The sequence below is a fragment of the Caloenas nicobarica genome, chromosome 3 (genome assembly GCF_036013445.1).
Source record: "Caloenas nicobarica isolate bCalNic1 chromosome 3, bCalNic1.hap1, whole genome shotgun sequence".
Taxonomy (NCBI): Eukaryota; Metazoa; Chordata; class Aves; order Columbiformes; family Columbidae; genus Caloenas; species Caloenas nicobarica.
This window is the reverse complement of record NC_088247.1, coordinates 38176417-38298312: the sequence shown is the minus strand read 5'-3', so window position 1 is coordinate 38298312 and position 121896 is coordinate 38176417. Positions and strand designations below refer to the sequence as shown.

General features: G+C 40.7%; 4 protein-coding genes across 4 annotated transcripts; 2 read left to right on the top strand and 2 right to left on the bottom strand.

Annotated features, from left to right (window-relative positions):
* Positions 1 to 970: 970 nt before the first annotated feature.
* On the top strand, positions 971 to 1718 carry GJB7 (gap junction protein beta 7). Its single transcript, XM_065630731.1, is given in 2 exon segments — positions 971 to 1606; positions 1608 to 1718. Coding segments are annotated over 2 exon segments (747 nt in total).
* A 2227-nt stretch (positions 1719 to 3945) lies between these two features.
* Positions 3946 to 54724, bottom strand: ZNF292 (zinc finger protein 292). The gene is made up of 8 exons (XM_065630730.1): positions 54462 to 54724; positions 33555 to 33709; positions 32944 to 33022; positions 31518 to 31653; positions 21575 to 21777; positions 18700 to 18836; positions 17298 to 17439; positions 3946 to 15638 (listed from the first exon to the last, which is right to left on the bottom strand). The coding sequence occupies exons 1-8, from the start codon at positions 54621 to 54623 to the stop codon at positions 8460 to 8462; spliced, it is 8193 nt and encodes a 2730-aa protein (XP_065486802.1). The 5' UTR covers positions 54624 to 54724; the 3' UTR covers positions 3946 to 8459.
* Positions 54725 to 80218: 25494 nt separating this feature from the next.
* Positions 80219 to 82999, top strand: CGA (glycoprotein hormones, alpha polypeptide). Its single transcript, XM_065632586.1, has 3 exons — positions 80219 to 80318; positions 81249 to 81433; positions 82922 to 82999. Exons 1-3 carry the CDS (start codon positions 80219 to 80221, stop codon positions 82997 to 82999), a joined length of 363 nt encoding a protein of 120 aa, XP_065488658.1.
* Positions 83000 to 113629: 30630 nt separating this feature from the next.
* HTR1E (5-hydroxytryptamine receptor 1E) lies at positions 113630 to 114790 on the bottom strand. Its single transcript, XM_065632060.1, has one exon. The coding sequence runs from the start codon at positions 114722 to 114724 to the stop codon at positions 113630 to 113632; it is 1095 nt and encodes a 364-aa protein (XP_065488132.1). The 5' UTR covers positions 114725 to 114790.
* Between the last annotated feature and the right edge of the window lie 7106 nt (positions 114791 to 121896).

The window sequence follows — 121896 nt, the reverse complement described above, 5'->3', positions numbered from 1 at the left end:
TCTCTCTCCCGCTAGGCAGAGCTTGCAGGAGCAGTAGATGAGGTGAGGACATTAAAAGATAGAGCACACAGATCTAGAAACCTCTCAGATTTCCCTCCTCACGTCTCCCAGCCATTCCGTGTCCTGGGAATACATCTACTTTTTGCTTGTACAAAACAATGGAGCTTGGTATCCTCAAAGATCCACGCAGATCCTGGAGGTGGGGCCAGGTGGGAAGGTGACTGTGTGCTCTTGGTGGTTACCTCAGGTCTGCTTTTGGCTTTGAGTCTGCCTGCCAAAGGCTCCTTAGGCAGCTTTTCCAAAAGCGTTCCACTGTTAGGACAGGAGAAGACTTCTGTGGAAAAGAAAGTATAGAACAAAAATCAGTTTTGGAATAAAGTTTATTGCATTTCTTAAATGATAAGAAATACAACAAATAAAATCCAATGAAGCAGGACAGGATTTAAAATATTGCACTAGTTTACTGAGAAGTTAGGCCACAGAAAAAAACCAATTTGCATTTTGGTATCCAACTTATTATGGGACTCATAGCTCCTATACATAAATTTGGACGTGAAATCTAATTTGAGTGTCCTATGTGTTTGCATAACCAACAGGGCCGAGTGGAGTGTGCCTCAGAGGTAGAGCGCTAGCCTGAACTTGGGAAGAACAGGCACATTTACTTGCAAAGTACAGTTTAACAGAACTATTAGCCTTCAGCCTAATCGACGAAGTCTATTTTAACAGCAAATAAATTTTGTGTAATAGCCTCAGAAGTCACAAATTATCAGAACACAGAGCAGTTTGTTATTGTTTCTTAAATGCTTAACAATTTTAATAAGCTTAATACGCTTAATCATTTTAAATTGCTTCAGCTACTGGTTATATTTCACCTTGAACGAGCATCTCATTTTTCTTCACCCAAGAGGAAGCATCTCTCAGATCTTCTGCTTCTTTGATACAGCATTTCCTTCTTTCCTTGAGAAGAAAAATGAGCTGGGAATTCCTGTGTGATCTGCTGAGTGGAGTGAATAAATATTCAACGGGAATTGGAAGAATTTGGGTAGCAGTTGTGTTTACATTCCGCCTACTGGTTTATGTTGTGGCAGCAGAAAACATCTGGAAATATGAACACGATGAATTTGAATGCAATATCAAGCAACCTGGTTGTGAAAATGTCTGCTTTGACCATTTTTTCCCTGTCTCCCACATCAGACTTTGGGCTTTGCAATTAATCATGGTCTCCACACCTTCACTCTTGGTGGTTTTTCATGTTGCTTACCGACAGAACAAACACCACAACCAGAGACTCTACAAAAGTCCAGGAGAGATAGACGGTGGATTGCTGTGCACTTACCTTATCAGCCTTATTTTAAAAACAGGATTTGAAATAGTTTTTCTTGTCCTGTTTTATAAATTGTACAATGGATTCAAAGTACCACGTCTTGTGAAATGTAACATAAGACCATGTCCCAATACTGTAGACTGCTATATTTCCAAACCCACAGAGAAGATGATTTTCCTCTGTTTTCTGGTGGCAACTTCATGCTTGTGCATTGTATTAAATCTAAGTGAATTGAGTTATCTCATTTTTAAATACTCCGTAAAATGTTATCTGAAGAGGTATATCAAGAGATGTCAAGGCTCAAAAAGTGATTGCCCCAAATCAGAAATCATCGGCCACAACAGACCAGCAGCTGCAGGACGGTTCCACAACAGCTTCTTGCCTGTGCCTCTGAATATACAAACTGAATGTGAAAAAAGGTTCCTCATTGACTTGAAAGAAGGCTAGAGACCATCCTCCCATTACGCAAGCTGTATTTAATGAATTGCCCTTCCAATCAGTGCTTTACAGAACTGAAAGGATAATTATGTTGAAAATACTTTTTCTCTATTAGTTCCTCCTTACTTGAGCAGATAAATTCAGTCCTGTTATGTATGTCATACATAAAATAATCTAGATCTTTTTATGGTGAAACAAGAGGTGTAGAAGACTGAAAATTCCATGAAGGTTTCATATAAACACAGATGCTTTTGATAAATCACGCTGAAACAATTGCTCAAACAGTTGTGTTTTGAATATTACACAAATTGATTTGGTACAATCAAAAAGTATTTTTTTATATGTAGAGTTGGAAGAACCTGAGACTGGTTGAGACGCTGAACAGGAAGGGGCTGTACAGCTTTTGTCTGGCGGGTGGATGCGATAGCTGTTGAAATAGCGATCGGCAAGTGCTGGCAGACTGGCTGCTGGTCTACTGAAGAGAGCTTGATGGTCACCAGCGCGTTCCAATGGCTCATCATAAAACATCTCAAAAAAAGAAAAAATAAGAGATAGACACATCTAGTTAAGCCCATAGTGATAAAGACAGACCTAGTTATTTATCTATTTGTAGAGCATCTCCTTCTGGAGGTATTTGAGCCCTTTACAGTTTTGAGAGTATTTATCATCAGAACACAACCTGTAAGAGAAGGTGCTTGCTCAAACATGTATACCAGAGTTAACTCAGGTCACCTGCACTGAGAAGCGCCTGAGTCATTAGAATTTCCTCATGTTCCATGGTTGTGGTATTTAAGGGAAAAAGATAATTCCCAATTCCCTCGGATCCCAGTAAGGTAGACTGCACAATACAGCAAAACATCAGCCAGTAGTGCTAGTATTCAGTAGCCCAGAGTCTGGTCCCTTTAGTAAGGCTGAAAATACCGCGACTCCTTCAGCAGATTTCCCTGCCACAGGAGACCACATGAAATACAAAAATAGAAAAAGCCTCCAGGAGAAACAAAGTAAAAAAGAATCACCCATTCCCTCTCCTCAAATTTCAGCATATCTCTTAAACACGTTGCATCCTTGCTCTTTGTTACGTGTGGGGCTTGGGCTAGCAGGAAAGGGACAGAAATTAGCTAAAATGTATTTTCTTTTGAATCTAGATTCTTATCATCTCAGAGAAGTCAAGTGTCTAAAAAGACTTATTTCAGGGTAGTGTTCTCTTTACATTGCTGGGATGAAAGACCTTCAGACATACATCAATACTGATTCTGATCAATACGCACTCTTCAGAGAAACACGCCACCTGCAATAAGTGGAGCTGCCTGAATGTTGAAAGGATTTTATTGTTCATGCCAGGATAAAGAGGAAGAAACAGTAGAAAAAGCATGTTAACTATTATTGCTCCTTGAATGTTGAACCTATTTTATTGCTTGTACCAGGACAAGGAGAAGGAAACATTAGCAAAGGCACATTAACTATTTTTTCACTCCAAAACGCCCAGCTTTGGTTACAAAGTATTGCTTTTGTAAGTACTGGCATAGCAGGTACAGAATTAACTTTAAGAACTAATGAATAAACTATGTGCTTTTGATTGTGGTTTTCCGTTGTTTTTTTTTTTTTTTCCTAAAACAAACCTGCTTCTATAAAAGGTGAAGATACATTTGCTGTTGAACTTAACAGTGATAGCAGTCCCTCAGATATTTGCTTGCCAGCTCATGGCCAGGTAAAGTTTTACATGGCGAGTTATGCAGAATCAGTGTGCCTATCAAGCCAGTGTGCTTCACACAGTTCAGAATACTTTGTGTTAAATCTCTTAACACAAAATCTGTTATACACAAATCTTAACACAAAATCTGTTATACACAGAATGTGGCTCGAGACAGAAATGCAGCTAGAAACTCTTTCGCAGCTACAGGACAAAACCCACCCAGGAGTGCATGAAGCAAAACTGTTGCCCATCAGCCCTGTGGAACTGTGACTGCCACCGTTTGAGTAACTGAGAACAAAACCCAGAGTTATCTTGGCCCTTCTGTATACTAATGCATCATTTTTTACGACAACACTATCAAAATGAAAAAACTGCTTCCAAAATAAAATCCGTCCTCGATGATTAAAAACCAATTAAGACAGCACACTAACAAAAAAGTATTTTTTTTTTTAAAAGCAAGGTTTATTTGAGAGAAAACAGAGAAGCAAACACAGTTTGGCCAACACAGGTTTCTGATTAAATTTTTGCATTAGCTGCTCTCTAATAAAAAAGTACATTAAGTTAGGGCTTGAAGGGTTTTAGAGCACCCCCTACAGCTCTGTGACTGGTCAGAGCTTCCCACTTAGACCAAAAACTTTCCTGTGAACCAAGAACTTTAATTCTTTGGAATGTATAGTCAAGGCTTTATTTCTAATTCTAACAGCCATGAAATAACTAAGAAATTCCAAAAGGAACAGGTTTCATGTCTTCAGTTTTGACAAAGCCAGTACCTTGTATGAGAAATAGTCTGAAAAATTATTATGGACCCACTCTATGTAACCCCTGACTCACTCATAGCAAACCACCAAGAGGCTTTTATGTCACGTCCTGCAAAATTAGTGTGATAGAGCCACCAATGGAAACCAGCATCACACAGGACAGCTCTGTCAGATTTTAACCTGAGAGAACATAAACTCATCTACTTTCTGAACCCTTGCTCTTGGCCAGCATTTGGGCTTTTACTGGCTCCTTCCCTTCCACAGCCCTTGCCCTGCCTTTATGCTGCTTTGTGTTCAGTTTAAGTTTCACTCATCTACAATGTTTGCTCTTATGCTTTTTGTTCAGATGAGTTTGTAGGCTCAGTCCCTTAACTAAAGGTTTGAGGGCTTTTTTGTGTATTCAACTTTTAAGTCGAACAGACAAAATTACAAAAATAATTCAAGTGCTATGTTTTTTTGTTTGTTGGTTGGTTTTTGTTTTTTTTTTTTTTTCTTTTTAAAGTTAAAAAGTACAGTCTCCTCAAGCACATAGCAATTGGTAGGAAGCTGATATGAGCCCGTACTGCAAAGGACAAACATGACCACTCCGTGTACATACAAAAATATTTGCCTCAGATTTCCAAACATCTCTGCAAACATTAAAAGATCCATGTCTTACATAGATCATCCTGTTCTTTAAGACCCAAGTAATCTCCCTGCCTTGTGACAGATGAGACCTGAAAAAAAAGTCACAGAAAAAAAATTTCCCTATTTGCTGATGGTTTCTTCCCTCTACTCCCATCTTGGGTACCTCTGGCCCTGTTTCCCAGCCCTGCAACAGCATCATCTTCTCCACACCAGGGCTCCAGCCAGGGGCAAGCAAGGCAGGGCAGCAGCCCCTCTGACCCTGTGGGCAGCATGTCCCTGCCTGCGCAGGTGGGAGCCACAACCAGCCAGTTCTTTGGCACAGAAACTACTTGCAAGAATACAACCACCTACTTTTCTTCACTCAAACCGCCTGTTTTCAGTGTTACTTTGACAAGCATGGCTCCCTCGCTATCCAAGAACTGTAGACAGGACATCCCAGCAGAATGCTCTAGGACCAACAAGTCCCCGCATCCTGCTGCGAACAAGCACCTCAAAACACGTGAGGATAAACCCACTACTCTTATTTACATGGAATTAGAGTTCAGACAACATAAGCGTTCTTTATAAACATAGTTAACCACGAGAGACTGATGGCTGCTTTAAAGACATTTCTCAATCACAAAACAGTCTGTACTCTGCATCTGGACTCCTTGATTTAGTTGTTTCCCCATGAACAGCAATTGCTGTTTTAGTCAGCACATTCCTGATGGTGACAAGGGGCTTAAAAGAATGTGTCTTTGCTCAAGTGCACCACAGTTAATGGGTGACATGTCTGGAAGACACGCAGGAGGAAGGAAAAGGAGAGGGGACAAGACAGGGACTGGGTGGTGGGACAGGAGCCAGCAGCACTTGAGGGTACATCAAAGTATCTAAATGCAAATACCCAATTTATTTCCTCAAGAACTTTTGTTGGTGGCTTTACCAAACCACAGTGCCCTCTGCAGTCCATGACATTTTAAATCAGACCCTGCGTTCAGTCCTCTACTTTAAAACACTTTTTTTTTTTAAAAAAAGGAAAACAAATACCATACCAGCTTATCTGTTGGACAGGCTGTCAGTACCCACCTAAAAGGGAGTGTGCACTGACTATATGGGTACAGCACCCACTTAAATTGAATTAATTTGGATAAGAATTAGACAATATTAAAAAATCCATTCTCAGAAATTCAGATCCTACATTCAAATCCAAACCAGGAATTATTTCCAGGGTATTTATGACATTGACTTTTTTTTTTTTAAATGGCATTCTACATTCTAGTATAGTACTGTATAGCTAAATGTATACCATTCTCAGTCTAAAAACTGCAAATGACACAGTATCTATCATTGGGAATGTCAATGATGAAAATATTCGACTTACACAAAATTATTCTAAAAATTAACAGTTGTGAGGTCTGTCAACAGTGACTGCAGTGGTTAGGTACATCTGAAAACAAGGGATCTGGGGTGAGCTTTGTGGATCCTCTCCAGAGGAGGTTCTCTGCCCTCTTCTCCCCTGCAGCAGATGCCTTTACAATCACCACAGCTGGCATCCAACAGCAACTCCATCCAAAGAGATCACGTAGCCTCTGGTAGGTAGAACGTGGCATCACATGCTTATAACCATGATAATGACCTCTCCTAGAGTTAAACCACAAGGATTTGTTTTGGTTTTAACAATCTCAGGACACACCTTTGATTTACTAAATTGGCAGAGTTATCGGTTTAGTCACTCGGGAGAGATGGAAAGCAAGAGGAGCGATTGGACTCCGTTTAAATGGAAGCACAGGCTTTCTGAGAAGGTACACAATTTAGCACCAGATAGCAAACTGAGGCCTATGCCCAAGCTGAAATGCTGTTGCCTTTCCACTTTTCCATACATAACCCTCACTCTCACAACAAGTAATTTCATTTGGTTGTAGAAATGTGCCTTATGCGTTGATATTCAAGTAAACTGTCACAGATTCCAGGTGAATAGCTTAAGAGCAATCAAGTGTAGCATTTAATGCAAAGCTTTACATGGCAAGACAAGTTTATAGGAGAAAAAATTTTAAAAAATCAAGCCAATCTCTCCCAAGATAAAGACTATTTTATATTACTGAAGGTAGGTCACATCCAGTAGCGAGAATAATCCAAGAACAATTTTTTGGTACCACACAATCCATCTGGCTTGTCCCGTCTGACTTAAGCGTAATCACACACGAAAACCAACACGGAAGATTCCTGGGTACTGACAGCTCCCACCGGCGCATTCGCGCTTTTGGTTACTCGGCAAGCAGGATACCTGTCGTTTCGGTTAGCAGCATACAGAGAAACGGCTCCAGTCCCAGGCGCGACTCGTTCAGGGGTGAGAATGAGAGAGGTGGCGAGTGCTGCCAGGTGGAGTCAGCGAGAGGCAGAGTAGCGCGGAGGGAGCCTGTGCCCTTGGCAGAGCACAACCACCGAGTTTGGCTCTAAGATCACAATCTCACTTCCCTTTCAGAAAGTGCCTTGTTTATTCAGTTTTTAACGGTATGGCATAAGGACTCACGTATTTTATAGATAGATACCAAACTGGTATTATCAAAATAAACCATCTGTTTTATAAACCCACTATTTACAAAACGGTTTCTGAAGATTTTTTGTTTTGGTTTGGTATTTTTTTTTAACAAAAATTAAAACTATACACCAATCTAAGTTACAGAAACAAAAATAACCTTTATAAGATCACATGTATAAAACAAGAAATGAAATGTGATTTTATTTAAGGCAATACTGGGCTACTTCACAAATCACCACCTCAAATATATACACTGCTCCACACTACTAATTTTCTATCACATTCACAACGGATTCTTTAATACCAAATATTGTTTTAAATCTCCAATGTAGCAAACTATTTTTATTCACATTTCCATTTTTATTATGGAATCATAAATGCTTTGTATCCAATTAAAAGCAATGAAAAATGTAGCTATAAGAAAACTATTATATTTATGAGTTAACTACATATGAATATCATCCATAGATACTGGATGTCAAAATTTACAAAAATGAGAGTGTGTCAGTATGTTTAACTTATGAAATGTGATCTTATCCAGCTCCTCTCCTGTAAATAAATGCTTTATGCAAAATAAACTGGATATGGCAGACTTAGCTAGTTTTAGTTCAAAAGTTCTTAAGTTAAAATGATTAAAGGACAGCTTTAAAAACTTGCTCACTTAGTTACAAATTAAAATTCCGAATATAAATGTGTCATTTAATAGTTTAGACTTACAGACTGCTGGTGGCAGCAAATGATTTACAATAATAAATATATACAAAAAAAGATGTATCTACAAATAAAAGAGTACTGTTATACATGAGCAGTGACCTGGTGAAAGATACCAATCACAGACAACTCACAAAGATTTAGTTCATGGAAAGGACAATCTGATAGAAAGTTGAGGTTTTGATCAAGTATTTACAAAACTGAAGCAATTATTCTTTTCTTCAAGTCCCATAGGGATAAAAACAAATAACAAATTTCCATGACTCATGTCATGCCTTTTGCTAGATTAAATCACTTCAAAATAAGAGAGCTCCACAGTTACTAGCATGCTTGATGGCTTCCTAGTCACAATAAATTTTATTACGGGTCATGGTTAAACACATTAGGTTTTCAGTATTTTGACTCGCCTTGCTCAGTACCAATAACAATTACTTTTGCAGCTGTAACCTCTGGATTATCCTCCCAGCGTCCTTCAAACTTTGTCAAACTGACGACAGGTTTCATTTCCTGAAGTTGCTTCAACACACGCTCAGCGCAGTCTTTAAAAGTCTTGTCTAAAACTATCTTTACATTATCACCACATGGAAGCTGTGATGGGTTGGCAAACGGCACAAGGGTTTCAGTTTCGGAACACGACCAAGTGACATTATTACTTGCTACGGAGGTCTTCTCATTGGATTTTCGGGAGTTTGAATGGAATCCTTTTTTGGTTCCGCTGCTATGGTACTCTCGTTCAGTGTTTTTCTTCTGCTTTACAGCAGACTCTTCAAGGAACTTGAGGAATGACACTTCAAAACCCATCGGCTTAAACGAGCTCCAGTCAAAAGCTGCAGGTTGCTCTTCGGCTGTCTGGATGGCGACGGCAGTCTCTTCCTCCCTGTGCACACTACTCATGTCAACAGGTAGCACTTCCTCAGGTTTTTCAGTTCTCCTTCTCTTATTCTGAGATACATTTTTTTCTTTGTTTGCTCTTTTTAAGTTGTTTGATTTTTGCTTTTCTGAAGGGCAGGAGCTAGTCTCCTGCAAGTCAGTATTTACAGTGGAAGAGATTTTTGCTTGATTTTCAGCACTTGAACAATCCTCGTTAATCAGTTTGGTAATGAATAGTTCTGTCAGTTCATCCACTTCATCCTTCTCACCTTTTTCAGTTTCCTTTTGTGGTAACGTAGATGTGCTTGAATCATTATTGCTCACTATCAAGCTCGGTTCAGGCTCTTTCACATCACTTTTTTTATCAGTCTCCTCTTGCTCACAAGAGGCTTCATTTACTTGTGGGACAGAGTGCTTTTTAGATACAATAAGAAGATTTCTGTGTTGGGAAGTAAATGCTTTGGACAACTTGTGACATTTATAATGCCTTATTATGTTACTTTCACTTGTAACTACGGACGAACATCCCTTTATCATACATGGATACTGAGTTATGAACCTGCTTGTACATTCCGATAAAGCATCATTTCTGGCCTTTATTGAATAAACGTGCTTGCCACGTTTCAGTGAATAATCCTTATTTTCTTGAACTTGAATTGCTTTTGAATTTTTGTTTTCCAAGTTCACATTTTTCTTTTGTTTTGTTTTCACTGATAGTCTGTTACCTTCTTTTCCCGATCTGCTTTTTAGTCCTCTCTGTTTGGACTTCAGCGGTTTCTCTTGATTTGCTTTGCTTGAAATGTTTTCCTGACCTGGCGTCAGTCTCCTGGGTCTTATTAGATGATCTTTATGCTTGTCATTATGTTTGTTAAAAATATGCCTCAAGAGGTTAGACCTCGTAGCATAAATACGGTCACAGCCTTCACAGTCACACTTGAATAAGCCGTCGTCTTCTACTTTGTTTGGCCTTATCTTAATACCGTGATCTGCCTCAAGATGTACAATGTAGTTAAGATACGCTGTAAACGAAGACTTGCATTGAGACTGATCACAAGAAAACCTTCCTGCCTCTGGAGCCGGTTTCATGTTTCCAATTTGCTCTGGAGTCATGTCATGAAGCTTCATATAATGTTGTATCAAGCTGGTAACTTCCTGGAAGATGCGAGAGCAGTCACTCATCTCACACCTGAACTCTCTGGCAGCAGGTTTGGTTTCCACCTCATCGCGCTCCTCTTTGCCTGGGTCATTCTCCTCCTCCACTTCGGCAGAGAAGGCAGGGAGGTCTGATTTGTGCACAGCTTGGTAATGAAGGATTAGGTTTTGTTGTATCGTAAAAGCCGCGAAGCAGCCCTGATGGACACACCGGTATGGTCTATAAGGGCTGTAACTCGTGGGGAACTGCTCCAGAGATTTTGTGACAGGCTTCTTACGTTTTCTCTCCTCTTTTTCCTTCTTGTACCTCCTAACCTTGCGTACTTTGGGTTGTGCCTGTGTAGTACCAAAAGAGGCTGCACTATGCTGCTCCAGTGGAACACAAACCACTTGGGGAGGTTTTTCTAGTCTTTCAGGAATATTATTTTCTGGTAGAAGGTTTTCCAAGACTTTTACAGGCTCCACAACTTCTTTTATTGAAGCTTCTTTGATCAATGGAGCTGCAGTTTTGTTTTCAATTATTAGTGTCTGCAAAGTTTTTATTTCAACAGGTCGTGGAGCTGTGTTCACAGTTTCATTTTGAGATCTTCTGCCATAAGGCCTTTTAATTTTTAATTTCACCATCTCCTCTGTCGTAAAATGATGTACAAGCTGACAGTGTGCTCGGAGATTAGAGTTTCTTGTGAATGTTTTTGGACAGGTAGCTACAACACATTTGAATGGGGCGTACTTCAGTTGATGTTTCTTGATTTCTAGTATCATTTCTGCACTGTACTGATGAACCTTGCCATAGTGTTTAAATAATGCGTCTTTTGTCATAGCACTATAATTGCAGCCTGGATCCTGACATACAAAAGGCTTATTAACTTTATCACTGAACTGAATGTTACTTGCCTCTGAAGATAACTGGATGAGGGGTTTATTCTCAGTTGATACAACAGGAACTGCTGGTGCTACCAAATCTGCTGGAGGACACTGGGAAACAGTCTCAGAGATTGGAATGGGTGAATCATTTTCTAGTTTCAGCTTTTGCAAGCGTTCCAGGATTTCCAGCATTTGAGTATCATCCTTTTGAGATGTCTCAGACTGAGCAGAGCTATTCTTTGCAGCAGTGACACTCCCCGTGTGCACGGCAAATTGTGTGGGAGTGGGTAGTTTTACACAATGTGCAGAATTTCCCGAAGAAGCCTGTGCATTATTTACTTGGGAGTCCTGCCCAGAAGCAGCAATTGTATCCTGAACTTCAGTTTTCACCTCAAGTATCTGAGTATTCATAGCAGTTTTAATTATTTCCAGGGTTTTTTCAAAATTCTGCATAACATTGTCTTCTGAAATCTGCTCCTCCGAATTTGCCTGTACACAAGAATTTACAGCCATCACTTGGGAATCCCCATTTTCAGTTTTTACCATTAAAGGGGGTAACGTTGTACAAGCCTCAAGGTTTGTTTTGAAGTTCTGTTTGACACTGGCCACAAATAACTGATTGTCAACATTACTGAGCTTCTGCGTGAGATTTTCCACCACCACTTGAGAGCCACAATTTGCCAGCAAGTTGGATTGAAAACTTTCTCCCTGTATTTGCACATTTCCATCAGTGCTTTTGGTTAGAAGTTCCATTGTTGTTGCATTACTTACTACTACTTTCTGTGATGTACTGGGTGCAAGCAAGGGCGTAGTTGCTTTTCGCTTCCTCTTTGAAGCACTGGTTCCCTTCTTATTCAAGTCACTCGATCCTGAATTCTTGGGACTACTTATAACTGAAATGCGTGAACTGTTGCCTGCAAAGTTTTGTGCTGCTGCAACAGTATTAGAAAATGAGCTAGAACATAAGCCATTTTCAATAGTCTTTAGCATTAAGTTCTCTGTTGCAAAACCAGGCAAACTCTTGCATTCATTTATTGGAGGAATTTTGGCATTGAGGGTCCTGTTTTGGTCTGTTAGCAGGGTACTGGGGTTACAGACCGCCTGCAGCAGAGGGGACGCAGTGGAGTTGGAGAGAACAGCTGCATTTATCTGAGTGGTACCAGTGACACAACTTGTTGTAACTACATGTGGAAGTACTTCTGTGTTATCAAAGGTACTCGGGATGCCTGCAGTTTCCAAGGCTTGTTTTATAATTTGATTTCCTTCCTCATTCCCACTAGTATTAAAGTTAGTCACACTGGCCCGTGGAAACATCGTCTGCAGCAAGGCTGTGGAACGATTTTCAGCTGCAAGTAGCTGGAGGAATGATGGATCTTTAAAACACGTCTCTGGATTGAAGGCAGACTCCTGGGGTTGCTGCAAGTTTAGTGAATTTGAGGAAAGAATCATGCTAGCAAGCAAAGACTGTCCATTAGCCTGCAGAGCTTCCGGAGAAATTTCTGATCCTTCAAGAGGTTTGCAGTAAGACCTCTTAGATAAGTGACCACCAAGTGATCTAGGATTGGTGAAAACTCTGAAACACCTACTACAGATGAATTTGCCATCCCTAATTATTGCTGGCCACTTTGCTCGCTTGTTATGTTTTGGCTTCCTTTCTTTCCCATTTAGGCCATGGCCACGATCCTTTTTCACCTTTTCTGAAGCTAGATGTTGAGAACTAGTTCCATTGAAGTTATTTTCATTACTCAGTTGTGAGGGAAATATTTGATCAACGGTTTCCTCCTTTGGGAAGGCAGAACTAGTGTTTCCTTCTAGTTGTGATGAAAAATTATTTGTATTATTTTCCACTTGTGAGAAGACTGAATTTGGAGGATTCTCTGCTGACGAAGGAAAGAGAGACATTGGACCGTTTTCTGCAGGCAAAGGAAGAAAAGGATCCGAACCACCATCAATATTCAGAGGCATAACTGTTTTTGCCAGATCATCCAACTGGGAAGGTAAGGTTGTACCAGATAGATTTTCCATTTGTGAACATAAAACACTCTCAGGCTCACTTTTAATACGAGTAGACAAACTTGGATTTATGACACTTTCCACTACAGGCAACATAGGATTGCCCAAATTTTCTAGATGAGTTGGGAAAAGTGTACTTGAGACACGTTGCACTTGACTGGAACAGGTGGGATTCAAATTAGGTTTGTTCTGTGCAGTAAAAGCAGCACCACTGGGATTGCCCACTTGTGATGGCAAGAGATACACAATTTTCCCATCGGTTGGCACATTCTGCAGATTGCTGGATTTTCGTGGTTTCTTATTTTTACGTTGCATTTTAAAAGCAGCGTATTGGTCAGGGTGTGCTGCCTTCATATGTTTGCCAATGCTCTGGGATGAGTTGTACGTTCGAGTACAGCCCTCAACCTGGCAATTAAATTTCTGAATTGGGGCTGCTGGTGACACAGCTGGAACTAAAGAGCTATTTATGTTAGGCTGTGAAGGAATAAACGTAATACTTTCTAAAGTTTTCAAAGGCAGGTTATATAGATTAGCCGCAGCCTTAATACTGTCTTCAATTTCAAGTTTGGAAATGGGTACACTGTTTCGATACCCTGCCTGGTTCTGCATACTGAATGGACTTACAATGGTCACTTGTCTTTCTAAGCTTTTTGATTCAAGGGCTTCTGGTTTTAGTGTGTCTGAGGTCACAGAAATATTTTGAATATTCTGAGCTTGACTGAGACAGTCCTCTTCCTTTTTCTCTTCAAAAACTGGAAGACAGGAGACAACCGATGAGCACAACTGCTGGGCTCCAGGTTTAGTGGTATCTACTTTACTGGCAGTAGCAGCCAATTTACCTCTTTTTACAAAGTTCTCTCGGATCTTCTGGTTAACAGCAGACATCTTAACATTGCTTGCTGGAATTGCCACTTCTGTCTTCACTGAACCCACAGGACACTGCTCTGAACCAGCATTAGGCAAGGAATCGCTTTGCTGCAGTACACTTACACTTTCATTGCCTACTGGTTCTGCTTTGATTTGACTCCAGACAACATTTTCTCCTTCAGTAAAACTACTTTCGTTGTCAGCTGGTGGAGGTGTCAATTCCTCTTTAACAGCAACTCCATCAGTATTTTCATTACCTTTAGAAGGCTGACTGAGATCGAGCTGATCAGTCTGGTTTTCAGGCTGTTGCACATTTTCAGGCTGCTTGCTGTGATCCTCAACATGCTTTTCCAGTTCGTTCTGAGAACGGTATACCTTTCCGCAGCCTGTGAATTTGCAGGTATAGGTATTATAGTGTTGTGCTTCGTGATCATAGAGTAAATATGCTTCAGAAAACACTCTGCCACATTTAGGAAACATGCACTTTGCTCTGAAGACTTGATGCTCTTTCCTGTGTGTCAGCAGCTCAGCATAACTGTTAAAACCAGCCTTACATTTCATCTGTATGCAGATATAAGGCTTGCTGCCACAGTGCATTTGTAAGTGATCATTCAGGTGAGTAACACTTACGAAATGTCTTCTACAGTACTGGCAAATAACTTTTTTGCTTTGCATTTCAAGAAAACGTTTAGCTTCTTCATTATCTTTATGCCCCTTTGCATGTGCTATTAGATTTTTAAAATATTTAAAGCCTTTTTTACAAAATGTTACAGGGCAAGTGAATTCATTAACAGGTAGTGGCTTTTGAACTGGCACTATCTCTGGTATATAAGGTTTATCTTTGTCATCATTTTCATCATCTGAACCATCGTTATCATTAAACACAATGAAGTCTGTTGAATAGAGACTGTTCTTCTTAATGGGTCGCTGCTCCTGTTTGGACACAGAAATAGTTTTTTGATTCTCGTTGGTAGTTGCTATTTTAGGAGGTCTTCCCAGTCTTCTGAGTGGTTTCATAGCAGCCAATCTCTCTTTGCTCGATTTTTTAACATGCAAAGTTACATGGGGAACAAAGTTTTCTTTAGAATTAAAATTTTGTGCACAAATAGGGCAACTGTAAATTCCATCTTTATAATGTTTCTGTGCATGCCTAACTATTCTATGACCAAGGAATTCTTTGTCACATAACACACAATACTGCATATAAGCTTGCCAGTTCCTAAATCTAGCTGATATGAACCCCCTCTCTCTGAGTTTTTTAATTTCTCTTTTCTTCTGCTTTTCATCTCTAATACCCTTAAGAAGGCTCGTAGCTTCATCAAAAGTGCCAGCGAGCCCATTCATAGAAGTTTCTTTAGTCTCTTCTTGGCAATCCTCAACCTTTTCATAAACTTCACTATCATTTAGTTCGTCTATTGATGACACGATGGATGCCTCCTCTCCCATCAACGCCAGACACTGACGCTTGAGAGTTTTCCAGTCCCAGAATTCTGGATCAAAAGGCCACTGAGTTTTCAGTACAAGTAAGAGTTCACAGCGCAAAGAATTTGGTATTGGAAGATTCTCTTCATCATATTTCTGGTCAGGCTGATTATACAGCATTTCAACAGCATAATATGCATCCACAGTGGGTTCAAGAAGAAATTCACTCAGCTGACAAGCACGTTTAACCTCCAAATCATCTGGAAGCAAGCAGGAGATGGTCTTGCAAATAGATATCTTGACATCTGCATTTTGACTGGATTCCAAGCGCAACGCTTTCACACACAGTTCAATGCAGGTTGCAAGTCCAGCACCATCAATCTGTAAAGCAAGACTGATTTTAGTAAGTCAGCTTATCATAACTCTTTCTATATTTGTAAATAAAAGATATCACTATTCAACTCTAAGCGTCAGAAAAAATGCACCTGGAGTTTATAACACTACTTTCTACTTTAAGAAACACAGGCGTTTGTCTTTAGATGCCATTCCTTAAGTTGCATAATTTGTCTTTATGCTACTAAAAACCCATGGAAGTTTACATAAAACTAAACCACTAATTGTATGCTCTGCCTAGTTTGAGGTCTTTAGGAGTCTATGTTAGAGGTGTTACATTTACATTAGGGCAGTACTGAGCCTTTTCCATAAAGCCTGCTAGTTGTGTCACAGTTATTTGAGGTGAGCTGCTATGGAGCACTAAGTTAGCACTGGGTAGAATTCAAATGGTATGAAGTGCTACAGTAAGAGAAGCGCATGATCTTCAAAAAGATCTATAATTTGGAAATCACTAAACATATAAAGGTTTCTTTTTATTTTTAATGATTATGCCACTTCAAAGTCAACTGACCTCAACTGAAAGCAGCAATTATAGTTAAATGTTCCATCACTGAAGTGTTCCAAAGGTCATGTGGTCTATTCTCATTTATACCCTCAGGCAACACAAATTACATTTATGTCCGCTTTACAGCCCCTTTATGCTGCCAAGAATGCACAGAGGCTGTGGTACACATGAGGACAAAGTCCAGCAAATTTCTGAACGCACAAGTCTACTACCCACATGGTCTCCAATTTCTGCCATCGATGAAATGATCCACAGCTCAGTACAGAAAATCAGTATGGGACAGAGCAGATAGAGCTCTTAACATCACAAGCCTCTGTGAAAGTTATTTTCCTCCCCCTCTCCAACTCCAATTTAGTTCAGACCTTTGGAAAACATAATCTTTAAGATTAGAAGTCCGTGATTAGCCATACCAGAATACTGCCAAAGGAGAAAAGGAATTTCTTTTTAGAATTATTATATCGATTTACAGAAAGCCCCTAACTAAAAGCCTTTGGAACAGCTCAATTTAGCTATAAACATTAAATACTGCAACTACTAATGAGAGGAAACTAGGAAAATTAGATGGCAAGGTTAGCTGAGACAGATGAACAGAGTTTTTAATACAACATTGGTCCACAAAAGGCAAGTATTTAATTTATTGAAACAAACTGCATTCTTAGTGGCAATTCAAAAGTTTTTTTTTTAACTTTCTGTAATTTTCTTATGTATTAATATACAGTCTCCATTTCCTTTCCTCATAAGTTTTTCCTCTCCATTTTCTGTAATATTTGAAATACGGACAACAATGAAGAGGAATGTTAGGACCTGCTAACAGAAAATACCGTACTTAGAGGGCATAGACAATAGCAGAGGCTATAACTTCACCTTTAGTTTTTCCTTCATTTCAGTTGTGGTATCCAGCTCTTCTGTTTATCCTCCAATTTTTCTTCCAAACGAATACCGAAGTTTTAATGATTCAAATTTAATCAACTTATAGTTTACGTGCAGAAGGAAGTTGCTACGGCCGTTTTTCCTAAAACCAATTAGGATTGCCCCAAAGCTGATGTTCTACAAGAAGCAGGGTGTCTAAGCAGCTTTCATAAATTTTCCTGATTACAGTTCCATTAAAAGTTCCAGAAATATTCTTTTAAGAGTACCCTTACCTCTGAATTAATTACTTTAATCAGGAAGAAAATGTGGTAAACAGTCTTAGTTAACACGGAAAGTTGACGACATCTCTCTAGATACACTTGAACAGACGGCTCTACCCTTTGCTGCAGTTTACTCCAGAAAAGAGTCAGTTCCCTGGAACAAGAAAACAATATTTCAGGGCCAGCAACGCAACCACTAATCTGATCACAAGAAATGTAAGGTTGAGAACAATTTCTATGTAGTCTCTGGGAAAGGAAAAAAAAAGATCAGAATTTATTCACATCTTATCTTACAAAGAAAAGCTTTTACTAATATACTTACATTATTAGTATCTAATTTTCAAAATTATTACAGTGACTCAATTCTAGAAGGACAGATCAGAATAAAATGAGTATTACCACAAATTATGCTACATAATTTACAGACTCGTTATGTGGCCCTGAAAAACGTCTTGCGAAGTAGTTTACTCTTCACTCCACTGACTGGAATTTTACTCTTCTGAATTCTTAGTAATTACTAACAGCTATACAAGGAGGGCTTTCCTCTGTGGTAGATACATTCTTCTTGAGCTGCTCTGCTTTAAGAACCTCATTTAACTGTGATTTAGTAAGAAATTGGCCTCCAAAGCAAAGCGGTATTACTGTATCCCCATTAACTCCCTAGTTCACTTCTTAGGTGCAGACAGCAAGGAGTGTTTAGTACCTGGTGGAATAGGTATAACCCCAACAACTTTAGCAGAATCTGTTAAAGCAAAATCCTGCATTAGCAGATGTTCTTCTGCTGCTGCACATACAAAGGAGGTGCACAAACAAAGCAAATCCTTCAGGAATCATACAGGTTTGGAAGTAAAGCCAAACTGCGAGCAGTTGGAAATTCAGACCCTAACAGCTCAAATATTTGCCAACAAAGACCAGTTATTTGTTCCCACATTAATGAAAGCAAGCCCTAAACAATAAGTATCTTCATCTAGCTTCTTATTTTGGTTATAGTAGTAAAGAGCTCCTTCTTTTCTAGAAGTTTGTTAAAGAAATACTGCGTTATGAAATAAGGACAGATGGTAACAGTACTTATGCATTAAACAGTGACATAATGCTGACTAGCTGCCTGCAGATATTAAATTCCTTATTTCTACAGCATAAGACTATTGTCAGGAAAAATGATTAAACAGCTGCTGGTATTAGTAAATGCCTCATCATACATGCAGCCTTCAAATTCCCATAATGGAAGCTAATCTTGTAAAATATTTTTTCCCCCTTTCCTTTTCTTTTTTAGTTTTCCAAGAGCCTTATCTCCTTTCTGTTTGACTCATCGATTTTATCAGCTAAAGAAAGCTAACTTATGCCTTATGTATCAGCTCTGTCTTCCCCAAAATAATTTTTGTTCCACTAGACAGAAAAGAACATTCAAACTTACCAGGCACAGTACATCTCTCCTTGCTGGAGCTGGCGAGATAAAAATGCTGCACATAAAATCAGAGCACTTTTTTCATCTCCATCAGATTCTAGGTTACAGATCATTTCTAGAGCATCTTTGCAATCTACTTCAGCAATCTAGAAGGGAGAAAAGAAAACAAGACCAAGACTAAAAAAGTGGTTTCATTTTCAGACAGTCATTTAATCCTTTGCAAGGAGACAGTTAATTAGAAGTCAGTGAATATTTAACTCTATCAGATAGAGATAAGCTTGATAGCAAATCAGTGCATTTCTAGACAGTGTCAAAAGAGATGATGCCACCTGAAAAACTGTTTTATTAGAGTGAATATAAACTTGTTTCTCAGACGTAAGACTTATTTGTATCTATTGTCTCAGTCGCCAAAAAATTTTAAAGTACAACATTAATTACATATATAGATTACATACATATGATCATCATAATAACCAGATTTATAACTTTAAACTGAAGCCTAACACAAAAAATATTATTACCTGAAATTCTAACCCAGTTAATAGTCACTGATGTTACTAATGCTTTAATACAACAGCTGGGTGATTAATGAATTCAAAGTTTAACATGAATGTTCCAGTATCTTTAAAAAAACCAAACATAAAAAGAAAAGGGACACTGTACAGTAAGAAGCAGGTCAGCTGAATGCTCTCCTAGAAGAACATTACAGTGTCTGCAATGTAAGTTATTCATTCAAGCAACTATGGAAGCACTTAGTTTTGTAGTGAAACAAAGGAAAAACCACAGTCACGCCATAGTACTAGATGGTTGTATCGGCACTGAATCAGCACACTTGCTGCAACAACTCCTGTCTGATTTGATTCTCAGCAGAGTGGTTTGATTACATCAATTAGCGCATCTGGCAGGACATGCCGGTACTTATTCTGTGAGACTGGCAGTTGAAGAATAACTTGACCATTGCAATAGCACTGTTGGAAGTCTCTCTTGAGAAATCACAAGACCACCCAAAGCAAGAAACAGAAGTGCCCACCCAAACACCCAGCTACTTTGGTACTTTGGATAAGGTGGCAGCACAGCTTGGTTGGGCACCATGGTGTCTGGCTATTGCTCCAGCAATCAAGCCACAATTTTGAAGAGTACAGCAACCCATTTTTTCCTCTAAATCGACATTTTGTAAATATACTAATAACCCTCCATTGAACATCATTTGAGGTTTAATAACCTCAAAGTCATCTTCTGAAGAAAACTGCCTTTCTCAAGACCTTAGAGAGGATGGATTAATATAACTGTAATACCAACTTAGACCGAAGGTCTGCTTTGTGCAGCGCCTCATCTCAAACAGGAACTACCAGTTAAAATCTTAGGGAAGAATATGGGAAACTGAACTTAAAATAATTTTTTTTCTGAAATGTTTTTCCAGCCTCTCAGAGTTCCTACGGGACCCAACTTCCAGCAAAGGTCTGTACAGTCCAGCCATCAAGTCTGTCAGTCTAGCATTTCATGTACTGCAGATCTGAATTCTTCATATTATTGAAGCAAACCATTAGACTAATCCAAGCTGAAAATTATCTCAAATACTACTCCTCTGACCATTCTGAATGGATATAAAAATTTACATACCACTAAAGAGTGAGTTGTACTTCTTTACAGTTTACCTTTTTTTTTTTTTCATTTTCTTACTGTTCTCACACTATGAAATGGCTATCCTTCTCAGTTCAGAAGTCCATCCTAACATGTTAATAGCGTATCTGACTTTTCTTGGTAATACATGTACTTTCTGGGATGGTTAGTAATACTGTAAACAGCACTGCAGCTGAAGCTGCAAAGCTAAGCAATCCAAGCAATCCAAGGTTTAGAAATATCTGAATTAGGTTCTCTGCGATAACCCAGTTTGAACTTATCTGTATGTTATGACATCCTAAGAAACAAGGCTACGTCATTCCTTTTGTCCACAGGATTCAGAATTCATTCACTGTCCGAGCCCCTTCTGCTTTGGGAGCGCGGTGGGGCTGACTAACGAAGGAAGCATGTTTGCATGGCTGCAAATTCCAAATTACATCAATAGTCTTCAGCAAACAACCACGAGATTGCACTGTCCTGTCACAGCTCCTCCCGAGCCTGGTCAGGCAGGGCTTACAGCAGCCAGAGCTGGGAGGATAAGACCGATCTGACCCTACTGAACATTGGAAGAACGTGCCTGGTGAGAAGCTGTAATCTTAGAATTTAGTCTATATCTGGAGTAGGAAACTTCTTCAACTGTAATCACTACATTGTTTTCATCCCTTCAAGATCAAATTCAACATGCTTAATAATTAACACAAAAAGACGACAGAGACAAAAGACAGCAGAGACAGAGACAGTCACGAAAACTGACAATTTCAGTTAGTTTTCCTTTAAGAAGGAAAAAAAGCTCAGATAAAACCGTGGGGTGAGAAATGAAGATGACACCTGAAAGAATGCAGACAAGCAAAACTGTCATCTCTTCTTTGGCTTTTGTATTTAAATAAGAAGGATTTTATATTTTAAACCAGATCAAATATCTGATTTCATCTTCAATTTCACCTGTGCATTTGGGTCAAAAAAGTTTACATTTATCCTCTGAAATGAAAGTAGCATCTAAAGGGCCTCACTCTGTGTCCTAGGTACTACATAAAAAGCTACAGTTAAAATATTAAGAGTGGGAAAACCATTATCTTCACCTTACTAACAGGATCTGAGGCAGAGTTTTAAAATACTTCAGGCAAAATCAAACACAAAGTTGTGGCAGAGCCAGAAAATGATTACTAGTGACCTAATATTACACTTCCACAAGTCTGCCTATGATTAGTGATTTTACTATTATTAAAGAAATAAGACTAAAAAAAGTTCTTCATTTTTTACTTACTTCTTCCATTAGTTTCTCATTTGGTGATCCTGAACAAAGACAGACCAGGTAGGTTTGCTTGAAATTGCCTTTTGCACTGATTTCTGGATGGTCAGAGCACAGTTTTGCCAGGGCAGTAGCTTGCGTTAATTGCTTTGTTTTCATTAGGTGCTTAATACGCATATCCAGCAGGACGGGGCCTTCAAACACTAAAAATTCATTCACTTCAAAGAAAAACAAGCCAAGTATTACATACATGTTTCACAGCAGGTTACAGAGTTAACAGATGGCATTTACTCATTCATGGTTAACCCCAAAAATTTATACAAATCAAAGGTACAAAAGGTATGAAGCATAGATGAGAAAAAGAGCCTTTGAGAACTGTACTTGTTTATTATAAGGATTCCCTGCTACAGGAGATCTTTTATCTAACTTGTAGGTTTTAACTCATTCTAATTTCTTGGCAAAATAGTTGCATACAAAACAGATTTTGGAAGCATATAAATATTAAGATATTTAAATACCATTTGACTATAGTTCTACAGAAAAACAAATAACACAAAGCCACTACTCTCACATCCCTCTTTATGCATTTGTGCTACACCTTCGCTCATAGTTGCCTTTTAAAGACCTTGCTAAGAAAGGATAAATGTGACAAGTGTAGAAGCATCTGAAGTTCTTTCTATTGGTGTTAAATATTCCGTACTATACATCCATACAATGCACAGAATCATAGAATGTCAGGGATTGGAAGGGACCTCGAAAGATCATCCAGTCCAATCCCCCTGCTGGAGCAGGAACACCCAGATGAGATTACACACGAAGGCGTCCAGGCGGGTTTTGAATGTCTCCAGAGAAGGAGACTCCACAACCTCCCTGGGCAGCCTGTTCCAGAACGCAGTCAAATCCCTTTAAAAGCTTTTCAGCCAAATAAGTTTCCTATAAAGCAAGGCTTGTCTTGTATACATTTGGCTGTGTATAGTTTAAAACTCAAAGACACAGGAATGGCTGTATTTGATTCAAGTATATTTTGTAGATATGCCACTACCAGAGTTAAAACACTACTGTCTACACCAACAACCCGACTCTAGGTGCTTCAGTGGAAAGCATAAGAATCCTACAAAAAGAGAAGCACGGGTTGATGTTCCTACTCTTACATATCCATCTGAGGTGTCATCCAGATTTTCAAGATCTAAATCGTTTCAGCTTTGAAGCATGAGCTTTAGCACTGCTTCCAAAATATTTAAAGTTGGTTATTAAAACTAAATAGACACAGAGACAATTGATTTTGTTTAATCCTTTTGACATCAAGCCCTCCCTGTGACAACTCTTTCCACAAGCCAGATACACACTGCAAGAAAAATCTTTTTGGCTTTCAATTATCCACATCTTAATTTCACGACACATTCTCTCATCTTTTAAAAACAACAGAATTTTCTACTGTTTTTTGTTCCCATTCTTTTGTGAAAAACAGCAGATTAATTATATTTTTTCAGTGTTAGGGTAAGATCTTGATCTTTTCTAAATAAGATTTTTTTCTAGTCTTCAAGTATTTTCATCACCCCTTCCTGAAACCTTCTAGGCATTTTCAGCACTCACTTTATGGCACATGTTGTTAAAAATATTCATAATATTCCTCTTAATTTACTCGCCTTGAATTTCACTTGAGGCATGTTGCCCATTCACCTAATTTATATTTTATTGACTTTCAAAGTCCTGTTTGGGCTTGATTAAATAATGAAGTAATTTCAGCATCTGCAAAATTCGTTATTTCTCTAGTATTTGAAGAACTACTATACTGAAAATGAGGTTTACTGAAAGAAAAAACATCACCTCATTTTATTCTTGGCTTCCTCCCATCCTATCTCATTTTTGATTCATGACTGTCTTTCATTTTCTCTCATGATTTCTTATAGCTACTTATATAGGATATTACTAAAAGCCCATTTTTGCAATTGAAATTAGGTCAACCATTTTCTGTTTTATCATGTTAGTGCACAGAATTTTAGGGCAGAAAATACTGCCTTTTGCAGAAATCAGGGCTGTTAGACCCCATCGTCATCTTTCATGCATTTTCAGATTCATGGTTGAAGTATCATTTCAACCAGCTTGTTAGTTATTTGTTCAGAATCCTTGTGCACTGTTACAAATGATCAGCCATGGCTCACTGTGTAAGAATATTCAGTCAAATACAAATTCTTTTTCCCTCTTTCCCTGTTGATGAAGATATGACCAGATTTTTATTCATGTGGAAAACAAAGGAAAACTTCAGAGTGCACTAACAGATAATTAGCAGATGGTAACCATTTTTGTGTTTGTTAGAGGACATCTGCCTTTTAAGCAGTGAATAAATGTTCTTTTAATGTCATTACCAATACCTTATAAAAAATGTTCATACTCTTGTCAACCCACAAATGACCCAGTGATTAATCACACTCAATAGTTTTAGCCTTGCTCTTCCTCCTACCAGGTACCAGTAATCCTTTCACCCACAGTGCTTACCCCCAGCTAGTCTGCCTGGAATAACATTGGAACATTTTACCTGATTTTCTGTAACAAGACACTGGAAGGCCTTAGACTTTAAGTTATATTGGTAACCCAAGACATTTCACTCTGATTTATTATTATAATTAATGCATTTAATATTTTAGAGACTGTGTTCTATCTGCTAGTCCTCAGTAATCCCCTTCCTTTAGTGTTTACTGCTTCAGCCTGCTGACCTTGCATAAGCATCAGAACGTTTTCTGTTATCTTCTCAACAAGATATAGGAAGACCTTGGGGTTAAAGCTACATATTAGCTCTTTGGCTTTTATTCTAATCTAAGTTATTATAATAATTACAGCTAACATTTGAAAGCTCATTCAAAACGTTGAGTTTCAATTATATTTGTTTTGTAACTGAACTACATATGACATTTTAAGACAAAAAACAGTGCCAAGCTCTCAGGAGCAAATCTATGGTAGGGAAGAGTCTTAAGGATAAGATTTTTTGTTTGTTTGTTTTAAATTTTTTGAATGTATCTTATAGTGTGATGTCTATTTCAACTTATTGTAGAAAGATTGTTAGTTTACTGTAACAAATATAACTTCATGAAAATGCTTAGAGGCACAAGTGCTTTTTCAGCACAAGTTAGTTAATCTCTAGGAGCACAAAACCTGAACTATTTAACGAGAATGATACAGTTTATCAACAGCATGATTCTTGGAAAAATTATTAAACGTTGTTTTTGTGCAGCGCTCCACCATTTCTTAAAATCCACAAACTTATGGTTGTGCAAGTTATGTGCAGAATTCATTTAAGATTACAAAACTGACATAAGAGAAGAAAAGACGAGCAGATGACACCTGACAGATGGTACTACAGTCTACTAACTCTGGCAAATACACTTGGAGATACTAGAATCCAACCTTTCAGTCACAGTTTCCCTGTTATTCCCTTGAATCTCATAGTTGGAGTCTCAGGTCATACTACTAAGTGATTCCATGTCAAGTCTGCAGGAACTACTACGAACTTTTATCACAGGTAATGCTTATTCCATACATGAATTAAAAAGAGAGAAGATAATCTGCAGATTAGTAGCACACAAGAGCATGAATAAGCCGCGAGCACAGTTCTGTAGTAATGAGTTCTCTATGGTGGACAGTCCACATGTATGTCACGTTTTGGCTGACTGGAAGACTTGTAGAGCACAAAGCACAGAAATTTTGCCTTACTGGAAGCACTCACGATCCTACTAACTCTACCCTTTGCCAGTTCTTGGGTAGGTATAGATTAATCTACCACAGACTTTTATTTCTTCTCAGCCTCGCTCTGGCCAAGGAAGATAAAGGCAGGAGGTGAATGTACATGTGGACTATCCATCTCAAAGAACTTCAGTTACTTGTCAGTAACCTCTTTAGTCATCTTCAAATGTTAGTCCACATGTGCGTTCACACTGTGGGTGACTCTGAACTTTCATATTTACCTGGAGCTGGGTCTCAGAATCCTTCATGCAAACAACATCTCAGCACAATTCTGCTGAATGCAGCACCAATCCTGGATGCTTCTACGATGGCATATTGTCTGGTGAAAGGGTAAAAGAAGTTCCAGGTGGCTGCTTTGAATTCATCCAGGATGCAAACGCGTTTTGTTTTGGTTTTTTTTAAAGTGATGTGGCTGGGGCTTCAGGTGGCAGATGCCCTCATTACTGAAAAACAGTTCCATGCTGGCTGTTTAAATTCTAACCTGCCTATTATCTACCTTGATAACCTCTGAACAGTGATGGTGGTTGGATCCTCGAACCTCTTTTCAGTGGGACATACTTCAGAAGTCTGCCTACCACATCTAAACTTATGAAAAATTGAATAACTTAATTCTTGACATCCAGGTTTAAATCTCTAAGGATAATCAGAATCAAGTAAAAAAAGCAGCAGCAGTCTGGCTTCTTGTAGGGTTATCTTAGATCCTTTTCCTCTAGACAGTTCCTCCACTCACACTCAGTGCCAGCTGAGGAGATATCGATGACAGCTTTGAAGGATTTCACCATCACTACAAGAAAATTACAACCCTGAGGATGGAAAAACAGGTCCACGCTAAAGGGTACAAGCCACACTGCCCAACTGAAGGTGGAAGTGCAGTAGTAGAGTATTTTACTATTGCATAGGCTATCACATAACCCAAACCACTTAGGCATACTTCAGCTTTCAGTCCTTGGTACACTAAGCAATAAGGCGACCAGATTAGCCACACTTCAAGAAACAAATTCTGGTTGTCATGAATTCAGATCAGCTTCAATTCAAGATTAAAATCAGTCCTGATCTCAAATTACGCTATCTGCTAGTTCAGGAGGAGGCCAATAAGACGGAAGATCCACTATCATGTGATAATTAATACAGTCTTACTAAGGTTTCCTTCCCTAACCAATCAATAAAGCAGAGAAACATGGAAAATTCCTCTCTCCAAATACAAGCACTTCCTGTTCATCATATGCAATCTCAAGAAAAAAAGTAGCCATGCAGATAAAACCTGAAGTAGGAGCAGGTCCAGTTAACAAGCAAATGCAATGTGATGTCTGATAGCAACATGAAAACAGTTGCCAAGTGCTAAAGCAGGTGAACCAACTACTTTCAGGCTAGTCCGTGACCACAGCTAATAGTGCCACCTTGAATTTAATGATATGGATAAAATATTTTCTTTTCATGTCTAGGATATCTTTCTGCCTTGGTAGAGAGACTAGTTGTTCCCACAGTTTGAGGTTAACAGAAAGCGGTTGAGCAGTGCTCCATGGCAAAGTGGAAGATGGCCTGGGCATTCTTCAAATGAATGCAGATTGATTCATGACACAGATTCAGGAAACTTAAAAGGAGATGGCAGCTATGAGTAGTGCTATCAACTCCAGATGTCCACTTAGGGGGCCCACAAATGACACCCACAGACCCTGCTGACAATTTGGTTTCTGCAAATAAATTCTCTTTGGAGTCACTAGTCAAGAATAAGAAAAAAAATATATTCCTCAGCTCATTAGGAATCCAAATGCCCATTTCCAGGCTAGTCTCCCATACAAAACAGACTAGCATTGTGTGAAAAAGTACAGCCCCTAATGACAATGCTGATGTTCTAATGACAATGCTGATGTTCTAATTGCAGGGGGAGAGAGAGAAACAATCTCCAGAAACAACTTAATTGGGGTATCAGCATTACAACAGGTCCCAAGAGGAGATTCTCTTTTATTTGGTGACATCTGTTGCACAAAATCTGGTAACTCAAGCCAGGTTTCCCAAAATTTGTGGTCAGAGATGGGCTAAAAATCCAGGGCAATGCTAATGTTTGTCGCTCAAGCAGGTAACAAATCACGCAGACACAAAATACTTCTAGTGTGAAAAGATTTTATATGTGCACATGCACACACACACAAATCTGTATGTAACTGTATGTATGTAGTTCCCACAGTACAGTTCAAGACAGATTTTAATATTTTATATCACAGTACTGTATGAACATATCTTGTAGTAATGCAGTAATACTCATCAGTATCAAAGAAATCAGTGACAGGCATGCTGTTCTCATCAGTGCTTCAAACAACTGGGCATCCATCCTCTACTTATTTTGAACTCCTTAGCGCATTAATTCTTACAGACATGTATTTATCAGAAAAAGGAGCTGTGCCCAAGGCAGTCGGGAGTTAGGCAATTACTTAAAGACATGGCACTCAGAGAACAGACTCCGTAACATCTTAGGAAGCAACTACTTCCTGATCACATTTAGGTGGAACTCATGCAACGATCCATTCCAACATTACAGGAGCAAGAGAATAGTCCAGTTCAGACGAGCCTGCATTTGCATGACTGTAATCAGAATAAACCGTCTGTGCTGCGTGGTCAGAGAAAACTAACTTGCCTCTTACACTATGTCCTGAGTTTGTACAATTTAAAACCAGAGGAACTGAAAAGGATCTGTCTCTGAGATAAAACAGACACCTAATTGTGCTTCCTACAGGAAATGTAAGCAAACTGACCTTCAGAAGTCAACAACAGAGGCCTTCAAGAAGAGATAATCATTGACTGAAAATTCAGCAGATACCTGGTTATGCCAAAGATTCTGATTACGTTATAATTATTCTGAATAGGTCATAATTCAGACTACCAAGACTGAAATAAAATAAAACAAACAAAGAACTGAAAAAAATACAGGAAACGAAAGCTTCAGCGGATGATATTATGAAAACCACCTCCAGTCAACTAGTTATTTCATCTCCAACAGATAAATGTTTACACTAACCAGGACTCAAAGACCCAGTTGATCAAATCTGCCAAACACCACCATCCCAGTGTAACAAGCTGACTACTTAAATACTTGGAAACTTCTGAAACAGCAAATGGTAAAGGCAACATTAAGAACAAAACCAGAATCCTGTAATCAAAGTTTACAAATATGCCAAAAGACAGTTATACTGGAGTTACGTTTGAAGACTGCTGAGAGGCAGCTGTCTGCTGAAAGAGGGTAAGTGGTAGCAGTGGGAGTGCTGGATTACAGACAAGAAAGCCAGCTCTCTGAGCAATTGAGTTTTGGTATTACTAAAATATCCTTCAAATTAGCCAGATGACACAAAACAATGTAGTATTACAGAGGATGACAATAGCAAGAGCACAGCTTGTCAACTGAGTAAGAAAAAAATGGGTATATAGTATGACAACCTTGTCACTGATACAAGGAGGGGGAGTGGAAACTCCAAGCTTATCCACAGGATGGCACTGCTCCCCCCAGCCAAATTGTTCATGTTGGCTGAATGGATGAGAACATGGTATAAAATCGAAAATGATGAAAAGCTGACTGACAATCTCCAGGCTGGAAACATCACCCACATACCAACCCGGACCTCAAAGTTGAACAGAATGAGGTTACAAGAAAACACTTTGAAACCACTGACAACTCTTCTTTTGTTCAAAAGGTTGCTCATCTTCACTCAAAAAGATGAGGGTTCCTTCATGTGGCCTTCTCTTAGAAAAGTAAACCAGCAAGATCTAATAATTTTTGAGAAAAAGCAAATTTTTCAGTGTCCCACCGTCTTCTGGTCTTCTACACAAATGCCCTTGGTAACTGCAGCTTGGAGTCAGCACTGGTCCCAGTGACATTAACAAGGAAGCCAATTCCTTGAAAGTGACTTAAACGTATACCCAAGATCACTGAGTCTCAAACCCACGAAAATTATTGATACAGATCTCTAAAATGGTTTGCACATTGCCATTGTTACCTGGATGGGGAGGGAAATTAAGCTTCCAAATACAAAAAAGTCAGACATTCCTAAGCACTAAACACCCTGATATTAATAGCCTTGCTACCCACTTCCCAGTGAACAGAACTCAGTCAAGAAGCTGATGGGTGGCTTGAGAATTATTCTCCTCCTGAATATCACCCGCACTGCTGTTTGCCTTCCCTGCTTCGCAAAAAGGGTAGCTCTTACTTTTGATTTTGAGTGACATTTTATCATGACATGTAATTTTGTGCTACTTAGTTAAGTAGCATTTTCTGCCATCAAGACAAGTAATAACTAACAGGAATCAGTTAGCCAGCCCAAGGCAGAAGTGTCCTTGAGTAAACAACATTCAGGACTAAAAGGAAACCTGAAATGTCCATAAAAAAAACTTTGCAGCAAAACACTGATAAAATCAGTAGTCATCAAAATCAGACTAATGAGGGAGTTCTTAAAAAGTCTCAAACAAAAGGCAAGTAAAATATCAATCAAACCTCTCTCTTAGAAGTACCTTACCGTTAAGAGGACTAGAAGGTAGCTGATACGAAGCTAGCAAAAGAGGACTCTCAGAACTGCATACCAATCCAACATCTGTATTAGAAGCCCACTAAACTATTAAAAGCAGCGGCAAAATACAGATCTTGTGGAAGAGTAAGTGCAACTTTTGTAAAAAACAAACAAATAAATATATATTATACATTTACTGGACTTACCTGAGGGAGTTGCAATAATATGAATAAGAGAGATACAATCAATTTTCTAAAGGTGTTAAAATAAGTCCCTCAGAACCCCTAAAGATACCAACCTATGTTGACAGTAAAAAGAAGATCCTCATATGGATAAATTTTCAGTTGAAAGAAAAAAGAAAAACTCTCAGTGGATTCACTGAGGAGCTGTACCAGGACTTCTGCTGTCTAGCATTTTTATAAATATTTGGAAAAGGGGGAAAGAGATCAAGGTGACAAAACATGCTAGTAAAAGCAGGGTAGTAAAAACATGCCAACTCTAAAACACTGAAGAGGACGGCACTCCACAACGTGGCATAACAGACAAAATTAAAATGCTGATAAAAACCCAAAGTGATTTTCATGGGGCAAAACTGCAATCTTAACTGTACATATAGACCAACAGGCTGCGTGTTAGGGGAAAACCCTAACACTGAAGTAGGTACTACTCCTCAAGAAACAAACTGGGACTAAACCAGACAGTCTTAAGAAAACATCAGTTCAATGCTCAGTCAAGAGGCAAATCTACTGTTAGGAAATATTGCGAAAGGAATGCAGAATGAAGTGGAAAATCAGTGCATCTACATGTTGATGGATGAACAGATCTTTGGTCCCCCATTTGAGGAATGAGACAGTAAAACTAGAAGATGGTATGGAATAAAAGTACGACAAAAGAGAGAAGATGGGATTTGACAGCAGTCTAACAAATCATGTCTTCCTGAAAACATGCATTCCTTAAAAGATGCAAGACTAGTTTACTTTTTAATAAATAGAGAACATCACAGGAAGTAAGCAGGCATCAGGCTGAAAGGAGGCAGAGAGCAATGGGCACTACTTTACTTGACGTGAGAACTGTGTAACCGCCACAGACACTTAGTTGTGATGGTTCATACAGATTCTAAAACCAATTAGGCAAAGAATTTTAAAAAAATCAGCTAAAACTTATTAACACAAGAATACCACTTTTGAATTGCAAATCATTAACAATTCAAATGATACATCAGGAAATTGCCATTGTATGCCTTTGCTTGATCATACACTCCTTCACTATGCAACTGCTGTTAGCCATTCTCAGAGCTCTGATCTAAATGAATCCTCAATAATGGCCCTCTTTGCATTTAATAACTGAGTAAATGCCATATTCACTAAAAAAAAAAAGTATTTTTTTAGTTTTTGTTCTATGTAAAATATTTTTGTCTACCAGTACCGAACTTACTCCATCATAAAATAGTCTGTATGTAATCTCCCTTCACATGGCTTATAATGAAACAGCACAAGACCTTCGGCTATGATTACATTTTATGCAAAATACCAGTATTAAATTATTTGTATATTCCTAGGAACATAGTGTCTTAATAATTCAGACAAGTATACACATATATTTGTCTATAAAGCTCATAAATTATCACATAAACTATATTCAAAAAATACTTCTATATATCCTAATATTATTTCAATATATTATAAAAATGAGGCATATTTTATCCCAATCATAATTTTAAATTTTACCTTTGTCTGGATCCAACTGTTCCTGGGACAAAATACCACACAACACTGGGTTCTTCCACACTCCCTTCTCTTGTGTAAGTGTAGTTAAAATATGCAGTTCCCGGCTGCCATTTTCCATCAAGTTTTTGTGAGCCACCTAAAGGGTATATGTTACAAAACAAAGAATTGTTAAGAAAAAATTAAGAATACGTGTCTTTTATATTCCTTCATACCTTATGTGAAAAAACCCACAAATCCTTACCAGTTAAAGAGTTAAATGTATAACAAAACAATCTTAATATTTGGCCTGTATACGTTTGACTTCTGCCCATCACCTCAGATTTAGTCAGAGTAACCAAAAAGATTGAGTTCCCCAAACTTGCTCTGAGTTTTATTAACAAAGCTACTTCTTAAATTTCTGAAACTAGATTTTGAAATAGGCCTTCCTTTTAAAAACAGATGAGCAAATTCTTTGGTTCACATAGTGGTCCGGAAACAGCTGCCTAAACTCTTACTTTTTTTCAGACTCTTCAGCAGCTCAATTTTTATGAACTGAAGACACTGCAAAATTTTTTTTTTTGTAAAGGCAGGAGATTTAAGCTGTAAGATCTCATTGCATGGTTCTACACAAATATGATGAAGGCAGACTGGAGTTTTAAAATCAATTAAAATAGTTTCTACTGCATTTAGACACTAGGATAGACTCTAGAAACACAGGGATGCTTGGAATCAGATTAAATACCTTGAAAAAGGTATGGCTTAAATAGCAGTGGCCCTAAAAAAAAAAAGGGTTCATCTTATCTCCTCCCTTTTATTCTTCCACCTGCTCTGAAAGCTGTGGAACCTCCCAGCAGAAAAGATGCCTCTTCAGAACCAATTTACATTAGGCAGTTGCTAGTCAAAATTCACTCTAAAAATCAGCCTTGTAGCTTCCGACGTTACTTAAGCTGAGAATCCTGAGGTAACTGTATTCTTTCCTTCTTCCTAACGCCCACCTTTTTTTCCCCTCCACCCCAAACTGTAGGGAGGACCTCCCACTACATACTTCTGATAAATAATGAGGAGCAGAACTTGTTTCAACACCCTCCTTTAAAGCAGAGCTCTAATCTTTAACCTGCTAGTGCCCTGCGGGAGATCTACAACGTACAACCATGAATAGTAAAGAATGACATTTCATTTCTAACAGTGTTATTAGACAGCTTTTAAAACATTAGCTTTATTTCAAGTATCTAAACATTTTTTCTCCAAAGTTTCTACATGAACTATGATGGAAAAGTGATATGGCTGACAGCAATTACTGCAGAATACATAGAATCTCCAGTTGAAGGGCTGGATCGTTATCAGCCACCAGAGAACAAGTCTACATACATGATACATACTTAATATTCCTTAGTTTCCAAACCATTCTGGAAAGCTATTAATTCTTAATTTCATGAATCAAACTCACCTGTACAAAAGCCTGAAATTCTTTCCATTTATTTTCAGGTAAGTCAAGAGGCAGACACAGTAGAAGTTCAATACAGCTTCTGGAAGGCAAACAGGAATATTATTAGATGCAATTTCTGGCTTTTAAAATGTATGATCAACAATTCCCAATTCTCATATCCCAATAGTTATTTGTTTGAAAAGCCAAAGCCATAAAAGTCTGTTTTGTTTGAACATATAGAAAAATGGTGGTCATGGACACACTTGTAGAAGCTGTAAAAGCAAACTCTCTAAAACCTACTACTAATTAAAAAAAAAAGTAGTCATTGAAGTTCAACCCTGTAACACTGTGTGTAAATTGATGCACTTTTAGATCGCATGCAGATTGATAGCAGCAAAGTGTTTGATGCCAGGGATGTTGGCTTGACCTGTATTAGAACAGTCCTTCTCAAGACTGCTCCATTTCCAACAGCCAAAGATATTCTCTCACATATAGCATTCACTATGAGGAAGGCAGGTGCTTCCCAACCTATTTAGAATTTCCACAGATTGTGAAATGGACTGGGACAACATTTAGGCAGTGCAAAGTTAATACCATACAGGTTGGTTTTAGTAACTGAAAAACATACTCACAGTGCCAAACGTTCAAGCACGAAGGCTACATTTTCACACTCAGAGGTAAGATAAGGTCGTGCTTTAACGTAACTTCGGATAGCAACTGTATACACCTCTAATAGGGGCAGAGGGTCTTCCGATGTTTTCCACTTTTCTGCATATTCCAGCAAAGTCTGTTTAGGAAGAGGAACAAACAATCCCCAAATTCATGAACATTTGTAAGGTTTTAGTTTTATACTCCTCACTAGCAGACTATCCTTCTTAATGATTGACTCTGTTCTCCCTAAAATGAATTACATGTTCTCAAAACACCCATTTTTCTTCCTTAAAATTTATTGTTTCATTAACAACGGCCACTTAAAACTCCACATAAAAATCATTCTCTTATCATGTAAAAATGTTATGACTGACACTTCCCTCTATGGTATCACCATAATATTCAGTTTACGTTCTTATTTTCGAAATACGAAAGCCTGAAGAGTATATCTGGGAACATAACATACTTAAGGGACTGAAAACTTGGGTTTTAGACATTCACTTCGACTGTTCAGGTTCTAAAGTAAGTCAGCTTCAAAACATTAGCCTTTATTTTAACTTATCTACTTTCAGGAACAATTTCATATTTCCTCTCCCTTGCCACCTTGCCAATACAGGTATCTTTAGAATATCGCTTTTTACATGGTCCTGAAAGGAATGTGAACTACACATTTTAAAGACTATATATATATATATACATATATATATATACATACATATATATATATATATATATATATATATATATATATATACACACACACACCCCCAAAATTCATTAGTCAAAAAGTTGTCTTCCTGCTTTGCCACATGAATACCTACAAACAACAGTTTAGAAATTAAACTCAAAGTGATGGAATAACCACCACCATTCAAGTATAAAAGGCTTCTGTTCACTTCAGTCAGGGACAGGGAACTCAGACACGCGTCAAGAAGGAGTAGCAAATAAGGTTCTCTTGTCAGCATCTAAACTAGTGCTAGGTTAACAGTTGGACTCAACGATCTTAAAGGTCTTTTCCAACCAGAACGATTCTATGGTTCTGTGTTCCCTTTGGATAGCTGCTGTCAAGCCTGAGGCAGCTCAGCTGACTGCAAACTAATTCCTACACTACAGCACGTTGCAGACTGTCATATTATCAGTTTTGCTGATTGCTTCTTGGGGGTATAACAGGCAGAAAGGTCAGAGTAACAGACAGCAATTTAGGTTGTCCGACACCCTGCTCAAAGCAGGGCCATCAGAATAAGTCGTTTGGAGCAATGTCCCTCATCTGCAGAACCCACTATTTCATGACAGAAGAAAATCGGGTTTGTCAGTGGAAGCATTTTACATAGCTGATACTGTCAAGGGCATTTAGCAAAAGCCATGGCTTCCCTTTTTATTAATGTCGGCTGTAATTAAAACAATTTTGACAATATCAGTTGAATTCTGACAAGGTTTTTTCCGGTAAGGAAAACAAGAGCCCTCTGGACAATAAAGTTCTTCTGCGACAGAATCCCCTCACATACTTGGACCAAAAAAAAAAAAAACCACCACCCCAAAATCAGAAGAAAGTGGTTCTCAACTCATTTTAACATGCAAATACCAGAAAACTGGACTGGGGGAGAACTACAAAAGCACTTGCAGAACCTATGAAAGCTCATCCAACACTGCTCCAATCCATGTCCAGATTAATGAGGATAAATTGAAGCAAATAAAATTTTGAAAATACGAGGTTTAGTAATAGCTAACCAAAACCAAAATACAAGTAGATATAATCAACACATTGGCAAATTCTCAGAATCCACCACCTAACTAAAAACATTTGCTATGTTGGTGAACTGTCACTACCAATACTGTCGTTTAAAAGTGGTGTATACAGATGTGAATACACTGTTTAATGCAAGCAGAGAAGTTTGCACTATAACATAGTGACACTAATTTCAGCATTAAATAGAGCTATTTTTATCTCATATATATAGATCAGCCACTTCCAAGCCCTTACATGAACTATATTAAGCACTTATGCCTACCACGCCTTCCGAAAGTATTCATCAGTATGACAGATTTCGTTGTCTGCATGTCCCAGACTATACAACACTGCCACTGTACAAAGAAAATAAAATTCATTCTGCTTTGCCTAATGAATCATTGCTGTGTTCCACTTACAACCATAAAAAGAATTTTACTCCCAGCCCTGGGCCTCATTAAGTTATTTATCTCCCTAGTCAGGACATACATGTTAACCAAGCCAAGTACTGCACTCAGAGCACAGCAGCAAAGTTTTGTTCCTCTGTGGGACTGAAACAGGCATTTTATTTTAGCAGCAGCTTACACAGTCAAGAATGCTCAAAAAAATGGAAACATCTCAATTTGTACAATAAAAATAAGTATTCCATCTGTGATGTAAAATGTGGAATATATTTGGCCATGAGTAATATTCAGACAATACATTTTATCATTTTCAGTCTTTATTACATGAATGTTGCTGTAGCAATGCACCCACCAGAGGATGCTTTTCTACTTTCAAAAGTTATACTGAGCAACCCTCTTTGCTAAAACTAGCCCTACAATACCAAAGCTCTATTAAAATATGTTTCACACTAAAAGAAGGCATTATTTACTACTAACTGGAGTTTCACATGTACAGTCCATATCTGTATGTTTCTTCAGCTCTTAATATCAGATTCTTATCCTTGTAGGTACCAGGATAAGGGCAAGCTTACTTAAATACTTTAAAACATGCCTGGAACTGCCCTCTCCATTCCCTGCTAAGCCAAATGGACTAAGAGGCAGGGAAAGTCACAGAAAGTGGTCACACAGGTAAGCTGCACCTCTCAAACCACTCCAGTAACTAGCAAAACCTCTCTCTCAGTAACTTTCTGCAAACACATTCACACAGAAGAAGAGTTCAAGCAACAAGCTTGATACAATCAAGCTATGTGGAGATGAGTCTTCAGGAACTGCACACATAGAGTGATTGCAAGACCTCTCTCCTTGCAGAAACTGCTCCCTATCCAGAGTGACTCACTCAGGCATCATTTGCAAAGCAACAAGACTAGATACAAGCTCCAAAGGATTACTCTCCTTGCGCTAGACAGGTCTCTTCTCTGGTTTTGTACAGTGTGTACCTGCTTTATTTCTCCATTTTCAAATCAATCTTGTACAAATACTGTTACATTCAAACAGCTCTGATAAGTTTTCATTATTTTCAATTCAGTGAGACAATACATAAAATTGATCTGTCGTATGTTTTTCCTCCCTAGAAGATTATAACCTATGGAAGAGAAATTAAGCAGCATGGGAAGAGATGTGTCCATGATTTCTTCTGTATTTGAATGTCTAAAGTTTGTCTGGTTAAGACTTCGAGTTTACTAGACTGCTATGAGAAAAATCTCAAATAATTATTCTTGCCAAAGCATTAGTTCAAAAACATTAACCACCAAAATCTTTAGTTTTCCTTTTCTAAAATGTATATGAAAATACCTTTCTTGTCAAAATCCTATGTAACTTTTCAGACACTGGGAAAAACAGATGATCCTCTTAATTTAGCTTGGGATGCCAGAGCTACACATATCTCACAGAAATAAGTAAAACGTCAGTCAGTATCCTGACAGACAGGGATTTTTTAATTTAAAGGAATAACTCACCTTACTGCGGTGATACTATTATCTGACAATAAGACAAGGAGAGTCAGATATGCAAATTGATATGATTTAAATAGATGTTATTTGCAAACAGCTGTCTTCCATTATTATCTTGTTACAAACTCAGATCCACTGCCAGACATTGCTTTTTAAAAACAGGCAAAGAAAGTAAAAGGGAGTACAGTTAGTAGTACCATGAACTGCTTGCTCCATGTAAGTACCAATAAAGTGCTATTCATCATCTGTGTGGTTTTCTTTTTCCATGCAAACTAGGGAAAGACAAGGCCATACATTAACATATTTATTTCCTTCAGGTCATGAAATATATTGCCTGTGGTCAGCTAATGAATGGCGCAAAAAGAGAATGGTAACGTTAATGTTCAGATCTTTAAAGCTCCATGTCACTATCTGCTTGCAAATTTTTCAACTCTCACTTCCTCATATTTCTCATATTCACTTCCTCATATTCAGATGAGCAAGAACTACCTTTCAAACATACACAACTGTATTTTAAGAATGCAATGCACAATAATAAGCTAAAATACCTCCTGCTTGTCAATGTCCAAGTTACTAAAGCATGCAATGATGAGCCAAGTGAACCTGGCAAAGCCAGACATGGTGGCTGTAAGGATATGAAAATGCTTATCATGCCTATTGAGTCTTCCTATGCTGATTGCTGCTGAATGTGAAGAACACCGACAACGCGGGCATACAGACCTGTGAAGAAAACAGAAAAGATGATGCCTCCCCACTTTGTATTACCAGCACAATCCTCTGTTTTATATTACAAAATTGAAATGCAGTCCTGAAAGTAAGCTACAAGACTCTTAACAAAACTTCAACTGAAATTAAAACGGAGATGTCATCCACTGTACCCCAGTATCCAGTACCCTACACTTTCACTCATTCTTGAATTGCCATCTTTCTGCTTTTGACACTTCAAAAGTAATTTTACTGAAGCTCAGAGATGTGCTGTCTCTCATAAAAGAAAAAACTTTCCCCTTCATGAATCTGTATTTCACTTTGTTCCCTTGTTCATTTATCTCCCTACCTTGCAGATAATCACTAACTGAACATAAGTATTTAAAAGCCTGAGTAGTAGGCCTAGGTCATGTCTCTCTGCCATATTTCTTCTCCAACAATACTATCTGCTATTCAGTTACAAAACCAGACCAATTAGTAAGATTAAAGACCCTCCCAATCCTAACTGCACGGGTCTGTAATCTTAAGTCAGTTTTCACTTCCAAAACTAAAACCTATCTGCTTCTTTCTGAAACAGTATTTTCCATGCATTTGCTTCATATTGTTGACCTTTTAGGTAAAGCAGTCACGAGTCACAACTAATTGCTCATGTTTAACAATTACTCTAAAGAAAATAGAACAGCATTTGAAATTGTTAACTTTCCTTTCCCAGGGGAGTTAAGAGCACCAGGAAATATTTGTTAAACCAGTAAAGTTCTTGCAGTATCCACGGTTCTGCAAGAGGTTTTGTTCATCAGTACTGGAACAAACACACAGACATAAGTCTATGCTCAAACTTGAAAAGTCTCCATCCATTATATCTATGCAGTAAATATGCTCATTGAAAGCTCTTGCATTTGAGACCGTATCTTACAGCAGAAATACTGAGACATTTCAGATGTGCAGCCCTCCAAGACAGAAGCACACAAGGCAACTGTGCACAAGCACAGTTCTTCTAGATGCATTCACACTAAGGGTGTGCACACATCCTGATAATAGGGACACTAAAATATTTTGAGATCTAGGTATAATTTTGGCAGCTAGACCATCAGATATAGAAGGTTCAAAAAATATTTCATGAATATACAGGTTCATACGGTTGCTTTGAGATATCCGAGATGAACACATTTCTTTAAAAAATGAATACATTGGTGCTTTTTAATCCTGGTAGATTAACTAGTGAAATATCTACAGGAGATACATACAAAAAGTATTTCACAGATCAGAGGGTTAAACTATTTCAAACTGTGATATGAAAATAAAGCTATTACACATAAACCAATTCCTCAGATCAGGGACAGAACAATACGGTGAGAAATAAAACACCTTTATCAAAGGAGCCAAAAACTGTTCAATGTCCACTGTGTAAGACGCTGCTTCCCAGGAATAAAGACAACAGGATGAAACACTATTCTTTTTAGGATAGGCAAGAAGGAATTCCTGAACTTCCATGCAGAGGTGCCAAGCCCCTAAACAGCAACAAAGAGTGGGTACCGGAGAGTAATTAAGTACTACAAATTGCAAGACAGCTTAGTTCATGGCAAAGCCCCAGAATCCTAAGAGATGAAACACAAGGAATACGATGACTTGATTTGTATTGTTTACCAAGTAGCTAGGTACACAGTGATGATGTTGATGATGTCTTCCGACTTAATAATACAGGAATAAAAAGAGTTTTTCTGGCGAAAACACAGTTAATATGCTGATTCTTGGGCTGGAGCTAGACATCCATCTCATTCAAATGCAGTTCATTTCTGAGAGCTGTGTTTTTCAGAGTAAAACTCTGTGAGCCTGAAGCATAATCTCACTGGCTGCCGCAACCATTAAAGAACTGAGCATGTGATGAAAATAGTATTGTTCAAATTCCTGGAAAGCTGATAACAGCCTATTTTTAAGGTGCAATTTATGATACTTTACAAACTAGGCTGGACGTCTGGTCTCAACTCTTCCGTGCAATTCCAGCCCTATGCCAGGATCATTACAGAATCAAATGAAAAGTCAGCCACAGAATTGAATTTGTAGAATAAAAACAAAACTGTTAAGTAAACAGATCTCTCAAAGTGAGTATTAGATCTGCTTTGCAATGCTGAAATCACCCCTGTTCTAAGAACCTGCTGTAAAATGGAAGATTACTAGGATGACCAATGAGTTCTGGGCGGTCATGTCCTCAAGGCCCCATAGCATCTAAGAACTGTTGGTTCAAGAAGCACTTCCAGACCATCAGAACTTGATTAACTGAATGTAGCAACACTGCCTGTGATGCCTCTCTTGTGTACCGTGAGGAAAATGGACTGAGTGGGTGACAATAGCCTTATAACATGTTTTCTTTTTAATGAAGTAGTTGGGTACTAAAAATATATTAGATGTCCCAGTTTAGACACCTCTGGAGTCAAGCTGCTTTGGTACTAATGCATCAGTACCAGATGATCTCTTTGTGAAGTCCCACAGCAAAGTTGCTAAAGAGACACCAAAACAATCTTTACAGGTGTTGAAATACCATTATTCTCAGCCTCAGTGACCTACAGCTCCTAGAGCTGTTTTTTGTGATCCGCTTTCTTTTCTCCTTGTTGTTCAGCATTTTACCAGAAGATGGAGAACAAGCCTTTCATCACATAAAAAGCAGGAGTCTTTTGATAAGTGCTGCAACTTTTTTTTAATTTGTTAGGTTAGGGTTGCCATGAAAAGTACTTTAATTGGAAGAGGCTAAAGGTAGCTAAGGAATAGCTAGGATGGAACCAGTATTTATGTCCACTTTGTAGGACAGACTACCCAACTACTAAGACGTCAATCAAATAGAATATTCAAGTAAAAACTTGAATAGTTCTTGAACTAGTTCTGCATGTTAAAAAACCCTTACTAATACAATGTCTAATTTAAACCAAGTCTACCTCAGACTGCCCATGAGACTTCACTATTTAAGGCATTAGAAACAAATACTATGACAGATTATTTTTAAAGCATTTAAAAGAGTAGCTAAATGTTCACATACAGTATGCACCCCATCATATCTCCTGCTCATTTTAAAAAGCATACGAGAAAAAAAGAATAGTATCTATTGCTTTTCTTCTGCGATATGACAATTCTCTGATCAAAGCATTTATCCCTATCACCATAATAATAATTCATCTTTATTTCCCTTTCAGCTTTGCCTCCAAAAAAGAACATCAAACATAAATGACTTGTTTCCGTTTCATTTTTTTTTAGTTGGGATGCTCTACATGCAAACTGATTTTTACACTAGAACAAAACGTACATAGAAAAACACGGATATTTCAAACCTGTCCACTACAGGCACCATGGTGCAGAGCTATCTATTTTTTTCCCCATTACTATTCCTCTTCTTCACTGATAGACTGCAGTTCCAATTTTCTTCACTGTTTTTTCCCTTCCCTTCCAACAGAAAACTCCAGCTGCTTTTACACTTTACGCCCCCATCCTAACACCATCAGCTTCTCTATCCTGCAGCTGAAAGCACAGTCAAGATTAGTGAGTACGGAATTAGTGAGACCAAGCAATACTCACAAACTTGAGAGACTCAGAGATGAAGTTCAAAACCAAAATTTGAGTTTGCAATTAAGTGCTGGTCCACAAAAATCTCACAACTACTACAGCACTTCAGAGTAATGCACTGCATAAGGAATGGATCCATACTGTAGAAAAGCTGCTGCTGAGAACCCAAGTCCCCAGTGTATCCACCACAGATCTTATTTGTGACTAGCTTTCACCTGGTTCCATTAACTGCATACCTATTAGTGGCCGAAGCAGACTGCCTGCAATCACTTCTGAAGCACAGACTATCGTGTAGTTTCATCCAAAAATACATTCAATATCCACACTGAAAAGGCACTCCACAATGTAAAACAAAGTGCAGTAAGCAGGTATGATCAGAAGATCACTTTCAAAGTGAACTTCTTATCTGACCCAGAGTGCTAATGTACAGGCACCCACTATTTTGGTTCACATCTATCTTCTATGGATACGCTACATTATCTGAAAACTGTTCTTTCATCTATTCCCTTCCTTGTTCATCTACTGAAGAGAGATATTCAGAACAATAAGTAGTTTTGTTATAGTGTATGAGCAGATACATTTATATACTCGTCTCTGTTACAGTTTTCCACAGGAAAAACAACAACAACAAAAACCACAACCCATGCTCTGTTCTGTACTCAGAGTGAAGTACAACCCACATGATGGTGTTGATTTTGTAATTGGTATCTTCAGTACCCAGACACATAGGTATGCGCTCTCTGGTATAGATAACCATCGCTTATTAACACCTAAACACATTAGCTCTTATCTAAACAAAAACACACTACCTCAAACACTTTCAAGGACTAGTTTCCTGAACACTTTTAAAGGTAATCTGCAAAACAGCATTGCAAAATTCTACCCATCTACAAGCCTCATTTTTAACAAACATTCTTCTCTCACCATCCTCTTCATTTTATTATTCAGTCTGAGTTTTCAGAACAACCATGTGAATCTGAAATGTTGTCTATCAAACCAGAACACAAAGAATAAACTGAATTGTAACTGCACAATTTTCTTGTGGCAAAACTGCAAAATATAAAGATACAGATCTAAGTTTTATGCTCAAGCCTCACCAGAAAAGGAAAAGTGAGATGCACAGAAACAGCAGTAACTTGTGTATATTCATACTAAAGAAAAGCTGTCCTCCTGGAGATCATCAGAGTCAACAGTAAATAAGTTCACAGAAACACAGAAAAAGTAATTGTTAAAGAACTGACAGCAATTTCTAATTAATTTTGATTATTAAATCAAATACATCTGAAATCCAATGAAGGTGATCAACTACTCTGCAATGAATTATTTTCTCTGTTTAATCCCTACACATTCATGTATCTATATAGTAGTTTTTATATATATATATTATATACAGAAATTTATTATGCAAAGTTGCTTGAATACCACTCCACAAAAATTGCAAAACATAACAGTTGAAGACACAAAGCTAATTATCATTAGCTACTTTTTGACTCAAGATCCACATCTACCTGGGGGAGGTGTGCAAGCATGTATGCCACCTAAGGCATTAATGATGGTGCTTTATATCCTTAAGATTAATTTTTGAAGATTTTTTAACTATTGTTACAATTAAATTTGTAAGGACACTAGGGTCCTGAGTCTTCAGCACGCAAGTATAAAAAGTTAACCGTCTCTTACCCAACTATTTCTACATCACTAGGCAGATAAAGTAACAACAAAAAAATCCAGCTTTGTGTTCTAATGCATGTAACTTTGAGTAGCAGGGAAGTACCACTGCCCCCAATTTACAGATACACAACCAAGACAGACATAGGTATACTGTGAAAAATGCATTTACATTTCTAAGGCAGAGTCTATGTTGGAGAAAGGTTTGAAAAAAGCACCTCAGCAGATACAGAAGCAGAAGTAGAAGAAAAGCTTGTGGGGCTCTGCTACAACTCTCAGAGTAGTCATTATGTCATCTACAGTCACCAAGAAAATACCACAAACAACACAGCAAGGAAGAGAGACAACTGACTCTCGAAAGTTAATTACCAAACACAGAACCTTCTGTTAACTGATAGATGCTTCTCTCCTCATGTCAAAAGGAGCAAGCAATCTGTATGTTTTTCACCTGGGTATGCTGAACATACTGTATGGGCTCAGATTGCTAATTATTAAATTGAAAGAGGCAAAACAAAAGAGAAATCACCTTGGTGCTATTCCTCTCATTATTCTTTACTCTTTTGCTTAAAATTCAAAACTCAGCTAGTTTTAGAAGAACTTGAAAAACCTAGAAAATGAAGTCTCTGCTTACATCTATAAAGTATTTTAAACAAGCAAATTATTTAAAATACCAGCAAATAACTTCATTAAGCCTCATGCTTTATCATATATAGTAGCAGAAATTATCCTTCTTTAGGCTCACCTTTAATCTTTCAACATTTTGCGTTCAATATGTTTTTTCTGATCTTTTCAGTAGAATCTGATTTTTTCTCTTGCACCCTTATATATAAGAAGTGAACCTGTCATAGTTCTAGGCTACATTTCTGTCTCTTTGGGTTTTCATTCAGGTCTCAATTTAATGTTGTCATCCCAACCTTCCTATTTTAGTCTGTTTAGTTAAAAACAATATTCAGCAGTTGGCTATTAAACAGGCATTTCAGCAATGTGGTGGGATGTTCATTACAGTAAACTTTTATCCACTGCCAGGAAATCTAATTTACCTATTCTTTTAATTATCAGACTGGCATATGGGCAGAATAAAAACAGGAAGATAGCCAGAAATAACTGTGTCTAATCTGAAAACATGTGTATTTCCTGCAATATAGGTGACTTGAAGCTGCTCTCTCCGTCAAGTGACATAAGACATTACAAAAATTTCTGTAGTTCATCTGCATCACATTTTTGTATTAGCTGTTTTTATCAGCTGAAAGCAACTTCTCCCACTGCTACTTCAAACCTTTTAAATTCTGAGGAGTACTTAATTGATAATCTTCTTCCTCAGTAAAAATGTTACTTAATTGCCATTTTAAGCTTGTCTATTCAGTAGAGTTAAACTGACATCCCAAAGGATGCTTCCATCTGATTTATATTTCCTGTGAAAGAACAAGGCAACATCTACCTGATTCAGAGTCCAATAACTGTGTCCTTATACTAGTGCCAAGGTACTGCTGCCATGTCCATGCATGAGGAAGGAGAGGGGCCAAGACTGTATGTTCTCCTGAACATGTTACTAACCCTGAGCAGAACTTGGAGCTCCTGCCATCACACTGATGTGGTTCTTGAAGTCTAGCTGGGTATCCAAAAGCAGGGTTCAATTGCCATGCCAGTTTTACGTAGAACACTACGCAAGTTCCAGGTCTCTAGAACTGGGATATTTAAGTTTTACTGTCTTCACTATTATGGATTTGTCATCAAAAGTTACTTTTATCCAGGCTATTCTCTTCATAAGAGCGACCCTCCAATGATTAACATTCAGATTGTCTTGTGATTCTGAACATTTAATCTCTCCTTGTCCTCATCCTTGTGTTCATTCTCTTATAAAACACTGTATTATCACAAGTTCCTGAGATGAGCAGGAATCACAAGACTGTGGAACTCCTTACACGTAATTTGATTTAATGCCTGATCACTAAATGTACATTATTGATTCGTCAAAACAGTATTCAGTGTATTAGATATATAAATATCAAACAGGATTTATCTATTCGCCAGAATCAATTCGCTCCATCATTTTGAATAACAAATGACAAAAGGAGTCCTACCAAATTCTGTTCTTTATGATGTACAGGAGACTGAGAAAGCAACACTATATTCACTATCAGCTCTAATGAAAACTCTTAAGATAGCTACTATATTCAACTCAAAAGACCTAAAAGAATTTATTTTCCTAAAGAAATCAAAGAATTTTACTCCATGGAGTTCAGTTTCTCAAAGCAATAATTGCATCTGTCCAGCAGCTTGGAGAGAATGAACACCAGGAGCCAGTATCTGAAGCCGGGTGGAGCTTTGGCAGAAGTTGTCCATATTACATGAGGTCCCATAAGGACAAAGAATTGTGTCACTTGCTCAGAATAATTAACAAAATAATCAAGTGAGAACTACATTAGTTAGCACAGGATTTTCCCAGTTCTCTGACAAAATATTAATTTCCTTTAGCTTCATACATGGAATAATGAAGCCAGAAATATTACATACCAAAAAAGTATACAACAGTCACAGAAGAGAAGATGGAGAAGAAATTTGATCAAACTATTCTTAACAAAAACTACAGACATTTTTTACAAGTTTAGTCCAATTTCCTATCAGAACAGAACTGTTTTCTGAGAATGATTTTATAAAGCTCCATTGACTTTATATGTTACATATACCTTCTTTCTGAATGTCTTTGTCCTGCCAAGTATCAGGTGTTATTAGATTAACTCCTCCCAAATGAAAGCAGTGCTGTTCATCCTTAGAGATGAATGATCCCAGAAATAACACCATGGAGTTGTCTTTAATGCATATTTGGAAAGACAAATAGAAAAAAATATTCCACACCTCAAAAAAAACACCTGCATGCTTTCTTAAAACGCTGAGACATTAAGTCTCTATCATATGCAAAAGCACAGACCTAATAAAATAGGGAATACTATTTCAAGAGATACTTTCAAGTCATATTGTTTACCTGTAATTTAAACTTAAATTTGCAAGTAGTTGTACATCATTTTAGAGAAGCTGATGGCATAAGAATGTTATGCTAGTTTCCCTCATGAAAACTAAAGAATTATATAGACTGCACTGTAAATGCTCAAGGATTTATATGGAGGCTTTTAAAAACAACACTTACAAAAAACCTTTTGATATATATAAGTTAATGCCTGGAGCACCATTTCTTGAAGATGTGCTCCATACATACAAGAATTTGAAATAGTTTCTCTGGCTTGTGTATTAGTTCAGGTAATGCATCACACTGAAGAAACAATATGCTGATGTCTTCTAACAGTTCCTGTTTGATCCCTAATTTAGAGAAGCCTTATATAGAAACCACTTGCAATATATAGTATGTCTGTACAAAGCCTAGAGTAAAAAAATACTATGACATTCAAAGGGCGGAATAAATGGAAAAGGCCAGGTAAAATTCACTGATTCTTAGTCAGAATGGAAGCAAAGACTCTCCAGAGGAGCGGAAGAGCACTTTTCTTTTTTCTGCCTTCCCTCGAGATCTGTGGTTTATGAGGTATTCATTCTCTAACAAGATAATAATAATGATGATAATAATAATGAGAGACATAGGAAAAGGACAGAACTTTCAAATAGATATAGAACTTCCTTATCAAGAAACTGAAAAAACAATGTGGATGTTTTGATGAGATGCCTTACTGAACATTAATATTAACAAAAATATATATTCTTTGTACAGTCCTGCACAATATGGACATGGTCAATATTTTATGTTTTTTAAACAGTGAGTCAATAATCATAGTTTTAGAAAGCAACCCAGACATTATTGATATACATTATTCAAAAGTGGTGAAAAAGTTTGGACTTGGGGGAAAAGGTAGAGGCAAAAATGTACGTGCCACTAGAGAAAGTACCTAATCTGTTTAGTTATGCTAGCATAGATGTACAGCTACTGCTTACAGCCAATTATTATGGGTAAACTGATGTCTACAGTAAAGTCTTCAGATGGTTTTTTAAATGGCTGAAGGACAGGGTAAAGCAGAACACCTCTAAGTTTTTGAATGGGCAATAAGAATCAACTATATTATGGAGGAAAAATAACTGTAACCACACTTCATACCCTGTTAGTATTAACTTTTGGTTAAAAGTATTTCTTAAAAAAATGGTAGTTTGCTGATAGTGGTTTTCTGAATAACATTAGTAAAAGCACTAAGTAACTTTAATCCAGCAAAAATTTCGCATCAGGGTAACTATGAAACTAAGTATCCATCTGTCAAAATTAAGTATCTATTTATCAAAGGGAAAGCTCTTTACCACAGAAATTAAGTGGAATGCTTGATTTTAGCATCATATGCAGCACCTTACATAGAAAGGTGAGCTTTTGTAAAGATTCTGAAGTTTTATTAATGTTGGTCCCTTCATCTACATGTTGTCATCTTCTTAACTACCTTAATTTATTATGCTTCTGAGAACTACCACTCTTCACTGGACTATTTGTACTTGGAAGGATAAATATATAATATGTTTTGCAAGAAAAACACTTAAATCCTAAATATTACATGGGTTGCCACCTTCTTAACGAATTCTTACTAGATTGTTAGCTTCCCTGCAGGCTAGTACTTCAAAACCACACAGATTCCAAGGACATAGTAACAAAGCAAAAACGAAAGGAGGGGGAAGAAAAAAAAGATAAATAAAAATCAAGGACTGCAAAAACTGTTTACAAAAGTGAAAACTGGAGAAAGACTGAAAATAGCCTTGAAAATCTAAGAGGTGCTTTGAACAGGAGTATGCTACTTGCCATGTCTACATGGGATAATTCACAGTAGTCTTAAATTGCAACAAGAGATTAGAGATCAAGTTAGACTGTAAGGGGGAAAAATGTTTGAAGGCAAAGACAACTGAACTAAAATGTATTATTCCAGGGAGTTCTTCTGGCATCTTTCTCACTGAAAATTTTTGTGAACAGGTTAAACAAGCATTTGTAGCTATGGCTTACCCACAATTAATCCTGCTTTGGAATCCTGGTCTAGCTGACTGAGATCTCTTCCAGATATATGTTCCATATGGGGAAAATACCGCCAAACCCATCTGGTTCAAAGGGAAGTTCTCGAAACTAAAACACAATGTTCTTCTGACTGTTCTTTCCTAACTGTCTACCTATATTTAAAGAGTTTTTAATACAGAAAAAACCTAATTTATTCAAAAAGAAAGAATATAAATGATTCCTTTTTTATTATACATTGATGGCAATTTACAAAAATGAAAAGACTCAATTTATATTGCAGCAGATCTTTAACTCAAAACTCTCACCAAAATGAGCTTAGGATTCCCCTCATCTGCCCGACAATAATATTAAAAGACTTATTAAAGATTTGGCTTTTTTAATATGCAGATTATAAAGAAAACACACATCTAAAACTAACTGTACCAGTTCTGTTTCTCCTAGTAACTGGGAAACAATTAAAATGAACTACAGAAAGCTACATTTTATAAGATCATTACACTTGGTAAGGCATTAGCTAAACACACGCTGAACTAAACTTGCTGCCTGAACATGTTAGCTATTTCCTCCCCCCGCCCCAATCCATGTGTATCACATTTTGGTACTTTTTATGCTCAAACATACTTGACTAAAATTATCATGATCAAAAAAAAAAAAAAAAGGACAGTATGACACAAAGCTTCAACATTAGTATGATTAGAAAAGCAAATCAATGAGACTGATTTTCAGAGATGCGCAGGTAAATTAACTATTTCAGTCACATCCACTTACTTTGATACAGGAAAATTCGTATTAACAAAAACTTATCGTACAGAGCTCAGAAGTTCTAATGAAGACCACCTCTAACCTGGCACGATGTTGGTGCTTGATGCCATTGCTGAGGACAACGATTACAGCAATTATGCTTATTGGTTAGACTTGCTCTAAACAGTGAGGGTGCTTTTTTCTAAACACATACACATTATATCCAGATATGCACACATACTATACTTATTTGCAAGCAAGATGATTTCCCTGACTCTCCACAGTTTAACTGAAAAAATCAGGGGGTGTCATTCTACCCCCATCCTCCCAGGTCAATAAGATAATGTTTGGCATGGCACGTCTTATAGTGATGCAGGAGCACAAAAACGCCTGAAACATCTCAAAGTTTGCATGAGACGACCCAGTGATGACAGCAGCTTTTCTTCATGCACTTGGGAATCTATGTGGTGTACTATAGTTCAGCAGATTTCTTCTGATTTCTGGTAGCTGTACACCTCTCCCTGAATAGAAGATCATCTAGAGATCACAGGCACAAAAGCGAAATGCAAAAGTATTAGAAGATACGATGGAAATCTTACACTTGTGGTAACGTATATAGAAAAAAAATAGCAACTATGAGACCAGGAAGAAACACAGTGTGGGAGAGGCAAATGTGCAAAGACAGAAATATCAAAACAGAAGCTTTTAAGGGTTAGCTCAGTGTAGAAATCACTCACTGGACTCAAAAGAAAATGTTCTTAACTTAAAGAAGTAGAAGTCATAGAATTTGTGCATACTTAAAAGAAGAGAGAGACCTGGTTACACAGGAAATCATTAAACTGAAAGCTCAAAAATTAGCAACCTTACCAACTTTCACATTCCAGCAGTTTGTGACTATATTGCATAAAGATCACTGTTAGCTGTTGAGCCAAACAGAATCAAGGGTGGATGTCTACCTATGCACTCAGTGAAGAGTTTGATGAACACTGATTGGAGTAAGAGACCAAGTGTGGTATTAAGAAAAAGAGGAAATGTCTTCTACTTGTATTAAAACGGCAACTGATGTTTTGCTGATGGTATTTTTCACTGTCAGTGAAAACCAATCTTACAGTCACATCAGGAGGACAGTTATCACAACTGCATATGCTTAATGAAATATTTGAGGACTTCATATACAGGAAGGCTCTTGGGAAGGGATCATACTCTAACTCCTATAGGAAAAAATGAAGCAGTCTACTGAAACACTTCTTTGTACTGGATTAACGCGTACCAAGTTTGGATAAATCCCGAAGTTGTAGCTAAAAGGTTTAAGGGAGGCTTTATTTCAAATTCTATGGACAGAATTGAAGTCTGAAGAGAAAGCTGAGAATACAGAGACTAAAAAGGAGGAAGATGGCAACAGTGAATAGGGTGACAGTACCAGAAAGTTATGAAGTTTGTGAGATGCAAAAACTGAAAGCCAATTGTAGTGAGGTATAAAAGAAGAAAAAAAGACTAACCTCCAACAGAAACAAATCATTAGTGAAAGCTTTATAATTTTATTGTATATTGATTACAGGTATTTAATCTAAAAAAAGCTTTTTAGGTACAGCTACGTTTGTTTGCTTTCAGGAGGGACATCTTCTATTTGGATTAGTACAGTATATATTCCCCAACAATATCAAAATCTAGTCTTAGCATATCAGAACACAGAGAGGAAAAAAAAAAAAAAAAAGGGTAGGAGGGTAGGACCTTAAGGTATTAAGACAGGTTCAGTATGCACATGTTCAGATTCAGAAAACAGATAAAAAGTCAAATAACAATGGAGGGAAGACTAATAAGCTCAAAGACGAAATATGTCCACAACACAAAAATAAGCAGGGTAAGTAAAGGTACCACAAAGATTTCACAACTAACTAGCTACAAAAGAAAATTTGTTACTAGCCTGCAATTTGGTATTTAAGAAAATAAAGGTTACATTGGGTAATAGTCAAGTGGAAGGGAACACAACCCATAGCGAAGAGCTCCAATATACCCACCAGCATCACATTCACCTACTGCTCAGGGAAAAAAAAAACAAACCTAAACATTTTGGTCTTCTCTAACTGAATACAATCAACAGATTACCTTTAAGAGTTAATTTTGAAAAGAATCTGATGAGCCACCACCTGGTGACAAGAACAGCAATCTTTCTTTGGACCATTCTGAATTCTTGCAAAATTCACACTTTCAATTTTTAGTCACTACAGCTGAAGATACTTGTTTTGTCTGCCCCAGTCTGTACACATATTGTTTGTGACAACGTAACTGTTTGTCACTGATTTGCTAATTACCGGATTGCAACAGAAGAGCATGAATCACAATTAAAAAGTCATTTTAAATGTATCTGTATGTATGTGAATTTCACTTGATAACAAATAACAATAATGCTCTCTATTCCATGTTGGTAATAGTGAACACAACTACTTTCACATATATGGTACAGGATTAAGGTCCAGTCTATAATCCCCTTAAATTTTAAGAATAATTGCATCATTTCACATTGCAATCAGCAGTCAAACAAAAAACTATTTATAGCTAATGAAATGATGCACATCAAAATAAACTTTATTCTTATAAGAGAAAAAACCAGTTCTATAATATTCTTTTCTGTCAAGGTACAAAGAGTCTTGTTTTTCTGTGTTTGTAACAGTTGTAATACACTGTTGGGTTATAAACAATAGTTCAAATAGGGATTTTTCAAAACCAGATAAGAGATTTGGCTGTACAACTCCCCCTTCATTTAATGAAAGCAGAATACTTAAATACCTTATTTGCCTTTGAACCTACGGATCTTTCAATGTCTCTTGCACATTCGTTAGCTTCCTTCAGTATGAAAATACACTACCCACTTCATTTAAAAAAAAAAAAATAACAAGTTTACTTATGGCAACAAGCTATGTGGTTGCTGGGCTCTAGAGTCACTATCTGGCAAAATAAGGACGCCAGACTTTCCAAGTTCTGGGTAGTTATTTCATGCTTAGAAACTAAGCATGAAAAAAGTAGGTGAAATCATACTGAGATAACCACTAAAATATTTCTTCAGTACTGCACTTCCAGACTTAAGATATAAATAAGACTCTAAGTTTTGTATATATGACCAGTCGAATTATTCTTTCATACATATATATTCAAAGACTTTAATCTAGAAATCACAGCAGATGCCTTTAAACTGTTATTTAAAAGAGGTTTCTGAAATGGCTTTTGCTATTAAATGAATTTTCTATAACCTTTGTCATGCAGTGCAAGCTAAGTAGCTAAGTCTAGTATTTGAATCATGGATACTATTTTGTGCTAGACCAAATGAAGGATTAAAACTGTAGAAGAGGCTGAATAAATATTTTGGCACCACCAGCACAGGTGAACAGACTGTAAAAAAACGTCTGTTGAACCAATATAAATATATCTGGCCAACAGCAACACTATTTAATACATTAAGCATCTGTTTAGACCCCGGGTTAAAATTTGAAAAGCAAGATCTTTCAATATTGAATGACATATCTCAACTCTCAGTGTTACACATCAGTCTCCATCCTGCAAAACAAATACAGCTTTCCTATAAGTCTTAGTATAGAAGTGACAGCAACTCATTTCAAAACAGCATAGATTTTTATCAAGTCAGTTTCTACACAACTGTTCTGTTTGATGAGACTTGTTTTTAAAAAGTGTATGTTTAAGAAAATTAGTAAACTTAGGCCTTACAATGGACCTTTGCAACAGCCATTAAAATAATAATATTACTTTTTTTTAAACTTTAAATCAGTCAACTACTGAAGCCACTCACTAAGCACACGCAACCACAATTTCAGTGATAAATATCCTTTAGACACCAGTATCTACTGTGTATACGTCAAGCATGGTGTCTTCAGTCACACCTACCCAACTACTTCAGTTCAATGAACAGCTCATTCACAAGCTGGAAGTCGAGCCATAGCCAGATTTCTACCTCCCAGTGTATGAATTTAAGAAAGCAGGCACAAAGATTAAACAGACTGAGAACACAGCGATCTGAACCAACACAAACCAATCTTGTTTCTGCGCATGTATATGGACATTCTACCCAAATACAATATGATAAATTTTGACTGAAGAAAAAGAACCTGAAATATGATTGCTGTATATATGAAGTAAAATACGAGAAAGGCATACGTTTAAAATATTTAGTAGTGCATCCTCCGATAGCAAAAAGTAGAGCCCGGTTTAATCCAGAGGTGACAGACATGCAAATTAGCAATGCTACAATGGCTACCACCAAGAATCAAGTCTTTAAGAAAACAGATACAAAATCACAAATAAAACACAATTCAACCGACCACGTGAATTCACTCATGTCTGTTCCACCTTTTAAAAATTTGCCTACATTCTGTGAATGAGTGACAGTAATGTGTAAACAAACATGATCACTTCTATCAAACAGGCTATTAAACCGATAGCAAAGCTACAGAAGCAGTGGTTTCTGTGGCCTAAAGTATTTATGAACTTGTTTTATACATCGTGTCCTACCTAATGCTAGCTAAGCAAGGACAACTAAGAGAAATCAGGGCAATGTATAGACATATACGTGACTAAAATGGAGCAGTTTGTTTTAACTGTAGAGCTAGCACCACAAAGTTTGTTTAGAAAGGGATACTCAGCAGGGTCACCCGTTCAGAAGAAACACCTGCAAACAGCCCTGCTTCAGGACTAGCCTAAGCCCTCGGGATGCAGGGACAGCACTCACAGCCACAATAACCACACACAATGGTGCCTCAAGCAGTGCCGGCTCGGGAGCTCTCTCCTGAGCTGGGATTGCGCTCCCTTGACAGGGCGAGAAAACAAGAGTGCGGCACTGCAGCCCTAGAGATCTGCCAGCATCGCCGGCGACTTAGTTTAGTCCATCACCACTTCAACGCCTTCTTTTTCCCAGGAGGGCAAAACCTCCGCTATCCCTCCAGGATATGAGATAGGGAAGGGAGAGAGGAAGCGGGGGAGGAGAGGGGTTGCTCGAGTATAGAGCAGGAGCCGCGAGCAGAGGGGACCTGGGACCGACTTCCAGCTCCTTCCCGGCCCCTCGGCGGAGAAGCGCTGCCCCATCTCCCGACCTGCCGCCTGCCTCCCTTCGCCTCCAGGGGAGGGGGGTGCCGGAGGGAAAGGGACGGGGAGGCGGGGGGGCCCTCGGTCCGCCACCGCCAGGAACAAAGGGCCCTTCGATAAGCCGAGCCGCAGAGCACAACAAAGGGGCCTAGAGACCGCGAGAACCGGGGCGGCCGCCGGGGAGGGGGGAGGAGAGGCGGGAGAAGGGGATTACAGGCCCGGCCGGAGCGGCTCCCGGCGCAGCGGGGGGCGGGCGGCCTCATCCCAGCCCACAAAGAGCGGCGGCGTCAATCGCCCCGCGGCGCCCGGTCCGGCCCGGAGCGCTAACCCCCCGCGCGCCCTGCCCCCGCCCGGGCCAACCGCCGCACCGGGCCGTTGGCTGCGGCTCCCTCCCCGGCACCCCGGCGGGGGCGGCGCTGCTCCCGCCCGGCCCCCCGCTCCCTCTCAGCCGGGCAGACGCGCACACACACCCCGCGGGGGAGGGGAGAGCGCGGGCGGGGGCAGGGAAGGAAGGGAAGAGGCGGCCTGACCTGGCAGAGCTGCTTGCAGTACTCAGTAGCCGCTTGCACCGCCGGCTCGGGGCTCTCCCGCAGCCCCGTCTCTAGCTCCACCAGCCGCTCCCGCAGGCGCCGCAGCTCCAGGAGGTCGCCACCTAGGCTACCGCTCTCCTGCTCGGCCTCCTCGTCCGCCATCTTCGCACCCCGCTCCGTCGCGTACGCAGCCCCCCCCTTCGCTGCCTCGGCCTCCCGGCCCCCCCCCCGCGCGCTCCGTTGCCAGGTCACGTGATTACACAATGCCACGTTCCGGGGAGGGGTCACGTGCCGGAGCAGACCGGGGGGGGGGTGGGGGGGGGCGGGGGGAACGCGCGCGCGCGCGCTCCCCGTCCCCCGCGGCGCAGGACTGGGCCGGGGCGGGGCGACAGCGAGAAGGGGGCGCGCCCCCGCGCGTCACGTGACGGCGACGCCACGCGCCCGGCGGCCGCGCGGCCACGTGACGGCGCTCCCCGCCCTCCAGCCGACGGGTTTTGGCGGCAAACGGCAGCAGATGGCGGCGGCCTCTGTCTCCCGGGGCTGCTGCGGAAAGGCCTCACTGGGGCGGCACTTGCCGCCGTCCCTCGAGCTCTGGAGGCGCTGGCGGTGTTTGCGTGGCGCGGTTGTACCAGACCTGCAGCCTCCTGCCAGCTCTTGCTGCACGGAGAGCGGCTGCGGCTCTCCCCAGGGGCCTGAGTGGGCTGCATCTTCCCTGCTCCTACCCGAGAGTGCTGCATGGCACCTGCTGCTGCTGGGCCAGCCGTGGTCAGCGCCACTGGAGTTTTGCTGGGAGCTGTTCTTTCCTCCTCTGCAGGAAGCAACAGGGTGCGTTAGCTCAAGGATACCACTGGATTGTCTTCCTCATATCTCTATAATCTAATTTTTTATTATCATTCAAAGTGAGAAGTATGACTTTGCTCATCTTCAAGTGAAGCAATTGAAATGTGGAGGTTCTGGGAGGCTTTGCTCCCCACACATTCCTGGTGCTGGGCCCAGCTCCCTCTCACCGGCGGTGTCCTCAGCATGGTGTAAAGCTCCAGTGATGGGCGTTGACTTCTCCTGCCTCTGCCTGAGAAGCTGCGGAGACTCTTTCACCTGTCACAAGTGTTGGAAATGCTGGAGACTGGCCTGAGGCACTGAGTATGACGAGGAGAAAAAGATGGGCCTGATGGGCGCTGAGTTGGCATGGATACGTGGTTTGCACGATGTTCTAGGCTGTATAGGTTGACACAGGCTGACGGCTTCGTTCTCCATTGCCAGCGTTCATTGAGGAAATGTGTTCATGTAGTGAGAGCACTGTCTGCTGGGACTGGATGAGTTCTCTTAGCCAGCAGTGAGAGAAGGTGCATCGTGTTAAACCAGGCACTTCACAACATCTGGAAAACAAGGAACACTCTGGTATTTGGCCCTAACTGAAGTCAGGTGTAACATTTTTTTGGCTGGAGAGACTAGCTGCAGGGTCCTCAGTGTGTCAATCAGTCTTGCTTGGACACAGGTTTAATGTGACATCCTACACATGCAAACCTATCTTGTATGACCATTGGAGTGATTTGATGATTATATTCTCCTTTCTTTGTCACAAAGGAAAAGGGGTGCTACCTGTTTCTTGTATACTGTCAAAAGCTGATGCATGTGATGGAATGATCACTAAATCGGAGCTGGAAAGAAAAGAGGTTCTTCAGAGATTGCAGAAACATGAGTCTGCAAGTGTAGACTTTCACAGCGACAATATTGCGTATGCCACATTTTAGAGACAGACCTGGGGATCTAGTCCAAAAAATGACTGCATTTTGGGTCATAGCAGTAAACTGAAAGTAGCATGTTTCTAGTTTCCCATACGAGTAACCAAGTAAATATATTGTTTGCCATTGGAAGCCTGAAACATTTTAAGTTTCTGATTTTTACTGTACATTAAACCCATTCTGTTCCAAGCAGAAGATGAGAAACCTTTCAACTTTCCCATTTAAGGCTTAACTAGTTTGCATGTATTCCTCACCACCAAACTGCCCATAACAGCAGTACTAATGAGTGATGCAAACACTAGAAACAACTGCACAAAGACCTACTTATTATTTCTCAATCACTTAATTTATCTGTGAGAGGTAAAATAGCTTCTCCTCTGGGTAACTCTTTCAGTCCTACATTGCACTATTTGTAATTACTTTCACTTAAGGGTAAACCACAATAGCCAAATTCGTATTCATAATCTGTCCTTGTTGTAGCTTGCTGTCTTGTTCCCTCCTTGCCCAGAGGGTTTTCTGAATCGAGCCCAGGCCAGGAAGGAAGGAGAAGTGTGGAGCATGAGTTTCTTGCTCATGCAAAAAGTTAGTGCTTGGGGATGGTAGAGTAAGAGTTGTTGGTTTTGTTCTCATCAGGATCAAGTGGAAAGGAGCCTGTCCTTCAGCTGTACTGCCCTGAAGAGGACGTGCACTTAGGCCTCCAGGGGCCTCATGCAAGGGAGGATTCCTATCTTTAATCATAGTTCGCAGGCAGCTAATTGCCAAGCTTACACCTAAGAGACCAAGGAAGGTGTTAGCCAGTAGAAGGAACAACCACAAACAGCGGTGAGTAAGGGAGGAGGTATTTTTTTCTTGTTTGACAACTGTGAGAATATGATGGCAGCTACTGCGGCAAGCATGACGGTGGCCTGAGGACAAGGAAAACAATGCTGGGCATGGCCAGATACAAAGCTATGATACTCATTCTGTCTTTGGATCCTGACAGAAATTACACTGTGGTAGATAGTGCTCATGGAAGTGAAAAACCGTTGCCCGACAATAACAGGAGAGAAAGAGATTGCACAGAGAATGCAGGCTTTTCAGATACAGTTTTTAACATGGACTTGTGGGGCAGACTATCTGACAGTAAAAGAACGTGACTGGCTCACTGTTTCCACAGTGGGGTGCATTTTCCTTTCTCTGTACTTTGATTCTTGTATCTCAAATAGACCTGTCGTTAAGAGAAGACATATCCTATGGCTCTTCAGATACGCTGGTTTTATGTATTGGGATGGTGAGCCTGGCAAGAAATAAATAAGAGAAAAGGGAGTCTTCACGATCTAAGCTCCCCTGCATGTGGATATTTACCTGTCAGTTTTTTGAAATAGGTTTAAAAAAAAAAATAAAGTTATGTGATGTCCCACTATTGGTTTTAAGATGCTGGAAGAGAAAAATCAAGCGAATAGCAAGAGGAGTACCAGAGGTTAGGAGAACAGACAGCAAGGAGAAAGGGCTAGAACAGTGATGACAGTGTTGCTTAGACTGCGTAGCTGATAGTTGCGAGGAGGACTATAAATTCTTCCTGGGAGAATGTTGTGTTAGCAAAAAACAGCTGTGATGTTTGTGTATCATTGGAGACCTGGCAACAAAACTAGATCTTTTAGGGATAACAGAAGATATGACAATAGAAATTAGGGCAGGAATGCACAAATATTAAAACACTCATGGTGTCTGGGAGGCAAAGGGGATTGATGGAGGATTGGAATTTGCAGTGTGATAGGTATTAAAGAAACAGAGATAGGAAAGATAAAATAGAACTTGTTTGAGTTATTGTTGGGGAAATGCATCAAAGAGCTTCTGTTAGCATGAAGACAAGCTAGAGATGTTTGGGTTCAAGTCTGGAGAGAAGTAGTTTTTGTAAGATCATTAGGAAAAATACTACTCGGAGCTAAAATAGGTTGATAACTAAGATTTTTAATTTTGAAGGTCAAATTTTGAGAAATTAAGGGAATGAGTTGGATATGACAACTGAGTCTGGGTGGTTTCGAGGACTTGCATGTGGAGAAGGCTTGGCATCTGTCAAGTCTCCTGCAAAAAAGTATCTGGAATTTATATCTCAAACAAGAGGGACAGTCGCTCCCAGCTGGATAAATAACCACTTCTAAAAGGTTATTGGGAACAATCAAAAGCTTGAAAGGAATGGAACAAAATGGTTGCTTGAAAAATATTAAGAAGGATAAGAATAAAGTGAGAATTGTCAGAAGCTCAGCTGAGTTTCCTTACAAAGGAAATTAAAGCAGGGGCTAATGAGAAAGAAGATATGAAAATGCATATTTCCACATTTGAGATGAAAGCAAAAAGCTATCACATACCCATCTGAAACATCAGAAGATCTTTATTCAGCTAGAAATTTCCATTAATGATGTAGGTACAAAAATATGAGCTGTAACAATGAAATGTGCTGATGACACAAAATAGGAAGACACTTTCAATATGAGAGGGATCAAGACATGGATGACCTTGAGAACCTAGATATATAATAGAATGGATTAATTTTAATAACACAACATGCAAAGAGACTGGTAGCAGTACTTTCTACCGGGGGGGGCAAACCTTATTAGTTGGAAGTGATAGTGGGTAGAAAGTGCTTGTTGCATTAGTTGACGATGACCAAGTCATAGATATGACCCAGCTGCAAAAAAAATTACTAAAATCATGCAACATGCCAGGTCAGCTATTTCCATTGATCTCATCTCATCTGAAACAATTTGTGCAATTCTGATCACTGTTATTCAGAAAAGATGAGATCACACTGCAGGAGGTACAGAGAAGGACTCAAAGGATGATCAGTAAAATGGAGAAGTTGTTTTATGAGAAGAAAATAAAAATGATTCCTTTAGCTTAGTGAAATGAAAGGTGAAAAGAAGTATAATTTCAGTCTAGAAACACTAAAAGTAAGCACCAGTGGAGACAAAAGCTTTTCAAGCTAAAGGATGGTGCTATGTGAAGAAAAACTGAAGTTAACTAATTGCTAAATACGGTGAAACACAGCTGTCATGTTAGACAATAAATAGTGCTCTTTCTAAGGCACTTACGTATTCCTCCACAACATTGCAAAAGAAACTCCATGAAAACAGTAAAATGGTAGATTTGTGCAAGGGGATCTGATCATGAAAACTGATTGCAAATGAAAAATGAACTCCAAAACGGGAAAGAAAATTAATTCCATGTAGTCACGTCTTTCTCAGTGATACTGCTGGCTTCTGTCAAGGCCGGGGCCGTTTCCACCCATATTCAAAATCACTCATGTAAGTCTAGATATTAGTCAGTATCAAAGTGGTCTGAATGTCTGTCAGCAAGAAAAAACAAAAAACAACAACAAAAACAAACAACAAAACAACAACAACAAAAACCACAAACAAACAAGCAAAAATACCTGTGCAGAATGGCATATGTAGGTTGTGTTCTGTGTGAGCTGGGAGGAGGAAAGTAGAAAGTATTTGCAACATCCATTTTCAGATTGAATGGAGAATCTTTCTATTTCAGAGAGAGGAAGTTAATGATGAGGGAGGACATTGCATTTGAAAATACAGCTGGGGCCATAACTTGAGCTGTTTTTTCAAAAGAGAATCCTACAAAATGGTTTCAGAGCTGTCTTAAAAGCAAGGAAGTGGTTATGTTCTCATTTTACATTATTTGATATAAACCACAATACCATTACTTGTAATTAATGGTGCTTTTCTACCTTTCCAGTTGTCTTTTCTGTTTATCATTTTCCTTTGTTCACTTCCCAGTGCACACTGCCTGAATCCTAAATAGTTTTATTCTCATTGAGTCTAACAGAGTTCTAGCTGTACTTTAAAAAATTATTAAAAGAAAGAAATGATGTCCTGGAGATGGATATGTTTTCCCATCATTATACTCTTTTCTTCATTCCCTTCCCCATTTGACAAGGTGGGCATTTAAATTAGAAGGATTCCACAGAAACACTTTTTTTGTTTTTGATTTTGTATCTAAGAACTGGATATTTTTCATGAGCACAGAAAAAAGGGATTGGGCATCAGGATTAGGGCAGTTCTTGTGAACAGCACAAGAATTGGAGAGAGAGGGTTTTTTAAATAACAGCTGTGGATATCCTGCCAAGAGGTAAATAAAGAATGTGCTTGTAGGTTGGAGATCAATTAAAAGAAGATTTTGTTTTTCATGTTGATCTGCATTCCCAACTCTTTGTGATTTAGCTGTTTTATAATCAGTTTATTACTTAATCGTGGCACACAGCTCTTTGCTATGATAAAGCATAAAAATGATTCTCAAGAGTTTGTTTTACAGCAGCATATTTAATTTTAGAAAGAATATTTCATTGAATTTTTCAGCAAATTAATCTGAAAACCTTTGGTATAATACAGATCCCAGTGTCAATAGAAGGAAAAAAAGGTACAGCCTGCAAAGGGCAGGAGGAGGAGGTAGAGCGATGGATTTTAAGCATGAGTAGTATAAATGCTCTGTAATCCCTTACCATTCTCTGACTGATGATGAACTACATGTACTGCCTGTTACAGCAATATTGATTGCAATCAGATGATAAAATCATTGCACAGAGAAAGAAACCACTGCAGTGAAATGAAAAGATGGAAATGTAATGAATTCTTGATTCAAAAATGATTTCTTGGAATAAAATGAAAAACTAATTCTTAAAGCTGAGAGTTAGTAATGGAATAACAACATGCTGAAAAAAATCTAACCATTAAAAAAAAAAAAATTCATTTCAAATTATGTATTTATCTTCAACAGCCATCCCACACTTTTCATCAACATTCCTTATGCTGCAAATTTTCCTCACTCACAGCTTTAGCCTTACTTACAATTAATCCACTGGTATTATAGTGATGGAGATTCTTGCTGGAATGCATTAACTTCCTCTGTTAAATCCCCCCTGAGGCAAACCACTTGAAAAATATTTCCTTTGTCTAGGATACACAGTTTAGTAGCTCTCTTCTTACAAGGAGATAGAAGTTCTTTTTGCAGTGATTTATGCATACTATTAAAATACAAAAACTGCATTAAATTATGTTACATTAAAAGATTGAGATGCGCATTCCATTACTTAGGCACCATTGTGTAAGGAAAAATGTAGGTCTGATCCTGCTGTCATTCAAACCCGTGCTTACAGAAACATTGAATCATTGCAACGTGGAGTTGCAATGATGTCGAGTTATTAGGAGTTGAGTAACTTTTGGCTTACAGAGACCAAACAGACCTTTCAAACTCACTGATGACCACGTACACCTTTAGTGTTTTTATTAATCATACAAACTAAGTTGCTATGTGTTCTTTCAAAAGAGTGGGATCAGGACTTCTGGAGGAAAGATTTCACAGCCTCTGTAATAGCCTGTTTCATGACATTGTAATCCTAACATTTGAATGGATTCATAATACCTGGCTTAAATCTCTGCTGTGAATTCATCTGATCTTTGTCGTTCTTCTAGTCGTCGTGGTGGAACAATGACCACCAAATCTTTTACGGCTGCTTTCTACATTTTGGAGTGCGGCTATAATGCTCTGCCTTGATCTCTTCATTTCTCAATTTACTGCTCTGTTCCTAAGCTACGTGAAATCTCTTCCTTCAGCTTTCCTCACAGCTGATGTTTCCTAAACTCTCCTTGCTGACATATGTCCTCCTTGGTAGGTTGGCATTATCTTTCTTGGAGCACAGTGACCAATGCCAAACCCAGTACTATGCTTGCTGGGACTTCGCCAGAGCTAAGTGGAATAATTACTCCTCATGTCGTCTATTACATTGTTGACTCTTTAGTTTGTGATCTCCCACATTGTTTTCTGCCTACACAGGCGCTTCCTATTCTATATTTAACTTTCTTCCCCCATTAGATTAATCTTTTGAAGTGTTACCTGGTTTTTATTTTGTTTGGTTGATTTTAGGCTGCTTCTTCAAATTTGAGGCCCCTTTTTAGAGCTCTTTCTGTCCTTCAAAGTACTTTGCCACTTTCCCCAACCTGGCGTCACCACTAAACTGTGTCAGCGCACCCATGTGCCATCACCCAGGCTGTTCATGGATGTGGGGAATAAAACTGGTGCCAGGACAAAGTCCGGTGGCTCTTCTCAAGAGAAACCTTCCCAGATTGACAGCAAACCATTGATTACTGGACTTTGAGAACAATTTTCCAAATGTTGTGCTCCTACCAGCTTGCTAATTACCTCTGGAATGCACTGTCATGGCTTACTTAGGAAAATGCAATGTGGGACAGTGTCAAAAGCCCATCATTGTCAAGATGCATTGTATCTGCTATTTGCACTTATTTGCGAGAACAATTATCCTGTCAGAGAAAGAGATTAGCGTCAATTGCTACAATTCTTTTCATGACAAACTCATTTTGACTATTTTTTAAATAATTATCATCATCTTCCAAGTATTTACAAATTCTTTATTAAATAATTAGTTCAATTTCAAGGGATAAAAGTTGACAGGTATAAATGCTTTAAGTCCTCTAGCCTCTCTTTTAAAAATAAGTGTTGTGTTTATATTTTTCTAGAGCTTGAACCTTCCTTGCTTGCTGTTATTTCTTGAAAATGATTATCAATGATTCAAACATTACTTCAGCTTGTTCTCTGAACATTTGTGGTGAATTTTGTCACAGCTCACTAACTTAAACACCTCTAACTTTTTTTTTTTTTTAAATAAGTATCATGGGATCACAGACTGGGCTCTTGAAGCTAGTACTTGACAATCCTGATACCATTCTGCAGTGTGTGTACTTAGTGTCAAAAAAATTGTTGTAATCAGCAAAGCGTGTGTGCTTATGTACACCCCTGCTCTGCCAACGTGTGAGTACATGATTAAATGCTTCTGAAATCACTGAGACTTGCTACATTACCAAAGGTAATGAGACTTCACACCAGTGGCTGCTCTGCAAACAACCGCAGACCGCTCAATGGGGGACCTGCTGTGATCCTCTGCCCTAAATTGTGTTCAAATATCTTTTCATTGGAAACTACCTCTCTCTCTGCATACCAGGATGGAGGGAGAGAGCGTGTTGTTGGGAAAGGAGAGCAGAGGTGAGCACAGTCTCTGCTGGGTGTGAGCAGGTTGGGTGCCGATGTGCCAAACCAGGGGGTGTGCCAGCCTGCCCTCCAGCACTGGGTGTTGTCTTTGGCCTTGGGCAGCTGGATGGGATTGAGCTCCAAAGTTGGTCAGTGAGCTCCACACCGAGCAGGGAAGCATGGAGCACTGTGTGCGGTTCTGGGCATCACAGTATAAAAAGGGTATAAAACTACTGGAGAGCGTCCAGAGGAGGGCCACAAAGTTGGTGAAGGGTTTGGAGGGGAAGCCGTATGAGGAGCAGCTGAAGTCACTTGGTTTGTTCAGCCTGGAGAAGAGGAGGGAGATGAGGGGAGACCTCATCGCGGTCTACAGCTTCCTCACAAGGGGAGGAAGAGGGGCAGGTGCCGATCTCTTCTCCTTAGCGACCAACGACAGAACCCAAGGGGATGTCAGGAAGATGTACCAGGGAAGGTTTAAGTTGGACATTAGGAAAAGGTTCTTCACCTAGAGGGTGGTGGAGCACTGGAACAGGCTCCCCAGGGAGGTGTCACGGCCCCAAGCCTGACAGTGTTCAAGAAGAGACTGGACAACGCCCTCAGACACATGGTGTGAATTTTGGGGTTGTCCTATGCAGGGACACGAGTTGGACTCGATCCTTGTGGGTCCTTTCCAACTCAGGACATTCTATGATTCTATGTTCAGAGGCACCTAAGCTGTGCTGATCATGGGTACAGGAGCAATACAGTCGCACTGGGATATCTCTGTGACTCTGGTAACAAGCCTTACTTCTCAGCTGAGCTTAGTGAGCTCAGAGGCGGCAGCAGGCTGCCGTATCTGTACTGCTTTGGGACTGAGCTGGTGTGTTCCTACCGGGCCATACTGTGCTGGTTGATGTCCTGGTGCCGTTCAGTACCTGCAGAATCCCTCTAGATCCTGCGTTGATATCCTCCTTGGCCTTTTTAAACCTGCTTTCAGAACCTCAGTATCTGTGGTGCTGCTCTGAGAAAAGGTGTAGTGGTTGAAATGGGGAATAGATAGAGAAAATTTAGGGAGGCTGCTAAAAAGTAAGTTTTTGGTCTTTTGGGGCTTGCTCTGAGCTTTTTTTTGCCAAATGTAAGAATCTGCAGTGCAGCTGTAGATGGCTACATCTGAGGTAGTTGTCTAGGCTCCCCTTATAAACAAGGAGAGTTGTCAGTTTACCTTGTCCTGAGGTAGTTGTCAAAAATAGGTCTAAAAATGCCTTTTTTTCTCTTTTGATTTGTAGGCAGCCTAGACAGTCAGCTCAGGTGTCTATATGGCATTGCAGTTGCCTGCCTTTGATCAGACAAATCTCAGGCTTATTCAAGTAAGTTTTACAGAAGCTGTGTAGCCGTACGCTCTAAGATATGTACCACATACGGTAAATAATGAAAGCATCAGTTCATGTCCACGCCTGCTTTTTTTCTCATTTCTCTTCCCCACAATTTCATCTGCATTCAATTTTATTTTGTTAGACTTTAATTTGCTAGACTGATGAATCACTTTCTCCATGGTTAGTGCTTGCTCATTCCGCGTTTGTAGATGATACTGATAGCAACTTTGTGTGTAGGATTTGGTTGAGTGGGAGAGGAAGCCTAATGCATAGGATTTAAACTTCTTCTTGAAAACATTTTCTAGAGCACCACCCAGATATCTTGTGACCCAACAGCGGTTCGCAGACAGCAGCATGAGTAGCTCTAACATAAATTGAAGGCAGGCACAGAGAACTCTCTTCTGCACCCCAGCAAACTGAACCCATCACTCATGATGTTCCCTGTCCCGCTTATTCGCACAAAGTGATTCTGTTAAGTTGTGCTCTGAGGACTACCGATCACGTCTGTGAGTTCTAATTCGTGATTTGCTTAATACGGCATTTTAAAGCACACTAACTATGGCTATCAGGGCTTGAAAAGTTCCCAAGGACATTGCTTCCTCTGTTTCACATTAAAGCAACATTGATGGAAGAACTGAAGCAGACAGCCAGGAAACCGTTAAAACACATTGACACTAAGCTTTACTTTTCCCTGTCACAGTGAGCTGATTTCACACACACAACCCTTTAAACCAATAAATCAATGGCAAACTCATGACCTTATTTGCTGTAATGAATCAGTTGCATTGCCATGTTCTGCAGCATATCAAACAGCAGCAAATCTGGTTTCACTGGCCAGTGTGCTCTGCCTGCTTCAGTGCTGCAGTGAAGCTCTGTTTAAAATAAAAAAATGTTTAAGCTTGATAAGGCATATAAAATATTGACATTTACCTAATGATACTTTACTTGTTAGTATTTGGTACTTGCCAATAGAAGTAGTAAAGTTGGGCTATCTCTGAATTTCCCATCTAACATTTAGATATGGCATTTTAAATCTTTAAAAATTACCAAAAATCTCTAATGGGTTTACCCAGGAAAAATTACAGTCAGTTAACAAATGGTGGCACTGAAAAGTTTTTATAAGCTTGCTAGCCAAAGGCTCAGGCTGCCTTGTTGGAGTAGTGTGTAGTGCACTCCTCAAAAAGAGATCAATATCCCAAAGTTGAAACTGAGGGTTTGCTTGGAGGATCTTGTGCAGCACTTACCAGCATAGTTTTTCTCCAGTCTCTGAGTATCTGTCTATACCAAAGACTCTAAAACCTGAAGGACCTCAATACATATTTCTGTGAAATCAAAACAAGCACAGTTAAATATGTTTTGTGTTAGTCTGTGGGCTTCTCTATCAGACTCTAGGTCTCTGTGTACTCATCCCCCCCTGGGAATAGCTCTGGGAAGAGAATGTTTCTGAAAGTCTGCTTACTATCATCACAGTAGCTGCACTTGCAGCACAGTCCTTTAAAATGGTGTGGTGCATTTCCTTCTTTGTATCAAGCAAGCTGAGAGTTGGTTTGTAATAGTTATACTGTCTAAGAGTCCTAGTCATGGATAAAAATAATTTGAATAAAAGGATAGCCTTTGCTTCAGAGCATGTTCAAGATAAATACCAAATAGAGAGGTGACAGATGAGCACAAAGGGAAGGAATATAGGAGGCAATTAATAGATAAGATCAATTCTCACCTTCCTCCCCTTCTTAGCCTTCTGGATGGGCTGTAGGAAGTTACAGAGAGCTTGGGAAACAGCATGGACCTCAGATTGTCCAAGTATAAAAAGAGCATGATGGTACCTATTCCTTCCGTATTAGCCATAAAATGAAAGATACTTTGGGTTGGATTCATCTGGTCAAGTGCAAATATCTAAAATATGGATATGACTATCTTAACCAGTTTTCTTGACTCTGTAGCCAGTGGAGAGAAACAAGCAATTGTAGGGCATCACTCATTTCATTCTAAGGAGGGTGGCAATATGGATTAGCTGAACTGCACCCTGAAAATGCCTGTTTCTTCCCATTGACTATTGAGGTAGCCAGAGCAACCAGCCTGGACATTTGCCATCTGTACCACAGATGTCTAAAGCTGGTGGAATTTAATCCCACTGTGGTATCTTTTCCCGTTCTGTGCACTTGTGCAAGGGTAAAATATCAACAGCCTGTGCTTCTTGACAGCCTGTTATTGAAGTGCACACAGAAGTTTGCATGAACAATATAATTCCTGAGTGTTGAAGCAGACAGCAGTCCTCTGAAGCATTTCCCACTGTGTTTCTTGTATGTGCAAAGAGGACACGTGCACCATCTAGACCATTAGAACTAGGAGATTTTATTTAGTCATTTCTCAGCTCTTTCATTTTATAATCTAAGCTTAGCTTAAGAAATAGCTTGGACCACAAAAAAAAATAAAATAGTATCTTTTAAATTTTTACTGGTTTTTGGACCTCCTTCCTTATCCTCTCCCTCTCCTCAGATTTACAGCTTAGACCTTTACAGTCTACTGAGACCGACATTTAGCTTAAATTTGAGACATTACTATGATTCATTGCTGGTCCTCTGAGGACAACTGTGTAATGTTGCTGGCAGCAAATGGCTACTGTTCTGCCTCTTGAAGGCAGATAAATTTCAACGATGTGGGAAATCAACTCTCAATATCCAGCTTTCTATGTTGAAGTGTTATTATGTAAATGGAAGCCCTTTTTCTTTCTGAAAGGTAACTGTATGGAGGTGGGCAATATTGGCATGCTTTCCTTTCCAATATGACATTAATTATGATGCAGTAACCCATCTTATACGCACTGAGTCACACTGATAACCAAATACCATGTATGACTCCCTTCATTTGTTGCTCTGAAAGTCTCTGGCAAATACGAAACATATGGTCTGCACAGTTCTTCCAGAGGGGCAGTGTGAAGGGATCGCTTAGATGTGTTGATCAGAAGAGACCGCTGTGAGTGTGGGACATGACCTACTGCACGACGTAGACCTAGAACCTTGTCTGGAAATTTTGGTGAAGACCAGAACATCAGTATGACATCTGCCTCCAGAAAAATGCCCAGTTGGATGGAACAGGAGGAGTTTGGGGGAATGACTTTACTCCTCCAAACCCGGTACAAGGTGGTGAGTTCTCCAGGGCAGGGAACCATCTCTTCATGGCTCTCGTGCACAGGAGCATAATGGGATGCTCTGGATAATCGAGACCTGTCTGCTCTTATCGCAGGCAACGCTGTGCAGGCCCACGACTGCTTGGTCTCGGTGTGGGTTTCTTAGATGCTGCTGCAACAGAGATCATAAGGATGGTGAAAGAGTTATTGAGCTGAATGACCTGGCAACTGCATTTCTCTGCGCAGTGAGAGCAGAGCGGGCAACATCAACCTGGTAACAAGCCTCTTGGTAATATGATAGAAATAAACTCTTTTCTTCAGATTCCATTTTCCTGCCACGTTTCTATGTTGGTGCATTTTATTATCAGCACTGTAGACTACTTTTTGCTTGCCGCGATTTGGTTGGAATTCGATGAACTTGAGCATTTTTTCATCTTTTGTTTGTAAAAAGCAAGAAATACAACTCCATGAAACGTGAAAGCAATTAGTAATAGAAGTCTCTACTAATAGAAGAGGTGATACCCTGAGCCTATGAAAGTGTTCACATTTGGGGCTAGAGAAAGACAATAGCTAATTGTCTGAACAATTATTTCTTTATTAGCTAATGAGGATTACTGAAATAGCTAGTTGCATAAATGAGACATCGTGCATTATTGATCAAGTTTCTTTGTTTTAGCTGCACTAGAAGTATACATTTCACTTTTACAGGGGTATTTATCAGATCTAAACCTAACATACAATGATCCATTCATATGGTATTTCTTTTTCCATGAAAAAGAGGTAAATACTGAAATATGTTTAAAGTAAGGCTGCATTATCTGTCTCTCATAGTTTCCCCTTATGGTGCAGGAACGTATTCACTGACATAATCAGTTAGATCAGTAGTCTGTCTAGTCTAATATTTTACCTCTGACTGATAATCAGCACTTAATGTTTCAGGAGTCTAACAAACCTGGTTACTTAACTGAGCAACATTATACATAACAGGAATAGTCCTTCCTGACCTTGTAGGCTGGTTTAGTCATTATATGAGGTGTAGTTACTTTTATTAATTAAAAGTAGATAGAAAAAATATTGAAATATAACGTCTAAAGTTCTTGAGTTCAAACGTACATGATAATGACATTTTGCTTGCAGTTCCACGCAGCTGTGGCAGTTGTATTATTGTCTATTCTGATTTTGCTAGAATGAATTGTATTTCAAATAAACCTATTCCAAAAAGAAGCATGAAAACACAGCTAAACAGAAGCCATCATCCTATTAGTACCATAAGTTGCCAAATGTCATGGTTAAACATTTTGACCTTGACAAGTTACAGTAAAAAAGAGGGGAAAAGTGTATGTATTCCTTATAATCTTACTATTTTTCTTCAGAGGCACAATTTTTACTTAGCTTTGGTGAAATAATGATCATTGCACATCTTTCTGAAGTGCCATCATCTGTAATATTAATTCCTTTAAAAAGAAAAAAAGAGGATATGTATCAGTGAACCCTCTTTACACTATGGTTTTAGAATATGAGAGGCTTTGCAGTCAATTATTTATGTGCAATAAGTACTGAAAGCCTTATTATCTCAGAATAATCAATGTTTGGCTGAAGCTCGAGAACACTAATAGCTAATCTTAAAAGTCCTGATCCAGTGTCATTTGAAATAATGTCAGAATTCCCATTGATTTTAAGCAAAGGAGGATGAGGCCAAAAAGTGTTGCTTTGAGACATAATTTTAGATAATGATCAGTTGAAAACATCTGGAAAAGAGAAGAGAAAAGAGTGAGAAGAGAAGAGAAGAGAAGAGAGAAAAGAGAAAAGAAAAGAAAAGAAGAAAAGAAAAAAAGAAAAGAAGAAAAGAAAAGAGAAAAGAAAAGAGGAAAGAAAAGAAGAAAAAAGAAAAGAAAAGAGAAAAGAAAAGAAAAGAAAAGAAAAAAGAAATCTTGGGTTTCACTCTACATAATACAGTGTTAAGTATTTCGGGAGACAGGAGCTCTTGATTTCAAAATCGTGTATATCTGCATTTTCTCTTGCCTTGGGGAGCCTTATTTAAGTGCATATCTACTGAGCTGGTGTTACTGTCTCTGGGAATAAAGGGATGGCAACGGGGAGAATTACAAGCAAACTGAGAAAGAGTAGGGAGGCTCAGTGATGTACTGAAATACCTGCCTTTTTGTTTAACACTCGAGTTACTTCTTTTTCCTTGGAGCTCCAGCAATTTTTTCTGATTATTTGCTCTGTGCTCTGATAATTTGCCTGTGTCAGTGCAGAGCAGCTTGTGGTATTTGGGACCCTCTCTCCACCTGGGATGCTTGGAAGGTGACACAAGAAATGAAGGAAGTGACATCCGAAATGCAAGAGATTATATAACAGTACCTGGAGCACAAGTCTGATGATGAGCGGCTGAGGGAACTGGGGCTGTTTAGCCTGGAGAAAAGGAGGCTGAGGGGAGACCTTATCACTCTCTACAACTACCCGAAAGGAGGTTGTAGCAAGGAGGGTGTTGGGCTCTTCTCCCAAGTAACAAGTGGTAGGACAAGAGGAGATGGCCTCAAGTTGCACCAGAGGAGGTTTAGATGGGATATTGGGAAAAATTTCTTCAGTGAAAGGGTTGTCAGGCATTGGAACAGGCTGCCCAGGGAAGTGGTGGAGTCACCCTCTCTGGAGGTGTTTAAAAGGTGTTTAGACAAGGTTCTTAGGGACGTGGTTTCGTGCTAGAGTTAGGTTAAGTTATGGCTGGACTTGATGATCGTGAGGGTCTCTTCCAGCCGAAATGATTCTATGATTCTACCAGTGCTTCAGGATGCCTTCTGGTGCAGGGTCTGGGGCAGGCTTGGACTTGTGGATGCTGTGTCTACTCGTAGGGCAGGGTTGGACAAAGAAGCCAAGGACGTATTCCAAGATTGCAAGGGAGAAGGAAAAAGGAGTTTCTGAGCCATTCCATTCTCAAATGGGGGGGTGCTGTTTTCTGAGTTTGCACACATGATGAAGGCTGGATTTTGGCTGCATTTGGGGGAAGTTCTGAAATGTGATTTAATTATTATTTAAAAAAAAAAATCTTTCAGAACTCAACCTGCTTGTCCATCCAAGCCAAAAGTGCTGTCAGAAGTTCATTTTAAAGGCTGGGTTTTTTTCTCATTTGCTTAACTACAAGGAACAGGAAAACCAAGAAAGAAGGCAGGAATGGTTCTGATGAATGCAGCAGTGATTAAAAAAAAAAATAGGTGTGCTCTGTACTGTCTTTTCTGCTGGGGTAAGGTATAGCAAACCTTATGTTGCCCCTGTTAGAAGTAGGTAGATTCTGTTTAGTACTGCTGATCTATGACCCCACTTGAGGGGTGCATGTGTGTTTATTGGTTGAGTAAAGTTATATTTGAATAGAAGAGTTTATTTTCTGAAGCAAGGGAGCCCTTTCCTATTCTTTTCCTGACAGTGCCAGGGAATGCTCCGCACTGTCAGTGCTGAGTGGCAAAACAGAGAAGATTTTCTCTAGCGAGGAAGAGGCAGCATCAGGAGGCAGCCTGTAGATAAACAGATATCGCTAAGTGGGGAAGTAGGACAGATACCCTGAGACAGCATTTGGCAGAGCAAGGGAAGAGACATGAACTCTCCTTTCCAGAGACAGCCAGAGAAGGAGCTGTAAGGACTCCGCTCCTAGAAAAGAGCCCAAAGTTCTGAAATTCCATAATATTTAGGTGCTGAGCTCATGCTGATTTCATTCTTAACAAGTGCTATATTTAGATTCACTTATGCACCTTAATAGAGTCCCAGTCCAATTTAGGAACACAGTGGCCTTAAAGAAACTTGAACATTTTAGCAGTTTTTTGCCTTTTTCCACCCAGAATGGCTTTTTCTGCTCCTATAGATAGGAAACTAAATACTGATCTTGGCAAAGCATATTTGATGGTCCAGTTTGGTGTATATGTTTACCTATCTTTTCATCCATATACCTATATAGATCATAATATCACAGTGTAGCAAGAAACTGTGAGAATATTGCTAAATGATTTAAGAATACCCTGTTTAATAAACTAGAGGGAGTTTCTCTCCCTTCTAAAACAGTGAGCCACATTCTCTCATTTCTCATTCAGTCACACGTTAAGACAGATTTGACCAAGTATTTTTAGTTGGAGATTTGGAGCGGCTAAAGTAAGAAATCCTCTTAATAAAAATGGGAGCTTTTTTAAAAAACTGACTTTTATACCAGTGTAATTCCATTGACTTCACAAGATTTATTCCTAATACATTCTGATAAAAAAAGAGTACCAAGCTATGGGTATTTTTATTTTTCTTTTACGCTGTGAGGGTAACATTGTCACTGTGCTTGAGTCCTTCTAATGAAAGAACTAGTTTATATAGCATTTCCTTTTTAGTAGTTGATGACATGCTACCATATATGAATATACAATGCAATAATTACTTATTTTCCTGTTGATGAAGATAGTTTTCTGGTTTCCGTGAAGTATCACAAGTCATCCTGTTTTTTCCCTAGGACTGCAAGCTGGGGTGAGTATGAAATGGGCAGGACGAAGCCAAGGCAGAGGCAGTCTATAAACTTCAGCAATTTTCGTTGGTTTTGGTTTGAATGACAAGAAATATTAAGCTTCTGTCTTCCAGGGGAATATTTCTCAGTAAACGGTTTACCAGTAGCTTTCAAATTTCAACCCTATACTCTTGTTATTAAATTAAGTAAGACTGCAGGGAGACAGACTTTTTTAAAATTTATCTTGTATTAGACTAGCTCATATTGTTGAATAAAAACCAGACAAGCTTCCAGCTGCAGAAGCCAATTTCAAGTCAAGTGTAGGCTGTGGACAGTTGGTTTGAGTTTAACTTTGTTACGGTGGTTAGCTGCACAAATAAAAGAGAAAAAGGTGTCTGACAGCTTTAAGCAAATGAGGATATTCGTGAAGGTAGAGGTGATAAGGTTGTGATAAATGTGTCTGAAATAGCTAACAGAATCCAGGGATGCTGCTGGTACTAAAAAGAGATTTGAGGCAAGGGACAAGGAAACCGAATGGCAGAAATCTGGACAGGTGTGATTCACCAAATCTCAAATGTACACTAAAATATTTGGAAGGGATTGACTGAATTGCAAATCAAAGCCTCATTTTCATAGGAACACAAGAAGCCATAGGAGTCTCTTTCAATATTGCATCTCCAACAGTGAGTGACAAAAAGTAGGTGCATAAAAAGTAGTTTTAAGCCTTTGCATGTTTAGGAGTTTCTTAAAGCTATAAAATATTTGTAAATCTCTAAGAGTAGGATGGTGAGCAGCCCAAGCAAGATACCCTGGGTTCTCAATAATGAAAAATAGGCACGCTGGAAAAGTGACTTAATCTTGTATCGAAATAGAGGGCTATTTGGGGCTATTCCTCTCCTTTGACTATAAAGGCAGTCTAGAGCGAGCAACTCGGGTTTGGGCAGTTAACTTCCAAAGTGAACTTCTGACATCTGAAGTGAATTTCCCTCAAGTCTCCAGGGCCTGAAGACACAACAGGGCTGCAGGAGTGGCCTTGAGCATGGACCCAGGACCATCTGCATTGCCAGGGACTGTTCCCAGGAGACATTTGGATGTCAGCCTCCCCTTTGGGAAGGGGAAGTGAAGAGCTGAGCGGGTGCAAGTCCTGCTGTGCCGCTTGGCCTCGGTGCCAGAAGGCAGAGCGGGATCTGTCTTATTTAGCCAGTGTTGACACAGCCTCTGTCACTTGGAAGTGAGGATTTGCAAGTCCCTAAGCCTTAAAAATCTGCACCCTGGTACAGTTTTCAGAAATGCCTCCATTGCATTAGCTTTACTCTGAAAACAAGATGAGATCTTGCCAGAAATCATATCTTTAAAAGGATAATCCTTCTATATTTATCCGTGCATTCATTCTCTGGGCATTAAGTTCAAATTGAGATTATTCTTTTAACTGTTTGCATAGATGTCTGTTGCTCTTTATTTTGTTATTCTTTGCTAAAACAATGCCATTGCTGTAGAAGTGTTTTATGTTTTTTTTTTTAATTATTCTCCAGTTTAATAAGAAACATTAGGAAATCTTATTAGCTCTTCCTCTTTAAAAAATGAGATTCTGTTCAGTGAAACTGCAGCAAATGAATAGATGCTTGATATTTGAGTTCCCCAGGAAACTTGTACAGCATTGAGTTTGTGCTCGCAAGCTGACCTTTCATTCATTATATAAGAAAAAAAACCCCAATCTTTATGAAAGTCAAGTCAAAGATAAGATCAGCATGGTGGGCTGGTAATTACGTAAAGTAATGTTCAGTCATTAGATAAAGTGTACAGTTGATCCTATGGCTTAGATGTGGGCGAGGAATATGATCTAGCTTTACTGGTATAAAAGAAAGATGCAACTTTTTCATACATCAGTTTCAGGAACGTACATCCAAGCGTCAAGGACAGCTCACCTTTCAACGCCATCCTGCAGTTTCTCAGCTGTCTGGTTTATTCTTGTTGAACAAGAGAGGTAATAAATTTTTAATTTTTGTCACTGTTAAAGGGGAACAATTACATATTTTTTGACATTCTCTTTCCCTTCTTTCCAAAAGTTTTCTTCTTTTTCCTTTCTGTTGAAGTTTTTACTTTGAAAATTAACTTAAAATATTGCATTGGGACTAAAACATCAGTGCTTGGGGTTAAACTAGATTTGTAAGTAGGAGAAAACAAGGTTCGAGAATTGCAATGCAGCTAAATGGTGATATTTTGTGATTTCTGATTAAGTCTATTAATGCTTCATCAATAACCTTGTGTTTTTCTCCTGGTCAATGGTATTGCTGCCAAATGTCAAATGTTACACAATCTGTCGTACCAACACGTTTTTAGAGTATTTCAATTGCCAGTTAAAATTAAATATGTTAAGGAAAAGAAAAAAAAGCATGAGTCAAGATTTCTCAGTCTTCAGCTGTTTGCTAACAGGTTGCTGAGTGCATGACACCGGGCTGCGAGTGAAGAGCTGGCACTTGGGGTTCGTTGTTACTGTGACACAGCCATACCTGATGGCCAAGCATCCCAGAAAGAAATGAGCACAGTGTTCAAAGTGTTTAACTGCTGTTGGATAGGACAGCATCACTGTCATCCTGTGGAAGAGTATAGAGGGATGTCCCAAGTTTATGCTGAAAACATTGGGTTATGTCGTACAATCAGTACCAAAGATACAGATGATCGCCTATCTTTATGATGGTGACTGATAACATGTGAACTGATTTACAGAAAAAGATGAGATATTGTAAATAGTGAGGTGCAACTTTTAACTGCTGGGGAGGACTTAAAATTACCATCTTTCTAAAGAGCTGCTGAAATTCGTGTGTTATATAATGTTCCAATAGCTTAAGAAAGATAATAGAGCAAAGTAAAAGCTTCCTTTGTGGTGGTGGTGAAATGAAAGGAATAGCGTAGACACTAATTGGGTTGGCAGCATGGGCACAGTGAAAAAAACAAGTAAAACCGTCAGGCAAAATGGCTGTTGCTTTGGAAGAGTAGAGAAGATCACATCTGGGTTTTACTGACAGGTATCTTTGGTGGTTTTGGTATGAGCCTGGCAGTCTAACTCAATAGAGGAAGTGCAAAACTGCAATTTCAATTCCTCTTTTGGTTAATGTAATTTAAACAACTTCCCTCTGGGATTGCCTCAAACCCTTAAAATGTACCGAATCATAGTACTGTATGTCCTTAAAAAATTGGGATAGAGACTGCCGCTGTACCTTCATCGAAGAGCATGAAATTATGGAGCAATCAATCAAGGGTTGTGGTGTTATTCCTGTGGCTGGCATCTAACTGGAGCTGTTGGAGCATCCAAGCTATCTCAGGATGATGTGGAAACAAGTCATTTGGGAAAGGCTGTCTGTCTGCTCCTGCTGGTGCGTGAGGCCCTCCCGCCGGCTCCTCGCACTCTGGGGAAAGTCCCCTTGGGTGGAGCAGGGGTTGACATTAAACTGCGGGATTGTATCCCAGTGCAGGCAAGTCTGCCAGCAGTCACACCCCCTCCATGGGGCTGAAAAAGGCATATATAGTAAATAACCTTAAAAACATTCCTTATTTGCTGGAGGGAGGGATCCAATCAGTTTATCCAGCGTGACTCCGTAGATGCGGCTGAGCTCAGTTGAGTTCCCAAAACGTTTGGCAGGCCTGTAGGAGGCTGTGGATCTAAACAGTGTCAAAGACCACCTTTCTCCTGTGGACACAGGTTACTCTTGTTGAGGGAACAGGGCACAGAGAGCTGGCAGCTCAGAAATCTGAGAGCCGTGTTCAACGCTCCTGTGGGTCTACCATGTTAATGACATCCTCCGTTTCCTCTGCCAGCTGTTGACTAACATCAGAAGACTGTTTCTTGTATGTGGATGGGTTTTTGGTAAAAGCCCAAGCAGAGTTGCATTCAGCCTGCATGGATACATACATACATCGTTGAACTGGCTTTTTGATACCTCTTCCAAATGCTTCTTTCTGGTGCTTGCACATTATCGTCTGCTTTTAACTCCTTTATCCTCTGTTTTCTGCCAGCATGGACTGACTTGCTGGGCAGGTGGAAGGGAGAAGGCAAAGTTCCTTGTACCCAGCACCATTCAACCTTTGCCACCCATTGACTGCAACCTCATTGGCCTCTTAGTCATTTAGTTTAGCTGGGCTTCAGATCAGTCTCTCATCTCTGGTTTTTGCTGTCTTAATTAGAAAGAGGCTTGTTTCCACTTTTGTGCCTTCAGGATGAGGGGCAATGGGCACAGACTGAAACACAGGAGGCTCCATCTAAACATGAGGAGAAACTTCTTTACTTTGAGGGTGACAGAGCACTGAACAGGCTGCCCAGAGAGGTTGTGGAGTCTCCTTCTCTGGAGACATTCAAAACCCACCCGGACACATTCCTGTCTGATCTGCTCTGGGTGAACCTGCTTTAGCAGGTGAGTTGGATTGGATGATCTCCAGAGGTCCCTTCCAACCCCAGCCATTCTGTGATTCTGTTATTCTATGATTTGTTGCATCGGAGAGCATTGCTTATCTGTATTATTAATAAACTTTGTTTCTTTCCACTTTGCTAACCCTGGTCAGGCAAGGACCATGTTCTTGTCATCCTGCCTTTGGGCTCAGCCTCATCTGCCTGGACATGATCCTTTTCTGACTGCTGCAAGGATGGAGCTCTCTTTGATTTTGTTTCCTGGTTGCAAAGCTCCCTTGTAGGACCTGTGTTTCACTGCTGTCTGAACAGCTACCTTTGATGACTGTGTTGTACATCTGTGTAATCAATGAACAAAAGACCTGCTGACCTGTGTGTAACAACCTTACGTCCCCATATATCTCTGGGAATTTGTGCAGTTATGGATCATCCCTCTGCTAATCAATACTCTCTTTGCAAACATCCCAGTGCTCCAGGTTCACTCTCAGATAATGATGCCAGATAAGTTGCTTCACTCCTTGGACCACCTCAGGTTTGCCTCTCCTTCCAGATGTGAATTGTGATTGTTTGAACATTTGCATCATTGTGATAGTCCTTGCAGGGATTCTGCTGGGTAGGTGCAAAATCTGCAAAGAAATACATTTCCACTATGTGAAAGCTATCTTCATTTAATTTTACTTGATTTTCTATCATCTTTCCTGGTTAGGGTTGGCAGTGCCTTCTCTGATCAGTATAGCATGCTTAAATAGCCTCTACACCAAATCTCAAGATCAATTTCTATGTTGCTGGCATTATTGTACTTCTCACTGCCCACTCATTTTTAGAAATATTTGGGCCCACAACAATTTGATCTGTCCCTGGAGAGCAGCAGCATTGAACAGTATGTTTGGAAGAAGAGAGAAGCTCTTAAGTAGTTAAGGATTGAATGCCTTTTTTTTTTTTCTTGCTAAGCACAGTAGCTTTCAGTATCTAAACTGTATATATAAGTGTTGTCAGGTTGGGGCCTTATCCTCCACATCAGTCATTAACACATCATGCTCTTGTGTGACAGTTTCAGTCTTTCAAAGTCAAGGGATCAGGTGGTCTGTGCAGGCACAGAAGAAGCTATTCAAAAGATCCATCTGCAAGTGTCTGGAGATGCCGTCAGTGATGCAATCCAGGCAGAGCCCAAACAAGTTGTGGGTAAGCTCCAAGTATGGCCTGGGGGATGATTGCAGAGGGGGAGAGATCTGCATGGTCAGATAAGGCTTCTGAGAACCCAGGTGAATAGTTTGGTGATCAGGAGCTGCTGCAGGCTCGAGATGCTTCCTGGGGTGCTTGGCTGAAGCCAGTTGGGAACAACTGGGACCAGTGAACCAGGCACTGCTGCACAGCCACAGCCAAACCCTCTCTCTTCTGGGTGAAGGTGAGCAGCGCTCAGCCCGGAATTCCTCATGGGATCATCTGCAAAGGCAGGGAAAGTCCCCCTGTTGAAATGTGCTCTGTCTCTCAGCAATAGAAAGACCCTGAAACTCAATCCTTCAAGGCAAGGTAGTCCCTGGGCAGCCAGGTTGGATGAGGGAGTGCTGCTGTCTCTGTCACCTGCACGGGCTGCCCCAGTTCGGGACTTGAATACTTCAGCGTCCTTTATATGGCTCTTTTCTCCATGCACCAGTTACTTCAGCCTGGGATATAAGTAATTCCTGTTCATTTCTAAAGGAAGGGCTCAGGTCTATGCTTTGGAATAAAATAATTTTTAAGTGAAAAATTCTGTTTTCTGAGTGAGAGATGGTCTTTGACTGAGTACAATGAAATTGTCGGTTCGATATAGAGACTTAGTGCTTGAGACGGAAAGTTACAAACTTCATGCCTAAAATATCACATTTTAATACTGACAAGAACAGAAGTGAGGTTCAGTATTTTGTTTCTTGTGCTCATAGCTCAGATGAATCCAAGACTTTTAAAAGCAGCATTAGTTGACCAGATGTTTATAACAGGAACTGAAAAAGCATTTGGCATCTTTAGCCCAACTCAGATCCTGCCTGACTTTCCAGTCAAGGAGGTCCTCCCAGGCAACGCCACAGGCACACAGGAGTTCTATGGCTCAAAAGAAATGCTCAGTTTATGACCAGTGTTTTGTCTCTGACCAGGCTGGTACAAAGTGTTTCAGAATAATTTTAAAGATTCTGTGGTAATTACCAAAAAGCATTCTGGCGATCTGGATGTAGCCCTTACTTCTGCTGTTTGGACGCGGAGAGAACTGAGGTTCTGTGTGTTGCTACACCAAAATGTTATCGTGAATAATCATGAAATAAAGTAAATTAATTTTTAAAAAATCAAGCAGAGAATTTGAGATGATGTTCATATGGTTGTGACACATATTGTGCATATTTAATATTATGGTTCCCCCAGTTATTCATATCAGAGATATGCATTACCGTGTGGTATAGATTTGATCTGGATCAAATATAACCACAAACTTCATTTCCATTGAATTACCCAGAGAACACATGATACGCTGTTTACAGCCACTTCGTCTCATGCACTAGCTGTAGAAGGACAGATGTGCAGTGCCACATGTAGCCTTCTTGCACAAAATTAGTCTATGGAAAAGATTTTTAAAAGTTCATGTTGACCAGTGTTTGTTTCTAGCAAACAAACCTTCTGTTACTCAGAACCCAAAAGCCAAGTTGCTGCATCTGTAAAACAAAGCCTAGAAGAAATCTTGGTCCTGAAGGTCGCAGTGATGCCGAACTCCCTGGGACTCCCTTGACCCTGTGTGATGGAGGTGGCCCTGGGGCTGTTTCAAACCCTCCTGAGCGCTCTCAGCACCGCGTCTCTCCCGGGGCGCTCTGGAGCACAGCGTATGGTGCCTCTAATTACATAGGTTGGACAGAGATTGCTCCCACTGAGGGACAGGACTGTGAAAATCTGTTTACAGGGGCATTGGCGCTATAGAAGTCAAAGAATCATAGAATCATTTAGATTGGAAAAGACCATCAAGTTCAACCATAAACTTAACACTGCCAAGTCCACCACTAAACCATGTCCCTAAGCACCACATTTACGTGTCTTTTAAACACCTCCAGGGATGTTGACTCAACCACTTCCCTGGGCAGCCTGTTCCAATGCCTGACAGACCTTTCAGTGAATAAATTTTTCCTAATATCCAATCTAAACCTCCCCTGGCACAACTTGAGGCTGTTTCAGTGTGTGGACAAATAATCTGAGTCTTGGTTCAGGAAATTATGTCCTGATGTGAAATTATTTTCCCTGAAATTAGTCTTTCCATGTCCCAGATTCTGCAGATTCTTTCATCTTCTCCATAAGCATCTGCTGGCTTTATCCAGTCTACCACAAATATTAGACAGTTAGAACATTTGAAGTTTATGTGGTGTGGCTTATGTTAATATTCAGAAAAAAATTGTTAGGGCCAAAATGAAAGGCATATTTTTGTAATCGTGATGAAGTCAATTTTCTGAGCCTATAAAATGCACATCAATACACTGTGATTTCAGTTTCCTGTTCGAGTTCTAAATTGTCTCTGTTACTTGCACTGAATGCTGTATCAGTGTGTAGCCTAGATACTGGTACCGTACCCAATGCAAAGCAGTTCTTTAAAAATGTGTGTGTTTGTATTTTCAGACAGATCATGGATTGCTACGGGAAGTATGCAGCTGTCACTTTGACCATTTTATCTGTATTTCTTCATCTCCTTCATGCTTTCCCAGACGGAGAGTTTCTCATGCAGGGTAAGCTGCTTTCAGCGTTCAGGAATACATCAACTGTCAGTAAAGAGTATTAATTAAACTTTCACAAGTTTTATAAATGTGGTCATAAATCTTGTAGTGCTTTTGCATTTATTGACACTGAGATATGAAGGTGTAATAAATCAAGATAATTTTGCTATGAGTATACTTTCTGTTTCTTCTCTAAACTTGATTTCTGCAGGTCAGGTGTCTCCCAGATGACTGTGTCATCATGTTGACGTGTGTGATCTTAATCCTTGAAACATTATCAAATAGAAACATTTTGGTTTCTTGTACTCCTGGGATCTAAATGGCAACGCGACATCAGGAAAAACAGAACCATTGCTTCTTCTCAGAATATGCAGAATATTTTTCCTCTGTAGATCACAGAACACGGCATATTAGGAAGATTTTAGACGCATTTTGATGGTTGTGGTTTTTTTATTATTCAGCCTCAAACTGTATATAGAAAAATGTGAGCTACAAAAATCTTGGGATCACTGGGCATTTTTAAAACTCTTGATAACAGAGTCTTGCCTGAAAACAGGCAATGTCTAAGAAGCACTACAAATCCTGCTGGTGCTATTCAACCAACTATAACTAGTAGGGAGTTTTCTAGGGACAGCTAGTATAGTAGACGTACACAATAACCTCCACAACTGTCAACAAAATTGTTAGAAAACCAGAAATGATACAATAATACTTGTGCCTTACCCAGAAAGCCACATTCTAGTTTTACAGCCAGATCTTGTTACAGAGTTGAAAGACCCTAAAGAGAGGAGCTTTGGTGCCTGAGCTTTTCTGTTCAGCAGGTGACGAGCAGCAGAATGTGGCTGGTGCTTCCTCTTAGCACCCACACTTTCCCTTTCTTTTTGAAAATTAAAATACAGCTGGAGACCAAGTAAAAGTCTCTTCCTTATATTTTTATGGCAGGTTGTCCCGAGTGCAAGTTAGGGGAGAACAGATTCTTTTCCAAACCAGGAGCGCCCATTTACCAGTGCACTGGGTGCTGTTTCTCGCGGGCCTATCCCACTCCGATGAGGTCCAAGAAGACCATGCTTGTCCCAAAGAACATTACATCAGAAGCAACGTGCTGCGTAGCAAAGGCTTTTACCAAGGTGAGGCTGTGAATGAGACACATTTAAGCTTGTTTCAGGACGCAATATTTAGCTGAACTGGTGAGTAGAAAAGAATATGTTTTTGCTGGGCGATATTGAAGACCTATTTGAGGGAAGCATCCTTGGCAATTATATCCTTTGCTACTGGGTTATTTCTTTTTTTCCGAAGAGGAAATTCAAATGTCAACCACTACTGAGTCCGATATTCAGTTGGGATGTGGAAATTGATGCAATGTCACTGACTTCAGTTAAACAACTTTGACTTATGACACCCAAAGTTCTGGTAATGGACTTGTGCCCTTGTTTTTAACTCTTTTGGATGTGCATCATCCTCTTAAATATTAGGCAACGTGTATTTTATTTTAATTAGTCATTTTTCTTGCATCTTTCCTGCATAGGCAGGAGTTCTCTGGGAAGATATCTGGATATATAAGATATATAAGAATGAAGGACCGAATCCATCTGTACCTGTTAGGTTAATTGAGGTTGTGTTTACTTTTAACAGTATAACCAAGAGGGAACTGTAAATGTGTACAACTACTTTGAGCATTTAACACTCTCATCTGGAAGGTTCTTTTAAAGACAGAGCCTGCTAAAGCTAATTACTTTGACAGTGATTCAGCTCCAGGTGAAGAAACCTTAAATTTGATGTAAGAAATGGTGAACTAATTGAAACAAGTTAAGGTGTCTATCCTGTAGTGATCTGAACCATTGAGTGTGCTGACTTGAGGCTCAGTTCAGTGAACCCACTCACATATTTTGTGCCAGCTGAAATGAGTACCCTGGGGTACTCAAGACATCTGTGTATGGCTGGCTGACACAGGACCCATAAAAGACCTTCTAGAGTGGCAGCTGGAAGCTTAGTGGGTTTCCCTTTGACATCTCAAATTCCCTTTGACATCTCAAATGGCAGCTGACAGGTCTGTGCGCACAGCTGAACTGAGCACTGAGTCTCCACTGTCTGTGATGAAAGCCCAGATACCTGACTTACCTATAGACACCTACAGCTGAACCTTGCTAGATCCTAGCTCTTCATCCAAGTAGAGCATAGATCTTTTTCCAGCCCAGTGACATTATACTTGCCCTGAGGCAGCGACTAGAATTTGGTTGAGATTAAAGATAAAGATGACTCATCATGTTTTGTGGTCTCTGTTTTTATAATCCCCACATGAAAATTTCTAAGGACACTTCCTGATTTTTCATAGGTGGGTTACTTGACACTTTTTGCAAATTAGACACTTTAAAGTGTGCCAAATGAAGGACACCAAACTATGTCACTGTTGAAAACCTTCTCTTCATGGCTCTGAAAGCCACTGATGACGCAGCTTCGCAGGATGGCTTTCAGAGATAATTGTAGTACATGTATTCCAAAGAGCCTGTGTGCCTTGTGGTTAAGAAAATGCTTCAGACATCTTTTAGTTGAGAATGCTGTTTTTACTGTCTAGCTAATCCTAATTATTTGTTATGTCTGTGTTTTCTTTTTTTAAGATTACCCTTAAGGACAACGTGAAGATAGAGAACCATACAGATTGTCACTGCAGTACCTGCTACTATCATAAATCCTAAAGCCTGTCCCTTTGTTAATGATCAAGGACAATGGTGAATGGAATATTTGTTTTTCAGCTTCTATAGCACTGCTGTGTAAAATCTTATGTTTTCTGGTCAAGACACTGGGTAGACCTTTGAATAAGATGGATGGCTGTTTTATTTCCTCTCTGCTTCTTCATGCATTCAAGTAAGATTAGTTATTTCCATTAGGGACAAAATACAGCACTTGCTTGACAACTGAAGTCTTGATCTATTTTTAAAATAAACTGTCAGTTAAATCATTAGTGTTTCTTGATGAAAAATGATGATTTAATAGCTGAAAACAAACAAACAAAAGATTCTGCTGCAGTTAATTTCTAGATTTTTTTTTTTTTTTTTTTAGTGGGAGATGGAAGGAAGGAGGAAGGAAGAGATGGGAAAGTGAACAGAAAGAGAAGCAATAATTTCCCCTTATTCATTTAGTGATTAGATGGGTTTGAAGACTCAACATTTTGTTTCTCCTGTTTCTCTTCTATTTTTTTCTTTACCTTGTGGGCAGAAAGTTTAAGTGTATCATCTATGCACCGTGATCTGTCCTTCTGTGCCATCTTTTATTTTTCTTTGAACTTAGCATCTTCCCATATAGATAGATAAATGGATGTAGAATCAGACATTATAAAGAATAGTACAGTTTAGTGTTAACAGTGGTGGAATAGAGGAGTGGTACAACAGTATTAGCTATTTAAGGTATGCCTGAGCAGCATGGTGCAGGGCTTTAGTAATTCCCAAATGCAATGTGCTGGGCCCAGATATACAAATGGGAAAGGTAGGGAATATGTTAGGTGAGAAGTGGACGACAGAGTATGTATTCAGAATACATGACCTTGATATCATAAAGTGGGATTTAAGAGATAGCACTTTTTCAGCTGTAGTGGGTTGGATCGGGGTCCTTGGAGGAACTGCTTGCAGGTCTGGAGCCCACTCGTGGGAGCTGGAGTGAATAAATTCCCCTGGTCTTCGCTCTAATATCTGGGGTGAGAACATCATCCTTGGTATAGTCACTGTCTGCAGGGGTTTGAATGTCTGTCCCCGGGCATGGCTATGGCTGATGTCTACTGCAGTGCCAAATGACTGAAGGTTTAGACAGGCCTCCAGGGCTAAGCTTTGATGGGGCCCTTTCGCAGCCCAAGACCAGGATCTAATGATGGTTTAAATCCACCATTCATTCACCCTTCTGTCTCTTGGAGTGCAAATCCAGTGCTATCTTCTAAGAATCAAATCATGAGGCTTTCTGGAGATGAAAAGGCTTCTTGTAGATAGTGGAGATGAGGTTCTTAGAGAAGCATTATTCAGCATATGTCCAGTAAATCTTACTAACCTGACCTGCATGCATTAACCCCATGGTTCCCCCTTGGGAACCACTGGTCTGGTCCAGCCCCATGTCCTACTGCAGAACCAGCTGCACCGTGCCATTCCTGGGAGATGTTTTGCCTGACTTGCTCTTGAAAAAAAAACTCCAGTGGTTATTCCAGAATCTTCCAAGGAGACTGATCTTCACTATCACTTCACTGTCACTTCACTATTAGCATGCTGGAAAATTGCAGTCTTCTGGAAAGTTTTTCCATTATGTTTTCTCTATGTCTCATTTGCTTTGTCATTATTTTTGGCGAAGGGGAGGCAGTCCAGTAAGGTGATCTTTAGAATAAGTTTAACAGCAATAGCAGCACAGGTTTTCACAGTAAGTCTAATTTCATCACTCCAGACATTATGGGAATACACACCAAGCAGCCACTGTAGCTGACTCACAATTCCAAGTTGTTGTACAATTTTATTAAACGTGATTAATGTGTGTACTTTTGTGGGGGAGCCAGATTCTGCCTGGGGTTTCTGGGCAAGGAGAAAGGAAAGATCTGAAGCTAAAAGCTGATTACCTTTGAGAATGGTATTTCATTGTCCCATAACTTTGACGGGGCTGAAAGAGAGGGCACAGAAAGACATTCTCCAAAGTTCACTTGCAGGGAGAGGTGCCTTTTCATCTCACCAGACTTCTTGGATGACCTCTTACTCAAGTGAGCTCCTTTGGCAGCAGCAAGTACTTGCTTGTTTGTCTATGCCCGTGCTGCCCAATATAGCCCAATAGCAGGTTGGTGACATGTTTGCATCTTCTGAATCAACTTCCTTATTTTGCATAGCAAAACCATAAAAATATTGAAAACCAATAACCGATTAGAACGAAACCCGTGCTTTAAAGAAGACTTGGGATGCTGTAGCCACGTGTCATTCAAGGATGCCTGGTCTATTTTTCAGCGGCTGTTCCCTCTTGCTTGTACAAAGCCATTTAATCATGAACTTCTCAACTCATGGATCCCTCTCCCGCCTAAGGCGACTTCAGGCACCAAGAGCTCGCAGAATGTATCTTGTGAGGGTATGTGGAATGCGGGAGCACCCGCCTCATTAAGGCATCTGGCTCAAACTCTTCAGTTTAGGAGACATGCCGCATAGCAAGGAAAGTGATAAAATAAACAGGCAGATACACAAACCTAACAGCAGGCGATAAGGGAGACAATAACAAAGACCAGACCTCTTCAGGCACCGATTGATGGGCCATTAGCGGTGGCCCTGGGGCGGCGGAGGAGCAGCCCGGGCTCTCCCGGCGCTGGGCAGGGGCAGCCCCGCTGCCCTGGGCTGGCCCAGGGGGGCACGGGGGGCTGGCCAAAACTCCTGGTGGGATATCGGAAAGGGCTTGTGGGACTGTGCGGAATTTATTGTGGGATGTCTAGAGGAAGGGCCAAAGGTGGAGAAAGGTGGTCGGGGGGAATCAGGGTGGACTGGAGTGAACGTGGGAAAACAGAGGAGAGGGGTATTAAAGGGGCCGATCGTTTGCGCAAGCTGCCAGTCAATGTGCTTGTCTGACTGAGCCCTCTGCTTGATCACTGCAGTCTGTCCTATCTTCTTATTGAATCTTTTACTTAACTTCTTTTTCCTTTCTTTTTTCTTTTTTTTCCTTTCTTCTGTGTAGTCTCACTTTCTACCCTACGTCTGAGAGCTGCAAGGTCTAACTGCTAACAACTGGAGAAGGGACCCCTAGATCTCGATGCCAGCAACTAGAGAGACCAATGCACCAGACTGGTGTGGGTGGTTCCAACTGGATGAACTGCGGGCCATAAAGCTTGTAGGTCTAGGTGTCAGCAACTGGAGAGACCAGGATGTATGTTTAGATGGAAGAAGTCTAAATAGCAACACCTGTAAATATCTAAGTGTGTTTATTTTTCCCCCAGTTAATTTAATCCCCTGTGCTTGTGTATGTGTAATTTGCTAACAACCTTCAAGCTGAACTGGCTGGAGAGCAGGAGGAAACCTGCATCTGAAGGACTCAAGGTCAGAGCCTGTGATGGGTGAGGGGACCCAGGGTCTGGGCATAGGTGGACTGAGAAGCTGGGTTAATATTCAAGTGATCTGTGATTGTGGGAGTGCTTGTGAGACGAGTGTGTAGTGCACACCTCTGCTTACTAGCAAACTTCAAACTGGACTGGCTGGCAAGTAGGAGGAGACCTTACTGGATAAGGGAGCCCGGGCCTGAGTGTTAGAGGAGTTTACAGGCGGGGTTTGATATTTGAGCTTCTGTGACTATGACCGTGCTTGTGAAACTAGAAAATGAGGGTACATATGTTTGCATAGAGGACTTCAACCCTCATCAGCCAGAGAAGAGGAACGAGCCTGGGATTACTTACATTTAATTGAGGGTTGTTGGTTTTCATGCGAATGCAGCTAAAGGCAGTGAGTGATCTGTCGGGCAGTCTGTGTGTCTGGCTGCCTTGGTGCCCTCTGTGTTTGTGTGTGTGTGTGTGCCTGTCTGGGACAGATGCTCAGCTTCACTGCTGCCCAAACCTGCACACAGGGACAAGAGCCATGTCCATTTGACTGCAGTGGTCAGCAAGGAGGGATCCTTGCATCCTGGAGTTTGTGGGGTTCAGCAGCCAGCCTTTACATCCTTAACATATATTATACAAATAATACTTCTTTTTTTTTTTTACATTGTAGCTATTAGAATAAGGTCAGAATTTAATTGTTCATGTTTTAAAGTGAGTTTAAAAACCCAGGCCATGGTCAGAAGAATGGTGGTTGTAGATCAGTGAGCTGATACAGTCAGGACCAGGAAAAATAATGCTACATATCATTAGGAAGCTAAGATAAGTGACCATAATAGAGAAAAAATAGGCTATGAATGGGCATATATCAGCTGGAAGACAATATAGATTTACATCTGTAGGATTAAATACCAGATTTCCAGTAGGAAGGGAAAACGGAAAAAAAAAAGTGCAATATAGTTTTCTTACATTAGAAAATGGCTGAGATAGAGGCTAGATCAGTTAAATATTTGAGAAGGCATGGAGAGACAATGTCACAAAATCAGAAGAGAATCTAATCTGTTGTTTACAGAGATAGCCAATGTGTATCTTCTGTATTTTAGGAAGTATATTTGCACACAGAGTTAAAATGAAGTCCTTGTCAGTGTGGTTTATAAGTAGTAATAAATCAGTCAGGCTGATACTGCAGATTAAAAATGCTGAAGATCAAGCAAGCCGAAAATAAAAGTGTTACGTTTTTACTGTCACAGTGACCTATATAAACCTACATCACCACAGTCCTAATAACAAATTAATTCTGTGAGCAGAGGGACTAATAATTTCCTGATGATCTGTGCCCTGCCTCACCGAAGCCCCGTTTTGCCGTGTCCTCAGCAAACCCCTCTCCCTCCTCCCTGGGCAGCCCCACCGGGTGCCTTCCTGAGCTGCTGCAGAGCTGTCAGCCAGAGCCAGGGCCGTGCCACTGTTTGTCTGTCTGGCGTGTTTCCTTAGGGCTGCTACTGACTTCTTTTCAATCAGACCCCACTATTTGTATTTTGCCATTAGCAGGTGTTGATTTTCACAAAACTGGTAGGACCTTCTAAGGGTTGAGATCATTACTCATCACCTGAAAATGCTCAAAACCAACCAAAGGGTTAAACAGTTGCAGAGGGGTGGCTGTCAGACAGCTGCGTGGACAGACAGACAGCATGAGAGTCTCACTGCTGTAAGATGCCAGGCTAAAAATCCTTCTGATGATTCAGAGATATTGTGATTTCCAGTCCACAGCTGGTGAGTGCAGAAAGGGTGTCTTCTTGGCAGAAAGGTAAAGCTCTCAAGCTGTAGGGATTTTAATGAACTTAAAGGAGGTTGTAGCATGGAGGGTGTTGGTCTCTTCTCCCAAGTAACAAGTGGTATGACGAGAGGAAATGGCCTTAAGTTGCACCAGGGGAGGTGTAGATTGAATATTAGGAAAAATTTCTTCATGGAAAGCATTGTGAAGCACTGGAACAGGCTGCCCAGGGAAGTGTTTGAGTCACCATTCCTGGAGGTGTTTAAAAGATGTATAGGTGAGGTTCTTAGGGACATGGTTTAGTGCCAGAGTTAGGTCATGGTTGGACTCAGTGATCTTGAGGGTCTTTACTCTTAGCAAGCCTGTGAAGCTGCAAGTGAGCAGTAGCCTTCCTTTTCTCTCCTTGTCACCCTGCCTAAACCATTATTTTAAATAGTGGTGAGGGGGAAAGAGAAGGTTATCCAAGGACTTGGGTTGGCTAAGTGCAGGCTATATGTCTCCCTTTTACAGCAGGGTGAAAGCCCCTTACTAACACAGAAGTCATCTAAATACATTCATATGTAACAGGAGCCTCTTGCAGTGAAGGCTGTTTGGCTGTGTCAAAGAGGATTGCTGTGAAAAAAAGAGAGATCTGAAGATGACATCAGGAACCATTTAAACACATTCGGTGATGGAATAAAACTAACAATTAATCACTTCATTAGTGTCTGGAGGATTTCCCCATTTAAGGGGTTACCCTGTTGCTCCACTGTTTCCCATGTCTCTGGCATATGTTAACCCAGTACTTGGCCCACAGTCAGTTTGGAATAAGATGCCATCTCATTATACGCACACATGTAAGCAGTAAATCTAACAGTTACTGTCATGCCAAAACATTCGTGGTGTTGAGGTATGAGAGAAACCAGTATTGTTTTGGTTGAGGAAAACAAAAAAGATGGCAAATTTGCTTTGGGAGAGGATTTAATCTCAGTGTAATTTCTTGGGAATTAGTTTTTTTATTTATTTGATAATTTATCTTTAAAAACATCTGTCTCTCTGCATGGTTTGGATGGTCTGAAATCATAAGAAATGCCTTTCTGGTCAAAGCAAGCATTCTTCTAGCCCAAGGGCTCTGTTTCTGACTCTGGCAATATTAGATGCTGTTTAGGACAGCACATGAGTTTGGCCACTTCTTGCAGTCTGTTCTCCTTGTGCCAGCCCCAGTATCCACATTTGTTTACTGCGGGGTATTAGAGGGTACTTCTTAACTTTTTTCTTTTCGTATCTACCCATGCAATTATTTTCTATGAATTTATCTAGTCTGGTTTGAACCTCCTGGTATTATCTACCTTCGTAACCTCCTGTCACAATAAGTTAGAGAAGTATAAAAAATACTTAATCTGTTTTAAACTAATTTCCCAGATGTTGCCTTCATTATTTTGTAATACTCAACCATTCCTCTTCTTAGTGTTTTCTTCTCCCTCACAAAGATCCCAGCATCTTTAGGTTTTCCATTGTCAGGCAGCTGCTTGATCAATTTGGTTGGTTTTCTCCATACCTACTTTACTGCATCCTTCCTGAGATGCAGAGAGCAGACCATGAACTGTACTCAAGTCTGGTTGCACCACAGTTATATGTGGCAGCAAAATTATGTCGTCTGTCTTGTTCTCAGTACCCTTTTTCATGATACAGTTTTGGCTTTTATTGATGACCAGAGAATTGTCAATGATGACTCCTAAGATCTTTTTTTCTGACATGCTCACTGTCAGTTCTGTATTCAGCAGCACATAGGTGTGGTTTGGCTTATTTTTCCCTAGATGTATTATGTTACATTTATCTGCTCTGAAGCTTATCTGACACCTGTTTGCCCATTTCATTTTGTGTGGTCTTTCTGGGGCACTTCACCACCAGCATAAGATTTCGCTGTTTGAAAAAGTTTAGTACAATCTGTGAATGTGGAAATTCCACTGTGCATTTCCTTCACTATATCTCTGATGAATATGTTGAATAAAACTTATTCCAGCATTTTTCCTTGGAAGTAAAAAGCCCGATTAAGCCTTATTCTTTGTTTCCTATCCTTTAGCCAGCTTTACTTTGTAAGAGAAACCTTTCCTCCAATCCTGTGGCTACTCAAGTTTCTTTAAAAACGCTCTTTCAGCATTATTTTGGCATGTCTCCATTTTCTGTGGTGTTATAATTGTAAAACACTCCAAATGCTAGTATCCAGCTCAAGCTGTCTCACGCTGATAGAGATTGAACTACCACCCAGTGGCTGCTGAGACTGCCTTTACCGTGCCTCTGAGTTTGGACTCAGGGTTGGAGTCAGCTGAGCCAGTTTTCCTTTCTTGAAAATTTCATAAGGATATTTTCTTTTGGACCAAGCAGAGAAGAGCAAGGTTTGAGCTTTCTGGCCGCACCGCCGCTTCCTACACCTCTGCATGGAGAGAGCCCGGAGAAGCATCCGTCCAGAAATAAAATGACCACTTTGACCACAGCTCCTGTTCCTGTTTCTCCTCCTTTCAGAAATTATTATAGTAAGTCACTCCTAGCCTACATCAACGTAATAACTTCCACCACATCGTCACACCTAAGCTCACTCACGATTCTCTGCCCATGTTCTCCATAGTGATACTCCAGTGAGTGCAGAGGCGCATCAGATTTCATCCTCAGCAGACAGTGCTAGAAGATGGTCTTCTTTGTTCTCACTCCTTTACATGATTGTACACTGATTAATTTGCCAACCACGATAAGGCCAGATGAGGGCATAAAGGGAGAATTATTTTTTCCCCTGCAAGTTTTTGAGTTAGCTTGATTTGGAATAGCTATGTTTTTACATGTGTTTGTCATTTCACTTGTTTTATATCTTTATACTAAGTGATTCATAGTGTTCCTTTCATGCAAATATACTCCCACAGGAGGATACAACAATAAAGCAATTCTGAAAAGTCACCAAATAAATTAAAGCGCAAAACATATAGCCATATATTCTTGAAAAAACATAAGGACACGCGGTTGCCTGGGAGCCCAGGGGAAGGCGCTCCAGCTGACAGGGCCTCCAAGCACAGGGCTGGAGGTAAGAGTCTGAAATGACTCTAATTTAACATTTAAAAGAGAAGGGTCATTGTATGGCCATTAGTAACTTTGCAGTTATGAATGCAAAGATAATGGCAAGCAGAAACAAATCCAGCACTTCAAGAAGTAAATTGGCACTGCAGGCATTAGGAACAATGTTTTTCTTCATTGTGTTTTGGTCAGATCAAATACTTGTTTGTGATAGGTTTTCTTTCTTTTTCTTTCTTTTTCTTTATTTTTTTTACCTCTTCTTGGGCATGAGGCATTAACCATTGCTGGGGACAAAGATACAGGAGTTCCTAGTGAGACAAGTTCCTAAAAATAATCCTTTCTAGTTTCTTAATATTACTGGACATTTTTTCTTCTAAGCAGAATAGAAAACATGATCTTACTCTGGATGTGTTGACAGGCAGTGGGGAGACTGAAAACCAGCAGAGTGCTTGCAATAACAAATAACATGGAGACAGTGTAAGGCTATTTGTAGCTAGCCTTTCTGCACTCTGCATTTTCCCCATCCTTGGGCAGCACTAGCCCCTTGGCTTTTTGTTGGTGCCATGGATGCAGTAGATTTCTGTGAATTGCTTGGGAAGATAAAGGGTGGTGGTGGTAGGGATCAGACCGGTGGATATCACAGAATCACATGCTGTGGTTCTGTCCGGTGATTGCACTGTGGGTCAGCTCAGGAAAGAGTTGTAGCTCCTGGCTGTTGAACTGAATGTTAGGGCTCTACAGGCAGAAAGTGATGACTGTGGAACAACATTTTTTATTAGCTGATGGGATTCTGGATGTCCACGTGGCCATGGATGTAGTGCAGGCTTTTTTCCTTTGGAATGTTTGATTAGAGAATGGCTAAGGTGCAAACATAGTGCTAGGAGTCTTAAATGAGGAGTGTGTTTAAACACAATGCCTTCGTTGTATATGTAATCTCTGTTGAGAAATGGTCATATATTTGAACTGTGCTTTGTAGTTTCTAACCCCAGTTTGCAGTCACTGTTTTGATACTTATAGTTAAAATTCTGCGCTTGATGTGTCTTTGGGTTTATATTACACTGTACTATAAAGTGTTGAGTAAAATTGTTTCTGTTTTCTTCCAGGGAAAAAAGTGTTTCTGCTTTTGTTATTTTAAAATCTCGTTTTCAATGGGCTGGGCAGAAAATCTTTTGCATGGTAGATAGACAGTAGTTTATGACTGGAAACCACAGCACCGACTTCCACCTCCTCAGGTAACACAAAATGTGCCTTACAGGGAAGAGGGTTTGGACAAGGTCTGTAGCTGATAAGGAGTCATCTGAGCAGATGGCATAAAGGAAGACCAGAAGATTGCTCCCTGAGAGCCTCTCCCTGCCCTGAAGCCCTGATGTGAATAGTGCAGAGGCTGGGAGAACAAGGTGTATGTGCAGGACTGTCTTAACTCTATCATCTTTCTAGGCATCATAATCTACATCAGAGAGGCAACTACAAGTTATCGTATGTCAAAGACCCAGAGACCAACACGATCATCTCCAGAAAACCATCAGGAAACACACCTAAAAGCTGTGTGTAGCTGAGTTTTAAGATACCACTAGCCTTTTGTGAGGAGAGCACCCTGTGCACTGCTGGGGATCTTCCCTGAACAAAGGACATATCTCTAGGCACATTAAAAAAGAAATATATATATATATACACATATATACATATACACATATAAAATGAACTACCTGAACACCACATACACAATAGGAAGATGAAGAAGCCACATCTACCATACACTTTTCTTTATTGCAAAGTGCCTTATACAATAACTGAAGAAGATCACCTTTTAACTTACATATTCTCAGATCTCCTCCTTTTGCTCTCAGGCATCTACCCCTCAAGCCATGGCAAAATCCTCTTCAGAAGCAAATGTATACTATAGCCATCGTTCCCCAAATGGAACTAAACTGCAGCAGAGCAAAGAGTCCTGAGCACATTGCTGGAAACACTGCGACGAGTTCCCCAGGCAGTACAACCTGAGAGACGCAGCTCACCAATGCCTTTGTGCGAGTGAAACCAGGCTACCACCACTGGTCACACTCTCAGCAAGTGGCAGGAACAGTGGTTTCCCAAGGCAGACTTACGAAAATTAAGGAGAGAACTAAAATTCATAGCTAGGCTTTGTAGCAAAAATTACAGACTTGGCAGGAACACTGCTTCACTAGAATACCACAACTTTTCCTGGTGAGTCTTTCTGTGCTTCTACTCCGTCTTTACACCGCAGAGGCTGTGGCTCTGCCACCTCTCCTCTTCCAAATCTTTCTTCATACCACAGAGGAGCAAACAGTCCTTTTCTTTAAAGTCCCTTAATTGATGAAACTCAGCAAATATTACTTGCCTGCAGCTAGCCTGAAGCTTGCTGTGCTGTTTCAGACGTCAGGAGAGGCTCATCTGTTCCAGAGCTCACCCCTCTTTCCCAGGTGTATCAGCTGGCGTATAAAAGCAATTATCTCTCTGCAAACCTGACCCTACTTGCACTCCTAGACCCTTCCAACTACACCCCCACAAATACTGTTACTGCTGCGGGGTGCTCTTCTTATCTATAAAAAAAAGGCAATCTGTCTTTATTCTTAATGAGGCCATGGGAGTACAGGGCATTTCAGGTAGGAAGGGACCCCAGGGGATCTCCAGCCCAACTTCCTGCTCACAGCTGGCTCAGCTGTGAGGTTGGGTGGCTTTTAATGATGGATCTGAGCTTTAAAGAAGGAAGACAAAGGCAGAAATGCTCTAAAGAGCTTTTTTGTGTGTGCAAGTGCTGCACAACCAGGGCGTCATCTCTGTGTAGACCCAAGGTCAAGTTAATACATGTCACTTTTTCTCTCCCTGTCGGGTCCATATTTGTAAGGAAAAACAAAAGTCCCATCCACGTGTCTCCTGCCAACCCGTATTAATGTTGATGTAGACTGAGACACCCAGATATGACTGTTGGATTCTCCTAATTGAAATATTGCTTTCAGATCTCTCCAGCATCCTACATGCATATTCAGTTGTGTCTCAGAGGAAAGCTCATTTTTCCTCAGAAACTGTTTTTCGTTTTTCTGGATTTATTTCCTTGGAACTTCAAAATCGTGAATATGTTACAGAAGCAATATGAAGATACCAAAGGCTTTGGACTCTGTGTTTTAATTTTCTAAGAGGCTTTTTTCTTTTTGCTGCAGTTCCCGGTGTATTTATGGCCCTTGAATGCCATCCAGTGGTGGAAAGGCAGGGCATCTCCCAGCCTGCTGAAAAACTGCCTCCAGCCACAGCAAGGTCACATGTAAAAATATTTTTACATTGACGGCATATCATTTCTGTGCCCTATTGGCAGTGAAATCAGAAACCATAAAAATGCATTTTATGTGGCAGGTCACAGCAACAGAAAAAGCCATCTGGTGTTTCATAGTTCTTTAAAACGTGAGACAGGAATATACCCTCTCTATAATTTGAATTTGTCTAACTTTAAAGCTCAAGCTTTAAACGATTTTAAGCTTTAACGAACCGCAAGGGATGACGTTTTCATCTTCATCACGTTTTTTTAGGCAGAATATTCTCTTGAGATTTGCTAAATCAAGAGAGCTAAAATGTGAGCTCACGTGGAGGGAGACTGCTTCATTAACCATTTCTATGCAGGGCTTGGGAAAAACTGGGTTTATCAAAAAATTGACATGCAGAGACTGTGAAATATGCCCTCAGTCTTTTAAAACTCATGTCATTTGGGGCAAATTTTCCTATATAAAACAGTTTCTGCCCAGTCACCTCTGTTTTTCAGTGAGATTCACGTGAAACTAGGATTTTTTGCTGTCCAGCAAAGTTCCCCACTTGCACTCTGAGTTGGGACCACTTATGCTTCCCTGGTGCTAGACCACCAGTTTGACAATGAGGGTCAGCCCTTGTTCTGAAGCCTCAGGCTCCTATGTGGACCCATCTTCACCTATTTCCTTGCAAGGATTTGGACCGCAGAGATGAATGATTGTTCATGCTGTTTCCACCTAATAGTTCCCCTCTCCCTGGCCGCTATCAGACAGTGCTAGGGGACATCCCCAGCTACTTGGTCATTCATACTGGTGACCTGTCAGCACAGGCCATGACACTGTGTTGGTTTACGCCATGTAGCACAAATCCCAGACGTGGTTCAAGAGAGAGCACGGGGGACTGTTCCAGTATGGCTCCCGTTTTGGAGGACAAGTTTGGAGAAGGATAGAGAGCTCCTGAGCTGGCCTTAGGAGCAGGGAGCAAGGGCTTGTACTGTTAGTTGGCTGAGTGTCTGTACCTTTTGTGTGCAAGCCCTGGGCTTCTGGAATGCAGTTCTCATATATCTCCTGAATCCAAGACACTGTTTATAGTTATGTTTGGCATTGGCGTTAATGGCTACTCAGTCCTTAGCTGTTGTGGTGAAGCACAAAATGGTACCTACTCCTGTTTTCATCTTGTCCTGAGTGTTTAAACAATTTATGTGCTCAGGAGGACTGCAATGGGATGGGGACTGTGGGATCAGCAATGCCACTGACTTCCCCAGGTGTAATTGTCAGGGAAGCTATTGCAACAACAGTGGCATACATTTTGGGATTAACACTCCAAGTCTGCCTGTCTTTGAACACTAATACTAGGAAAGAGGTATCACTCAGTTCTGTTGGCGTTACTTTTCTTTACCCTTTGCTTTGACAGATATATTCCCAGTGCCTGTTTCGTGAAGATCCTGCATACACTTCTCTTGATGAGGCAAATCACATCTCTCTTTTATCTGCTGCATCTCTCAAGGAACAAAGTGCTCTTAGAAATCAGGATTCATAGCAGTTCTCCGTGTGCTGAAAAATAAGCACAGATCAAGCCTCAAATATTAAGAGCCTCAGTTAAAAGTAATGAAATTATTAGCAGCAATAGATTGTGAATTTATTTGCCTGCTAGTTTCACAGCCTTAAGCGGTACAGTATTTTCAAGCTTCTCTGCCTTCCTCATACCCCCATATCTTGGAGGAAGGCACCCAAGTGGAGTGAGACAGGCAGAGGCAGGCAGGGCTGCCTGTGGTCCAGGGTGCCTGGTCCTTCCAGCATCTGCTTCTGCTCCCCACTTCTGACTATCCTCTTTGGGCTGCCCAGGGGGCTCAGCGTCTCCCTCCGTTTTGGGGCTAGCCGCTAATTCCTGGTAGAGGGGTAGAAGAAGCTCATTCAAGAAGCAGAGAGGGAATGTGACTTCTATACTGAGTTAATCCTGGCAGCAGAGAGGCACAGGTATGGTGTGCATGGGTGTTTGTGCCTGCCTGCACTGCACCCTGTGGTCATTGTCACGTTTCCCGCGGGTGCTCAGGATGGCAGCGATACCAGCCGGCAGTGCAGATTTCCAGTCCCCGCAAAGCCAGCCCTAGTTTGTGCCCTACACCCGCTTTTCTGTCAGTCCCGCACAATCAGAGGCCGTGGCTCTCATGTGAAGAAGCTGACGGGTACATCGTGCAGCCACGTTGGAGCTGTGCTATCCTAGTGCCGCACAGGCGTGTTCTCTGCTTTGTGACAGGGCTTCTGCCTGGATCTTCTAGTATTTCTGGGGCTGGGTAGTGTTGCACTGTTTGACGTGTTCCTCTCTATTTGCATGTAGTGTAGTTAAAGTCTTGTTTCCAGCAGCACAGGAACAAGCTTGGATGCTAGGCAGAGATAATTTCCTCACAAAACACCTCCGTTTTCACCAGGACCTATCCTTATAGTTCTGTCTCACTTTGTTTTCTGTCATGGAGGTGCAAATATTACTTTTGACAGTCGATGTTTGTCTGCTGACTCCTCTCTACTTCGCAGTGGCATAACCCGTGTCTGCCAGCAGATGCCATCAAAACTAACCAAATGGAAGAATCTACAGGTTGATGAGGGGAGGACAGCTCTGCTGCTTTTCCACTTTCTCCTCTCTTCTGCACAACAAGGCCAGAAAGGGAAAGGAGTGTTTAAAGAGCAGACTAAAAATAATTCAAAGAACAGGTTAAAGAACATGTGAGTTTGATGTCTTCAGGCAGACCACATCTGATTAAACAAGTATGGAATGAAGTAGTCAAAGCCAGCTCTGTGTAATTAACAACTATCATAAAGGAGTGCAGGGAGGCTTAATATGCCTGCATTTAGAAAAGTGCAAATAGGGCTTGAATAATATCATTCCTAAAAAAAGAAAAACCTCTACAGACCCAGCCAGACTAACTCTGACACCTGAAAAGATGTAGGACACACTTTTAAGCAATCAATCTGTATACACCTTCTCAAGTAAAAATAGTCAGCATAGATTTGTTGAAAATAAATTGTGTCAAAGAAAACTAGCTTCATTCTTTGACAGGATAATGGCCTACTCTATGAGAAGAAGGGAGACATGTAATTTACCTTGCATTTAAGTCAAATTTCTGGTACATCTGTTGGATATATTATTTTCAAAAAATGTCTGAGTCTAGAGAACATTTTCATTCCTAGATGAGTGTACAACCTGCTGAAAAACTGTGCTTATAAATAATTTTCAGCAATTCACTGTCAAAGAAAGGGGACTTTGCAAATATAGTCCTGTGGGACAAGACCCGAGGGCAACTCTAAGAATTATTTTTATTGATGACTTGGTTGATAAGCTAGATGGGGTACTTACAAAGTTTGTGGGTTACACTAAGTGGTTGGTAGTTTATGTACCTTGGTGGGGAAGAATTCACACTGATTTTGATAAATTGCGCAGATGTTGCAAAATTGAGGAAATGAAATAAAAACAAAGGCAAGTAAAAGCGCTACACTTAGAAAGTCTAATGCAAAGCAGATATCTTAAAATAATTACCTACCTAAAAGCATTGCAGCAACAGAATACAAGCCTCTTGTCACAAGTTGCACGGAGTAAAACTGACATTGGTAAGTCGAAAAAAAAAAAAGGGCAAATGAGGCTTTGTACTGAGTTAGCTGGACAGGAGTTTGTAAGAGAGAAAGCTATTTACTTGACTCTGTTCAGCTCTGTGAGAGAAGATGTTTGTGGGCAGATGGTCCTTCATCAGAAGTGCAGGACACGTGAGCTGTGAAGCAAAGTGGAGGACGTGGGCTTATTTAGCTCAGGAAAGAGAACTGGAGGGAAAATAGACTCCTAGCAGACAGAAAATTCTTGTATAGACATCAGTAGAAAGGGTGGCGGGATGGGACAAGGGAAAGAAAAATCTGCTTAGTGTACAACCGGGAAGACTTAGGTAACAAGATGAAGGAGGAAACTTTGTGGGTACAAAGGCAGCCGGAGTAGGCTGCTTCGGTTGTCACTGAGGGGAAGAGACCAAGCACACACTGCCAGCAGCCAAGGGGTGCTTGGGGCAGCACCTGTGTCAGGTAGAGGAGATCCTCTCTCACCTGGGGGCTGCACAGCCTCATCTCACCTCTGTTCCCAGAAGCGATTACTGAATTCATTGCATTTCCTTCAGTTACACTTGAGTTTTATTTATGTGCCATTCATGCGAACCCAAGCTGAAGAGGCTTTGTTGCTCTTCTGTGGACTGACCTTTTCCATCATTATGGCAATGCAACTCAGCTGTTCTCCTGAAGACCTGTTGTGGTGAATTATCTGAGTACATGGCTGGGGTGGATGGATAGCAGATGAAAAACTAGGCCTGCAAAGTAATCCAAATCCATCAGGAAAGAGAAGTCTGACCCCAGTTAGTGCAGAGCTGAGGCTCTACCCTGGTGGTTTGGGAATGCTCTTGGGAAAGAGGAACTTTAAATGTCAGTTGGCTAAAGACAGTCAGCATCGGATACCCCAAGGACCAAAGGGATCTGAACCTAAACAACCCCACAGGACAACGAGCCGCCCTGTTGAGCAGTGTTCAGGTTGCTAGTTTGGGCTCCGTAGTGGCACTGCTGACGCCTGAGGCAAAGAGGAGGACCCTGAGGAAGAAGAGGTGGTTGGTGGTGCCTCAAGGAGGAGGCCAATGGGTGAGAAGGCACAGAGCACTGAGGAGCCCAGGAGGCAGGAACTCAGTGAGAGTGCAGGTAGGAGGTGATGGTGACAACCAGTGTTAAATACCTTCTTTTGCAGTATGTGGTTTCCTGCACTGAACACCAAATGCCTGTCTACAGCCAAACTTTTTGACTCACTTCCTGTATATTTTCGTTTAGCCAAGGTTTACTCAGCAAATATTAATATTAATCAAATTTGAAATTTGCTCTCAGCAAACACTGTCAGCAGAAGCTGGAGTGTAAGTATTGGTGTCTTCTTCCATGCCTGAACCGAGCAGAAGAGGTCTCAGGGGGCTTGTCAAGCAATTTCAGCAAAGCAGCAGCCTTCAGACTGGAACCCTTAAAAACACACATTTTGAGGGAAACTTTTCTGACCATAATGTCTGAACAGCTGCAATCTGTTTATGGGCAAGACATAAGCAGAATAGGAAGGAAAATTTGTCAAGTGATAAGTGTTCAGAGGCTGCTGCAAAGAATAGTGCATTTTTTTTTATTTGTCTGTGATAGATGGGATGAAAAGCAACGTGCTCTCATTGCAGCAGGGGAGATTCAGGTTAGATAGTGAATAAAGCTTTGTGTTGCTGAAGGAAATGAAGCAGGGAAATAGGCTGTCTGAGGAAGATGAGGCATCTCTATCACTGGAGGACTTTAAGAGCACGTTGAACAAACATTTGTCAGAAGTGACATGGCTGTAGGTGACCCTGCCTCGAGGCTAGGGAATGGATGATGCCCTTCCAGCCTTATACTCTGCTGCCTGGCTGAGACGGATTATCTACTACAGACCAGTCTGTTGGCACCAATGCCACAGTAACGTGTTTGTCAGAGTGTTAGACCACTGTGAGTACAAACACTAAGCCTAACAGCCACAAGTTTAATGCTTTATGTTTAATTGGGGTTAATTTCCTAAAATGAAGTGAGGGTTTGGGGAATCTGTTTAATAAGCCTATTTAAGAGGTCTGAGTCTGACACTTGCTGCTTCTAATATTGCAGACTGGGCTATACAGCACTACACTTTCTAAAGAACTGGAGGAGGTTGTTGGTTATTTTTTAAGTGTGAGTTACTCTTGATTCAGGTAGGACCTGGGTGGTGCAAGGCAGACCTGTGTGATTTACAGCATCTCCCTGACACTGCTCTGTGCACAGTGCCCCTTCCCTACGTGCTCCCTGTATTTCTCTTCCTGGTTCTCCCTGTTTCGCTGGGCTTTTGAACAGAGCCTCAGGTGACACGATGTATGTGACTTCCAGGAACCATGTGGACCGAAGCTGCGTCCTGGGTGGTCAGCTGGCTGGGCAAGGGCCCCTCACGGTGTCCAGTTGGCTTCCATCCATTCTGCATCTGCTTCCCACCATTTCCCCACAGTGTGTGAAATGCACAGTTTGGCGATGACAATCTAGGCAGCCTTCTAGGCTTTGGCTGGTTTTGTAGCCAGTACCAGCTGGCTTCAGCCACCAAAATCTGCGCTCGACAGAATCAGGTGGGAAATGACAATACTGTGTGTCTCCCAGTGGCCACTATTCTTGCTGGGACAGCAGAATTGTGGTGAAATCAGCAAGTGTCGTTATCATTACACCCTAGGTGTCAGTATAGGTACATGTCTTAGAGAAAAAACAGGGCTCCAAAGTATGGCAGCATCCTGTGGGCAAATGATATTGATGTGTGTGAATTGTGGCACTGACTGGTGGGGGCTCTGTGTGTGAAGAAATTTGCTCGTCTCATGACTGCAATAACCACTACTTTGCTTTGAAGGATACTGGGTGGAACATAGGTGTACGGTCGATGGCCCAAAAGTAATTTGGCATGCTGCTCACGTGGGAGGGGGTGGTGAGGCTGGGACAGGGGGAGAACAAGCCAGGGAGGCAGCAGATGACAGTATGACTTGTAGACTTCCATGATAAGGATGGCAACCATGAACTTGCTGATGGTTAGCTCCTAATATGGGACAGAGGGGATTGGAAACTGATGTGACCAGCTTTCAGAAGAGAGCAATTACCTGTATATATATGGGGATTGGGGCTGGACATTGGTGAGCTGCCACTACAAAGCTGGTGGCTGCTCTGGGCCCAGAACTGTGAAGATGCACATCCTCAAATTAGCAACCTAGCACTTCACCAAACCAGAAGTATAGGATAGTCCCAACAGGATGCTTGCGATGTGTTTATAACAGTCAAGACATAGTAGTTTTATAACTCATGGCAACAACCCCTGGCAATTGGGCATAATTTTAGTGTGTGGAAGACTGGCTCTTGCTAGTGTCGGTGCTGGGCCTCTAGCTCCTAAGATACCCCTGGGATACCTGCAGTACCCATGACAGAGAGCATCGTGGCATGACTTCATGTGCCTGGAGTGTGCAAGGATCTCCTGCTGCTTTTCTTTCCATTCTTGAGCATCTGGGGGAGGCCGACACAAGACCAAGAGCCTGTGTGTGGGCAGGAGCCTCTGACAGGTGACAAGACAAGGATCAGAACATAGCTGGTGTGTTAAAACCATTGGTGGGGTAACTGCTTTTACTGATATTACCCTGTCTGTCTAGCAGTGTTATTGTGGTCATGACAAAGTGATGGAGCATTGAAGCCATGATCCTGGAGACTAATCCCCTGACCATGCCGCTCCTCAAAGTGCTGGTGCTTCTCTCTTGTGCAGCTGTGCAAACCAGGCTGTCCCGGAGAGCAGCTGCATGAGGCTGCAGCTCACACATGGATTCATGGCTATTGCCAAGGCAAGCAGTTTCCACCACGTTTGCATTTCCTTTCTCTGCCTGTAGACCAAAGGATGTTTTTATACAGTTAAATGGCAAATATTTCAATAACACAGATACACTATCAGTTAAAATAAATACCCTCAAGGAAAATTGTTTCAATGCAGCCACATGTAGCTCACGAGCTTGTGAGCAGAGAAACTGTACTGCCTTGGCTGCAACAACTATTTGTAAGCCTTTTTTTTGTGCAGAAACTTATTCTCATCTCCGGGTTTTCAAGTCTTTTGTTTGGAATTAGGTGACCCATAAGACTGGCTTTGTTTGCATCTCTTTTCCCCTGTGTGCCCATGTATTCACTGCAAAAGTGTGGCTATTTCCTTCATCTAAGCATATATTCTCACCTTTATGTCCTTGGGTAGCCTTGCTGTTTCCAGCACCCTGTTGATCTACACATGACTGCCTTGAAGAAGTGAAATAGAAAATACTTCTGTGTGATTCAGAGAAAGACCAAAGCAAGTGTTTAGTGGGAAAAAGAAGAAAACTGTCTCTCCCTAGAAGATGGGCTGTTCACACAGAGCGTATTTTTCTAAGACTTTGTTTTAAAAGGTCAAACTAGAAAACTCATTCTTGGATAACAGTGTTTCAGCGTTCAAGTGTATGTGTAGCTGCCTACAGAGGAGGCAGGAGACCAAGCTCCCATTTGACCCAGTGAGAATCCAGGGCTTAATTCAGTTGCCCACAGGTAGATGTCTAGTGGTATGTGAGGTGCCCTCCAGCATCCTGCTGCTGCTTTGCAAAGGTACAGATCTGTGAGGCCTGTGTCATGCCCAGGTGGAGGTGCCTCTTCCCAGATGGAATGAATCACAACCCCTGACTCCAAAGGCTGTGTGGGACAGATCTCTCTTGGCTCCAATGGGAGCAGACAAACCCAGCACTACATGTAGGAACTTCTCAGTACACATCTAAATTTGGGTGTCTTCTTATGCAGCAAGATCCCATCCTATCTGTCTCCATTCCAGACACTCCCTGATATCCCTCTTGTGCTCCCAATCACAGCCTCATCAGGCTGGGGATGTGAGGCAGCCTTGAGCATCTGGGATTTCAATTCATTTTGTATCTACTGGCAAAAGGCAACTGAGTTCTACGCTTTCTCCTTTTTAAGCAGAGGGGTTATGTGAAATAATCAGAACTTTCATATCTGTCTTTAGAAAATAAACTATTCATGAGTTGGGCACCAAAAAGCTTTGGATCATTGAAATTTCTATACCCCGGAAAGCCAAGTACTACATTTCCTGTTCTAGCAAGAAAATGAGCTTCATGTAAGGCCTAATGTAGCAATTATGTTGTCAGGAATTAGAAAAAAAAAAAGACAAAGTTGCTTTAGAACCAATGAGAGGTCTTATAGCTATAGAAGCTTTTGATTTTTGCTCTTTAATTAGTGTGGCTTCTCACAATGCTCACTTGTCAATCACCTTGCACAAAATTGTAGATAGGTTAAAAAGATCATGAAATGGTGGGTTACCAGGAAAAATGAAAAGACTGACACGAAGAACTGCGTGCTTAACACACCTGATGAGCAGTGAAAACAATGTGTGCAATAAATTGGTTAAAAGTCAGAAAACTACCATTGGAAAGTATTCAGTGTAAAGTAACTGGGAAGGTTGCAGCATGGAGGCAGTTCCTCAGTGTAAGTGAAGGCCTATAGGAACAGATTCATCTCCAGAGCACTCCTGGCTGTTCCCTTCTACTTGGTTCAAAATGCCTTTAAAAAATATTGGTTTTCTGCTGCTTTCATTTATAACTTTGCTTCATTTTCAGGCTTCTGCATGTTAATTTTTGATAATGTTTTGGCAAATTATATGTCTAACAATTGATGTTCGAAGCCTGTTTGTGAAACAAACCCTCCTAAAAACCAGAACTTAATAGTTAATTTAATAACTAGTGGCCAGTGGCTGTGCTTTTGAACCCAGTGGAGTGTTCCTGGTGGGGTTGGTTGCTGGTTGCCTCTTTGAATCAAACTCTTCAACAATGTCATAAAAAAACATGCGATGTCAGTTGCAAGTCAAACTCAGTATAGGTAAATGTGCTGAAGCTTATAGCACATGAGAGAGCAACACACTTAACCCTGCATCCAGCTTCCTTGAGGTCCCCAGCTCCTTGGTGAAGTCCGTTGAATCTGGATGAATGAGGAGCAAGCTTTGGCAGGAGGTTCACTTCCAAACCTCTGCTTTCCCCACAATGTATCATCTCTGCTCTGCAATCGCACCCCTGTGCAGAGGAAGATGATAACTGCGAATTAAACCTAGACTTCAGCTAAGTCAGTGTTTGAGGTGAGCAGAGCATCCCTGACAAGTGCCATAGGGGTGGCAGTGCAGCGTGCGTCTGCTCCGTGACAGCCAAAAATTGGGGCCGGGGCCAGGCAGCCCTCCCCTGCCTCCTGCGCTTGGGGTCTGTCTGGGGGCGTGAAATTACACCTGCCTTCAGCTGCTGCCATGCCAAGGAGGCAAGACTTCTTGTTAGAAAAGTATGCCTTTTAGCTCAGATGACAGCAGCCTGTGGTTTTCATGCTGCTGATGGCAGTTCTATGCCTAATGGTGCACATATGTATTGAAAAGCATAATATATTTCACCTGTCACTTCTTCAGCTTACTTAGCTTTTCCCCCATCACTCCAATGACAGAAGTATTGATCTCAGAGTTCCACAAAGTGCAGAGTGCTCTTGCAGAGGTACAGAATTGCTGAGAAATACAAGGAGGACATTTAGGGAGCAAATCAGGAGGGCAAATCAACCCTCATCCTGGGTACATTCTATCTCTGCCGATATTCTACATCCTGCTGCTCATGTTTGCTGTGGCTTTTGGTTAACTGGTTGGGGAATGCACATGCTAACCTGTATGCTGCTGCGGAAGTCAAACTGACTCACTGCATCTAAGGTAATAATTCACAGTAAAATACTAGTCTGACAGGATAGGAGCAGAAAGTGTGGAAGAAGGAGGAAATAGAGAGGTGGATTCGAGGCAGCACTCATTTAAATAATCAGCATTCAGACATTATTGGTTGTTTTAATGCTAAAAGTCAAGTTTTCAAGCAACCTACTAAAGTAACTCCAAATTTTATGCATCAAGAGACTGATTCAAAGGCAGCTGAATGTCTGCCACTGACTTATGTGAATTTGGGTCCAGTTCCCAAAATTTTATGTGGGTGTAATATGCAAAAAAATAAGAGGATGAGTAGGTCACCATGCTCCAGACCTTCTCAAAACTTTGTCCTCATGAAAGAATTCTCCTTTAGAAGATACCTGAGAATCTGTTTCTTCAATATAGAGATAACTGTAATCTCCAAAGGGAGCGCAATTGACCCAGAGGACCTCCAGCCTTTGTGTGCTATTAGTCATCACCATCGACTTGGGGTGTCTGTGCTGTGAAAATCAGTAATGATTGATTTTCTAAAGAGGGCAAGGAAAAGGAGCAAACAGGCATATGGGAAGAGAAGAGAGAATGTCAGTTGGCCAGGAGGACAGCAGGAGCTGCTCAGCATTCTGTGTGCCCGTGAGCTGTTTCATACACCTTTACACATGCCTGACTGCCGCTGAGTGCCACAGCTGCTTGCGATGGTCGCCACGTGTCACATTTAAGGGTGAGCTAAGCTATCAGCTGTGACTGAAACTCCTTTATCCCACGCTTTTGTCCACCCGGAGGGTGCAGAGCAGCAAGGCTGCCAGTCTCTGGCTGCTTTGGGGATGCAGTGGCACCAGCTTAGGCTTCCTCAGCTGAGGGGCAGAAAGGATGTTTGGTCTCTTTTATTGCATTTTTTCAGCTGTTCAAGCTGGGCACTGAGCCGAGAAGTTGTTGTCACCACAACAGCCCCTTTAAAGACGGGTCAGGCCTTGGCAATGGCTGCTGTTGTGAACATTAGTGGCCACTGGTGCAGGGTGTTGGGAAGCCCAGCTGCAGTGCTCGGGGGTTAATGGTGTCGCTGTGCAGTTGGTGTTACCAGCCCTTCCTTTGGTTTTGTAAAGACAATCTTGTAAATGTCCTGGTGATGAGTACTGGCTGGTGTGCCTCGGTTTTCTGTGTGTGGGCAGGGTTTGGTTTCAATAACATGTCTGCACTGTCGGTACCTCCGTTAGCCTGAACGGTGGGTGCGGTGTCCGTACCAGAGAAATGGCTTGTTTCCTGCCAGGACAGGTGGATGTGGAGAAGGGCGATGCTCTCCTTTACTGTGGGTTTGAATCTCCTGCTTGGTAGTGTTTTGCTCCATGGAAAATCAGGGCTTCTGAGACTGCTTTAGGGAATGTGGAGGTTTAGAAGCTGTCCCCAGTGTGGCAGTTTTACCACCTGAGTTGGACTGTTACTGCCCACAGAATACATGCCTCCCTGCAGTACAAATAAGAGTCTGGTGGCAAAAAAGCAGGTCAACTGAGCAAAGCAAAGGCATCCCTGTAACATGAGCTAATGTGTCCTTTGTTATATGTTAACTGGGGTACCGCTGGTCAAGATGCTGTGGCCTGAGCTTTTGCATGGGCTGACACATGTGTACAACTCTGTGAGGAGCCACAGTCAGCCCTTGCTGTTGTCTGCCTTGCTGTAACTTGCCATACACGCTGGATTAAAGTAGCAGGGGTATGGTAGCATGTGCTCAGTCCAGGTAGGTCTGGCCTCACAGGGATTTCTGCTGCAGGTCTGAGTGGAGCAGGTTTGGTGTGCTGGGCCATGCTGCAGAGAGAGGGACAGTGACTGACTTGGGGCTGTGCTTTGCTGACAGGTGCCTGGGGTGTGATGCTGATGGAGGCAGCTTGTTCACCATCTGTTGCCTGTCTGGAGGCTGGTCCTGTTGTCACCTGCATGCTGGTGTGATGGGGTTGGGGGACACAGCTCCAGCCATTTGCTTGGTGCACAGCCGGGGGGAGCAGTGGTCCTGTCCTTCATACCCCCCCACTGCTGTTTTCATCAGAGGTGTCCTGAGTCCCCTGGGCAAAAGTGGAAGCAGCAGTTCAACTGGGGCTAGACTGGGCCCTGAGGAAAGCAGATGGTGGCGGTGACACCGTGTCCTCAGTGTGCAGGGGAAGACAAGGCACAGCCTCTGCCAGCCCTGTATCTTATCCCTTCCCACCCATGGGCCCTGCATGCATGGTGGGAAGGGGTACAGCCTCCTACCAATCTGAATTTAAACCACAGACAGCCTACTATTTAGCAAGGAGCAAAACCACTGTAGTGAAAAATTAAAGGATTATGATCTGTGACTTGCGTGCATATGCAAGCATCGGACAAAGACAAGCATGCTTAATTTTGCAGTCCTAGATTAACTTCTGTGACCTAATTGATTTATTTTCTTTCTGCCTGCTTCAGAATGACTGTCCCGTCAAAATACAAAAATGTTCTCCAAAATTGCAAAAATAAGAGGTAGAGTGTTTTCTTGTTACTCTATATCCAAAAAGTGATTCTTTTTATTTCTCATATTTAGACTTAACAATAGACGAATGAGGAATTGCACATAAATACGTGTGAACAAAAATAAAACCTCAGTTGATAGTCTTGATTTTAGTGGTCAAGTTCTCCAATTTAAAAACTCTCAAGCTGGAGGTGTTAACCTGATGTTTTATTTATTGGACAAATAAGCTTGTTGAGGCTTATCCCAGCACTCTAATGGCTTGTCAGGCTGTTCCTCCTATAAAAGACTAAGGTATTATTTCTAGTTGTATCACAGAAGTGGAAGTCATTTGTGCAGAACTTTCTGTTCCACTGAAAAGACTGTTGTAGAAAGCTTTGGAGACAGCAATTTTTTATTGTAAAATCCACTGGAAGGTCACTCTGCTCATTGCAGGTAGTTCAGGCATGCATGTATGATTTCATGTTTTGCCTGTTAGTGCTCCTTTAAAATTAATAGTGGGAAGCTGAGTAATTTCAAATTACTTGTAAAACAATAGTTTACAAAGGAATAGGTGTTCTGTCCTCCCTCCTCCCAGAAATTACATTTTGTTTCTTAATTGGCAAAATGTGCATCTTTTATAAAGCATAGTTGCAAGGAGACACTGCTTTATGCCTCACCTCATAGAAATATGTCCATTTGCAGTCATGTGGTGTATGAAATGGGTATTGGAGACATAGTGCTTTAGAAGATTTGAGTACCCCAATGACATGGGATCTTGCTCCAAATTGCAATGAGGGTGAGAATTTGTCATGCAGGAAATTAATCCACAAAAACTTCAGAGAGCTGATCTATATGCTAATGTATTTTAAGATTGCAGCGCAAGCAACTGGAAGAGGGTGAAATAAGGGGGGTGGGGAGAGTGGGGTGGTGTGAGAGGTGGGCATTTCCAGCACTGCTAATTGCATCTGGGGACCACACGAGCTGTGGTTTTCATTTCTACTGCTAGAAGCCCCATGGGAAAGGAGAAGAGAGGGAATTATTAAAAGAGATCTTAAGAAATTGTGACACATGGGAAGACGTCTTTCGTTTGGAAGAATCTTGATGCATGGTAGAAATCTGATTTGTAGTAAAACTGTAATAAAACAGTCACAGAGGCTGTGCAGAGCAGTGCCATGGAAAAGCACCTGCAACCTGATTTCCTAAAGTCAAGAGCTGAGTGGTGCTTAAGTGGTGTGCATCAATGTAGCACAAGGTAGCCTTGCTGCTTACTATGACACGTGTCACAGATGTTACTAGATACTGTAGTGCAGAGGAAGGCTGCAAAGGCAAGGAAGGAGAGGTAAGAAAAGGAGGGAAAAATTAATGAACAGGAGCCACAGACCAGAAAATGGGGAGATGAGGAGGAAAGAAAAGTGATTAAGAAGCAAAAAAGTTGAAACATATAATTCTTCTGTAGGTCTTTGAGCAGAGGCTCATATAATTTGCAAGTATATGTTGTTGTTTTTTTTTCCCCACAGCTTGCTCATGGTTACATCGTCTAATTAGAGTAACAACACTAGAAGTTTACCTTTAAGGGCTGATTCAGTGCTTATAGAAATTACCAGAATTCATCCCTTATGGAGTAGTGATCTGCAGTGGAGTTATTGTGTGCTTGAATGGGGACACATTAAACCATGAGAAATTTTATACATTTTTCTCCAGCACTGATAGACATGGCAGGATATCACTTCCAGTTTACATTAGTTTGAATGTAGCAAGTGGTTAGTTTAGACTGAGTGGGAAGGATTAATTTCAGCATATAATCACGTACATGTATGTGATCACCTGCATGGGATTCATGAAAAAGTAAAAATCCCCAGGGAGAGGTCTTGTAGGGAGGAGGGAGTAATATTGGCAATATTGCATACATAGCATAAAATAGAGAATGTTAAAGAATAATTTTGCAGCTGATGAACCTGGCATTTGTCCAAAATCAGATAATTTAAAAAAAAATTATTCTGTTTGGCCTTAAGAGAAAAACAAATAGAAATTACCAAGGGGATATATGTTGTATGGGACTCTTACGAAATACAACTTGTAAAATATTGGCTAGACCAATAAAATATATCACAATATTTACGGTGTCCACTTAACCAACAAAGCAATTAAAGACAATTCTTGACACAAATCATTTGGGTGTACGAAAGATGAACGTAAACCGCCCTGTCTGTTGCTGCTATTTGCAATGGTTAAACAATACGCAGCACAAGGACAATCTCAGCACTTGTACTGGAAGCCTGTATTCCTCTCAATACTGCAATACTGTTTACTTTTTGATAACTGGGGCTGAAAACAGAGGAGGTGTTTAAAAGACGCATAGATGAGGTTCTTAGGGACAGGGTTTAGTGCCAGAGTTAGGTTATGGTTGGACTCGATGATCTCGAGAGTCTCTTCCAAACAAAATGATTCTATGATTCTAAGACAGGGCACAGAAGGAGGGTGACAAGATAAAAATAGCAGGTAAAATAACGTTTGAAGAGTATGTCTTTTGGGGAGGCCAACTTGTTGATAGGTGGAGTCTTCGGGGCTGGGGTTGTATAACCTCACTCCAAAGCTGCTTACACGGAGCGGAAAACTTCTGGATATGTCCTGAATGCATGTAAGACACTGTAGAAACTGACAGACTTGAACACCCATAATAAAGAGAATCCTGATAACAGTGCTGAGATGGGGAAGAGAGTAGGTGCTTGCTCCAGTAGGACCATGATAAATCTAGGGATGACAGAGAGAGTCAGAAACCCAAAGGCAGGATGGTGATTTGGGGGTGTAAAGATGGGAGGAAACAGCACTCAGAGAAAATGCATAGAAGTGATGAGGGGGCCTGAATACGCAGGTCTGTGTGAACCCTGCTGTAGAGTGGAGGAGGAAAAACCTTTTGAGAAATACGGGAAGAAAGGCAGGAAGACAACTATGCAAGGGGAACGTTAGGGAAAATAGGACCCTGAGGAGGAAAGATGTTTTAGAGAGGCTAAGGAAGATGGATTTAGACTGAAGGTCTTGGATGCATCATGAAGAGCTTGCATTGCAGAGTGGGATGTGGTTGGGCCTGATCCAGGATAGGTATGAATGGGGAGTTGTCATGGACTAGGAGTCAAAATTTAGGAGATGTCTCCAAACCCTTTGTAAAATCAGCAAATACTTAACACAGGCCAAAAAAATGAAGTTGCCAAACAATGGTGCCAGACTAGCAAAAGTTTTTATTTCCATGAGACAACAGGTGATTTCTGATCAAGTTAAAATTGTTTCAAGTAAACAACCCTCTAAATTGTTCCTGACTTTGAGTCTGAGCATGAGGAAAACATACAGGACATCTTCATCAGTCTAGTGCGATTTGTTGAAAAACATAGTGCTGTGTTTACCTAATGACTTAATTAGAAAAGCAATAGTCAGCTGGCAGTGAATGGTGAGTCTTTATTTAACAGGGAAGCACAAAAATTAGCTATCCATCTGTTTTTTTCCTGTTAATTAATTCAAAATATTAAAATTGAATGCAGTCTTCAACCTGATTTGTAGTTCGAATGGTAATAATGGGGATCAGATACTAAAAGACATCAGCAGAAGTGAAGATGGTGCGGCTCCTGTATTATACAGCTTTCAGATCTGTCTCCGAAACATTTCTACCTACCTACAACAGCTGCTGCGGAGGTCATGTTTACCATTTCTGATCCTTCGGCCATACTTCTGGCTTTAAACGAGCATCAGTTTAGGTGACAAGAGTTAACGGAGCTGTTACTTTTGCATGAAGAATGTGACTGCACACCGTGTGCCAGCAGCAGCATCCAGCTGTGAGGCTGGTCCCTCTTTGAGGGTTGTTGGTGGTGGAGGCTGGACTAGTTGGCCTCTAGAGATCCCTTCCAACCTAAATTATTTTGTGTGCTGATGTGCCCTTAGGAGCAGCAGTCAGGGCTGGCAGCCTATCTCATTTTGTTGGGTTTCCTTCGTGAAATGCTTTTCACCAGCAGCCCACCCCATGGCTGAACCTGGCTCCAGAGACGGCCCCAAAGAAGCTGTCTGGGGCAGAGGTTCTGCCTCATCTTAGCCGAGTGCCTCACGGTGACTCAAACTGTCTGCTGGAGCAGTCTTGCATGTTTGATTTTTTCCTTTCTGATCATTACTGTAGCTGGGCACCCTTGTAGCAGAGCAGCAAACTGTCCAAGGGACACCAAAACCTGCTCTTGCAACAACTGCCTACCTCTCCTGTCTTCCCAGCAGTTGTCACCTTGTTTGGGGGAATTATGCACAACCATTATTTTTTGTTAATAATTTCTATTGAGCTTGCTGAAAGAAAAAATAAAATTATTCTGCAGCAGTTCTTATAAAACTCCTTTTAATTTTAATTCCTAGCTACTTTTTTCCTAATAGTGTATGTACCCTGGGGAGCTGCTTTGGAAGTTTTATAGGTAGGCAGTGTCAGGCCACTCTTCCCCAACTTCAATCAACAGTTTCCACCTCCAACAAGCTGCAAAAAGAAAAAAAATACATAATGGATCTCTGTGCCCCCTCGCTAGAAGACTTTTTCAGTGGCTGAGATTATTTTTTCCCTCTTTTTAGATATTAATGTTAGCTAGTAGGGAACCCAAAGGCAACTGGAGGAGGCAGCTGTGACAATAGCTTCAGAAGGGCAGCTGGAGACAAACCTCCTGAGCTCAGGCATAGAAAATTTGAAGTTCTTAAAGCAGAATCCTGCTGCATGTGGGTAAGTGGTAGGTTATGCTTTTGTCACCTTCAGACTTGATTTACACTCAGCTTGTGATGCTGCGTCTTTCCAACCAAATGCTTTCTCTCAGAAATAAATATGTCATTTCTCAGGTCCATCTGGAGTTTATTACTCACGTTACTTACAGTTCCTTGACTCTTGATAAGACAAATGATTGTCATCTTGTAAGTTTTCAAAACATTTTTCAGAGGTGGCTTCCAGTGCTGTTACAGCATTTTTGCTGCCTCTAATTTTTATTTCGATGGATTTTGAGCTGCCATGCTATAGTTCACTGTTATTGCATGTCAGGTTGATGTATGTGATATTTTCTATATGGTGTATTGATATAATTCAAAAAGAACTTGTCGAGGAAGATGGGCAGGGAATAAAATTATGGTGCAAGGTAAGTAATCAATATTTAAACAGTGCTTAGGAGTTGCTAATGGACAATATCAGATTCTCAGCTTTGATTTTGCGCCTTCCCAGCCTGATTTCCACAATATCTGAGCCAGGACATTTTAACTTTCATAAGCACAGAAGACAGGATATGAAGGACTCTCTATCTGTCTCTCAAGCCAAGGGAATTAACTCCGTGAAGGATTCCCAGAACAAGAGATCCTCCTACAGGACCTGATCATAGGTTAAGATGATAAGAATGCCATTGAGAATTGCAAGATGAAGATAAGGCAAACGAGCAGACTACTATTTTAAAAAAAATATTTTCCCTAATAGCTTTTGCTGCTGTTCGAACAGAAAATAATTTAGTTTTAGATGATGTTTCTGAATTTCTGTATGTTGCCGGCCTGCTGAGAAGATATCCAGTTGTTTAAGTTCGTGGGGTAAGACCAATTAATCCAGGGGGTTGTGCACTGCAAGGTCCAGGTGAAGTGTGGCAAAAGTGAATAATACCATCCCAGAATTGACCAAGGCACAAGGCCTGAGCCCTGAAGAAATATGGCTAGTGGTAGTAAAAATGCGACCAGTCAGATGTGTAGCGGGTCTCCCAAGTGTGGCACTTGCCCCCTGCGTCCTCTCAATTGCCAAACAAACCGCACCGGTTTTTGTCCAATTCTTTGAACATAAATCAGGAATCTTACACAAAAAGACCCACTTAATTACTCTGGTGTACATAATGAGATCCATTTTTGTATGGAATGAACAGAACTTTGCTTTCTGTTTTGTGAATTTATTCCTGAAGAAAGGAATGGTTTATTCTGCCTTAGCCCAAGCTGGAAATGGTGGTTGTTTTCCTTCTAAATGACTCTTAGAGTTTTCTCAGGATGCCACAGTAAAGTTTTGCTGTTTAGCTGTCATGAGCATGAAGTGTTTATTAATTTTTGAATACATATTTATGGGGTTCAGTTTATAAGACTTTATATTACTACAGTGCATGGTAATTTAGACATTTGATTCTTAGATGAAAAAAGTATAAAAGTGGATATCGTTGTTTGCTTCTTGAATCATTGATTACGCAAAACGTCTTAAACATGAGTATCTAACAGTTTCTTTTTCGTTGTTGTTTCATTGCTAAAAAATCTGTTCCTTTGTAGAATAAATTTATTTCAAACTCTTTACCATGAATAACACTAGAGGTAAAAACCAGCAGAATTAATTAGAGGATAAAGATAAGTCAAGCAAAAGCCAAACACAAAAATTCCCTTTATCAAGGGAAGTGGAGACAGAGTCAAATTATTTTACTCATTCTTAAGGCCAGGAGTCAAGTCATCATCATCATCTCCCAGCATTTTTAAGTATGTTCTCGACACCTGATGAGCTTTCTAAAGGCCAGCTTGAAGTCTTCATTAAAGCTGGTGTACAGCAAAGGGTTGATAAGGGAGTTGACGTATCCCAGCCAGGTGAAGAAGTCTGCTACTTCTGTAGAGACAGTGCAAACATGGAGGCCCACAAGCAGCTCCTTGATGAAAAAGGGCAACCAGGACAAAATGAAAGCACCTAAAATCAGGCCCAGAATGCGAGCAGCCTTTCGTTCCCGTGTTGTGGAGATCTGCTGCCGGTCACCAGCCAGGTCCAGGTCATTCTCAAAAGGAGGGATCCTCATGGACGCATTGATTTTGTCAAGCTCCGTGGTTGGGTCAGAGGTGGAGAAGTCTGAGACGCAGAACGTCTGTGTGAGCTTGCAGCTGGCAAAGGAGTTCTGGCTGTCAGTGCTCCTGTTGCTGAGGTGGCGGCTCGAACCCCGCTTTTGGTAAAGGCTCTTTGCAGCGTGGTAAATTCTGTAGTAGAGGATGAGGATCAAAGTCAAGGGAATGTAAAATGCCCCGAATGTGGAATAAATAGTGTAGATGACATGATCGTGCTGAATGCGACACTCACTGGGAATATTGACGCTGTGGTGGTTTCTCCAAAACAAAGGGGGCATGGATATGAAAATGGAGATAGTCCACACAGTGACTATCATCAGCCCAGCCCTTTTTGCTGTTCTTTTCCTGGCATATTCAATAGCGTCTGTGATTGCCCAGTACCTGTCCAGAGCAATGACACACAGATGAAGGATTGAACATGTGCAACAGGTCATGTCGACGCTAAGCCAGATCTCACAGATGAAGTATCCCAAAGTCCATTTATCTATCATTATGTAAGTGATGCTCAAGGGCATGACAAGAACAGCAACAAGGAGATCTGTCACAGCTAGTGAACATATTAAATAATTTGCTGGCTGATGGAGCTTCTTGGTTGTGGAGATTGCTGCAATTACAGCAGAATTCAGCAGCATAGTCAAGGTAGTGATTGTGGCCAAGGTCAGGGTAATGAGCATCTTTTCAGCTACTGTTTTTGGCTTCGCAGCCACATTGGCTTCAGTGGTGCAATTTGTGAAATTCATTTTTCCTTCCAGGATGCACAGTGGAAGAAGTTGCTGCTTCAGGTAGCAAATAGGTCCAGCTTCAGAATTCACCCATTTGAAAGAGGGATAGAGATGGTCCAGATGCAGGTTGTTTGTTTGTTTTTATAATCCTATATTTAACAAAGCTGCAAAAAGTTTCCAGGTTTCCTCCTGTTCATTGTGTTCCTAGAAGATAAAAACACATCTGTTAGTGAACCTAGAAAAATACCATCTTTTGGCAAAAAGTCCTATGCTTCTAAAATTAACACCTCATATAAAAATTTTAGGCTGTGTTTTCTTCTCCTTCCTTTCCTTCCTCTTCTTCTCTGCATTCATAGTTCATTTCGTTTTATTCTCTAAAGGGCACTTTGGGCCGCATTTCCTGCTGATGTGAACTGGTTTTTTCTCCTTTGGTTTTGGAGATTTCACTCAAAGTGGGAGGTTGGACTAAGGGACTTCCAGAGGTCCCTTCCAACAAACATTTCTGTGATCTCTGTGAATTATTGATACTGGGAACTCGTCCTTTTCCTGCTTGTTAAATAGGCTGCAGCAGATGAAGAGCTGAGGAAATCTGCCTTTTGATTTTAATTGCTATATGAGAGGGACCAATTACTTCTACATATCCCCTTTGGAAAAAAGAAACCGACCAGGCTATCTCAGCAAAGGCATGCCAGCATTTCATAGTTTTCTATTCTGCTTTTTCATATCCATGTCTGTATTAGTATCTTGGAAACGCTATTTAAAAATTATTCAGGTTACCTTTAACATGTAGCTTTCAAACAATGTTTATAGCGTTATAGCAAATGCTTGGTTTTACACAGCACATTAGTGTTGCTAGGAGCTTATATAGTTTTGTCTAATTATTCCTGACATTTCACATATCCCACTGTGTGTGTCTTTGGAGGAGACACACAAAAAGCTTTTGCCTCTGCTCTGAGATTTCTGTTGAATTGTGCTCTCTGTCAGGCTGTCCAGTATGGTGCAAGGTGCAAACAACAGTTTAAAAAAAAGGTTTAATTTTGCTTCAGGAGTTCATGTGTCTTTTCCACACATCCCAAATGCTGACTGAAGCCAGAGTTAGCAGTCTGTGGGATGCGACTTGGGATACTCTCTGGGGCCTTGCTTTCTCGCTTGTAATTTATTTTGGCATAAAGTATGTAGAAAATGGAAAGCGTGAATCCTTTTCCATTAAAATGAACAGAAAGATTCCTTCCCCTGGCTTCACCTATGGAAGAGGAAAAAGTCCTCTAGGCTAGTTGTACAGGCTCCCTCAACAGGCAGGAGAATGAGATAGTGGCTGCCAGAATACACTTGTCCCCTCTCAAGACAAGTCTTTGAGGCAGATGGAGTGAATCACATCCTGCAAATGCTGATCTTTCCCTCCTTTGACTACAAGTGGCTCCTCCACAATTGCATTTAGAATACTTGCCTGATTTTGAGATGGCTAAATTTGAGAGGTAAAACCCATTCTCACTGACACCAGTGGGACTTGGATTAGGCTCTGAGAGAGAGTTTTCACATGCAAGCTAATGAGGAAATTAAGAATTTGAATGAGGAATTATGAATTTAAAGCTAGTCAGCTGCTTAGCTCTGTGTACATATGCTCTTATTCAGAAATTGGAGTGCTGTCTTCTGAATGAGCTGAGTGAGGAACAATTAAAAATAGAAACTTCAGAAAAAAACCTGTTCTTCGCCGATCTGCCCTAGGAAAACAGATCTGTATCATTGTAGGCTCTGGGTTAGCAAAATGTGAGTTTTAAATTCTACCTAAGGGACAGCAGAAGCCTCACCCCGAACTGCACTCTGCTCTTCAGAAAATGCTTTAAAGTATGAATAGCCCTGGAGAAAATGTCAGGACTGCTTATTAAGAATAGACTGGACAAGCCAGATAGAAATTCATCCATCAGTCTTCAGGTCGTTACTGCATTGGAAATGCCAATTTGGTCGTTTGGGATTAAAGGCAAAACTTCAGCTCAAACCTTCTTTACAAATTGTTGATGGGCATCTTCTCTGTCAAGCTAGATCTCGATTTCATCAGTTTGCACCCTGATTATGTCTGATACTTTGAGAGGATAAAGCAAAGAGGCTTTGTTTACCTCTCCACGCTCCTGGAGCGTGGACCATAAGCAATTCCAATCCATATGCTTTCATCAGCATCATCACTTGGCAAGTGCCACCCTGGTCCACAAGCACACTCAAAGGTACTGGCAGACACTGTAGGATTCACACATTCTCCACAACTCCCCATTGATCTGGCCCACGCACAGGAGAGCTCTTGCTGCTTCTTGATGTAAGCAGCGTTTTTTTCCTGCTTCTCCTTCATTTCTCTTAGAGCCCTGGAATTTCATGGCCTCAGCATTTCTCCTCATCCTGCATGGTCCCCACCTTATTCTCTGCTGAGCAATGCCTATATGCATCCTTAATCCAGTAGGAACTGAATTGCTGTGGTTCTCTCCCCAAACGGCCCTGCACACTGGCATAGCCCCAGGGAAATCCTTTTAGACCTCTACTCACTCTGACCACAAAGATACTCTGAAAAATAAATTCATCCCTTCTTTGATGAACTTCTCTTTAAACAAACTCTGACACACTTTATCGGACCCAAGCACCAGGTTTCCACTAGGACAAAGGGTACTGCTGATCACACAGGGGAGTTTGGCTGTCTAAATCTGTTCACTGCACAGCAGGGCCAACATTTTTTTTATTTGGAAAACCATTGCAATAATTGAAGATGGGGAAAAATATGAACAAAGCATCTTCCCTGCAGAACACGAGCCTGCAGGTACCTCAGATCAAGCAGGCCCACTGCTTCATGTCAAAACCCATCACCGGGGCGTTATTCGGTTTTAATTCCTGTGCTCCTTATAGGAAATGAGCCCTTAGCAATTCAAACAGTATAAACACCACACACAAGAACCGTATTCAACCAACATTATTAAGGGAGTATAGTTACATGCTGAAAAGTCTAAAGATACACGTTTTGCCCCAGAAAATAGATGGGGTTTTAAAATGGAAAGTTTCTAATGGGGTTTTTAAATGGAAGACGTCAGGTTTTAAGAGATGGGGTTTTTAAATAGAAGATGTCAGTGATTGACTTTGCTTATTAATACAGAGCAGGACTTAAATGCTACTTATCATTAATTTCTAAAAATGCAGGTGTGGCTGTGATGATGTATTTTGTAGTTCTTGTATTTTAACTCTTTGTTTACTGCCTGTCTTTCGTGGTACCTGGCAGCCCCTGAGCAGAGTCAGGGACCATCTAGTCCAAAATAGGAAAAAAAGAACCTAAGCTGTGACTCAGGAAGGCAAAGCCTGCTGGGGTAATCCCGGTGTAAGGGGTTCATATTGCTTAGTTTAAGATTAGCTTGGGGAACTGATGTGGCTTCACATTCTTCACACTCATTTTCTGGTCTGACCGGGGCATCTCCATGGTTTGCTTTTCAGCTGGGGCTGAATGAAAGGCAGGGCTGGCATGACCAGGACAGGTACCAGTCCTGAGGCATTGGGGAAGGGGCACAGGGACTCTGAGATTTGGGCTTATGAAAACACAGTATTGGAAAATTTATATTCTGAGTATTAGGTCATTTGTGACAAGCACATGTAAAGTGCTACAAAGGATCAGTGAAGAAGCCATGTATGTTAACAAGGAGAATTTTACTATCTCTAGCCAACAATAGCTGGTATCCAGGATCTCTATGACTTGCCTACTATTACTATATGTAGTATTACTATCACTATAGTAATTGATTGTGGTTTTATAAGTGACTGCTTGGAAGGGACATTAATATCATAGTTATCTTATTTAAAGCACTCTCACTAAAAGCACTGCCATGTTGGTGTTTTGCGGCTGTATCCCTTTAGGCTGTCAGTCATTTCATACAGAGTGAATTTTACACACACAGACTAATTTTACTGATTTGGTGGGAGAAACTCATCTGAGTTCCTCAAAATAGGAATCAATCACATTTCGTATTTGCTGATTATCGGTAATGGCATTGAGTGCTGTCTGGAAGGAAGGAAGAGGGAAGAAGATGATTAATTGTTCCATAAAAGCAAGTGGACAGCTTTAAGCTGTGAGATGGCAATGTCCATGTCTGTTCCTGCCAAAAAACATCCCCACCTTCTTAGCAAAGGACCACTGTGTAGCAGAATACTCTGAATTTCTGGTGGACAGACTGACTCCTACTCTTTGGCCACTGAACTTTTCACCTTTTCATAAGAAAAGGAATAATATCACCTGGAGAGAACAAGGGAAACTGGCATTGCACATGTGTATGTGCAGGGCAGGTTAGTTCCTTTATAGCCACGGTTTTACATTTCCTCTAAGCAATTATGGCACTGTGCAAATGCTAACATCTTTGTGCCCTTGACAGCAATAAATCAATTTTACTTTGTGAAACCCTAAATTGGTCTGAGTGCTTTTCACTTTCAACATTTCCGTGACTGTAGCTGGGAAAGGCAAGATCTGTGGTGTGCTTTGTGAGACTGGTGATTAGCTTGTGGAAAATTTGACTTAGCACATTTATAATAATGTTAATATTTCAACCTATGGAAAGATGCTAAACTTCCAGTACTCTTCCTCGTAATCTCAAAGAAGTTTTCTATTTCAAGTTTGTATACAAAGCACTGCAATTCAATACTTCCACTGCAAAATTATTTTGCAAGTTCTTGTAACTTTCCAGATCATCCTGCTCTTGTTAAGTCAGCTGATCTTGTTGGACTTCATGGCTCTTTGGCAGCCAACTGACAGAGCTGAGTTTAACTGAAGACAATAGGTTTCCACATACTTCATATTATATTCTAGCATGCCGATGTTGCTTTGGGCTTCTGAGGATCTCAGAGCTGCAGAGGTCATGTTCTGGCAGCAGTCTTAATTGACTGCAATTTATATAGGCACCAGTGCTGTTTGTAACATGTCATATTGGGAAAAGTGGTACCCAGAAGCTGAGAAAGTGGAGATGGTCAGAATCACACCAATCTGTAGCAGAATTGTCAGCAAAATAAAATCTTATTGTCGCCTGGTAGCTCATATTCACACTCACAGCATGGGGTTTTGGTGCCAGCTCTATTGTAGGCAAAATGAAGGCAAACTATCAGAAGGCGGGCTGAGGTTGCCTTACAACAGTGTAAGCTGCGGTAGGACAATAAATGAAATTGTTGGTTTTGTGTGAGATCTGAAATTCTGTAAGAATGTGTGTTTGAGAAATTCCTAGCAACACTATGGGGCCTCAGATTTAGGGATGTGACCTTTTCTGACACAGACTGAATGAGGCTGAGAATGAAGTTACTATGAAGTTTGTATGACCTGAGCTCTGGATTTGACCTTCAAGTTAGATTTTCCCTGTGCACACTGGTGAACTGAGCAGCATGATGGAAAGAGACATCAGAGGAACTCAGCACTAAGCCAGGTGTGTGGAAGCACAGCTGTTCGTGTATTTGTATCTCTGGGCATCCAGCTAACACTCATACATGTACTCACCCTGACATAAATAACCAGAGCACAGTACGTTGTAATCAAGAATATAATGACCTGCAGCCAGTTCTCCAGTGTGTTTGTGTAATGAAGATTATCAGGGCTGCAGGGAGCCCCCGGCTCTGTCCTGGCCAGAGGATGGGCTGAGTGAACAGCATGGGGGACGCTGCTGGGCATGACATAGGAAATCGCTGGATGCGACAGATACCAGAGCAGACACCTGACAAAAGTCACAGATGGTGCTGCAAGGGACAGCTGGGTTTTGGAGGTAGTTGAGATGGACGGCCGAGAAGTGGGAGAAGGGCTAACAAGAATAAAAGGAGGTACACGTTGCTCTCCCACAGCTGAAATCAGGACAATAACCCAACCTGTTGTTCAGACCAGAGCACATGAGTCAAACCTGCCACCGTGGTCAGGAGGCCCAGGGGGATGGGTGCTTTTCCCCATCCTGGCTGACACGGGGACCCAGGAGATAGAGGGATGCAGCACCCCAGTGTCACCCTGTCAGTGCCTGCACCAGACCCACTGGCATTGGTAGCCACCCATCACCTTCTCAGGGCGATGAGGTGTGACCGTGTCCTCTCACCTGTGCAAAAGAGAAAACAAGTGCCCATGCAGGCCAGTTTTGTGCATGTATGCTTACTCTAGTGGCTCTGAATAACATCCATTGAAACCTAAATACTGCCTATGGGGCTTCTGAAATGGCAAGCTGCAGAGCATTCCTCACCACTGTTCTTTCTGTCTCTGGATCTGCTGTTTTGTTGCTCTCCAGCTCTTTTGCTGAAGAACTTCGGATGACTGCCAATGTGACCATAATGTTTTAGCTCTCTCAGCATCAGAAGGTGGATCTCCCCACACTTGTCAGGGCAGCTTAATATCCCTTCCCAGTGGACACTGCCAGCCTGGAAGATTTTCTTCCCATTTAGGAGTTCAGGAGAAAACTGGCGGGAGGAAGGTGCTGCCTTCCAAAAAGCCATGGTGCTGTCAGCAGCCCATCAATATCTTCTCTCTGGAAGGGCAAGAGAAGCTGTGGCTCAGGGTGAGGCCGAGACTAAGACTTGTCTCCCTCAGTAAATCCCAGCTCCCAACCTTTATGCGCTCAAAATGGGATTATTTTTTTTCATTGCTGAAATTCCTGGCTGCACTCTTCTCTAACAAAAATTATAGAGTGATGCAGTTTGCTACAGGAATGCAGCTTCCTACAGAATCTTCACATCCACTTCATGAATGCTCCTGTCATGTTGGCAATGCTCAAGATCACTATATTTGAAAACAATTATACTCTAACCTGAAATTCCAGTTATAAGAAACTGCATACTGTTAGTTGAATACTTTAAGCTGGGCTTATTAATATATTTTCACCTTCTGAAGTTGAATTGATGTGCGTCCATTTTAAACTCATTTAAGAATCTCCAGGATGAGTTTTTCTGTGGTGTAACTAGCTCACTTGAAAATGCACCCTTTTGCCTAAACACTGCAAACCTGGGCTTGAGTCAATCTGACCTGGAATCAATGAAAGATGGCAAGCTGGCAGTTTTGCAAAGCTATTTTCACAGAAATCCTTCCAGGATCACACTTCAGAGGTAAGCTTTTCTGATGTAGATCTTGGCACATGCAAATGTGAAACAATAATTAGTGACGATCTTCAAACCATGCTTCCTCCCACAAGCAGTGGTATAATTATCATTTACAGATGATT

Bases quoted from the DNA above. Each gene is read 5' to 3' on its own strand.
- ZNF292 (XM_065630730.1), bottom strand. From the start codon at position 54,623: ATGGCGGACGAGGAGGCCGAGCAGGAGAGCGGTAGCCTAGGTGGCGAC. The intron at 17,440-18,699 runs GTAAGTTTGAAT...TTCTTGTTCCAG, and splicing joins GGAGAGATGTACTGTGCCTG to GGAACTGACTCTTTTCTGGA. The intron at 15,639-17,297 runs GTAAGGGTACTC...CTTGCTTTACAG, and splicing joins TTAAAGTAATTAATTCAGAG to ATTGATGGTGCTGGACTTGC.
- CGA (XM_065632586.1), top strand. From the start codon at position 80,219: ATGGATTGCTACGGGAAGTATGCAGCTGTCACTTTGACCATTTTATCT. The intron at 80,319-81,248 runs GTAAGCTGCTTT...TTTTTATGGCAG, and splicing joins CGGAGAGTTTCTCATGCAGG to GTTGTCCCGAGTGCAAGTTA. The intron at 81,434-82,921 runs GTGAGGCTGTGA...TCTTTTTTTAAG, and splicing joins TAGCAAAGGCTTTTACCAAG to ATTACCCTTAAGGACAACGT.
- HTR1E (XM_065632060.1), bottom strand. From the start codon at position 114,724: ATGAATTTCACAAATTGCACCACTGAAGCCAATGTGGCTGCGAAGCCA.